This window comes from Bufo bufo, chromosome 1 (assembly GCF_905171765.1).
Source record: "Bufo bufo chromosome 1, aBufBuf1.1, whole genome shotgun sequence".
Taxonomy (NCBI): domain Eukaryota; kingdom Metazoa; phylum Chordata; class Amphibia; order Anura; family Bufonidae; genus Bufo; species Bufo bufo.
Window position 1 is genome coordinate 816,031,463 of NC_053389.1, and position 144,179 is coordinate 816,175,641.

The following is a 144,179-nucleotide window of genomic DNA, read 5'->3' on the forward strand; positions in this document are numbered from 1 at the left end:
CAGCAGACCCTCCCTCCCAGACCCTCCCACCTCCTGGACAGCATCCATTTTAGATTCATTCGGAAGCTGCATTCTCAGTGAGAGGAGGGACAGTGCTGCTGCTGCTGATTTAATAGGGAAAGCGCTAACTAGGGCAGTGTTCTGTGTCCACAGACTCATCTGCTGTAAGGACAGCGTCCAGACAGCATCCCAAAAAGGCCTTTTTAGGGCTGGTACATCAGTCTGCTTTTTTTTATATATACATATATTGCAGTTGCCTGCCCGTGTGTGAGAGGCTGCAGGCTCAGTCACAGACAGTACTGTGTGCACACCATTCATACAGGGTGTCACAGACAGTACCTTGCAGATAAAAAAAAGTCAATTTTTTTTATTTTATATAATCGCAGTTGCCAGACAGTGAGAGGCTGTAGGCTCACAGACAGTAGTGTGTGCACACCATTCATACAGGGTGTCACACAGGGGCGTAACTAGAAGTGACTGGGCCCCACAGCAAATATTTGTAAGGGCCCCTCCAGCGCGCTTCGCACCTCCCTCCTCCTGTGTAAACCCCACTCCTTTGGCACAGTGTAGCGGTATACTGTATATTGTGTGGCACCAGGGGTCAAGTCCTGAGAAAAAAAGTGTGGGAACTCACCCAAGATCCACTGCAAACCCCCCCCCCTCCAAAAAAATATATATATTTCGCTGAAAATTCAGTGCAACATTTATTGTAAAATGCCAGTTTACACAAACAACTGCAAAATTAACATGAAATAAACAAATATATATAGGGACCCGCACCTATCAGACAATGGGGGCATATCCTAGCGATATGCCCCCATTGTCTGAGATGGGAAAACCCTTTTAAAATACAATACATGTGAATGGGCTTTTGAAAGCTATGTGTAGCGGGAAAAAAAAAGCACAGAAAATCTAGCATGCTGTAATTTGTGTCGCTGCGGACTGAGCCAAATGTACACATTGTGATCAAAACAAAACAAAAACTCCCCTATATATAATTTACTTACAGTTCTGAAGACTCAGGGGTGCTGGCTGGTTTTGCCTCAGGGGTGCTGGCTGGCTTGGCCTCAGGGGTGCTGACAGGCTTGGCCGAGCAGAAGGAGTGTGGGACTGTGAGGCCTTTTTTCTCCAAGCTGCTCCGGATCAGTGCTCTAGGCAGCTGGGCTCAGGGCTGGAAGTGGGCACCGCACAATAAGAAAAAAATATTTTTCATTACACCTCAGGTTAGACCACCAATCAGACCCCCAATGTTAGTAAGACCCCAATAATACCCCAATAAGACCTCAGATCAGAACCCAATATGAATGACCCCCAATCAGACTTCATATAAGAGCCCCATGCCTCATAGCAGCCCCCAGTGCCTCTCCATCAGCCCCCCAGTGCCTCTCCATCAGCCCCCCGTCAGTGCCTCTCCATCAGCCCCCCGTCAGTGCCTCTCCATCAGCCCCCCGTCAGTGCCTCTCCATCAGCCCCCCGTCAGTGCCTCTCCATCAGCCCCCGTCAGTGCCTCTCCATCAGCCCCCCGTCAGTGCCTCTCATCAGCCCCCCGTCAGTGCCTCTCATCAGCCCCCGTCAGTGCCTCTCCATCAGCCCCCCGTCAGTGCCTCTTCATCAGCCCCCCGTCAGTGCCTCTCAGCCCCCCGTCAGTGCCTCTCATCAGCCCCCCGTCAGTGCCTCTCATCAGCCCCCCGTCAGTGCCTCTCCATCAGCCCCCCGTCAGTGCCTCTTCATCAGCCCCCCGTCAGTGCCTCTCATCAGCCCCCCGTCAGTGCCTCTCATCAGCCCCCCGTCAGTGCCTCTCATTTCAGCCTATAGTATAAATAAAATCTGGAAAAAAAACAAACACTTACCTCTCCTGCTCCTGGACGCAGACGCTCCTCTTCTACTGCTGTAGACTGCGCACGGAGTGACGTCACAGAGCGAATCACTCGGCTCCTGTGCGCAGCCCTCACAGCCGACAGCCGAGGACCAGGAAGGCGGCGGTGAGTACAAAGCCTTCACCGCTTCCTCCTGGTCCTTTTGCCCTGAAAGGGAACGGCGTTCCTGCCATGAAAAAAGTGCAGGACTCGACTCGACCCCTGTGTGGCACAGTGTAGCGGTATACTGTATATTGTGTGGCACAGTGTAGCGGTATACTGTATATTGTGTGGCACAGTGTATGCTATATGTGTATAACATAAACATATTTCACATGAAAACTTACAGTTACTTGGCCCTTGGGGATCTCGGACACCACTTCAACACTTGGCCGGGGGCTCGGCGGAGCTGATGTTGTGCTTTATCCTAATGAGAATATTTCATAATAAGGATTTGGAGAAGGGGCAGAGGGATAGCAGAGCAGGGAGAGGGGATCATACCATGGGGAGTAATAAAGCCCACCATAATGCCCCCCCCCAGTAGTAATAATTCTCCTTATAATGTGACAGTGCAAAAATACCCCCTTGTAATGCCCCCAGTTGAGCTAATGTCCCCATAGTGCCCCCATAATGTCCCACTATAAAATACCCCTATATAGTGCCCCCAGTAAATTCCCCCATAGTGCTCCTCTCCCCCCTTCCTGCTAGTGCCCCCCAAAATGTACCAGTATAAAATGCCCCATATATAGTGCCCCAGTAGATGCCCCTCAGTGTCCGGCCTCTGATAGGCTGCCGGCCTAGTGTCGCCCATAATGCCCCCCAATAATGTGCCAGTAAGTGTCCCCATAGATGCCCCCCATCATGTGCCAGTATCAAGTGCCTCTCTCCTCCCCCCCACATGTCCCAGTATCATAGTGCCATCTCCCCCCCCCCCACAAAAAAAGTGCCAGTATCAAGTGCCTCTCCCCCCCCATGTGCCAGTATCAGGTGCCAACCCCCCGCTCCCCCCCCCAGGTGCCAGTATCAGGTGCCAACCCCTCTCCCCCCCATGTGCCAGTATCAGGTGCCAACCCCCCCTCCCCCCAGGTGCCAGTATCAGGTGCCTCCCCCCATGTGCCAGTATCAGGTGCCTCTCTCCCCCCCCCATGTCCCAGTATCAGGTGCCAGTATCAGGTGCCTCCCCCCATGTGTCAGTATCAGGTTCCTCTCTCCCCCCCCATGTGCCAGTATCAGGTGCCAACCCCCCCCCCTCCCCCCCAGGTGCCAGTATCAGGTGCCAACCCCTCTCCCCCCCATGTGCCAGTATCAGGTGCCTCTCTCCCCCCCATGTGCCAGTATCAGGTGCCAACCCCCCCACCCCCCCAGGTGCCAGTATCAGGTGCCAACCCCCCCTCCCCCCCAGGTGCCAGTATCAGGTGCCTCCCCCCATGTGCCAGTATCAGGTGCCTCCCCCCCCCCCATGTGCCAGTATCAGGTTCCAACGACCCCTCCCCCCCCATGTGCCAGTATCAGGTGCCAACCCCCCCCCCCCATGTGCCAGTATCAAGTGCCCCCTGCTCCCCCCATGGCAGTAACAGTCGGGTATTAAAAAAAATAAATAAACACTTCTACTTACCTCCATGTCAGCGATGCGATGCAGCCTCTTCCTGTGTCCCGCCCTGTATGTCCATATATGGAGTCAGTGCTTGTATTTCAGAAAAGTTTCTGCTGGGATTCGAACCCACGACCTTTTGTATCAGAGGCAAAGCATCTAACCACAAGACCATAACAGCTGCCTTGCTGCTGACTGAAAAAATATGAGACTTCTACTGTTATAGCTGGCTAAGTGTACATCTATACACATGACAGCTGCTCATATATAGAGATATAGCAGAGCTGAGTGTGCTGGGACAGGTGTCATATAGAGATATAGCAGTGCTGGGTGTGTTGGGGCAGCTGTCATGTGTATAGATGTACACTTAGCCAGCTATAACAGTAGAAGTCTCGTAACTTTTTCAATCAGTTGTAATGCAGCCTTTATGGTTGTGAGGGTAAATGCTTTGCCTCTGATACACTGATACATTGGAGACTTTAGGAGACAGTAAGATTAGGGGGCCTGGTCAGCCGCTGTTGCTGTGAAGGGGCCCTGAACATTAAGACAAGAATCGATATTTAACTAACTTGAAAATAAACTGTCACACACGATGCCGGGACGCCGGGCCCCCTTGGCAGCCCGGGCCCCGAAGCAGCTGCTTCCCCTGCTTCCCCGGTAGTTACGCCACTGGTGTCACAGACAGTACCTTGCAGATAAAAAAAAGTCCATTTATTATTTCTCTGTGATATAATCGCAGTTGCAAGCCAGTGAGTGTCAGGCCCACACAGACTGTACTGTGGCCACTGGCTAGGCCACCACTCATACCGTTACAGGGTGTCACTCACAAAACCTTGCAGATTAAAAAAAAGTCCATTTAATATTTCTCTGTGATATAATCGCAGTTGCAAGCCAGTGTGTGTCAGGCCCACACAGACTGTACTGTGCCCACTGCCCACCACTTATATAGGGTGGCACAGTACCTTGCACGCATAGTACCACTTATCTAAAAAAAATGACAGGCAGAGGCAGGCCACCCCGCAGGGGCCGTCGTGGTGCTGTGATTTCCATTGGCCCTGGAATAATGCCCAGTGTTCAGAGGCCACGTACCCTGAACCCGAAAAATTCAGAGAAAATAGTTGACTGGCTTACACAGGACACCCAATCTTCAACAGCTTCCGCTAAGAACCTTGACGCACCATCCTCCTCCAGCTCAGCTTCGGTCACCTGCTCTCAAGTTACCACTCTCCCGCCCGCCGCCACCACCACCACTACCACCACAGACTATAAAGCCGCTTCACTTGATTCGTCAGAGGAGTTATTTACACATCAGTTGGATGAAATTTGTGATGCGCAACCATTATTGCCAGAGGATGGAGATAACAGGGATATGTCTCAGTCAGGCAGCATTACACACATAGACGTACAGTGTGATGATGATGATGATGTTGTACCTGCTGCTGCTTCCTTTGCTGAGGTGTCAGATACAAGTGAAGTGGTTGATGATGACGATGTGTCCGTGGATGCCACGTGGGTGCCTGCTCGAAGAGAAGAAGAAGAGGGGGATAGTTCAGAAGGGGAGACAGAGAGAAGGAGAAGACGAGTTGGAAGCAGGGGGAGGTCGTCGCAAGGAGCTAGTGGCACAATCAGACAACATGTATCGGCACCCGGGGTCAGGCAGACAGCATGCCAATCAACGCATGCTGTTGCCACCACCAGAATGCCGTCATTGCAGAGCTCAGCAGTGTGGCATTTTTTTTGTGTGTCTGCCTCTGACAACAGCGATGCTATTTGCAACCTGTGCCAAAAGAAACTGAGTCGTGGGAAATCCAACACCCACCTAGGTACAACTGCTTTGCGAAGGCACATGATCGCACATCACAGACGCCTATGGGATCAACACATGAGTACAAGCAGCACACATACTCAAAGCCACCATCCTCCTCCTGGCCAGCATCTTCAGCCACGTCAACCACTGCTGTCCTCCTTGCCCCCTCTCAACCATCCGCCACTCCGCCTCTCGCCTTCAGCAGTTCCTGCTCATCTGCCCACAGTCAGGTGTCTGTCAAGGACATGTTTGAGCGTAAGAATGTGACAAAGTCACCCCCTTGCCCGGCATCTGACAGCTGGCTTGACGGAACTCTTAGCCCGCCAGCTTTTACCATACCAGCTGGTGGAGTCTGAGGCCTTCAAAGAATTTGTCGCTATTGGGACACCACAGTGGAAGGTACCCGGACAAATTTTTTTTTCTAAAAAGGCAATCCCAAACCTCTACTCAGTTATTGAAAAGGAAGTCATGGCATCTCTGGCATACAGTGTTGGGGCAAGGGTCCATCTGACCACTGGTACCTGGTCTGCAAAGCACGGTCAGGGCAGGTATATCACCTACATTGCGCATTGGGTCAACCTGCTGACGGCTGGAATGCATGGCTCTGCAGCGGAGTTGGTGACACCGCCTCGACTTGAAGGCAGGCCTACTGCCACCTCCTCTACTCCTCCTACTCCATCCTCTTCGATAACCTCCTCGGCTGAGTCCTCTTCTGCTGCGGCGTCTGGCTGCACATTAACTGAATCCCCCAAGCTCCCCAGGGGCTATTCCACATCCCGGATACGACTGTCTTGGTGTTGACTTGCCTTAAAGCAGAGAGCCACACCGGACCAGCACTCCTGTCCGCCCTGAACAGGTGGATCAGTGGCTGACCCTGCACCAACTGGAGATCGGCAAAGTGGTGTGTGACAATGGAAGCAATTTGTTGGCGGCATTGAATTTAAGCAAGTTGTCACATGTGCCATGCATGGCACATTTGTTGAATCTTATCGTACAACGCTTTGTGTCTAAGTACCCAGGCTTACAGGACTTCTTCAAGCAGGCCAGGAAGGTGTGTGGCCATTTCAGGCGTTCCTACACGGCCATGGCGCACTTTTCAGATATCCAGCGGCGAAACAACATGCCAGTGAGGCGCTTGATTTGCGACAGCCCGACACGTTGGAATTCAACACTCCTAATGTTCGACCACCTGCTCAAACAAGAAAAAGCCGTCAACGAGTATTTGTATGACCGGGTTGCTAGGACAGCCTCTGCGGAGCTGGGAATTTTTTTGCCACGTTACTGGACGCTAATGAGCAATGCCTGTAGGCTCATGTGTCCTTTTGAGGAGGTGACAAACCTAGTCAGTCGCACCGAAGGCACCATCAGCGACCTCATCCCATTTGTTTTCTTCCTGGAGCGTGCCCTGCGAAGAGTGCTGGATCAGGCTGTAGATGAGCGTGAAGAGGAAGAGGAAGAGTTGTGGTCACCATCACCACCAGAAACAGCCTTGTCATCATCGCTTGCCGGACCTGCGGCAACACTGGAAGAGGAGTATGAGAAAGAGGAGTCAGAGGAGGAATGTGGCTTTGAGGAGGAGGACGACCAACCACAGCAGGCATCCCAGGGTGTCAATGACATCAGTGAGGACGAGGAATGGGAAATGAGTAGCTCGGCATCCAACCTTGTGCAAATGGGGTCTTTCATGTGTCATGTCTGTTGAGGGACCCTCGTATAAAAAGGATGAAGGAGAACGACCTGTACTGGGTGGCCACGCTACTAGACGCCCGGTATAAGCAGAAAGTGGCGGAAATGTTACCAAATTACCGAAAGTCGGAAAGGATGCAGCAGTTCAAAACCAAACTAAAAAATATGCTTTACACAGCTTATAAGGGGGATGTCACAGCACAACGGGAATCTAACAGGGGAAGAGGTGAAAGTAATCCTCCTCCTCCCACGACCACGCCGGCAAGGACAGGACGCTTTACAGACGTGTTGTTGATGGACGACATGCAGAGCTTTTTCAGTCCTACACATCGCCACAGCCCTTTGGGATCCAGCCTTAGAGAACGACTCGACCGACAGGTAGCAGACTACCTCGCCTTAACTGCAGATATCGACACTCTGATGAGCGATGAACCCCTTGACTACTGGATGTGCAGGCTTGACCTGTGGCCTGAGCTATCCCAGTTTGCTATAGAACTTCTGGCCTGCCCCGCTTCAAGTGTCCTGTCAGAAAGGACCTTCAGTGCAGCAGGAGGCATTGTCACTGACAAGAGAAGTCGCCTCGGTCAAAAAAGTGTTGATTACCTCACCTTCATTAAGATGAATGAGGCATGGATCCCGAAGGGACTGACAGTAGGGGATACGTTTAACTAACAAAAGGCCTGATGACATGCCTTGGCCTCAAAATGGTCCCCACGCTGCTGTATTTAATGTCTGCATACCGGATTACTTCAGTGAATTCACCTTTCTGCCTGGAAAACATAAATTTTTCCGGCCGCTGCTACAACAGCGGCTGCAACAATACCATTATTTTTCAGGCATGTGTACATGCCTAATTTTTCTGGCCTCTGGTGCTGCACTGTGGCTGCAAAAACAAAACAAAAAAAAAGGCACATACATGTGTTAATTCCCCTTCGTGATCGTTACCTTGTCGTGGTGAAGGGGCTTGCGTATCACAATGAAGCGATCATCACCTCTATGAGTGTGTTGGCAATGTTGCCACACCCCAGATGATAAGGCCGTTGCTTCATTATGATCAGACCAAAAGCGATCGGCTGGATAATTTTTCATAGAAAAAACATAAAAAATTTTTTTTTCTTTTTTTAATTTAAGTTGTATGGGTTTTTAATACATAAAATAAAAAAATCATAATAAAGTCTCTTAATAGTTTATTAGAAATAATGCAGACAATTTAAAAAATCCCCATCAATTCCAATACAAAGCAAGTACAAAGCTCAGAACTAAATTATTTCAGGATGTTAATGGTTCGTTAATTCGACAATGGTTAATCAATTCGACACACGTCCCCGGATAGGGGACGTAACAGGGATTAAACTGATAGGAATAGTACTAGTTAAGACACCACTCATATAGGTTGTCACAGCACATTGCTCTGTGCACGCGCAGTGCCCCAACTTGGGAGTTAGAGGACCAACCAAGCTGCTTTTTCCATCTCCCGGTTCCTTAAATCAATTCCGTTTGGTGTATCAGAGTTTGGTCTGTCACTGTGAAGGCAGTCGAAGGTACCCGGCCTAAATTTTTTTTCACAAAAGGCAATCCCTGATATGGGACGTAACAGGGATTAAACTGATGAGAATAGAAACATAGAAACATAGAATGTGTCGGCAGATAAGAACCATTTGGCCCATCTAGTCTGCCCAATATACTGAATACTATGAATAGCCCCCGGCCCTTATCTTATATGAAGGATGGCCTTATGCCTATCCCATGCATGCTTAAACCTCTTCACTGTATTTGCAGCTACCACTTCTGCAGGAAGGCTATTCCATGCATCCACTACTCTCTCAGTAAAGTAATACTTCCTTATATTACTTTTAAACCTTTGCCCCTCTAATTTAAAACTGTGTCCTCTTGTGGTAGTTTTTCTTCTTTTAAATATGCTCTCTTCCTTTACCGAGTTGATTCCCTTTATGTATTTAAAAGTTTCTATCATATCCCCTCTGTCTCTTCTTTCTTCCAAGCTATACATATTAAGGTCCTTTAACCTTTCCTGGTAAGTTTTATCCTGCAATCCATGTACTAGTTTAGTAGCTCTTCTCTGAACTCTCTCTAGAGTATCTATATCCTTCTGGAGATATGGCCTCCAGTACTGCGCACAATACTCCAAGTGAGGTCTCACCAGTGTTCTGTACAGCGGCATAAGCACTTCACTCTTTCTACTGCTTATACCTCTCCCTATACATCCAAGCATTCTGCTGGCATTTCGTGCTGCTCTATTACATTGTCTTCCCACCTTTAAGTCTTCTGAAATAATTACTCCTAAATCCCTTTCCTCAGATACTGAGGTCAGGACTGTGTCAAATATTCTATATTCTGCCCTTGGGTTTTTACGCCCCAGGTGCATTATCTTGCACTTATCCACATTAAATTTCAGTTTCCAGAGTTCTGACCATTCTTCTAGTTTTCCTAAATCCTTTTCCATTTGGCGTTTCCCTCCAGGAACATCAACCCTGTTACATATCTTTGTGTCATCAGCAAAAAGACAAACCTTACCAGCGAGGCCCTTTGCAATATCACTTATGAAGATATTAAACAAAATCGGTCCCAGTACAGATCCCTGTGGAACCCCACTGGTAACATTACCTTGTTTTGAATGTTCTCCATTGACTACAACCCTCTGTTGTCTGTCACTCAGCCACTGCCTAATCCACTCAACAATATGGGAGTCCATGCTCAATGACTGCAGTTTATTGATAAGTCTTCTATGTGGGACAGTGTCAAAAGCCTTACTAAAATCTAGATATGCGATGTCTACTGCACCTCCACCGTCTATTATTTTATTCACCCAGTCAAAAAAATCTATAAGATTTGTTTGACATGATCTCCCTGAAGTAAACCCATGTTGTTTTTCATCTTGCAATCCATGGGATTTTAGATGTTCCACAATCCTATCCTTTAATAGGGTTTCCATTAATTTGCCTACTATTGATGTCAGACTCACTGGTCTATAGTTGCTCGATTCCTCCCTACTACCTTTCTTGTGAATGGGCACGACATTTGCCAATTTCCAATCTTCCGGGACGACTCCTGTTACTAATGATTGGTTAAATAAATCTGTTAACGGTTTTGCCAGCTCACCACTAAGCTCTTTTAATAATTTTGGGTGTATCTCATCAGGCCCCTGTGACTTATCTGTCTTCACCTTAGACAGCAAACTTAGAACATCTTCCTCTGTAAAGATACATGCATCAAACGATTTAATAGTCATTCTTTCTAGTGGAGGTCCTTCTCCTTTTTCTTTTGTAAAAACTGAACAGAAGTATTCATTAAGGCAGTCGGCTAGCCCTTTATTCTCTTCTACATACCTTCCATCCTTTGTTTTTAATTTAGTTATTCCTTGTTTTAATTTCCTTTTTTCATTTATATATCTGAAGAATGTCTTATCCCCTTTTTTCATAGACTGAGCTAGTTTTTCTTCTGCCTGCGCTTTAGAAGTTCTTATAACTTGCTTGGCCTCTCTCTGCCTAATCTTGTAGATTTCCTTATCTTCATTGCTCTGGGTTTTTTTATAATTACAAAATGCTAGCTTTTTATTTTTAATGATTTGGGCCACTTCTGCTGAGTACCATATTGGTCTCCTCCTTTTTTTGCTTTTACTGATGAGTCTAATGCAATTTTCTGTTGCCTTCAATAATGCACCTTTTAAGTAGTCCCATTTCTCCTGGACTCCATGTAATCCGTTCCAGTCTGATAAGGACTCATTTATGACTAAGGCCTCTTTCACACTTGCGTTGTTGGGATCCGGCATGCACTTCCGTTGCCGGAGGTGCCTGCCGGATCCGTAACAACGCAAGTGTACTGAAAGCATTTGAAGACGGAACCGTCTTCCAAATGCGTTCAGTGTTACTATGGCACCCAGGACGCTATTAAAGTCCTGGTTGCCATAGTAGGAGCGGGGAGCGGGGGAGCGGTATACTTACAGTCCGTGCGGCTCCCGGGGCGCTCCAGAATGACGTCAGAGCGCCCCATGCGCATGGATGACGTGATCCATGTGATCACGTGATCCATGCGCTTGTGGCGCCCTGACGTCACTCTGGAGCGCCCGGGGAGCCGCACGGACGGTAAGTATGCTGCTCCCCTGCTCCCCGCTACACTTACCATGGCTGTCAGGACTTTAGCGTCCTTGCAGCCATGGTAACCACTCTGAAAAAGCTAAATGTCGGCTCCGGCAATGCGCCGAAACGACGTTTAGCTTAAAGCCGGATCCGGATCAATGCCTTTCAATGGGCATTGATCCCGGATCCGGCCTTGCGGCAAGTCTTCAGGATTTTTGGCCGGAGCAAAAAGCGCAGCATGCTGCAGTATTTTCTCCGGCCAAAAAACGTTCCGTACCGGAACTGAAGACATCCTGATGCATCCTGAACGGATTTCACTCCATTCAGAATGCATTAGGATAATCCTGATCAGTATTCTTCCGGCATAGAGTCCCGACGACGGAACTCTATGCCGGAAGACAATAACGCAGGTGTGAAAGAGCCCTAATTTCATTTTTGAAAAGTCTGTTTTTCTAAAATCTAAAACTTTTGTTTTTGTGTGGTGGGACTCTTTCACAGTTCTTATATTAAACCACACTGACTGGTGATCACTAGATCCCAAGGTTTCGCCTACAATGACATCATATACCGAATCCCCGTTTGTGAATGCCAAATCCAAAATGGCCTCCCTCCGGGTTGGCTCCTCAACCACTTGTTGTAGAGATAACCCCAGTAGGGAATTTAGAATATCTGTACTCCTGGTAGAACTTGCTATTTTGGTTTTCCAGTTTATATCTGGAAGATTGAAATCTCCCATAATGATAACTTCTCCTTTCATTGTCATTTTAGCTATTTCTTCAACTAGTAGATCATCTAGTTCTTTAACTTGACCAGGTGGTCTATATATCACACCTACACGAGTTACTGCATGGTTAGCAAACTGCAACGTAACCCAAACTGACTCTATGTTGGCCTCACCAACTTGTATTAGGTTAGATTTAATGCTATCTTTCACATACAGGTCCACTCCTCCTCCTTTCTTGCCTTCTCTGTCTCTTCTGTATAAAGAGTACCCTGGTATGGTTATGTCCCAGTCATTTCTTTCATTAAACCATGTCTCCGTAACAGCCACTAAATCTACATTCTCAGATGCCATTATTGACCCAAGTTCATTGATTTTTTTACCTAAACTGCGAGCATTTGTAGACAGGACTCTGAGCTTATCATTTCTTAACCTCAGTGCTTCTGGCCTGTTCTGGCATTGTTTCGGGGGGCAATTGGACTCTTTTATTTTCACTCTTTTGCCCCCCCTTCCTAGTTTAAATACTCTTTCGCAAATTCTTGGAGTTGTTCACTAAGTACATTTGTTCCTTTGAGAGAAAGATGCAAACCATCTTTTTTGTACAGTTCCTTTCTATTCCAAGTAGAGCTATCATGAGAAACAAAGCCAAATCCTTGCTCTTGACACCATTTACCAAGCCATATGTTGAACTCCTTTATGCGCCTCTGCCTATCATTCTGAACATTATGCACAGGCAGAACTTCAGAAAATGAAATGGTGGATGCAAAATCCTGTACGTCATTACCAAGTACTACAGAAAATACCACTCATATCGGGTGTGACAGTAAATTGCACGGCGCAGACGCAGTGACCGTGGATTCAAACAAAGGGGATGGAGCCAGCGTTTTTTTAACCATCTCCCCGTTCGAAAAATCAATTCAATAAATGGACCCCAGATTGGGAACGTAACAGGGATTAAACTGATGAGAATAGTACTACAGAAAATACCACTCATATCGGGTGTGACAGTAAATTGCACGGCGCAGAAGCAGTGACCGTGGATTCAAACAAAGGGGAGGGAGCCAGCGTTTTTTTAACCATCTCCCCGTTCGAAAAATCAATTCAATAAATGAACCCCAGATTGGGGACGTAACAGTGATTAAACTGATGAGAAGAGAACTACAGAAAATTCCACTCATATCGGGTGTGACAGTAAATTGCACGGCGCAGACGCAGTGACCGTGGATTCAAACAAAGGGGAAGGAGCCAGCGTTTTTTTAACCATCTCCCCGTTCGAAAAATCAATTTAATTCACCTTTCGGGGACCCTTGGTGTTGTACGTGGCTGGGTGGAGGAAGAAAACTTCAATGACATCAACGGGACATGTCTATCTTGGTATCCAACCTTGTGCAAATGGGGAGTTTGCGGTTGGGCAAATGGGCTGTTTGCGGTGCATTAAAAGGGGAGTTTGGTCTGTCAATGTCTGAGAAGCGGGCGTAACCCTTACACTACCTGATCGATACAACATCATACCTGATCGTATACACACACTGGATGTTTTAAACCACGTTGTTCAAATTTTTTTAGGATTGTTAGGTGATTTATGCCCTTTATGGATTAAAACCCAACTCTGCGTCAACTATGGAATTTTCCATGGGAGTTTTGCCATGGATCCCCCTCCGGCATGCCACAGTCCAGGTGTTAGTCCCCTTGAAACAACTTTTCCATCACTACTGTGGCTAGAAAGAGTCCCTGTGGGTTTTAAAATTCACCTGCCTATTGAAGTTGAAGAACGGGTTCGCCCGTTCTCAAACATTTGCAAAAATTTGCGTTCACCATTCGCGAACAGAAAATTTTATGTTCGCAACATCTCTATTGACCATCACCCGATCACCAGGGACATACCCATCTTTCTGCACTGGTCTTGGGTTAGGGTGTACCACCTGTCCCAGGCGCTCCACCACAACCTTGTGTACCGCTCTCAGCCGGCGGCGGTGCTCCTGCACCCATGCGGTGGTACTTCTCGTGGGGGCTCCATCGGGTTAGGCATGTGGAGATCTTCAATCTCCCGTCCGGCTCGTCCAAACATGAGCATATGTGGAGAATATCCGGTGGTACTGTGTACTCTGTTATTATAGGCCCACATCAACTCAGGTAGGTATGCGGGCCACTGGGCTTTTTGACTGTCTTCCAGAGTCCGCAGCATCTGAAGCAAGGTGCTATTGAAGCGTTCGCACGCCCCCTTTCCTTGTGGGTGATATAGAGTGGTTCGGGAGCGTTCAATCCCATACAGTTGGTACAGTTCATTCATTAGAGTACTCTGAAAGCATGCTCCCTGGTCAGAATGTATCCTCCGTGGACACCCGAACACCTGTATAAAGTGTTTACAGACAGCTTCGGCGGCCGACTCTGCGGTTTGGTCTCTGGTGGGCACAGCCACCGCATACTTGGTAAAGTGATCTGTCATAACTAGACAGTACGTGTGTCCCGAGGTAGAATATCCGATCTGTACATAATCGATCATCAGAAGTTCTAGGGGCGCTGAGGTGCGGATGGTCTGCACAGGAGCTCGCTGTTCAGTACTTTTACTCAACCCACAGGATCGACACTTAAGACATGCCGCGGCCACCATGTTGGCCAGATCTGGACAGTACACGTCGTTGGAGCCACTTGAACGTTTTGTCGCTCCCAAAATGAGCTCCCTTTTCATGAGCTTCTCTGGCGGCCTCCGGTCCCAACGACATGGGAATGACAATCTGTTGGCATTACTGCAGCTCTGACTGTAAGTATATGATCCGGCACAGGAGGCCCTGAGTAATTGTCAGCTTGTCCCACTGCCTTAACAACTTCTGACCCTCTGGGGTCAGGAGGGCTCGTTCTTCTGGCCGAGGCCAGATCTTGCTCCGAACCCATTCTTTCACCTTCCACAAATCCCGGCAGTTATCCTGGACTCTCTCCCAATTAGTCAACGTTTTCCCCAGCACCAGCGTCATTCCAGACGCCACCCCTCTTGAATGTGCCACATCTGGGAACAGAGGTAAGCGACCAAGGTCAGGAGTTTCAGTATCCTCTAACTGCTCATCGGCTCTCTGAGTCGACTGTCCTACTGGAACTCGAGAGAGTGCATCGGCGTTGCCGTTTTCCCTACCGGACCGGAACTTGATGCGGTATTGGTACTTAGAGAGGCGGGCCAACCATCTTTGCTCGAGTGCGCCGAGCTTGGCATTCTCTAGGTGTGCCAATGGGTTGTCCATCATCACGGTCACTTCTGCACCAGTCAAGTATTCTGCAAACCTTTCGGTCATGGCCCACACCAGGGCCAGTAGTTCTAGTTTAAAGGAGCTATAGTTATCAGGGTTGCGTTCCGGCTCCCATAGGCGATGACTCTCTCTCGTCCATCCTGGACTTGGGATAAGACGGCCCCCAGACCATGTAGGCTTCCATCAGTATACAGCAGGAATGGGGTATCACACCTCCCCACATGTCATCTCCAGTACACAACCTGTCCACTCCATACATCTCTGACCTAATCTCCTGATAACACCCCACATGTAATCTCCAGTCCACAACCTGTCCTCTCCATACATCTCTGACCTCATCTCCTGATACCTTCCCACATGTGACCTCCAGTCCACAACCTGTCCTCTCCATACATCTCTGACCTAATCTCCTGATACCTCCCCACATGTAATCTCCAGTCCACAACCTGTCCCCTTATACATCTGTGACCTAATCTCCTGATAACACCCCACATGTAATCTCCAGCCCACAACCTGTCCTCCCCATACATCTCTAACCTAATCTCCTGATACCTCCCCACATGTCATCTCCAGTCCACAACCTATCCACTCCATACATCTCTGACCTAATCTCCTGATACCTCCCCACATGTAATCTCCAGTCCACAACCTGTCCCCTCCATACATCTATGACCTAATCTCCTGATAACACCCCACATATAATCTCCAGTCCACAACCTGTCCTCTCCATACATCTCTGACCTAATCTCCTGATACCTCCCCACATGTGACCTCCAGTCCACAACCTGTCCACTCCATACATCTCTGACCAAATCTCCTGATACCCAACATGTAATCTCCAGTCCACAACCTGTGCTCTCCATACATCTCTGACCTAATCTCCTGATACCTCCCCACATGTGACCTCCCTCTAGTCCACAACCTGTCCTCTCCATACATCTCTAACCTAATCTCCTGATACCTCCCCACATGTAATCTCTAGTTCACAACCTGTCCCCTCCATACATCTGTGACCTAATCTCCTGATAACACCCCACATGTAATCTCCAGTCCACAACCTGTCCTCTTCATACATCTCTGACCTAATCTCCTGACACCCCACATGTAATCTCCAGTCCACAACCTGTTCTCTCCTTACATCTGTGACCTAATCTCCTGATACCTCCCCACATGTAATCTCCAGTCCACAACCTGTCCTCCCCATACATCTCTGACCTAATCTCCTGATACCTCCCCACATGTAATCTCCAGTCCACAACCTGTCCCCTCCATACATCTCTGACCTAATCTCCTGATAACACCCCACATGTAATCTCCAGTCCACAACCTGTCCTCTCCATACATCTCTGACCTAATCTCCTGATACCTCCCCACATGTAATCTCCAGTTCACAACCTGTCCTCTCCATACATCTCTGACCTAATCTCCTGATACCTCCCCACATGTAATCTCCAGTCCACAACCTGTCCTCTCCATACATCTCTGACCTAATCTCCTGATACCTCCCCACATGTCATCTCCAGTCCACAACCTGTCCCCTTATACATCTGTGACCTAATCTCCTGATAACACCCCACATGTAATCTCCAGCCCACAACCTGTCCTCCCCATACATCTCTGACCTAATCTCCTGATACCTCCCCACATGTCATCTCCAGTCCACAACCTGTCCACTCCATACATCTCTGACCTAATCTCCTGATACCTCCCCACATGTAATCTCTAGTCCACAACCTGTCCTCTCCATACATCTCTGACCTAATCTCCTTATACCTCCCCACATGTGACCTCCAGTCCACAACCTGTCCTCTCCATACATCTCTGACCTAATCTCCTGATACCCCACATGTAATCTCCAGTCCACAACCTGTCCTCTCCATACATCTCTGACCTAATCTCCTGATACCTTCCCACATGTGACCTCTAGTCCACAACCTGTCCTCTCCATACATCTCTGACCTAATCTCCTGATACCTCCCCACATGTGACCTCCAGTCCACAACCTGTCCTCTCCATACATCTCTGACCTAATCTCCTGATACCTCCCCACATGTAATCTCCAGTTCACAACCTGACCCCTCCATACATCTGTGACCTAATCTGATAACACCCCACATGTAATCTCCAGTCCACAACCTGTCCTCTTCATACATCTCTGACCTAATCTCCTGATACCCCACATGTAATCTCCAGTCCACAACCTGTTCTCTCCTTACATCTCTGACCTAATCTCCTGATACCTCCCCACATGTGACCTCCAGTCCACAACTTGTCCTCCCCATACATCTCTGACCTAATCTCCTGATAACACCCCACATGTAATCTCCAGTCCACAACCTGTCCTCTCCATACATCTCTGACCTAATCTCCTGATACCTCCCCACATGTAATCTCCAGTTCACAACCTGTCCTCTCCATACATCTCTGACCTAATCTCCTGATACCTCCCCACATGTAATCTCCAGTCCACAACCTGTCGTCTCCATACATCTCTGACCTAATCTCCTGATACCTCCCCACATGTCATCTCCAGTCCACAACCTGTCCCCTTATACATCTGTGACCTAATCTCCTGATAACACCCCACATGTAATCTCCAGCCCACAACCTGTCCTCCCCATACATCTCTGACCTAATCTCCTGATACCTCCCCACATGTCATCTCCAGTCCACAACCTGTCCACTCCATACATCTCTGACCTAATCTCCTGATACCTCCCCACATGTAATCTCTAGTCCACAACCTGTCCTCTCCATACATCTCTGACCTAATCTCCTTATACCTCCCCACATGTGACCTCCAGTCCACAACCTGTCCTCTCCATACATCTCTGACCTAATCTCCTGATACCCCACATGTAATCTCCAGTCCACAACCTGTCCTCTCCATACATCTCTGACCTAATCTCCTGATACCTTCCCACATGTGACCTCTAGTCCACAACCTGTCCTCTCCATACATCTCTGACCTAATCTCCTGATACCTCCCCACATGTGACCTCCAGTCCACAACCTGTCCTCTCCATACATCTCTGACCTAATCTCCTGATACCTCCCCACATGTAATCTCCAGTTCACAACCTGACCCCTCCATACATCTGTGACCTAATCTGATAACACCCCACATGTAATCTCCAGTCCACAACCTGTCCTCTTCATACATCTCTGACCTAATCTCCTGATACCCCACATGTAATCTCCAGTCCACAACCTGTTCTCTCCTTACATCTCTGACCTAATCTCCTGATACCTCCCCACATGTGACCTCCAGTCCACAACTTGTCCTCCCCATACATCTCTGACCTCATCTCCTGATACCTCCCCACATGTAATCTCCAGTCCACAACCTGTCCCCTTATACATCTGTGACCTAATCTCCTGATAACACCCCACATGTAATCTCCAGCCCACAAACTGTCCTCCCCATACATCTCCGACCTAATCTCCTGATACCTCCCCACATGTCATCTCCAGTCCACAACCTGTCCCCTCCATACATCTCTGACCTAATCTCCTGATAACACCCCACATGTAATCTCCAGTCCACAACCTGTCCTCTCCATACATCTCTGACCTAATCTCCTGATACCTCCCCACATGTAATCTCAAGTTCACAACCTGTCCTCTCCATACATCTCTGACCTAATCTCCTAAAACCCCACATGTAATCTCCAGTCCACAACCTGTCCTCTCCTTACATCTCTGACCTCATCTCCTGATACCTCCCCACATGTGACCTCCAGTCCACAACCTGTCCTCCCCATACATCTCTTACCTAATCTCCTGATACCTCCCCACATGTGACCTCCAGTCCACAACCTGTCCACTCCATACATCTCTGACCTAATCTCCTGATACCCCACATGTAATCTCCAGTCCACAACCTGTACTCTCCATACATCTCTGACCTAATCTCCTGATACCTCCCCACATGTGACCTCTAGTCCACAACCTGTCCTCTCCATACATCTCTGACCTAATCTCCTGATACCTCCCCACATGTGACCTCCAGTCCACAACCTGTCCTCTCCATACATCTCTGACCTAATCTCCTGATACCTCCCCACATGTAATCTCCAGTTCACAACCTGTCCCCTCCATACATCTGTGACCTAATCTCCTGATAACACCCCACATGTAAAATCCAGTCCACAACCTGTCCTCTCCATACATCTCTGACCTAATCTCCTGATACCTCCCCACATGTGACCTCCAGTCCACAACCTGTCCTCTCCATACATCTCTGACCGAATCTCCTGATACCTCCCCACATGTAATCTCCAGTTCACAACCTGTCCTCTCGATACATCTCTGACCTAATCTCCTGATACCTCCCCACATGTAATCTCCAGTCCACAACCTGTCGTCTACATACATCTCTGACCTAATCTCCTGATACCTCCCCACATGTGACCTCCAGTCCACAACCTGTCCTCTCCATACATCTCTGACCTAATCTCCTGATACCACCCCACATGTGACCTCCAGTCCACAACCTGTCCTCTCCATATATCTCTGACCTAATCTCCTGATACCTCCCCACATGTAATCTCCAGTCCACAACCTGTCCTCTCCATACATCCCCACATGTAATCTCCAGTTCACAACCTGTCCTCTCCATACATCTCTGACCTAATCTCCTGATACCTCCCCACATGTAATCTCCAGTTCACAACCTGTCCTCTCGATACATCTCTGACCTAATCTCCTGATACCTCCCCACATGTAATCTCCAGTCCACAACCTGTCCTCTCCATACATCTCTGACCTAATCTCCTGATACATCCCCACATGTAATCTCCAGTTCACAACCTGTCCTCTCCATACATCTCTGACCTAATCTCCTGATACCTCCCCACATGTGACCTCCAGTCCACAACCTGTCCTCTCCATATATCTCTGACCTAATCTCCTGATACCTCCCCACATGTAATCTCCAGTCCACAACCTGTCCTCTCCATACATCTCTGACCTAATCTCCTGATACATCCCCACATGTAATCTCCAGTTCACAACCTGTCCTCTCCATACATCTCTGACCTAATCTCCTGATACCTCCTCACATGTAATTTCCAGTCTACAACCTGTACTCTCCATACAACTCTGACCTAATCTCCTGATACCTCCCCACATGTGACCTCCAGTCCACAACCTGTCCTCTCCATATATCTCTGACCTAATCTCCTGATACCTCCCCACATGTCATCTCCAGTCCACAACCTGTCCTCTCCATACATCTCTGACCTCATCTCCTGATAACACCCCACATGTAATCTCCAGTCCACAACCTGTCCTCTCCATACATCTCTGACCTAATCTCCTGATACATCCCCACATGTAATCTTCAGTCCACAACCTGTCCTCTCCATATATCTCTGACCTAATCTCCTGATACCTCCCCACATGTAATCTCCAGTCCACAACCTGTCCTCTTCATACATCTCTGACCTAATCTCCTGATACCCCACATGTAATCTCCAGTCCACAACCTGTCCTCTCCTTACATCTCTGACCTCATCTCCTGATACCTCCCCACATGTGACCTCCAGTCCACAACCTGTCCTCCCCATACATCTCTGACCTAATCTCCTGATACCTCCCCACATGTAATCTCCAGTCCACAACCTGTCCTCTCCATACATCTCTGACCTAATCTCCTGATACCTCCCCACATGTCATCTCCAGTCCACAACCTGTCCTCTCCATATATTTCTGACCTAATCTCCCAGTACTTGCCCACATATAACCTCCGATTCTGACACATTCGCCTCCAAGATTTATGTTATACATCCGCTGAACTATTCTACGGATAAGAATATCACCTGCAGTTATCACATCTAACACTGGGGGCAGTCACCAGAGGAAGCAGTTATAACATTTTTACAGTTGCATGTTCTTTTAGAGTCAGTGCCTGGAACCTGAATGAGAGCATGGAAGTGTAATGCCAAATTTGTTTTGTTTAAAACTAAAAATGCTTAAAGATACCAAATGTTGCGTTGTGATTGAGGTAGTATGTGGCAGTATTACATACACGTATGCTTTGTGCTTGTGCAGTACACTTTATTGAACTACTGTTTTGGTGTAGCATTATTTATAACAGTTTATGGCACTATTATTTAGAAGTAGTTTGACTGTATTATTTGTACACTTTATGGCACTACTATTCCGACATGGTATGACTGCATTATTTAACCCCTTCAGCCACTGTGATGTACCGGTATGTAACATATGGAGTGGGCTGCTGTGGTGAGTCTAACAGATGGTCCATCTGGACCTATTTACGTCTTTTTATCATGTGCCTTTGAATGTAACTAAAGCTTTACTTTTATTAATTTACCTTTAAAATCCTAAACTATTAAACACAAATTGTACTGGACAAGTTAAAACTATCAGCGGTGTGGGTAGCTCCAGACATTGAGCTGTTACTTCACTGCTGGTGTTATACTCTGTATTGGTCTATACCTTTTTTCTATAGTTTCCTGGATTACCTATACATTAGCTCCTGTCAGGGAGCTCCCTAATTACCACTGAGCCTAAAATCTTAATCACTCATACACCTCGCATCCCGACATGTTTCGCTGGGCAGCGTCTTCAGGGGATCGTGCAGGTATGAGTGTTGGACCATCTTTTAAAAGTTCGTATTAGATGTCATATTCGTCACCACCAATAGGATAGCCCAGCGTCATACACGCCTTCATTGTTACCCCTCCTCCTTTCTTCTGATAGGTTCTCCTTAGCCGAGACTTTTATACCAAGTCTCGCGATATAGCGGATACATTCGCGCATGCGATCGAACTTTAGAATTTTTTGAATCAAGTACCTGGCATTCGCGCCTGCGCGCGGACTTAGACATTTAGGAATGAAAGCAGTGGAAAGGTATCTCTCAATGTAGCTGATATAGTCGCGCACGTGCGCAGACTTTGAGATTTCTTCATTTTAGGTTTTATGAGGTGTGGTATAACCGCGCATGCGTTCGGACTTCGAAATATTTTCTCCCTTACCTAGTTTAGTGATGTGTCCAGTACACTCTCGCACGCGCCCAGTCTTTATAATTTTTCGGATGGTATGGATGTCATTTGCGCATGCGTGAAAACTTAGAAATTCGTAGGTGAATACGATAAGTAGGCAACTCTCGATGTGCGAGATACACTTGTGCGTGCGCCGAAACTTTAAAATTTCCGGATAAGGTGAATGTCATTTGCACATGCGCGCGAACTTAGAGGTTTGGGAGTGAGATCAATAGATGGATATCTTTCGATATAGCCGGTACACTCGCGCATGCGCGCGGACTTAGAAATTTCTTCATTTTTTGTCTTACAAGTTTCTAGTGTAAATGCGCATACGGTCGGACTTCTAAATACTTTCTCCCTTTACCTAGTCTCGCGATATATCCGTTATGCTTACGCACGCGCCCAATCTTTAAAATTTCGGATGAGGTGGATGTCATTTGCGCATGCGTGCGGACTCAGAAATTAGTAAGTGAAATCGTTAAATAGCCAACTCTCGATGTGTCAAATACACACGCGTATGCGCCCGAACTTTAACGTTTCCAGATAAGATAAGTGTCAAACTTATAAGTTTGTAAGTGAGATCGATGGATAGACATCTCTCGATGTAGCTGATATACTCGCGCATGCGCGCGGACTTGGAACTTTCTTCATTTTAGCTCTTACAAAATGTAGACTTAGGAAATCTTTCTCTCTACTCTCTTTAGGTATTTGGCTATGTCGGGATCGGCATCAAGGCCTCACAATATGTACCATGCCCTCACATCTAAACACGGACTTAGGTATTTACTTTCCTCCCAACTATCTTATTGTATTCACCTATGCCGGGACGGTCATCTAAGCATCCCTGTATAAATTATACCCTTACGCATGCGCACGTACTTAGATGTTTTAAATCTATTCTATTGTCTATTCTCACCTATGCTCAGACCTAAGACTATTGTCACTTCCCCATTATTTTCCATTCTAAAGCTGCACAGAGGTGGGAACCTAGAGAGGTAAATTGATGAAGATGCTGTGATCTTAGGTTGTTTACTCACACCCGTCTCAAGATTATACTATTGATATTCTGCCAATGTATGCATGTGCATCTTCTTACAATTTTCTGCATAAGTTATATTGTTGTTCTATTATTCCCTATATTTCTCTCTATGGCCTTTTTATTACTGAAGCATCACGGACATATAGGGGTGGTTCATCTTATTTGTGTCAGAAAAAAGCATATTTATCCTCAATTGGGTATTTTTAGGAATTTTTGATATCCATTTTTCTCCTAACCTGCATGGATATCTATATATTATATTTACCTTCTTTCGTGAACTGCACATGCATATAGGCTTTTTGCCAGATCTATAATCTATTTTTTTTCTACTTTTGTCCCCTAAGGTCTCTTCCAGATAATATTTCAGCCCATCACTCTTCTGCGACCACCTGGACCAGAGGAGAGACGAGCATCAATCTTGTGTAACTATATTTATCCTATATTTTCTTTTATTATGTATCTACATAAAGATGGTCCCCTATCTATCTATACCATTTGTATTTTATTTCATTCAATGTTACTTCTATTATTTTACAATTTTTACTCTTCGTTTCATGGTTATTTTGCTGTTCCTTTATATTGCACATTATCACAGGAATGGAGAGAAGGCGAACCCTTCATTTATTCCTATGGGTGATGGAGATTTCAGGCGGTATATCCATTTAGCTTCCTCCTGTTGTAGCCTCATGTCAATGTCTCCCTGTCTCGGGCCTGCTTTTACTTTCTGTATTCCCCAGATTTTGAGGCCTGAGGGATTGCCTCTATGATATTTATTGAGATGTCTTACGAGAGGGGTGTCATCCTTGGTTACTGAGATGTTTGGAAATTCTCCTTCTCAGTAGTGATGAGCGGCAGGGGTCATATTCGAATTCGCAATATTTCGCAAATATTTTGTAGAATATTCGTTGAAAATTTGCAAATTCGAAAATTCGCGATTTTTTTTTTTTTTACTCGAAAAATCGGCAAGGTAATGATTGTGTAATATGCGAATTTTCGTAATTCTAATTTGTTTGCGAATTTTTCAACTTACAACTATTAGACAAAGAAGATTATAGCACTATATTAGCTAAATTGCTCTATATTAGATTTTTTTTGAATATTCGCTATATTGCTATAACTTCGTTTTTTCGAATATTCGTAAGATTCTAAAACAAGGGGGGCGGAGCTTGCGCCGGATGAAGATGGTCGCATAGCTCTGAGCTCTATGTAGAGATCGTCACTAACGTCAGCTAAAATCAGCTTACTGAGGCGAAGATGGTGAAGATCGGGAACGCCAGGCATGGTGACACTCCTGCTCCTTCCAAAAACCAGATTGCTGGAGGTGACATGGAGAAATTCTTGAGGAAAGCTGCCGCAACGGTAGCAACCAGAGAACCTAAGATGGCGCCGGCACCGCAAGCCAAGTCACAGAAGCGCGCCCCGACACAGTCAGATGGGGACAGCGATTCGGATGACGCACACACCAGACCAGACCCCCCGGTCACAAGAAAATACCTCGACCGCGCTCTGAACAGAATAATGGAGCCGATCCTGGCAGAGTTGACAGCATGCAGGAACGAGGTGAGGCAGATTGGGGACCGGGTAGAAAACCTGGAGTCGCATCAAGCAGAAATATTAAAACACCAGACTGCGGTGACAGACTCTTTTAGCCGCTGTGCCCTATATCTAAATGATTTACATAACTCGCTTGAAGACCAGGAAAACAGGGGGCGCCGAAATAATTTGAGATTCAGGGGCATGCCAGAATCGGTACCCCCTGGAGACGTCCAGGCCTCCATTATTGAAATATGCGGGACTTTATTAGGCCCTGATTTCCCCCAAGATATAATTATAGAAAGGGCGCACAGAGCCCTCAGGCCTAAACCCAAGCCGGCTGAACCCCCTAGGGATATAATTTGTAGGTTCCTGAATTTTCAAGTGAAAAACGCCATCTTGGAAGCTGCTAGAAACCACCCGGATATAACATATGAAGATTCCAAAATTGACATATACCAGGACCTTGCTCCCTCAACTCTGAAGAAACGTAGATCCCTCAAACCGTTGACAGATTGGCTACGCTCCAAGAAAATTCTGTATCGCTGGTCTTACCCCTTCGGTTTAACCTTCTCATATGAGGGCAAAAGGGCCAATATATCATCGTTCACAGACCTCATATCAACCTTTGAGCTATTAAACATACCGCCACTGCCGATCGAAAACTGGGAACTATTTCAGGACTTACGTGCTCTGCCAGATATCCCTAAAGTGGCTCCATTTGAATTACCACGTACACCGAAGTCCTCCAGATCTAAGAAAAGAGGTCTCCAGCTCACTCCAAGAAGTCTTTCACAAGAGCAGTAAAAGACCTTGCTTTGTACATAATATGGTAGTCCTATGTTATGCTAATATCCAAAGTTGCCACACGTATTTTGCTTTATATATGCGTCATTGCTGCCTATATGTCTTCCTGACAGTTTGATCAAAAGTCTTTTGATGTTCCTTACCCATCTTTGCCTTACAACGGCCTTATTATGGGCGTTATACGATCTCCCAAATGGTCTACAGACCAATTAACCCCCTCCTGATTTCGACAATCTACAATTTGTCTATGCTTGTTCTTATTGTTGGTTTAACAAGTTATGCGTTGTTTTTTTCCCCTACCCCTGACTCAAGGTATATGTCTCTTTTATTGAATTGGAGTGACTCCTATCCACGCATAATCACCACGATACATGGGACACAAGACCACAGTGAACCTGACATCTCTTCTAAAAAGGGACCACAACAGCACCAAGGTAAACTCATACACAACACAAATAATGACTGAATTGTCAGTAGCCTCTTATAATGTCAAGGGTTTTCACTCCCCTTCCAAACGGAGCCAAATCTTTGCCATTCTAAGAAAAGCTGGGGCTAGTGTGATATTCCTTCAGGAGACACATTTCCGCTTCAACCGATATCCAGATATGCGGTTCTCCCATTTCTCCAATTGGTACCACTGTGGGTCCAACTCCTCAGCCTCTAGTGGGGTTAGTATTGGGCTGCAGAGGAAAATCCCATTCAAATTAGTCAGTCAATGTTTAGACCCAGAGGGCAGGTATATATTAATTAAGGGTACAATAGGGCCACAAACATACACCTTCATTAACTTATATGCCCCCAATTCCAACCAGTCACGCTGGTTCTCTGACATTTTCCCTATTATTGAGTCATTTAAGGAGGGTATAGTGATCACTGGAGGAGACTTAAATGTAGCTCTAGTCCCTCAACTTGATACTTCCACCCAAAAGTCATCCCAATCCAGACGAGCCCTTAAAGCTATAAAAAATACTTTTTGGGATCTGCACCTGATTGATGTCTGGCGATCCCTCCACCCTAGTGCCGTGGATTTCACTTTCTTTTCACCTGTGCATAAAACCTATCATAGAATAGACTACTTGTTCATCTCCAAGGAACACATACATCTCTGCAGAGAGGCATCTATCGGTGCTATCCACCTATCAGATCATTCCCCAATATATATTACGGTATTGGCCCCAAATGAGACACCCTCGAGTTTCAATTGGCGATTAAATGAGACCCTTCTGGGGTACCAAGATTCAGTGGAGCGGATCTCTAGGAACCTAAAAGAATATTTCTCACTTAATAAAAGTCCAGACATAGCTGCCAACACCCTCTGGGATGCCCATAAACCAGTTATTAGAGGACAATTTATTAACATTGGCACATACCAAAAAAGAGAGAGAGATAGAGAAATAGATGACACCCTAAAAAATATCCAGGCGCTTGAGTCTGGCCACAAAGCCAATCCCTCTGACTCTCAACTCAAAAAGTTATCAGAATATAGGGCCAAATTCAGATCACTATTAGCTAACAGGTCAGCTAAATACTACATGAGCTCCCAGCACAAATTCTTCGCACACGGAGATAAAGCTACCAAATTCGCAATGAATAGGATCAAGGGAAGGAGATCCACTAATTATGTTCACCAATTATCCTCGCAGGATGACACCCCTATTTTTGCGGTCAATCAAATTGCTGCTCAATTCCGTTCGTTCTATAACGATTTATATAATCTTCCCCCTACTCCAGACCCAAAAACCCTTGTCACACCAATATCTTCCTTTTTGGAAACAGCGAAACTTCCCGCAATTGATTTGGAACAGAAGTCAATGCTTTCAGCACCTTTCTCCTTAAACGAATTAAAGAAAGCTATGAACCAAATGCCGACAGGTAAAAGTCCTGGCCCTGATGGCCTTCCATTAGCATACTACAAAACGTTCCAAGAAATCCTTCTCCCTCACCTGTTAGAAGTTTGTAATCAGACACTTAAGGGAACCCCCCTCTCAAGAGACATGACGGCGGCCCACATTACTCTCATCCCTAAAGAAGGGAAAGACGTTAAACTTTGCTCTAATTACAGACCCATTTCCCTCCTAAACGTAGACCTAAAGCTCCTAGCCAAGATGTTGGCTAATAGATTAGCCACTCTTTTACCTCAGCTTGTTCACGGGGATCAGGTGGGTTTTGTCCGCAACAGAGAAGGCAAGGATAATACCACAAGAGTGATTAATGTTCTTTGTCATGCTAAAAAGACTTCCTCTCCTTTGCTTTTACTCAGTACAGATGCTGAGAAAGCATTTGACAGGGTCAACTGGTCATTTTTAAAACAAGTGCTGCGTGGATTCGGCCTACCTGATCCCTACATCAAAGCAGTTTTTTCGATGTACGAACAAGCTACAGCCTCAGTACTAGTTAATGGTACTATATCCCCCTCCTTTGCTATTAGAAATGGGACTCGGCAGGGATGCCCTCTCTCGCCTCTTCTATTTATACTAGCTCTTGAACCACTTTTAGCAAATATAAGATTGGACCGGGAGGTATTGGGTCTACGTTTGGGAGGCAGGGAACAGAAAATTGCAGCATTCGCGGACGATGTTCTCATAATGACGATAAACCCAAAAGCATCTCTACCCCGAATCCAGTCCCACCTAAACACATACAGCATATTGTCAGATTTTAAAATCAACGCGAATAAATCGTTGGTTTTATGTTCAGGTATTTCCCGGGCAACCAAAGAACATTTAATGTTAGATTCCCCATATAATTGGTCCTCTCCCAATATTACATATTTAGGGGTCAAAATTAGTCCAGATATCACAGAGCTCTTTTCCCTTAACTACATCCCCTTAAGGAAATCCATTATGGAAGCGATAGATAACCTGGCCAGATCTAGCCCAACTCTGTCTTGGTTCGGTAGAAAGAACCTTCTTTCATCCTTAATACTTCCCAAACTCACCTACATGCAGCAAGTTTTACCCATTCCCGTCCCCAAGTATTATTATGACTCCATTATGAAAAAATTTAGGTCTTTCATTTGGAATGGAAAGAAGGCGAGACTCTCTACTTCTCTCCTCATTAAGCCTAGACAAGCGGGAGGAATAGGCCTACCAAGTCCGGAGCTATATGGGAGGGCCATTCTCATCTCACGCTTATTAGCTTGGATGAGCCCCTCTCCACTTTCAGCTGTAGTTCAGATAGAGCTTGATATATTGAACAGACCAGCCAGAGCGCTTCTCTTGGGCCAGGAGACGGTCTTTCCTGGACACATGTCCCCCTATCCAATTGTTTGAGCAATGCTGGAGACGTGGAGGTGGTTATCATCCACAAATGGCTCTATCCCATTCCCCTCGCCCACTCTGACTGTAAAAGATGTTTTAAGCACGGCCCCTTCTGCATTAAGAGACTCCACTTCAACAGGTCTGAAGTCTTCTTTAACACCAATAATATCCTTAGCTCTCCCTAATGGGGATTAGATGGGCCTAGGAGACACAAACACCCTACTTAACCCTCATCCTCGAGATTTTTTATCTGTTACTTACCTTAGGGCCTACATAAAACAACACGTCAAGGTGGGCGACCTCCTACGCCCTCTAGTTTGGTTGGAAGCTTTGATTTCACAACAAACACTGCCCAGAAAACTCATATCACGGTTATATAGTAAACTACGCCTACCCCCTATGGTAGCCAAACCATCCTTCATTATGCAATGGGAATCTGATCTCAATGTCACACTTCCTTATGAATCCCTACCTAATTTACTAGAACTCCCCCACGGGGTCTCTCGCTGTGTCAGAATCAGGGAAAACAGTTATAAAATCCTTACAAGATGGTACAATACACCAGACAAGATAGCGAGATTTGCTGGTTCTGCTTCTGATACGTGCTGGAGATGCCTTGGAGAGAGAGGAACTTTCCTCCATATTTGGTGGACTTGTCCACTTATTCAGAAGTGGTGGAGAGAAGTTTTTTCTACGGCTAATAACGTTTGTGGAACAACGTTTCAGCCTTCCCCGCAAATTGCCTTACTCTCACTGTATCAAGGGAGGGTGAATGCTAAACCACCGTTTGTATTTACACAGATGATGGTGGCAGCACGCCTCCAACTTCCTAAATTTTGGTTACAGTCTACTGTACCAACCCTGGACCAATGGATTCAAAAAATTGACCAGATACATAGATTTGAGGAATTATCCTCCTGGGAATCCCGCACGCATTTGACCTTCCTCAAGAAATGGTCAATGTGGCTCAAATATAGATCCCCCAAACCATGAATTTAGCTCCGTAAAACATACGCTAATTGAATCACTAAGGTAACCTCTCAGCACATGCACACACCACCTCATCTGCGTCTTCAGGTACCATGGCATCTCAGATGATAAACCATAGCACCTTGCTGCAGGGTCTTACTCCCCACTTCGGGTCTTGATTCCCAGCTTTATAAATACCTTGGATATTTGAAGTGTATCTTAAAGTCGCCTGAGACAGGCTTGTACCTCGACTCATGTTCCATGTAATGCATGATGTATGATCTCTCATTTGTACTCACTCTATATTGTACTATTATGACATGGCCTGCGTGCCTATACCTTGACACCTGGTTACTTTCCTGTTATACTGTAAAAGTTACAATAAAAATATAAATAAAAATAAAAAAGATTCTAAAACAAGAATATATAGCAATATAGCGAATATTCGAAAAAAACGAATATAGAGCAATTTAGCTAATATAGTGCTATATTCTTCTTTGTCTAATAGATGTAATTTTTTTCTCATCTGAAGTTCAGATTGGAAAAAAATTACAACTATAAAAAAAAGATTATAGCACTATATTAGCTAAATTGCTCTATATTCGTTTTTTTCGAATATTCGCTATATTGCTATAACTTTGTTTTTTCGAATATTCGTAATATTCTAAAACAAGAATATATAGCAATATAGCGAATATTCTAAAAAAACAAATATAGAGCAAAATTCGCAAACACTACTACTCCTAAAGTCAAGTATATTGCAGCCTTCTTATTGGCCCACAAGCTAGAAGCAGGGAGGGATCATGTGTACTGATTAAAAAAAAAAATAGAATAAAAAAAAGGGAGGGAAAAAAATTCGAATATTCGAAATTACGAATATATATATAACTATATTCGAAATATTCGCGAATTTTCTAACTACTTATATTCGTGATAAAAATTTGAAATTCGAATATTCGTGATCAACACTACTTCTCAGTTCCTGTATCGTCTTACCCACATAGATTTTAGGGCATTCGCACTGTATCGCATATACTACTCCAGTAGTTCTACAATTAAATAATGTAGTCTTTTATGATGAACGTTTTTCCGTCATGGTAATTTTTGAATTCTTTTTTTGGTGCCATATAATTACAAAATGTACATCCTCCACAGGGATAGGATCCCTATGTTGATAGCCAGGCGGCATCGACATGTGCTGTGAGGTCACTTGATATCTGGCTGTGGTGAGTCGGCTCCATACGCGGCGGGTGCTGGCTGTATAATACAGCAGACGCCCAGCTGCAATGACATGGAACAGCGATCATGCTGAACCCCGTCATTTAACCCCTCAGATGCCGCGATCGCGGCATCTGTTAGGTAAGGCAGAGGAATGCGGCTACCTCTGCCTTCCGATCGGAGGCTCCACAGTGAAATCGCGGGTCTCCAATTGGTTATAATGGCAGCCTGGACGCTTCTGAAGCTGCCATGGTAGCCTCCCTGCTGCGCTGTGTACGAGGCGCAGCTCAGCAAGGAGTGCGTCAAAATCCTCTTCACACTATTAGATCTCTATTAGGGCGAATAGAACAATGGATCCAAAGATCCCTGAATCTAGTCCCCTAAGGGGGTTAAAAGTTTAAAAAAGTTTAAAAAAAAACATTAAAATATTAAAAGTTTAAATCACCACCCCATTCCTAATTTTACATCTAAAAATATATAAACAGTAAAAAGAAAACATATCAGGTATCACCGCGTCCGAAAATGTTTGAACTGTTAAAATATTTTAAAATATTTCCTGCGTGGTGAACGCAGTACCGGAATTTTTTTTTTAAAACAGACAATTCATCAATTTTTAGACATCCCCCCCCAGTTGTACATACCAAAAAAATGTATTGTTCTAGCACTGCCATTAGACAATTTTGCTGACACTCTTTTTTATCGATAGGGCTATGAAGCCGGTGGCACAGAATAGACAAGTCACGCACCTCTCATACGTAAAAATATTTTATTACAAATTTCATCTAATTAGACAAAAGTTTACATATTTATTTCATAGATTTATTACAAAGATAAAAAGTTAGTTGACTTTTCTACAAAAATTTAAAGAGGACCTTTCACTAGAATAGAAAATGTAAACTAACTATACAGACATGGAGAGCGGCGCCCAGGGATCTCCCTGCACTTACTGTTATCCCCGGGCGCCGCTCCGTTCTCCCGGTATAGCCTCCGGTATCTTCATAGTTAGGCTCCACCCAGTTGAGCCTGCCGGCGTCTCCTTCTCCCAGGCTGTAGCGCTGGCCAATCGCAGCTCTCAGCTCATAGCCTGAGAGTTTTTTTTTTCTCTCAGGCTATGAGCTGAGCGCTGCGATTGGCCAGCGCTACAGCCTGGGAGAAGGAGACGCCGTCAGGTTCCACTGGGTGGAGCCTAACTATGAAGATACCGGAGGCTATACCGGGAGAACGGAGCGGCGCCCAGGGATAACAGTAAGTGCAGGGAGATCCCTGGGCGCCGCTCTCCTTGTCTGTATACTTAGTTTAGATTTTCTATTCTAGTGAAAGGTCCTCTTTAATATGATGACCTAGGCCACTCCCCTGACATGCCGTAGCTCCACCCATAAATGTTAGCGCTCCATCCCCTGTATTTTAATCACCCAACAATCCATTTTCTGATGCTATGGTGAATAATCGACAATTCTATTGGAGTGTTGTTTTCTGGAATATTTGGGGGTCAGCTGTGATATTTGAAATATATTAACTCTTTATTTCCAGTTCTCAGTGTGAATATAGTGTCTAAAGAGTAATTCCAGTAACAGCTATGCGGTCACTGTTAAAGAGATATACTCTTCTCTTCAGGGTGTATGACTGCCCCCTATTGGAGCATCACATTTTACTTTTGTGAGTCCTGCATTATCTTCTATAATAATGACCCCATAACTACTGTAATACTGCCCCCTGTGAAAAAATAAAAATGTTATAAGGTTAGTTTCACACCTGGGGCATAGAATAGCCTGCCAGAGTTCTCCAGATCCGGCATTGCCAGATACTACCGCCTACCCACCCGACCCCATTGACTATAATGGGTTTCCGCCGGCAAATATACCATAGTCGGTCGAGCAAAAAGTGCTGCACGTAGTTCTCTGCAGGTTTAAAACTAGCCTAACAATGTCCTCCATGAAAAGTTCTAAAAATACCGTATCACTGACATGAATACAACTGTCCTTTGTTAACAGGAAATATAACCGGTATAATACGCTGAAGTTTTAATATGACATCACTGAATTCATATACAGAATATTTGACTAAGTCTAACCCTGGGATGTTCAAATATGGACCAAAAGACTTCTCTTGATTGGGTAACAAGGATAGGGCCAAACATGCAATTCAGAAGGTGCTTATCACCTTATGACAATTGCTACCCTATATAGCGACTTGAATTAGTGAATTTTTTTGAAGGACTATTCTTTTAGATGTACTACTGCTTATTGACCAGCAAATACTCCAAGCCTAATTGAATGGATTCTGCTAATCACTGTTTTTGAAAAGTAGTCATTTTAAAACAAAAAATCTTCCATAATTTGCAGACCCGTTATTGTGACCTGAACAGCCTTAATAATAACCCCCTTAAGTACATACTTCTAGACATATCTCTTATTAAAGGGGTTGTCTGGCCAGTGTATTTTTTATTTTTTTAAAGGTCCTATTCTGATGTTTCCTTGGTACCTGCTGGTCTAGTTCCTGGTCCCTCTTGACACAAAGTAAATCAAGTCTCAGCGAATCATTGATTGAGATGGGTCACCACTGCGACCACTGATTGGTTGAGTGGACATTTCTTGTATGTTTGAGATGGTCCAGGAAGTAGTGACCAGTGGAGACCCGGAAGGTTCTGAACAGGAGCTGCAGAGGAGCATAAAGTGAGAATGACTTCTTTTGACAATTTTTAGGTCTAGCAACACTTTATTGACTTGCCCTTGATCTGGAAGACCCTTCTATAGAGTCCTCAAAATCAAAAGCTTAATGCAACAAACATTACTGATGCCGATATTTATTAGAATATCATATTTGGCACCAGTGTTGGAGAAGACAAGTTACTGTATTTACATTGGATTATTGAATTTTCCTTTAATTTCTCCTTTATCGGGTTAGCCCAATTTTCTCCAAATAAAATCTATAGTATGTATGCAATAAATAAAGATGATAAAAATAGAAGGTCATGTGTTTGATTCATCAGGTAGCATTGGCTGAAATGGTTGTCAGAGGCAGTGGAAGACAAGTGGTTGACCAATGGACAATTAACGTGATACAGCGCCAACAATGAAGACTAGTAAAGTCAACATTCATCAAGGCAAGCTACCCAAAAGCTCACCATGACCTGTACCAAATGTGTAATCTTCCATCATCCTGAAGACCAAAGTCATCAAGTAGACAAGGGCTGGAGATGTACCAACCATCAATGACCATTCACTTTTATGAAAGTAGAAAACTATACTGAAAGGCGTGTTACAATATAAGGACATTTCTGGAAGACATATCATCTACTTGGACGGTTGGTTGTAGTATTCATGGTGGAAACTATCTACATTTGGGACAGTGCTCAAGTAAGTCTTCTCGGATGTCTTGGTTTCGTCCACCAAAGCTGAATTATCATTCAGCCTATTTTCATGATTGCAGTCTCATTTCTGAGTGTAGAGCCAGGCACATCATCCATTAGTTTACCTTTCCAAGTGGTCGTTCTCAAGCTTTGCAGGCATCCCCGCCGCTTTCCTTCAAAGTGACTCTTAAATCATATATATATAAATGTCATTCAAATGTTTCCCAGCAGATTCGGGGCTCATGATATTATAGATTTCTTTGGTGCCAAAAATGAACATGATATGCTGTGTCAGTACACAAAATTTTTTCAAAAAAAAGGTAAAGAAAATTGAGAGCCTTTACTATATTCATTGGAAAAGAAGCATCTATGAGGACTGGCGTTCGTCTCCTTGAGTTGAGCATTGCTAGATGTGATGATGTAGACCTTTACAGAGCAGTGTGCTGATGGGTTAGAATTCACCGTCTCTCACTAACGAGTCACCGCGCCCACACCAGGAGTTTTAAGAAAAAGCAGCAATGTGTAAAGGTTCGACGACTGAAAATGCAGACGGACCACGGTTGAAGACATTACAGCTTGACGTGGATAAAAAATAAATGTCATGTTCTTGAGAAAATATCCAAGGCACTTTGTTCAGTTCATAGTCCTAGACCTATACGTATGCATTCTTCCCATATTTAGAGATACTGTTACTAGATTCATATCGCGGAAGGGCAGCTTGAGGGGCAGCCTTAGCCGAGGACGGGGGATTCGCTGGACGGTAGTTATAGTTGTATGTCCTGCAGGAACATATTATACCAGTCAATGAATACTGTAATAATGTATGCACAGTAAAGACCTAGGTTATGGTTGCATATATACATTTTTGTATTTGGGTTACAGATTCTTGTGCACAGCTATACAGAAGACCCCATATGCAGGACCAGTGGCGTACATAGAGAAGTAAGGGCCCCATAGCAAGGATCAAACCAGGCCCCCCCACACAGGACAGAAGGGTTTCCACCGAATTCCCCTTCAATGACTCTTGGGCCATTTCTTCTACTGCCTCATTTACTACAAGTTGTTCCTTTACAGAGTAGAGTCCTGACCAAGTTTTCACCCCCAGTAGAAGAAGGGATGATCCCGACTGGGCCCCCTCTTGCCCTAGGCCCCAGAGCAGTCGCATAGTCTGCAACTATGGTAGTTACGCCCCCGTGCAGGAAGCCCACTGTTACTTTAGCTCATTAAGGACCAAGCCATTTTTGAAAGTGATATTTTTGTTTTTTGATCCCCACCATCCAAGAGCCATAACTTCTATTTTTCCATCGAAATAGCCATATGAGGGCTTGCTCTTTGTAGGACAAGTTGTATTTTTATGACGACCAAGTAGGCGTTTTTTTTTTGTGGGGCAATGTTTCGTTTTTATTGATTTGACCATTTTGGAATATGCCTTTTTGATCATACTTTTAATTCCGTTTTTTGGGCGAGATGAAGCAACAAAAAACGGCGAATCCGCAGTTTTTATATTTGTGCATTATGGAGTTCACCATTAGTGTTGAGCGCAAATATTCGAATCGCGAATTTTAATTGCGAATATCGCCAGTTCGAGAATTCGCAAATATTTAGAATATAGTGCTATATATTCGTATTCGCGAACAGTGTTGAATATTCTAATCGAGAATTTATCGCGAATATATTACATTGCCGATTTTCGCAATCAAGTAAACAAAGACTGGAGATCACAAATTCTCGAATTTATGGCGAATATTCGGCCAAAAATTAGTAAATATATAGCGAATTTGAATATTGCCTATGCTGCTAATCACTATTCACCATACGGAATAAATACATTTATATATTAATAGTACGGGAATTTTGTGCGCAACAATGATCTTTATTTTTTAGTGTTTATTTTTGTTATTAATATTGGGAAAGGCACTGATTTGAATTTGTATTTTATTTTTTATAGTTTTAAAAACTTTTTTCATCTCTTTTCACTTATTTTAACCACCTCAGCCCCTATAGCTTAAACACCCTTAATGACCAGGCCACTTTTTACACTTCTGACCTACAGTACTTTCACCGTTTATTGCTCGGTCATGCAACTTACCACCCAAATGAATTTTACCTCCTTTTCTTCTCACTAATAGAGCTTTCATTTGGTGATATTTCATTGCTGCTGACATTTTTACTTTTTTTGTTATTAATCGAAATTTAACGATTTTTTTGCAAAAAAATGACATCTTTCACTTTCAGGTGTAAAATTTTGCAAAAAAAACAACATCCATATATAAATATTTCTCTAAATTTATTGTTCTACATGTCTTTGATAAAAAAAAAAATGTTTGGGTAAAAAAAAAAATGGTTTGGGTAAAAGTTATAGCGTTTACAAACTATGGTACAAAAATGTGAATTTCCGCTTTTTGAAGCAGCTCTGACTTTCTGAGCACCTGTCATGTTTCCTGAGGTTCTACAATGGCCAGACAGTACAAACACCCCACAAATGACCCCATTTCGGAAAGTAGACACCCTAAGGTATTCGCTGATGGGCATAGTGAGTTCATAGAACTTTTTATTTTTTGTCACAAGTTAGTGGAAAATGATGATTTTTTTTTTTTTCTTACAAAGTCTCATATTCCACTAACTTGTGACAAAAAATAAAAACTTCTATGAACTCACTATGCCCATCAGCGAATACCTTGGGGTGTCTTCTTTCCAAAATGGGGTCAATTGTGAGGTAGTTATACTGCCCTGGCATTCTAGGGGCCCACATGTGTGGTAAGTAGTTTGAAATCAAAATCTGTAAAAAATGGCCGGTGAAATCCGAAAGGTGCTCTTTGGAATGTGGGCCCCTTTGCCCACCTAGGCTGCAAAAAAGTGTCACACATCTGGTATCTCCGTACTCAGGAGAAGTTGGGCAATGTGTTTTGGGGTGTCATTTTACATATACCCATGCTGGGTGAGAGAAATATCTTGGCAAAAGACAACTTTTCCCATTTTTTTATACAAAGTTGGCATTTGACCAAGATATTTATCTCACCCAGCATGGGTATATGTAAAATGACACCCCAAAACACATTGCCCAACTTCTCCTGAGTACGGAGATACCAGATGTGTGACACTTTTTTGCAGCCTAGGTGGGCAAAGGGGCCCACATTCCAAAGAGCACCTTTCGGATTTCACCGGCCATTTTTTACAGATTTTGATTTCAAACTACTTACCACACATTTGGGCCCCTAGAATGCCAGGGCAGTATAACTACCCCACAAGTGACCCCATTTTGGAAAGAAGACACCCCAAGGTATTCCGTGAGGGGCATGGCGAGTTCCTAGAATTTTTTATTTTTTGTCACAAGTTAGCAGAAAATTATGATTTATTATTATTATTTTTTTTCTTACAAAGTCTCATATTCCACTAACTTGTGACAAAAAATAAAAACTTCCATGAACTCACTATGCCCATCAGCGAATACCTTGGGGTGTCTTCTTTCCAAAATGGGGTCACTTGTGGGGTAGTTATACTACCCTGGGATTCTAGAGGCCCTAATGTGTGGTAAGTAGTTTGAAATCAAAATCTGTAAAAAATGGCCGTGAAATCCGAAAGGTGCTCTTTGGAATGTGGGCCCCTTTGCCCACCTAGGCTGCAAAAAAGTGTCACACATCTGGTATCCCCGTACTCAGGAGAAGTTGGGCAATGTGTTTTGGGGTGTCATTTTACATATACCCATGCTGGGTGAGATAAATATCTTGGTCAAATGCCAACTTTGTATAAAAAAATGGGAAAAGTTGTCTTTTGCCAAGATATTTCTCTCACCCAGCATGGGTAAAATGACACCCCAAAACACATTGCCCAACTTCTCCTGAGTACGGAGATACCAGATGTGTGACACTTTTTTGCAGCCTAGGTGGGCAAAGGGGCCCACATTCCAAAGAGCACCTTTCGGATTTCACCGGCCATTTTTTACAGATTTTGATTTCAAACCACTTCTCACGCATTCGGCCCCTAAAATGCCAGGGCAGTATAACTACCCCACAAGTGACCCCATTTTGGAAAGAAGACACCCCAAAGTATTTCGTGATGGGCATAGTGAGTTCATGGAAGTTTTTATTTTTTGTCACAAGTTAGTGGAATATGAGACTTTGTAAGGAAAAAAATAAAAATAAAAAAATCATCATTTTCCGCTAACTTGTGACAAAAAATATAAAATTCTAGGAACTCGCCATGCCCCTCACGGAATACCTTGGGGTGTCTTCTTTCCAAAATGGGGTCATTTGTGGGGTAGTTATACTGCCCTGGCATTCTAGGGGCCCTAATGTGTGGTAAGTAGGTAAATGACCTGTGAAATCCGAAAGGTGCTCTTTGGAATGTGGGCCCCTTTGCCCACCTAGGCTGCAAAAAAGTGTCACACATGTGGTATCACCGTATTCAGGAGAAGTTGGGCAATGTGTTTTGGGGTGTCTTTTGGGGTGAGAGAAATATCTCGGCAAAAGACAACTTTTCCCATTTTTTATACAAAGTTGGCATTTGACCAAGATATTTATCTCACCCAGCATGGGTATATGTAAAATGACACCCCAAAACACATTGCCCAACTTCTCCTGAGTAGGGCGATACCAGATGTGTGACACTTTTTTTCAGCCTAGATGCGCAAAGGGGCCCACATTCCTTTTATGAGGGCATTTTTAGACATTTGGATCCCAGACTTCTTCTCACGCTTTAGGGCCCCTAGAATGCCAGGGCAGTATAAATACCCCACGTGACCCCATTTTGGAAAGAAGACACCCAAGGTATTCAATGAGGGGCATGGCGAGTTCATAGAATTTATTTTTTTTTGGCACAAGTTAGCGGAAATAGATTTTTTATTTTTTTTTCTCGCAAAGTCTCCCTTTCCGCTAACTTGGGACAAAAATTTCAATCTTTCATGGACTCAATATGCCCCTCACGGAATACCTTGGGGTGTCTACTTTCCAAAATGGGGTCACATGTGGGGTATTTATACTGCCCTGGCATTCTAGGGGCCCTAAAGCGTGAGAAGAAGTCTGGAATATAAATGTCTAAAAAATTTTACGCATTTGGATTCCGTGAGGGGTATGGTAAGTTCATGTGAGATTTTATTTTTTGACACAAGTTAGTGGAATATGAGACTTTGTAAGAAAAAAAATAATAATTTCCGCTAACTTGGGCCAAAAAAATGTCTGAATGGAGCCTTACAGGGGGGTGATCCATGACAGGGGGGTGATCAATGACAGGGGGTGACCAGGGAGTCTATATGGGTCGATCACCCCCTTGTCATTGATCACCCCCCTATAAGGCTCCATTCAGATGTCCGTATGTGTTTTGCGGATCCGATCCATGTATCAGTGGATCCGTAAAAATCATACGGACATCTGAATGCAGCCTTACAGGGGGGTGATCAATGACAGGGGGGTGATCAATGACAGGGGGGTGATCAGGGAGTCTATATGGGGTGATCACCCCCTGTAAGGCTCCATTCAGATGTCCGTATGTGTTTTGCGGATCCGATCCATGTATCAGTGGATCCGTAAAAATCATACGGACATCTGAATGCAGCCTTACAGGAGGGTGATCAATGACAGGGGGGTGATCAGGGAGTCTAATATGGGGTGATCACCCCCCTGTCATTGATCACCCCCCTATAAGGCTCCATTCAGATGTCCGTATGTGTTTTGCGGATCCGATCCATGTATCAGTGGATCCGTAAAAATCATACGGACGTCTGAATGGAGCCTTACAGGGGGGTGATCAATGACAGGGGGGTGATCAATGACAGGGGGGTGATCAGGGAGTCTATATGGGGTGATCAGGGGTGATCAGGGGTTCATAAGTGAAAGGGGGGGTGTAGTGTAGTGTAGTGGTGTTTGGTGCTACTTTACTGAGCTACCTGTGTCCTCTGGTGGTCGATCCAAACAAAAGGGACCACCAGAGGACCAGGTAGCAGGTATATTAGACGCTGTTATCAAAACAGCGTCTAATATGCCTGTTAGGGGTTAAAAAAAATCACATCTCCAGCCTGCAAGCGAACGATCGCCGCTGGCAGGCTGGAGATCCACTCGCTTACCTTCCGATCCTATGAACGCGCGCGCCTGTGTGCGCGCGTTCACAGGAAATCTCGCGTCTCGCGAGATGACGCGTAGATGCGTGACTGTGCGCAGGGCTGCCGCCTCCGGAACGCAATCCTGCGTTAGGCGGTCCGGAGGCGGTTAAGTCTTTAACATGCAATCATTTGATTGAGATAGCTGCTCCTGTATATGTATAACGGAGGTTGGGAAATGGTTAAAATAAAAGTAATTCCCCCATATTACTAGAACCCCTGTGTTTGTAAACACTTTTATTCCCCTTTCATCCACATTATTAGTGTTGGGTCTTGAGCCAAGGACCTTCTGTATCAGAGGTGCAGTCTTACTAGCTGAGCCACAGGCTTCACAACTATGAGATGGTGGAATTTCTCTAAGTAAAAACCTTTACTAGTATTCATATAATTCTGTATATCAGGGCACTGGGATAGCAGCAAAAGTCTATATAGTAATCACAAAAATGTAATGGAGCAAAATGGAATTTTTTAAAGGTTTTAGTTAGAGAAATTCTTTCCTACAATACCGGTGCACCCTGTAGTACCTTAGTAAGGTGCTGGTTTTCCATACCCAAGATTTGTGGGTTTGAATTTTTTTAGTAATCACCAAAATATAATGGAGCCAAATAAATAACAATATACATACTTTTACACATACAGTATATATATTTTTCTCTTATATATATAAAAATGAGTTTCTGTCTGTCTGTCTGTTCTTTATGCACAACCAAACGACTGGACCGATGTTCACCAAATTTGGCACACAGGTACATCAGGCGTCCGGGAAGGTTTTAGACCTGGTCTCAGCTCTCTAGGATGTACCCTTCCTGAGATATTCCCAAAAAATGATCTGCATTAGCCAATACAAGCCCCCAACTGCCATACACACGGTCACATGTCCCTTATCAGCCAATAGAAGCTCTCAGGCCCTTAGTCTCCACATACACACAGTTTTACTCCAGGTTTCCATAACAACCCAGCCATTTTTCTTCACTGCTGTAAGTAAGCTTTAGGCTCGGGCTACACGACGACAAGCACAGCTCAGCAGACAGTATTACACAATAGACTTAGATACATAGCAGACAGTATCACACATGATAGGATTAGATACACAGCCCAGCAGACAGTATCACATAGGATAGGATTAGATACACAGCCCAGCAGACAGTATTACACATGATAGGATTAGATACACAGCTCAACAGACAGTATCACACATGATAGCATTAGATACACAGCTCAGCAGACAGTATCACACAAGATAGACTTAGATACACCATTGATAGTGGCTTGCCTTCTTGTGTACCCAGTATAGAATTACAGGATTAGATACATGGCTCAGCAGACAGTATCACACAGTATAGGTTTAGATACACAGCTCAGCAGACAGTATCACACAGGATAGGATTAGATACACAGCCCAGCAGACAGTATCACACATGATAGGATTAGATACACAGCTCAGCAGACAGTATCACACAGGATAGGTTTAGATACACAGCTCAGCAGACAGTATCACACAGGATAGGATTAGATACACAGCTCAGCAGACAGTATCACACAGGACAGGATTAGATACACAGCCCAGCAGACAGTATCACACATGATAGGATTAGATACACAGCTCAGCAGACTGTATCACATAGGATAGGATTAGATACACAGCTCAGCAGACAGTATCACACAGGATAGGATTAGATACACGGCTCAGCAGACAGTATCACACATGATAGGATTAGATACACAGCTCAGCAGACAGTATCACACAGGATAGGATTAGATACACAGCTCAGCAGACAGTATCACACAGGATAGGATTAGATACACGGCTCAGCAGACAGTATCACACATGATAGGATTAGATACACAGCTCAGCAGACAGTATCACACAGGATAGGATTAGATACACGGCTCAGCAGACAGTATCACACAGGATAGGATTAGATACACAGCTCAGCAGACAGTATCACACAGGATAGGATTAGATACACGGCTCAGCAGACAGTATCACACAGGATAGGATTAGATACACAGCTCAGCAGACAGTATCACACAGGATAGGATTAGATACACAGCTCAGCAGACAGTATCACATAGGATAGGATTAGATACACAGCCCAGCAGACAGTATTACACATGATAGGATTAGATACACAGCTCAACAGACAGTATCACACATACACAGGATAGGATTAGATACACATGATAGGATTAGATACACAGCCCAGCAGACAGTATCACATAGGATAGGATTAGATACACAGCCCAGCAGACAGTATTACACATGATAGGATTAGATACACAGCTCAACAGACAGTAACAGACAGTATCACAGGATAGGATTAGATACACGGCTCAGCAGACAGTATCACACAGGATAGGATTAGATACACAGCTCAGCAGACAGTATCACACAGGATAGGATTAGATACACAGCCCAGCAGACAGTATCACACAGGATAGGATTAGATACACAGCCCAGCAGACAGTATCACACAGGATAGGATTAGATACACAGCTCAGCAGACAGTATCACACAGGATAGGATTAGATACACAGCTCAGCAGACAGTATCACACATGATAGGATTAGATACACAGCTCAGAAGACAGTATCACACAGGACAGGATTAGATACACAGCCCAGCAGACAGTATCACACATGATAGGATTAGATACACAGCTCAGCAGACTGTATCACATAGGATAGGATTAGATACACAGCTCAGCAGACAGTATCACACACGATAGGATTAGATACACGGCTCAGCAGACAGTATCACACATGATAGGATTAGATACACAGCTCAGCAGACAGTATCACACAGGATAGGATTAGATACACAGCTCAGCAGACAGTATCACACAGGATAGGATTAGATACACAGCTCAGCAGACAGTATCACACATGATAGGATTAGATACACAGCTCAGCAGACAGTATCACACAGGACAGGATTAGATACACAGCCCAGCAGACAGTATCACACATGATAGGATTAGATACACAGCTCAGCAGACTGTATCACATAGGATAGGATTAGATACACAGCTCAGCAGACAGTATCACACAGGATAGGATTAGATACACGGCTCAGCAGACAGTATCACACATGATAGGATTAGATACACAGCTCAGCAGACAGTATCACACAGGATAGGATTAGATACACAGCTCAGCAGACAGTATCACACAGGATAGGATTAGATACACAGCTCAGCAGACAGTATCACACAGGATAGGATTAGATACACGGCTCAGCAGACAGTATCACACAGGATAGGATTAGATACACGGCTCAGCAGACAGTATCACACAGGATAGGATTAGATACACGGCTCAGCAGACAGTATCAAACAGGATAGGATTAGATACACGGCTCAGCAGACAGTATCACACATGATAGGATTAGATACACGGCTCAGCAGACAGTATCACACAGGATAGGATTAGATACACGGCTCAGCAGACAGTATCACACAGGATAGGATTAGATACACAGCTCAGCAGACAGTATCACACAGGATAGGATTAGATACACAGCTCAGCAGACAGTATCACACATGATAGGATTAGATACACAGCTCAGCAGACAGTATCACACAGGACAGGATTAGATACACAGCTCAGCAGACAGTATCACACAGGATAGGATTAGATACACAGCTCAGCAGACAGTATCACAGAGGATAGGATTAGATACACAGCTCAGCAGACAGTATCACACAGGATAGGATTAGATACAGCAGATCAGCAGACAGTATCACATAGGATAGGATTAGATACACGGCTCAGCAGACAGTATCACACAGGATAGGATTAGATACACGGCTCAGCAGACAGTATCACACATGATAGGATTAGATACACAGCTCAGCAGACAGTATCACACAGGATAGGATTAGATACACGGCTCAGCAGACAGTATCACACAGGATAGGATTAGATACACAGCTCAGCAGACAGTATCACACAGGATAGGATTAGATACACGGCTCAGCAGACAGTATCACACAGGATAGGATTAGATACACGGCTCAGCAGACAGTATCACACAGGATAGGATTAGATACACGGCTCAGCAGACAGTATCACACAGGATAGGATTAGATACACGGCTCAGCAGACAGTATCACACATGATAGGATTAGATACACAGCTCAGCAGACAGTATCACACAGGATAGGATTAGATACACGGCTCAGCAGACAGTATCACACATGATAGGATTAGATACACAGCTCAGCAGACAGTATCACACAGGATAGGATTAGATACACGGCTCAGCAGACAGTATCACACAGGATAGGATTAGATACACAGCCCAGCAGACAGTATCACACAGTAGAGGTTTAGATACACGGCCCAGCAGACAGTATCACACAGGATAGGATTAGATACACGGCTCAGCAGACAGTATCACACAGGATAGGATTAGATACACGGCTCAGCAGACAGTATCACACAGGATAGGATTAGATACACAGCTCAGCAGACAGTATCACACAGGATAGGATTAGATACACAGCTCAGCAGACAGTATCACACAGGATAGGATTAGATACACAGCTCAGCAGACAGTATCACACAGGATAGGATTAGATACACAGCTCAGCAGACAGTATCACACAGGATAGGATTAGATACACGGCTCAGCAGACAGTATCACACAGGATAGGATTAGATACACAGCTCAGCAGACAGTATCACACAGGATAGGATTAGATACACAGCTCAGCAGACAGTATCACACAGGACAGGATTAGATACACAGCTCAGCAGACAGTATCACACAGGATAGGATTAGATACACGGCTCAGCAGACAGTATCACACAGGATAGGATTAGATACACAGCTCAGCAGGCAGTATCACACAGGATAGGATTAGATACACAGCTCAGCAGGCAGTATCACACAGGATAGGATTAGATACACAGCTCAGCAGACAGTATCACACAGGATAGGATTAGATACACGGCTCAGCAGACAGTATCACACAGGACAGGATTAGATACACAGCTCAGCAGACAGTATCACACAGGATAGGATTAGATACACGGCTCAGCAGACAGTATCACACAGGACAGGATTAGATACACAGCTCAGCAGACAGTGGGGCGGGGTGCTGTAGAGGTCACCGTTATGGGGGATACTGTCAATATCGGTTAACGACACACAGAAACATTACATGAAGTAGATGAAATATAACCATGTGAAGCCGGCTCCTTCTGCTAGTTATATTATACAGGGTGGGCCATTTATATGGATACACCTTAATAAAATGGGAATGGTTGGTGATATTAACTTCCTGTTTGTGGCACATTATTATATGTGAGGGGGGAAACTTTTCAAGATGCGTGGTGACCATGGCGGCCATTTTGAAGTCGGCCATTTTGAATCCAACTTTTGTTTTTTCAATAGGAAGAGGGTCATGTGACACATAAAACTTATTGGGAATTTCACAAGAAAAACAGTGGTGTGCTTGGTTTTAACGTAACTTTATTCTTTCATGAGTTATTTACAAGTTTCTGACCACTTATAAAATGTGTTCAATGTGCTGCCCATTGTGTTGGATTGTCAATGCAACCCTCTTCTCCCACTCTTCACACACTGATAGCAACACTGCAGGAGAAATGCTAGCACAGGCTTCCAGTATCCGTAGTTTCAGGTGCTGCACATCTCGTATCATCTGAAGGCAATTGTCTATGCTGTGAAGATACGAGATGTGCAGCACCTGAAACTACGGATACTGGAAGCCTGTGCTAGCATTTCTCCTGCAGTGTTGCTATCAGTGTGTGAAGAGTGGGAGAAGAGGGTTGCATTGACAATCCAACACAATGGGCAGCACATTGAACACATTTTATAAGTGGTCAGAAACTTGTAAATAACTCATGAAAGAATAAAGTTACGTTAAAACCAAGCACACCATTGTTTTTCTTGTGAAATTCCCAATAAGTTTGATGTGTCACATGACCCTCTTCCTATTGAAAAAACAAAAGTTTTTAAGGTTTTTAGGTATTCTTCCCATTTGTAGCACAACTGCTTATACTTCTGTCCCTCAAGTAGGAGGTTGTGAGTTTGAACCCTGCTGGTAACATTATAAAAGTAGAGTCAGTAAAAACTTTCAATATTCCATCGGCCCACTGCATGTGATAGGCAGTCGGTAATGTACATTGCCCATCCACCCCTGTCTGTGGGTCAGGATGATTACAGCAATACTACATTTATATGGTTTTCTTGTATTAAAAACCTTCTTTTTAAAAAAAAGAAGGTTCTAAAAACCCATAACTATTTCTTTTTCCATCAGAGGAGCTGTGCGGGGGCTCAGTTTTAGTGGGGGGCAGTTGTTTTTATTACCATTTTGTGGTACACACAACCTTTAAGTCATTTTTTATTTCATTTTGTTGGGGGAGGTGAGATGACCAAAAAGTAAACAACAATTCAAGTCTTTTTTTTTTTGTCGTATTTTTACATTTCAGACATTTTTAGATGCGGCAATACCAATTATGTTTATTTTTTAATATAAATAGGTAAAAGAATGGGTTGAATGTTTATTTTTTATAGATTTAAAAATTTTATTAAAGGGCTTGTTTAAGATTTTGATATTGGCGGGCTATCCTCAGGATAGGTCATCAATATCAGATCAGCAGTGGTCCGATTTCCAGCACCCCCTCCAATGAGCTGTATGAAGAGACCCTGGTGTTCTGGTGTGCACTGAGGCCTCTTTCTAGGCCTGTTGTGTCGCGTTTATCGGTCACATGGTGAATGGGGCTGAGCTGCAATACCAAGCACAGCCACTATCCAGTAGACGGCACTCTGACAAGCTATGAGGCCGCGGCGCTCGCTAGGTCATCAGTGTTAAAGGGGTTCTCTGAGATTTACATATTGATGATCTACTGATGACCCCTGCCTAGATTGGCAAAGGTATCGGAAATCTGTTCGAAGATTTTGATATTGACGGCCTATCCTCTGGATGGCGGTGGTCCGACTCCTGGCACCCCCACCAATCAGCTGTACAAAGTCACCGCAGTGTTCTAGTGAGCACTGTGGCCTATTCCCAGGCCATGTGACATCCCATTCATTGGTCACACGGCCTAGACGCAGAGCTGCAATACCAAGCACAGCCACTCCATAATGTAAGGTGCTGTGCTCCGGTGCGACCTCTTGTGACTATGATGTAAATGTACATCATAGCCATTAAGGGTTCAATAGAAAATGAAGGTGCTTCCACCTGTTTTATTTTTCATGACTCCTGATGGACTGACTGTGTCTCCTCCTTAGATGAGGGATATCTCCTATTATTAACCTTTTAGCTTTGGTCACTTGTTTGTATGAGCAGCACATCAGTCCTCCTCCAACGACATCCAGGAGGGCACCCGACCAACCAAGGTAAAGAGCCGGACCAATCTCATATCTGTAGGGGAAAAGCAGACGACATCTCAGGCATGGGAGAAATTAGACTGGACATCAATGAATTCATTTTAGAAAAGGTGAGTATAAACTAATAGTCCATTAATTGTCCAGTATGTAGCCACCTTATGGGACAACTGTTGGTAACATATCAAGAAGCCCCTGTCAGTGACTTACTCTGACGGTGGTGTAGAAAGCTATCCAAAACAATGGCAGATTATCCATATTTCTGGACTCACCACAACTGGGAACATCTAGCAAAGTCCACCATGAAGATCGAACATGTTTAGGTGGGGCTCTTTTAAGTACATTTGGTGTTCTTAGTGTGGAACTGGTAACGGGAGGGTTAAATAGCCTAAATTGGAAATTGGTACATACTTCGTTCCAGGGTACAAAGGGTTGAAGAATTCTTTGGTGATGTTGAAGGCATACCACGAGACAGATATCCCAGCACAGATACCTGGAGGAAGAAAATGATCTGAACTAATCAAATTAAAAAACGATATAGTCAACGTCAACCTATGGGGATGGGAAGTTCCTGTGGAGGAGAAAGACTAGTCTACCAATTTTGTCCCTACTGTTGGGATTCTTCATCTGTTAGATAATCAATGAAGTTACTGAATGGGATTTGCTCAATCTTCTGTAGAAGAAAAATCCAGTTAAAATGATTGTTTGATGTGTCAAAGATACATATAAGACTATAGGTTGCCTTACATACATACAACCCGGCAATTTCATATGGGTGCCTATGGACTCTCCCCTGATGGCAGAAGTTCACAAAGGAGATAAGCCGTTGCCAGAGCTTTCTCCTCTTTCCCCATTCAGCTGGGCCTGCCTGTGTATGGAGGGGTTGGGAGAGGTAGCTTTCGGCTGAACGAGCATTCACCAGAATATCTAAGTAAAATCTGAGATCCAGGACCACCATTGTGGTGGAAGGGCTTTTCAGAAGGTCTTTTTATCTGGATTCCCTTCCTTCCTTTTGACCTTCCACTGGATCTACAGGAATTATTTCAGACAAAAATGTAAATATCTCACCTGCAAATATCCAGATCGCTCCAGACGCTGTTGCAAGCTTGCCCTTCAGTGCTATGTTACCATCCGCAACCTTAGTGCACTGGAGCCCAATCATCCCCAATAAGCATGCGAAAAAACCAAACACCAATGCAGAGATCATCAGAGCCCTTGAAGCCTGCAAGTATCCTGTGAAGACAAACAGAAGGATCCTTAGTGATCCTACAAGCAAATCTCCATACAAAGGTCATTTATGTGTCTTATCATGGTGATCCTATGTGTAGAGTGGATGGACTTCAGAAGATCATATAAAGATTCCTCATCTTTCGCAATGTGTGGTTTGCAAGTAGTATGAAAATATATGGATGCTCTACATTACTATATGAAGAATAACGTAACTGGGTGTGGAGTATGTCAGGATCTGTACACACTGCAGAAAAGCAGATTCTAAGGAAAATATGGACTTTTCCGTTGCCCAGTAGAGGGTGTGAGCTGACTGTACGGAAAATGCAATCTGTATTCAGTAATGTCCATACTATAGACTTGCATAGATTTAGCAATGTTCTACACCAGTACTGTAAGCAGCAGCAAAACATTTTTTTCTTGTCTGCCCCAACATTCCTGGGGTTCCTTAACTGTGTCAGCCAGCCATACTCAGATAGTCCCATCAGTACCTCAGATGTCCCCAAAGAGTACCAAAGAGGCTGCTCAGCCACAGAAAGAGCTACCTGAATGTGCTACAGGACAACCAAGGGGTTCTAGTTCTCCTTCTCTTACCTGCCTGTCCTTAAACAGAATAAAGACTATGATACACCTCATTCTCTGCTGGTCATTTGAAATTTTTATTCGGGTAGGCATGCATGTTACTATAGGACTGTACTCATAAGGGGAATCCACCTAAAGACAACCTAATGAAACCCCCTAAAGACCATAATTCAGAAGAGAAAATGTGTGGTCGGCACTACTCATAGAGTACTACTACTTGCACCATAGAAGTTACATAAATCCTAGATGAGGATCAGAGGGGTTCAGGAAGCTCCCAAGACACTTTCATTCCATCCATCCACCAAGCCCTAGAAACCCTTTAAATGTATTCTATGTTGTATCAGAAAAACTTTTAATTCCACTTAGAAACTTTATACACTGATATCCTCACGTTAAGGCCGCAATCATAGAGCAGAATGTGCAGGACCGCAAAATAAATACGGTCGTGTCAATGGGGCCATATAGAGCTTCAGCTGAGTAGCATAAGGTGATCCGTCAACCTCTGACCTAACTCCTGGCTGTGAACATTGGCTCCTTAATTGATAAACTCATGATGTTGCTGACGTTCAAACAGTTTGACGCTGTAAAACTTGACCTTCAGCCAAACACCTGCTTCTGCACTTATGCAAGCTGTTGGTATCGCCTTAGTTTAGGTATTTAACAATGCTGAAAGATTTCCAAAACGTGACCTGCAGCAAGGGTGTACTATCTGCATATACTATAAAGCCAAGAGGTCTAATGATTGGTTGGTTTCCAGCCAAGACAAACATGGAGCCTGTTAACCTCAGCTCAGGTCAATCATATTCCATTTCCTAATGGTGAACTGGACCCTTCCACAAGAGATAGTGCCATCTGCAACCAAGTAACAATCCCAATGTGATAGTCAGTTGTCAAGTCTACGGTTGAGTACCAAGTAGGATCCAGAACTATAATTAGGTGGCAGTTTCCATTCTGAATTAAAATAAGTGCCTAAACAGCAAGAAATCTTGCTGAAGACCAGGTCAAACCAAGTGGTGGCGCAAGAAAGAAAGTGGTGGCGCAATGGAAAGAAAGTGGGCTTAATGCTGGAAATGTGTCCATAACCATGTAATAGAAGTAAACTGTGTTACTGCTACTAAGCTTTTAGAGATGGTGATTACTGTCTAAGAGGCCCCATTATGATAGATGTTCCCAGGCCAGAGACTCATGGAGAGTGTAGGCCCCAGCTCAGGTCACCTCAATCCCTTTTTTCTAATGGACAAATTAAGAATGACAAACCAACCCTATGGTCAGACCATTCGTATTTACTACAACAGATGGGAAGTGGAGTGAATAAACGAGGTTTGGTCAAACCTCTCTGAAAATGAGGATACATGGTGGAATGGGCACCAGGCATACGGGCCATTTTCATGTTGGCCTTGTTTCCACCTGAAACCTTGTGACAGTCACAAGTGGAGTCGAGGGGTTGTACCAAAAGGGTCCCATCGTTGTGACATACCTTAATACCTGACCAAACTAAGGGGTGGCACTCAATTTGGCACAGTCAGTAAACAAGCAATGAACTAATAACCATCCTAACAGGGAATGCATTGGAGCAGAATGAGAGCACAATTGCTTACCGGCCTAATCATGTCAATGTGTCTGAGGGGTGACATCATTTAGTCACTTATTCAAAAGTGTCTCCAGACAGGTTCATGTGAGCCCTCATTTATATGGGGTATATGGTCTTCTTTGGCAATGTTCAGTCTACTGTACCAATGGTATAGTGTTTGGCCAGTACCTGTGCCTCGGCCTTGGCACAGTTGCTGCTCACAGAGTACGTGATGTGCTTTAAAAGAAGGATTAGACTGCAATTATTCTGATTAATGGTCTCATTGAAAACCTCTCCACTTTCAGTCTTGGAAACTTCAGATGTAATGAGCTGGAAATGTATATCTCCCTCCCTCTAATGCCCTCCCCCCCCCCGCCTATTATATCAAATTGCTGCCAATGATCTGTATTAAGATTTACCTCTCGGAAGCACTTCATGTCAACAGTTCACGTGTCACAAACCTACAGCATTAAATTTAGTTGACCCTGTCTATGACCCATAACTCATACGTCCTAGAAAGTTCCGTAGATCTGGGCGGATAACCTCATGCTCAGGGAACTACATTATAGCAGCAACCTCGCAGTTGATTTTCTCATACTGAGTATGCCATACTCTAGTTAGAGCTCAAGTAGCAAGAGATGAGTTTCTGCGGCATAGTAATTAACAGGAGACCAGCTTTTGTTGTGTCCGGAGCATAATGTATGATGTAATTAAGATAAAAAGCTGGTTAATATTTCATGTTACGAGATGACAAAAAGTGTCTTAGGTCAGAAGTAATAACAGCGGGTATCTGAGTGATATCACAATTTGTGTTTTTATTGCAGTGGAATATTTGAGTCTGAGTAATATTTTATTAACTGTAAGTCTATAAACATTATATTCCATCAATCAATAAATCGGTATGGTTGATTAGATGAGGGCAACTCAACCGTATGAAGAAAGTAAAAATCCAAGTGTGCAGTGACCGGCTGTAGAAGGCCGTTCCTCTGAAACTACCCAGGTTCTCACCACTCACCAGCCAAGGGGATGGGATCAACCAGAGCTGGGTCACCTCTGTCCTATAGGACCCTAGAGCAAACACGGATGATGCCTCTTTGGTACATATGTACCTGTCAGGAAGATTTAAGGGTGGCACCCTGTGCCTTTGCTATAAAGCTTCAAGTATTTTGAAAAATTTGGCGCAACCGGCAGGATCTATTCCGACTCACATTCCCATAGATACGTGGTGGTTACTTTAGCTATCCAGGCGTTAAATGAGTATGGTTTAGGTAGTAGTTAGTTCGTGGCAAGGGTAAGCACAATGTACGGATGGCCCCCCTCTAGCAAAACTGAAGTTTGAGATCTGTTAGTCCTTACTAATGCCAAAACTCTTCTCAAGCCTAAGCGAGGGGAGTCCAACATAAGTGTAGCTTAAAGCTCTTGGGCCAACGCTAACTGATTAAATCCCTGTATAGGATCTACATACAGTTAGTATGTTTATATGGTGAGATAGCTCTATACTATGTCACTAAGAAAATTAATTATTGCGAATTTATTCTACTTGCATATTGTGAAACAGGAAAAAGTCCAGTGCTAGGTTGGATTCCAGATAAAATTTTGCATTTATTAGGTCCAGGTTTAAAAGTCCAAAGACAGCACTTGGCGTCAGATTTGCATAATGGATTTTTCCATGGGCAGACTATTGGGAATTAGAGATGAGCAAATTTCATGAAATTCGTTTCGGTTCTGATTCTAATGAGCTAGTCAGAAATATCAATTCTGGCACAAATAAATTGTACCAGAATTGAAAGTGCTTCAATTGGCCTGAAAATGTGTGTAGGACACTCTGAGGTCTCCTTGGACCACATTCTTTTTCCCTGTTGTCTTTCTTTTTTTTGGAGCATTTTCACTCTCCCTTTCAAGCTCTTTAATGCTAAGACAGCAATAGTAAATAATGTCAGAGTGACACTGACATATGTAGCTGTGGGTAAATGCATGGATGACGGTGTTATCCAGCAGCCTGTTTAAAAACACACACCGCACCATAGCATTCCAAAAATTGTCTCTTATTAGGGGAGGCTACTGGTCCAGTGTCGCCTGCACGGATGTCTTTGGGGTCATTTACAGTGCCCCTTGTACTTTTCCACATTTTTTCACGTTACACCCACAAACTTAAAATGTATATTATTGGTATTTTACATAATAGACAAACACAAAGTAGCAAGTATGTGTGAAGTGAAAAGAAAATGAGACATGGTTTTCTAAATATTATATTATAATAAAAATGTGAAAATTGTGGTGTGCATTTGTATTTAGCCCACTGTATTCTGATACCCCTAAATAAAATCCAGTGTGACCAATTGCCTTCAGAAGTCACCTAATTAGTAAATAAAGTCCACCTGTGTGTAATTCTCAACATACAGTTGTTCTGTGAAGGCCTCAGAGGTTTGTTAGAGAACATTAGTGATCAAACAGCATCATGGAAACTAAGGAGCACACCAGACAGGTCAGGGATAAAGTTGTGTAGAAGTGTAAAGCAGGGTTAGGTTAAAAAAAAATATATCCCAAGCTCTGAACATCTCACAGAGCCCTGATCAATCCATCATATGAAAATGGAAGTAGTATGGCACAACTGCAAACCTACCAAGACACGGCCGTCCACCTAAACTGATAGCCCAGGCAAGAAGAGCACTAATTGGAGAAGCAGCCAAGAGGCCCATGGTCACTCTGAAGGAGCTGCGGAGATCCACTGCTCAGGTGGGAGAATCTGTCCACAGGACAACTATTAGTCATGTACTCCACAAATCTGGCCTTTATGGAAGAGTGGCAAGAAGAAAGGTACAGTATTTTTGTAAGCAAAAATTAACACTGTACATTACCCTGAACACACCATTCCCACTGTGAAACATGGTGGTGGCAGCATCATTCTGTGGGGGTGCTTTCTTCAGCAGGAACAGGGAAGCTGGTCAGAGCCGATGGGAAGATGGATGGAGAAGCCTGGTAGAGGCTGCAAAAGACAGGGGCAGTGGCGTAACTACCGGGGAAGCAGGGGAAGCGGCTGCATCGGGGCCCGGGCTGACAAGGGGCCCGGCGCCCGACAGCGTGTCAGTCAAGTTTAATCTTTTTTTATTTATATGCAAATTACCTTTCTAACGTGCCCATGAGGTTGTCCCTCCGGCCGTTTGTGCCTAGCCGCGCCCATCATCGCCAAGCCCACCACCGCCCCGCTGTTAATTATTCACTGCTGTCCTCGTTTTTTTTTTTTTTCTAAGTGCGCCGTAGACTCGCGCATGCGCTGATGTTACTCACGTCTGGGCCCATGCGGTGTCCTGGCAGCAGCCTCAAGTAGTGTAATCACGCATGCGCCAGCTTTCTCCGCTTTCTGGCGCATGCGCGATTACATTACTTAAGGCTGCTGCCAGGACACCGCGCGGGCCCGCGCGTGAGTAACATCGGCGCATGCGCGAGACTACGGCGCACTTAGAAAAAAAAAAAAGACGAGGACAGCAGTGAATACTTAATAACGGTACGGCGCTGGGCTTGGCGATAATGGACGCAGCTGGGCACAAACGGCCGGAGGGACAGCCCTTTGGGCACGTTAGGAAGGTAATTTGCATATAAATAAAAAAGATTTTTATCAAAAATAAAAAGGACAGGTGGGGGTAAAAATAGTATATCAAAAATTGGGCGGGGGGCTGGGGGGGCCAATACAAAAATTTGCTGTGGGGCCCAGGCACTTTTAGTTACACCCCTGGACAGGGGTGGAGGTTCAACTTCCACCAGGAAAATGACCCTAAACATCCAGCCAGAGCTACAATGGGATAGTTTATAACGGAGCATATTCATGTGTTAGAATGGCCCAGTCAACCTAAACCTAAATTCCATTGAGAATCTGAGGCAAGGCATGAGAATTGTTGTTCACAGACGCTCTCCATCCAATCTGATGAGCGCAAGCTATTGTACAAAGAAGAATGGGCAACAATTTCAGCCTCTAGATGTCCAAAGCTAGTAGATACTTACCCCAAAAGACTTGTAGAGGCGGAGAGGGGCTTCCTAGTCAGACACGTGGGTGGAAGATATTTGCCTGGCGAAAGCTGTGTGCAGAGTGTATCCTGGTAATACAATAATTTTACCTCCCTTTTGGCATCAGGAAAACATTCCTCCATTTTGCTTTGATAGCAAGTGTCTAAAAGCATGGTTATCCAGTAGTTGTCACTTTCCACGATGATAACAATATGCTTGTCAGCACATAAACAAGCAAGCATGCAGCTTGCCATGCTCTCCAATGTGCCCAAAGATCCAGTTTTTTAGGCTCCACTCCCCACTGAGATGATTGGTCATGGCCAGTGACATAGTTGTCATCATCGTCATCAGCCTCGTCCTCCTGCACCACCAACTCCTTCTCCAGTGGTAGCTCCTCTTCCTCCCCAAGCAAGCAATATGTGGAAAATGTTCTTCTTCCACTATCCCTTGTTGGATCACTGTGAGCATTTGCTCTAATATAATATCAATGGGATGACATTGTTGATGCCTCCGTTGTCCCTATTCACAAAGCTGGTGACCTCTTCAAATGGCCTGAGTAGGCGACACGCTACCTTGATGAGCTGTCACTGCCTGACATCAAAATAATACCTGCTCCCTGCTGAAATGGTCTAGTTAGTATATGATGTAATCATTCACCGCTTTACGCTACTCGTACAGGTGCTCCAGCATATGCAAGGTGGAGTTCCAGCGGGTGGAAATCACAAAACAAGAGGTGCAAAGACAGACTGTTCTGTCACCACAAGTCCAGGAATCTGAAATGTACAGACACTATTCTGGACATTGACAGCACCTTCTGTAATCCACACCTTGCACCGCTAAATTTATCACATGCACCATGTAGACATCATGTGTTATTTCTCCAAAGGCAGCATAGCCTCTATGTTCCTGCCATTGTCCCTGACCATCTTGCCCTGTTATAGTTGGAGAGATCCAGTGGGAAATTTGCTGCTTGATGCACTTTAGCAACTGTACCGTGTGGCTTCTCTTGATCAGGCTTGTCAGAATTAAGACAGCATGGTAATGATCCAGTTTATGCACATACAAGGAGGGAAGGGAAATGGAAGCAATGATCAGCCCTGTTCCTGTTGTGGACGTGAGGATGTCCATTGGAGAGGAAATTGAGGAGGAGGAGGACGACTGGAGAGCTTGGTGTGGGAACCAGACCAACACAAACCTGGAGGTGTGAATAGAACCAGGCCATGTTGCTGTGGTGCAGTGCCGCCGTTAGTGCCCTGTACTTCACATAAAAACTTCTTCATATGTCCACAGTGGCTTGTCCCTTGCTGCACAGTGACAATTCCAAGGAGTGGCCCATATTATTAGGAATCTTAGCCATGTGAGAGTATAAGGCAGGGATGACTTTTTAAGAAATAATGGCGGTTTTGTGTCTTCCAGCAGGGTTGAGCACACACCATTAGCTCTCTAAAGGTAGTAGAATCTACTAAGCAGTACGGCAGCGACTGCAGTACCAGCAATTTGGCCAGGTAAGAGTTTAGTTTGCACACAAGCAGATTACAGGGCACATTTAGTTGTTTCCTGGTTACACGTTCCATTTTGGATGACTGACTATGGAGAGTAGGACAAGGAAGAGGGGTATTCTGAGTGGGAGACGAAGTAGCTGATGATGATGATGTATTGTTTCTGGGTGCAGTCTGGCTGCTACAAAGAAATCTGAGAGAAGGTGGATAGTGTTGTTTCAATAGTGGGCCAATTCAATTTTCCCACTAGATTTGGTGATGTTACCTCATGTGCTGCAGTAGAGCTGTGGTGCTTATGTTTGTGTTCGATCTTGCAGATCTTGCACATGCAAGTGGATTTGTCTGCATGTGCTGTGAAGAAAAATTGCCATACGTATACCGGTACAGCATCAGTGGCATCACCAGTTCCTAAGCTGATCGCAATAGAAGCAGATTTATTTGTCACTTATATAGCGCTGACATGTTCCGCAGCACTTTACAGCCATTACTTTCTGTCACCAGTGCAGCTCACAATCTAAGTTCCCTATCAGTATATCCATGGATTGTGGGAGGAAACCAGTGTAACCTGAAGGAAACCCACACAACGATGCCCAAAACAATGAATCTGTATGGATACAGATGAGATGATTGCTGCATGTATATGGTGCTCTCATATCTGCTGATAATCAGGCAATTATCTGGAACGTTCAGTTTGTTCCTGATTATTGTCTGTGCATTGGCTGATGAAAAGGGACCTTTAGCTCACATTTTATCTTGAATCTAACTTGGTTTATCAGGTATCTGAGAAGCCTTATCTCTGAGTATATCAGTACACAAGTAGAGTTAAGTAGTTATTTAACTTTAACCTTTATGTATCATGAAGGGCTTTTGGGCTCTTAGCAGTAGGGACACAGTTACAACTACCGCCTCTGTAATCCCTATACATAGTCTGGGCCTTTTCCCGCATAGTAGGTACATACTGCCACCTTTAGACATACTGTAAGTGTAGACCATTAGATCTCCTTTGGAAATGTTCTATGCAGGTACGTGTATAGGGAAGACAGTGAATCTCAATATTAATAGTCAAGAGTGCAGTCTGTAAAACTACATGGAGAATAGACTGATGACATGTTTCTCTAATCTCTATGAGGTATGAAGTATTTGCATAGAGCTTGAAGGCCATTGAGCATTTTATGGTTTAGCTCAGAGACCTGTCCAGCAGGGTGCAGCGGTGGATGTGGTTCCAGTCACCGGCTGCGTCAGCTTGCCAAGCGATTGGATTAAACACTCCCAACAATGGCTCCTGCTGTTTGTGGTCTTTGCTGTCCTCTGCACTGCTGGCTACATTGATCTCATTTGGCAATCATCACTTCCTATTAACGTTGATCCTGGAGGCCGATTTAATGGAGATTCTGCCCTCACGGCTTTTCCTACAGATTGAGGTAGATTGTTTGTGTGGCTCTTGTTCGGTATTATTCCTGACTCTGATCCTGAACTTGGCTTCATTTCTGGATGCCACTTCTGTCTCACTCCTTAAATTTGTGGTCTGGTTGTCTGATTCTGAACCTTTGCCCAACCTCTGACTGCATCTCCATCTTGTGGTTGAGCTTGTCACATCCTGACTAGAGATGAGCGATGAGCGAACCAGTCAAGATTCGTTTCAAGTCTGGTTGGCAAAATTCAGTTCGGACCTGAATTGGTTCAGCTTTACCGAAGTTGCTCCAATTGCCCTGAAAGTTGGTATGTAACCCTCTTTAGACTCCCAGGACTGAGAAATTTTACGGAAAACTTATTATCTCTTTTCGTTCATATTTTATGATTTTTTTTCCTTCCCCAGTGACAGCAATAATAAATGATGTCTGAGTGACACTAATATAGCTATGGGTAAACGCACGTTTGACGGCGTTAACATACATTGTGTTTAAAACACACCGAGCCTCCACATGTGCTCTGATTTTTCACATTCCAAAGCTTCCAAAAATTGTCCCTATAAAAAAGTGGTTTGCATCCAAAAATGATACCTTGACAGGGTTGGAATGCTGCCCATATGACACGCACAAGTGTTTATTCTCAGAAGAAAGAATGTCTCGTTGTGAACGAGCCCAAAAAAGTGGCAGCAGCAGCAGTGCAGTGTGGATGTGGAAAGGGTATGGATATAGTGGCATGCGGCTACAATAGTGGCAGGAGCAGTATAGCATGAGACATACAATTCTTTTTTATAGGTAGTAGTGGCAATAGTAGTAGTAGTGATAGTGGCGGCAGATGCTTTGCGTAATGGTGGTGGCGGTAGTGGATTAACAGTGAGGAACAGCAGCAGCGATATGGTACATGTTGGCAGAAAGGCAGCAGCATGATGGAGGCAGCAGCGGTCTTATGGAAGATAATGGTTGGCAGGTATCAACACTGGCATGATGCCGGCGGTGGCATGATGGAGGTATCAGCAGCCGTACAGAACAAGATGGTTGGAAAGTGGCATAAGGGACATGATGCAGGTCACAGCAGCAGCAGACAGTCAATAACAGTGGCAAGATGGAGCACCGCCAGCAAGGCGATGTGTATTCATCGGAATCAGCCTGAGCTGTGAGAAAATGTCTGTATTGATGCAGTAATTACATACATATGTTGCTTAATGAAATTTAACCCCCCCCCTCCTTAAATAAAAAATTTCAATTGTGTGGAAACTGATGCTTGTGCACTACCCTGTGTATTGGTGTAGTGAACATATGCTGCCTAATTAAATTGAAAACCCCACAAAAAAAAAAAAAATGTAATTGCAACTGTGTGGAGAAATAAAGTAAAGGATGATTAAGGGCCAGGCCTCAAACTCAATTTCTCGTTATCACTCACAGGTAGATTGCTGCCACACCTTGAGTATTGATGCAGTAATTACATATATATGTAGCTTAATTAAAGTAAACCCCACCCCCAAAAAAATTTAAATTGCGACCATCTGGAAACTGAATATACGTAAACAAACGATTGAGGCTTGACCCTCAATTGCACCTTAATACACACAGGTACATTGCTGCCACACCTTGGGTATTGTGGCAGTAATCACATATATGTGCAGCTTCATTAAATTGAACCCCCCCCCCAAAAAAAATAAAAAAATTATAACCATGTTGAAACTGCTTATACGTAAATGAACGATTGAGGCTCGACGCTCAATTTCACCTTAATATACACAGGTAGATTGCTCCACACCTTTGGTATTGCTGCAGTAATTACGTATATATGCACCTAATTAAATTGACCTCTTCCCCCAAAAAAATATATAATTTAAATTGCGACTGTGTGGAAACTGGATATACTTAAATGGACTATTGAGGCTTGATGCTCAATTTCACTTTAATACATACAGGTAGATTGCTGCCACACCTTGGGTATTGCTGCAGCTTAATTAAATTGAACTCCAGAAGAAAAAAGAGTTTTTGTGAAAAAGGGTGAAAATAATGAAAGTATTTGCTTGCAGGTAGCTGCTTTTGAGGTCTGCACTGCAACAGCTGCAGTTCTGCTGGGAGGCACAGTGTCACAGCTCCTTACTCCTTCTTCCCTGGCTGACCGCTTCCCTGATTGAAAAAACTATCTCCCTTAGGCCCCACATTGGACTCGCAATGTTTGTCAGAGAGAGCACCCGTCCTGCCCTCCCAGCACTATCGGGGTCGCATAGCATTATATTGATTTATGATGCTATGTAACCCTTACAGTTCTGGAATGTATTGGATAACACTGACATAATGGTGTCAGTGTTATCCAGTACATTCTAGAACTGTAAGGGTTACATAGCATCATAAATTAAGATAATGCTATGCGACCCCGATAGTGCTGGAAGTTCAGGACGGGTGCTCTTCCTGACAAACGTTGCGAGTCCAATGTGTGGGACTCAGTGCTTCAGTGCCCCTACGTCCAATGCCAGGATCCATGTTTTTAGTGGGCAACATAATAAAGGCCTTCTGGTAAACTTGGCTCCTGGCACTTTGTGTTCTTGTACGTTCAATCTGAAGTCTTGAAACACCAATGTAAATAGATAGACGGGTTGGGACAATTACTTGAAAAACCTATAACCCATTATTACAGGAATGAAATCACTGGCCACAGAAGCATTGGCACGTAACAACGTGAAGTCCATAATTATAGCAATAATACGCTTAATGAGATCTATAGGAAAATCCTGTACATGGGTTTCTATAAGGCACATTAAGTCCTTTCTCAGAAAGTAATTTGCTGCCCGCGGCTCTTGCAGATAAGGTGACTTGCCTGAAGTTACATGGAGGAGATTTCGCCATTGTTGCCGTCAGTGTGGTCACCAGGTAAGATACTCTATCTTGCCATTCAGTTAACAAATATCTACATGAATAGGTTGTCATGCATTAATATGATAATATTTTTGTGGCCTATACTAGAATGTGCTGGAGCATTGCTCTGAGACAAGTCTGTTACTAAATGATCATTTTTAATCTTTTTGTATATACAGTGGGATGCGAAAGTTTGGGCAACCTTGTTAATCGTCATGATTTTCCTGTATAAATCATTGGTTGTTACGATACAAAATGTCAGTTAAATATATCATATAGGAGACACACACAGTGATATCTGAGAAGTGAAATTAAGTTTATTGGATTTACAGAAAGTCTGCTATAATTGTTTAAACAAAATTAGGCAGGGGCATAAATCTGGGCACTGTTGTCATTTTATTGATTCCAAAACCTTTAGAACTAATTATTGGAACTCAAATTGGCTTGGTAAGCTCAGTGACCCCTGACCTACATACACAGGTGAATCCAATTATGAGAAAGAGTATTTAAGGGGGTCAATTGTAAGTTTCCCTCCTCTTTTAATTTTCTCTGAAGAGTAGCAACATGGGGGTCTCAAAACAACTCTCAAATGACCTGAAGACAAAGATTGTTCACCCTCATGGTCTAGGGCAGGGGTCTCCAAACCCCGGCCCGCGGGCCACAACCGGCCCGCTTGTGCGTTCGATCCGGCCCGCCCGCAGCTGGCAGGTTGCAGGAACCAAATCCGCACAACCGCCCATGCTGTCACGCTTGTGTTGTGTGTTCGATTCCGCGCCCGCCCGCAGCTGACAGGTTGCAGGAACGAAAGCCGCACAACCGCCCATGCTGTCACGCTGTGCTTTTTGATTGGCTGCTGGGACCGCCGATGTCCCGGCAACCAGTGACGTCACAGGTGCGGCACCTCCCCTCTTCCCGCCCGCTGTTTGAAATAACAAATCCACGTGTGTAGCAGCGGGCGGGAGTCGGGACTCAGGAGTCCAAGAAGAAAAAAAAAAGAAGAGGAGCAGAAGCCGGCTACAGCGGAGGCAAGTGTTGCACAACGCTGATGGGGACACAATGGGGAACGCTGACATTGCTGTGCTGCGCTGATGGGGACACAAGCTGCTGAGGACACATACTGATGGGGATATTGCTGTGCTGCTGGGGACACTGCTGATGGGGACTTTGCTGTGCTGATGGGGACATTGCTGTTCTGATGGGGACACCGTTGATGAGGACACGGGTGTCCCCATCAATGGTGTCCCCATCAGCACAGCAATGTCCCCATCAGAGGTGTCCCCATCAGCGATGATGGGCACACTGCTGATGGGGACAATTCTGTTCTGATGGGGACATTGCTGGGGACACCGCTGTTTGGCACACTGCTGATGGGGACATGGGTGTCCACATCAATGGTGTCCCCATCAGGATAGCAATGTCCCCATCAGCGGTAACCCCATAATCGATGTCCCCATCAGCACAGCAATGTCCCCATCAGAGGTGACCCATCATCGGTTTCCACATCAGCACAGCGGCGTCCCCATCAGCAATGATGGGGACGCTGCTAATGTGGAAACTGCTGATGTGAACATTGCTGTGCTGATGGGGACATTGCTGAGGACACCGCTGATTGGCACACTGCTGATGGGGACAAAGGTGTCCCCATCAATGGTGTCCCCATCAGTACAGCAATGTCCCCATCAGCGTCCCCATTCTGATGGGGACATTGCTGTTCTGATGGGGACACCACTGATAGGGACACGGGTGTCCCCATCAACCGCGTCCCCAAAGGCAGTGTCCCCATCAGTGGTGTCCCCATCAGCTGCTAATGGGGACTCCGCTGATGGGGACATTGCTGTTCTGATGGGGACATCATTAATGGGGACATTGCTGTGCTGATGCTGACATTGCTGTTCTGATGGGGACATTGCTGTGCTGATGGGGACACCGCTGATGGGGACATTGCTGTGCTGATGGGGACACCGCTGATGGGGACATTGCTGTACTGATGGGGACAACGCTGATAGGGACACGGGTGTCCCCATCAATGGTGTCCCCATCAGTGGTGTCCCCATCAGCACAGCAATGTCCCCAACAGCAGCGTCCCCATCAGTGGTGTCCCCATCAGCACAGCAATGTCCCCAACAGCAGCGTCCCCATCAGTGGGTGTCCCCATGATGGGAATATTGTTTTTCTGATGGGAATATTGTTTTTTTGATGGGAATATTTTTTTTTTTATGGGAATATTGCTTTTCTGATGGGGACATTGCTGTTCTGATTTGGCCATTGCTGTTCTGATGGGGACACCGCTGATAGGGACACGGGTGTCCCCATCAATGGTGTCCCCATCAGCCGCGTCCCCAACAGCAGTGTCCCCATCAGTGGTGGCCCCTATCAGCTGCTAATGGGGACTCCGCTGATGGGGACATTGCTGTTCTGATGGGGACATCGTTGATGGGGACATTGCTGTGCTTAAGGGTGACACGGCTGATGGGGACATTGCTGTGCTGATGCTGACATTGCTGTGCTGATGCTGACATTGCTGTGCTGATGCTGACATTGCTGTGCTGATGGGGACATTGCTGTGCTGATGGGGACATTGTTGTGCTGATGGGGACATTGTTGTGCTGATGCTGACATTGCTGTGCTGATGGGGACATTGCTGTGCTGATGGGGACATTGCTGTGCTGATGGGGACATTGCTGTGCTGATGCTGACATTGCTGTGCTGATGCTGACATTGCTGTGCTGATGGGGACATTGCTGTGCTGATGGGGACATTGCTGTGCTGATGGGGACATTGCTGTGCTGATGCTGACATTGTTGTGCTGATGGGGACATTGCTGTGCTGATGCTGACATTGCTGTGCTGATGGGGACATTGTTGTGCTGATGCTGACATTGCTGTGCTGATGGGGACATTGCTGTGCTGATGGGGACATTGCTGTGCTGATGCTGACATTGTTGTGCTGATGGGGACATTGCTGTGCTGATGCTGACATTGCTGTGCTGATGGGGACATTGCTGTGCTGATGGGGACATTGCTGTGCTGATGGGGACATTGCTGTGCTGATGCTGACATTGCTGTGCTGATGGGGACATTGCTGTGCTGATGGGGACATTGCTGTGCTGATGGGGACATTGCTGTGCTGATGGGGACATTGTTGTGCTGATGGGGACATTGCTGTGCTGATGGGGACATTGCTGTGCTGATGGGGACATTGCTGTGCTGATGGGGACATTGCTGTGCTGATGGGGACATTGCTGTGCTGATGGGGACATTGCTGTGCTGATGGGGACATTGTTGTGCTGATGGGGACATTGCTGTGCTGATGGGGACATTGCTGTGCTGATGGGGACATTGCTGTGCTGATGGGGACATTGCTGTGCTGATGCTGACATTGCTGTGCTGATGCTGACATTGCTGTGCTGATGGGGACATTGCTGTGCTGATGGGGACATTGCTGTGCTGATGGGGACATTGTTGTGCTGATGCTGACATTGCTGTGCTGATGCTGACATTGCTGTGCTGATGGGGACATTGCTGTGCTGATGGGGACATTGCTGTGCTGATGGGGACATTGCTGTGCTGATGGGGACATTGCTGTGCTGATGGGGACATTGCTGTGCTGATGGGGACATTGTTGTGCTGATGCTGACATTGCTGTGCTGATGGGGACATTGCTGTGCTGATGCTGACATTGCTGTGCTGATGGGGACATTGCTGTGCTGATGCTGACATTGCTGTGCTGATGCTGACATTGCTGTGCTGATGGGGACATTGCTGTGCTGATGCTGACATTGCTGTGCTGATGCTGACATTGCTGTGCTGATGCTGACATTGCTGTGCTGATGCTGACATTGCTGTGCTGATGCTGACATTGCTGTGCTGATGCTGACATTGCTGTGCTGATGCTGACATTGCTGTGCTGATGCTGACATTGCTGTGCTGATGCTGACATTGCTGTGCTGATGGGGACATTGCTGTGCTGATGGGGACATTGCTGTGCTGATGGGGACATTGCTGTGCTGATGGGGACATTGCTGTGCTGATGGGGACATTTTTGTGCTGATGGGGACACCGCTGATAGGGACACGGGTGTCTTTGCGTTGTTTTGCTAAAGTTTTTTCTCTTTTGTTCTCAGTCATATCATGCTGATTACAAAAACGATCCATGTAAAATATATACATTTAATTTAATACATAACTGATTTTTTTTTCCGGCCCCCGAATACTTGTAAAATCTTCAATGTGGCCCTCCTGTTGAAAAGTTTGGAGACCCCTGGTCTAGGGGAAGGATACAGAAAGCTGTCTCAGAGATTTCAGCTGTCTGTTTCCACAGTTAGGAACATATTGAGGAAATGGAAGACCACAGGCTCAGTTCAAGTTAAGGCTCGAAGTGGCAGACCAAGAAAAATCTCGGATAGACAGAAGCGACGAATGGTGAGAACAGTCAGAGTCAACCCACAGACCAGCACCAGACCTACAACATCATCTTGCTGCAGATGGAGTCACTGTGCATCGTTCAACCATTCGGCGCACTTTATGCTGTATGCGAGAGTGATGCAGAGGAAGCCTTTTCTCCGCCCACAGCACAAAAAGTGCCGCTTGAGGTGGGCTAAAGCCCATTTGGACAAGCCAGCTTCATTTTGGAATAATGTGCTGTGGACTGATGAAACAAAAATTTAGTTATTTGGCCATAACAAGGGGCGTTATGCATGGAGGAAAAAGAACACAGCATTCCAAGAAAAACACCTGCTACCTACAGTAAAATATGGTGGTGGTTCCATCATGCTGTGGGGCTGTGTGGCCAGTGCAGGGACTGGGAATCTTGTCAAAGTTGAGGGACACATGGATTCCACTCAGGATCAGCGGATTCTGGAGACCAATGTCCAGGAATCAGTGACAAAGCTGAAGCTACGCCGGGGCTGGATCTTTCAACAAGACAACAACCCTAAACACTGCTCAAAATCCACTAAGACATTTATGCCGAGGAACAAGTCCAACGTTCTGGAATGGCCATCTCAGTCCCCAGACCTGAATATAATTGAAAATCTGTGGTGTGACTTAAAGAAAGCTGTCCATGCTCGGAAGCCATCAAACCTGAATAAACTAAAGATGTTTTGTAAAGAGGAATGGTCCAAAATACCTTCAACCAGAATCCAGACTCTCATTGGAACCTACAGGAAGCGTTTAGAGGCTGTAATTTCTGCAAAAGGAGGATCTACTAAATATTGATTTAATTTCTTTTTTGTGGTGCCCAAATTTATGCACCTGCCTAATTTTGTTTAAACAATTATAGCACACTTTCTGTAAATCCAATAAACTTCATTTCACTTCTCAAATATCACTGTGTGTGTCTCCTATATGATATAGTCAACTGACATTTTTTATCGTAACAACCAACGATTTATACAGAAAAATCATGACGATTAACAAGGTTGCCCAAACTTTCGCATCCCACTGTATGTGACGTTAACCTCGTCCAGGCTCGTCATACCCTTACATGATATTGACATTGAAAACCCAAAAGAATTTTAATGATGAAGTTTTGCCAGATATAACATGATGCCAAACCAACCGTTACTAAGGCGGTAGTGATGTAGGCGTAGACTAAGCGATGGATTGATACACAGAAGCCAAGAAGGGCTTCAGACCACCTCTTCTATTCCTTATAACCAACAGGAACCAATGGACCAACAAGGACATTTGGGCCCACAGGCAGTTTTGTTATACATCTCACTTAGATGAGATCACCATGCCTACACGCATAGCCTTGAGGAGTTCAGAGGTAGCAGTCGCACCTGGATGCTTTGACCTGAGGGGCTTTCTGCCACATAAGAAGACACCAGTATTATAAATGACATTTGATAGGTGGGAGCCCTAGGGCTTGATTTTGCATTGGGGGCCAGCAGCATCAAGACAAGTGTCAAGGTCTGTACCAGGCACAAGGCAGTCTCTAGTCCCAAACCAAAGTCTTATGGTAGGTATGGTATGGGTACTGATGAATGGGTACAGATTTGAAGTGCGGGTCCACCTAATTAAATCAGTGCATGACTTTTTATGAATGCGTAGAATCCAATGTCATACCAAAATTTATGATGTCATGACATATTGAATAATTACCTCACTGTAAATGACTCACCTGACAACATGTCAATAGTTCTGGGCAACTGTGAGTGGCATACATAGAAGAACGGATGTTCATATGAAAAATAAAAATTGCCCCCCCCATTATGTCCACCTATAACCCTGAGATTATTGGCTTCTAGCCCTTTTTTGCCTACAGCACACCTTCTGGTGACCAGAGTCTGGCACAAGTTTTCGCCATCCATTAACAAACTGATTGGGTGGTCCTCTCTCCCTGGCCCCCATGGCAGCTACCTTGGTACATACACCCTGGTCAAGAGTCCACCACTGGGCCATGTTAATTGCAGGAGTGATAAAGAAAGTCTACAGGTTCTGCCACTTAACAGCCCCTGTGGCACTCTCTGATTACCCAACTGTTAAGATTGCCACCACTGGATGGATTTTGACCGCGCAAATAATACTGAATGTGTTTTCTGCTTATATATAACATGTTATATCACACCAGACAATAATATTCGCCATCACTGCTGTCATGTATAGTGTTGAGCGAACTTGTGTTTTAAGTTCGGCGTCTAAAGTTCGGGTTCGGGTTATCTAAGTATCCCGTTATGGATTCCGCTACCATGGACCATAACGGAATTTAGAATCCATAACGGGATACTTCGATAACCCGAACTCGAACTTTAGACGCCGAACTTAAAACACAAGTTCGCTCAACACTAGTCATGTAAGGTAAGGTTATGTAAGGTACTACTATGTATGGCTTCCACCAGGTGAATCATCAGTATCTAAGCCAAGGTAGTCTTCAGTCTCCCTTACTTTTGGGCATCCATTAATTTAGTAAACTAAAGTGGCCAAGAGACGGTAGAAGTCACAAGAAGTTATTTCTGCGGACCCATTTTGAGGACATGGACCCTAAACAAGAAGCAGGGAAAGAGTATGATATGATACACATATGTCCTACAGATGGTGCCCCACAGAATCATCTCCTCCGAGGGATCCAAGGAACCCTAGTCCGACACTGCACAACCACGGCAATGCAACATTTCTTCCGAGGTTCAGCTAGACACTTTATAACACTGTGTTGCTGTCTGTTCATGAGGTTTTGATTGTTTCAGAGATTTGGGCGTTCTAGGATCCAGGCCAATATTAATGGGCAATGACAGAATGTTTACTTTACAGCAATGGATGTAATCTCCAGTAAGCTATAAAAATATTCCACTAATGTCTGGTAGCTTGGCTTATCACACGTGTTTTCATCCTCTCTTAATTCAATCTCTTTGTATAGGTCACGTTTCTGGAGGAGAATTATGAATTTATGTTTATATTTGGCTTACAATGTCCACGTAGGTCTTCTGAAGATCCCGTCTGTCTTCCCTTCTACGTAGTCAAACTAAAAGATGAACTCAATCAATATCATTATTGTATTTTCCAGTAAGCCAGAGCTATGTTCATAGTCTGCTTGTTTCCCCTTTCTCCGCGTTTCAGCAGAGAGTGTGGAACCACTGTTAACCAACAGATTTGACTTTGATCAGATCCTTGCAGTCCCCTGGTATTCACCCTTTAAGCACTGTACAGGGATCAGCACTTCACTGCAGGGGAACCACCAGGCCACCACCTCCTGTAGTAATCTCTTTGTGGATGACAGCTGACTCAAGGGGCTCAAGAGACACCAGTGCAGAGCAGCAAGGGATCAGGAAAAATCTTAGTCAGGGACAAGCTGAGATCAGGACAGGCAGAGTATAAGCAATACATTAAATGGTCCGAGATCAAGACTTGCAGCAAGGTGTCAATACGGAGGTCAGGAACAAGTCAGCCAGCAGAGGGTCACAATCCAGGAAAATGGACAGAAAGTTGGTATATTGGAAGACAATCAATATAGCTCATCTTTGCAACATCTACAAACCTACTGCTCAGGCACCGTCCCACAGGGGAAGTTGGCACCCATAGGCTGGAGCAGATCAGGGTGCGCATGCTGGCCCCCTATAGGAGCCTGAGGGAACGCGCACACCCTATGGGCAGAGGAAGAGTGGCCTTGCCAGCAACTAGGCCAAAGCCTCTGTGCATGGACAGGGTGACCCCAGGAGCCAGACCCATAATAAGGTGGAAAGCAGGAGGAAGATACACGACAACAGGATACAGAAACCCAGGACCGTTGAGTAGAGCAGTGGCGACCTGTAACAATATGTCTCTACTGCACACCTAATACCACCGTATATGGCCAAAATATGCAGTGTGCAAATCATGGCCCCTTTCATCAAGGCACACTTCCATCTTTTCTTAAAAATCTTTGGCTGTTTTTATTTTTCAGTTCAGCAGTACTGTAACAGTCAGCACAAATTATAAGACCTCCTATATAGATTTCTCAGTTGAAGCAGTCCCGCAGGGTAACAGCCTGCCAGAGTGCTCTGGATCCGGCTTCGCTAGATATGACCATTTACCGCTGTAGCCCATTGACTATAATGGGAAACAACAAGGATCTGGTCACTCCCAGCCATAAATGCCGGGATTCAGACCGACAAAAACTGTTGCATACAGCGATTTTTGTTTGGACGAATCTCGGCATTTATGCAGAGGAACGGCTGGACTCCTGCCAGATCCCATAATAGTTTATGAGGTCTGGTGGACACCAGGCACTGTCCAGCTATTCCACATCCAGAGAACTCCGGCAGGATGCTCCTCTGCCAGTACAGCCTGCTGGATTGCTTTAGCACAAGTGTGAAACTAGCCATAGTAGGTGTAGAAATGAAAGCTCTATTATTCTTATGATAGGCCTAGGTAAAGATGACCACAGAAGAGCAATTTGATTTCAAATTTGATTAATGTAACATGTAATGCTCTAACTGAACCACTGCAGGGTGGCTCTGTCTGACCACAGTGGTGGTCTGACTGAGAGAGTTATGTGAGACAGTTTACGAAAGTCAAAATAAAGAACCAGGACAGGAGGTAGAATGGAGTGACATCAAAGCGTTATATCGAAAAAACTTTTGAATAGTCACATACACGTTAACAAATATTCCCTTTAAGAATCCCACATAATGCTGCCATATAGTGCTCACATAATACAACAATTAATTTCCCAAATAATACCACCATAAAGGACTGGATAATCCTGGGTGGTTTTAGTTTGCTATTGGGTTTCCCGTGCTTATACCACAAGTGGTTTGTAACATCTCCTTCCGCATTGCAATGAGAGGTAAATGAGTTCACTAGAGGAAACACCCTTATGGGGCATGACATTCCTGATTACCGCTCATCAGGCTAATAAAATAATTAGTTTCCATGGCAACCCGAAGTCAGAATACTTAAAAAGATCCTTTAAATGTGATGTGTTGATCCTGTTGTGATCTCTTGGGTACAGTGTAATTACTTGCAAGATCACCAAGGAGAACAGACTTACTATCACTCATGACAGATATATACATCTTGGAGCATGAAGAGGTTGAGAAGATTGTCTAGGGTTAGAAAAAAACATGGCTGCTTTCTTTCATAAATAGGGCCACACCAGTTTACAGGATATGTATGTACTGGAGGTCAACCCAATTCCAAAGACATGAGCTGCAATATCAAACACACCTAACAATGAACACCACCTTTAATGATGAGTTGTATCAGTAACAGTGATGGTGAGGAGAACATATTCCAGTGTTTGGACCCCATCCAAACCCCGAGCAGTAAACATCTTATCTTACAGATCGGTGCATTGTTGATAGTTTCAGACCTTCAAAAGCACTTCATGTCTCCAACAACTTGTCTTAGTGGTCCCATCAAGGAGTGGGTTGTCTATGATGACATGGGTCTTTAATCTGTATAATAGTCTATTTTTGTAGCCAGTGTTTACATAAGAACCAATTCTAGCTCCCTTACTGCTTCAACCTGCCAGCCCACCCAGAGCTGTGGTGTCCAGTGACCTATGAAAAGCTGCTCGAGAAATTTCTCACTGGGTTATCAGTCCTGGTGATGAATTTCTTGAGAGTTTCCTGATTATTTCCTGTGGATTTCTTGTGGTCAGATGTATGCTGTGGTGTCCAGGGACATTTGAAGAAGAACTGCTCCAGAAGTTCCTCGATGGTTTATCAGCCCCCCTAGTGGTGAGTTTCTTGATAAATTCCTAATTATTTCCTGTGGTTAACCATGTTTGCCTGACTCTGTGTTGATCTGATTATCTATGTACTGACTTCATGGCCCTGTCTTCTGCTACTATTTTCTGAATCCCATTCTGTCATGACCACCTTTATGACCCTCTCTGACTGGTTTTCAACCAATAAGGTCTATGTCCCCTTGTGGGGGTTAATGTTGAATAACAGAAGGAAATCTTAGACATCTCTGTACCTCATCACCATCTCAATAACAGTCTCTTCACATGTTCTCAAGCTTTGCAAGTCCAACCTTGTGATTCTTCTTCACTGAGTAATTCTACATTCCTGTCTGATTTCCCTTCTGGGCAAGTCATTGCCAGCTTTGTCGACAAGAGGGAGGCAAATTTTAGACACGTACAGAGAACATATTTATGTGATATTTCAGCAGAACACAACGTGTTACACATTTGAGCTAAATTACATGTGGCATGGGAAAAATTGTATTACCTATCTTCAGGATAGGTCATCAATATCTGATTGGCAGGGGTGTGACACCCAGCACCCCCGCCGATCAGCTGTGAGACGAGGAGGCGGTGTACCGCTTCCACGTCATTACACTACGTCTCGTCTCCAGTGGAGCGGCAGCGTAGTGTAATTATAGCACTTGCTCCATTCACTTGAATGGAGCGGGTACTTGTATTACACTGGACTTCTGAGACAAAGTGCAGTGTAATAAAGAGGAAGCGGCACTCGCATGGAGCACCTCCTGCTCTTCACATAGCTGATCAGCAGGGGTGCCGGGTGTCGGACCCCTGCCGATTAGATATTGATGACCTATCCTGAAGATAGGTCATCAATACTAACAGCTGCACAACCCCTTTAGTAGAGTATAGGGTTGGACACATGTTTTCTCATTCTATCTCACTTGATAATACGATGTATACAACAACTCATTTGTCAAATTAAAGAGACCAACCTTCTATGGAGACTCATTGGAAGCTTTGCATGGTATAGACACTTTTTGGTAATACTCCATGTGAAAACATTATGTAAAGAGGTATCTCCCAAGAAAGAGAATCATTTTGCTAGTGCCACCTTGTGGAAGTGGCTCCCTATGATTCAAAATCTAACTTTTTAACAAGGGAAAATAGCCAAGCAAAATACCCATCCATAGACAGTTGTTTCGGGATGATTGCCTCTCATCAGTACAGAGTAGGTTTCTGGCTGGCTGAGTGCGATGCCTTGGTGGTCTTTTCTTGGGAGATACCTCTTTGCCTATTATATTCCCATGGACCATTGCCAATATGTCTCCATATGATGGAGCAATTCCAGTGAGTCTCCATACAGGGCTGTTCTCTTTAAGGAGAGCCAGTACCCTGCCTAAGCTAAGTCCAAGGAATCACACCCAGCCAGCCAGAATCCTCATCTATACTGACGAGGGGCAAGCACAATCAAACAGCTGTCTACAGATGGATATGTGGCCTGGCTATTTTTCCTTGTCATAGCCCAAGGTTTTTTCCTTGTCATATCCCTAGGTGGCGCTAGCAAGATAGTTCTCCTTTCTGGTTCTCCAGAGGAAGAGCAGGTTGCGCGAAACGGCCGTCGCCGCAACATAATGTGTGTGAGATTGCTGTCCGCCCCACAACCTTCTGTTTTTACCGCAAATTTGTTGAAATAAAGGTGAAGACATTTTAGCCCGAATTGGTGAGTGCCGCCTATTTCTTCTACATTTGCACCGTTTTAAGGACTTTGTTGGGCTGAGCACAACCGAAAAATTGGATTGTTTGACTGGGACGGAGGATGTCTATATGAGACACGTGTATAATAAGTAGGACGGAAGCAGTGCCACCCCGCTACTCACTCTCCCTTGTTTGAATGCACTTTCATTAACTGTATGTCTGGATATGGAGAGTTAGATACAAGTTCTAATATCTAGCTCCCGAAACTAGTGTTGAGAGAATCGAAGCCAAACGAATTGACTTAGATCCGAATTTCTAAAAAAAAATTGATTCGCCGCAAAGCCGAATTTCCTCGCATTTCGTGGTAACTAAACTATTTTTCCTGAAATGGCGGCAAAAAACAAAACAAAAAAACATACCTCATCCATTTGCTCACGACCATGTTGATTGAAGATACAGCAAGTGACATTCAACGTCACCACGCCAGCACGCTGGCCGGGCGCAGTGACATCATCAGTGATGACGTTATCGCACTCGGCCAGAGTGATGACATCTTCAGGATGACTTCTTCAATCAAGATGGCCGCGACAGCCTCTCTGTGAGAAAATGGATAAGGTACCCTTTCTTTGGCAGAGGTTCTCTGTATTGAAATACGCAGGCAGTTGAAAAAAGGTGTGCCAATAAATGCCACCCCAACAGAGACCAAAAGGACACCCTATAGACCTCAAGTAAGTCAATGGATATGTTTAAAATAGCATTCTGGACCTTTACCTGGTAAATATGCTAAACGTAGGGCGCATTGCTCACAAATCCTAACGTCTGATGCTAAAGTGCATCTACTAGGTACACCCTCTACTTTAGGGTATCTAACACTAGACATGTAGAGCTCTCTATAGACACTTCATGGATATATGTCAGGGTGCATGCTCCACATCTATGTACCTAACCCCAGATACTCTCCTTACGTTTTAGTGTCATGGGATGTCTGATGAGCAGTGTAAATAGAGATCCTGCTATATACGATTGTTTTGGGTTGGAGCAGAACAAGTTCTGGAGTTATTAAATATCGATTACCAATATCAAAGGGTTTTTTGGCAGTCCAGTATTGATGGCCTATCCACAGGATAGTTATCAATATCGGATTGGTGGAGGTCTAAATCCCGGCCCTCCCGTGGAAAAGCTGTTTGGCCCTCTTCCTGAGCCAGTAGCACATGGCCGTATGGCCTATTTGCAGCTTAAACCTATTCAAGTGAATAATCTGGCAGCAATACCAAGCACATTCACTTTACAATGTACAGCTTGGTATGCTATGAGGAGGCCACAGCACTCACTAGAGTGCCACGGCCTCTTTAAACAGCTCAGTGGGGGGGCCGGGAGTTGGAATCCCCACCAGAGAAAACCCCTTTAATTAACAGCTGTCATTTTATATTGGCAAGCCAGTAGACAAATGTAAATGTTATATGAGAGCCTCTTGGGGTTGGATGGACTGTGATGTTGACCTAGTTTTTAAGCTCCACCAGAAGAAGGCATTAGATTACAGTAGACATTATTATTTCCAATCTTCTGCCAAAAAAATGTGCCATACAAACCTCACTCCAGCCTTCTCCAATTCTGGAGAAATGTTTTTGGTCATTTGTCAATATTATGATCCGATCATAAGTTTTTAGCCTAATCTTAATAAAGCCATTAGTTTGGAACAAGTGATAAGTCTCTGAGCAGCAAATATTATGATGGTGCCAGTAATAGGAGGCTATATCACCAAAAGAGAATGCAGAAGTTCTTGTATCTTCATATAGCTGTTTTCTCCTAGGCTGTTATGTGGCTTTCTGCTTGTTGTAGGAGTAACTATACAGGGAGTGCAGAATTATTAGGCAAATGAGTATTTTGACCACATCATCCTCTTTATGCATGTTGTCTTACTCCAAGCTGTATAGGCTTGAAAGCCTACTACCAATTAAGCATATTAGGTGATGTGCATCTCTGTAATGAGAAGGGGTGTGGTCTAATGACATCAACACCCTATATTAGGTGTGCATAATTATTAGGCAACTTCCTTTCCTTTGGCAAAATGGGTCAAAAGAAGGACTTGACAGGCTCAGAAAAGTCAAAAATAGTGAGATATCTTGCAGAGGGATGCAGCACTCTTAAAATTGCAAAGCTTCTGAAGCGTGATCATCGAACAATCAAGCGTTTCATTCAAAATAGTCAACAGGGTCGCAAGAAGCGTGTGGAAAAACCAAGGCGCAAAATAACTGCCCATGAACTGAGAAAAGTCAAGCGTGCAGCAGCCAAGATGCCACTTGCCACCAGTTTGGCCATATTTCAGAGCTGCAACATCACTGGAGTGCCCAAAAGCACAAGGTGTGCAATACTCAGAGACATGGCCAAGGTAAGAAAGGCTGAAAGACGACCACCACTGAACAAGACACACAAGCTGAAACGTCAAGACTGGGCCAAGAAATATCTCAAGACTGATTTTTCTAAGGTTTTGTGGACTGATGAAATGAGAGTGAGTCTTGATGGGCCAGATGGATGGGCCCGTGGCTGGATTGGTAAAGGGCAGAGAGCTCCAGTCCGACTCAGACGCCAGCAAGGTGGAGGTGGAGTACTGGTTTGGGCTGGTATCATCAAAGATGAGCTTGTGGGGCCTTTTCGGGTTGAGGATGGAGTCAAGCTCAACTCCCAGTCCTGCTGCCAGTTTCTGGAAGACACCTTCTTCAAGCAGTGGTACAGGAAGAAGTCTGCATCCTTCAAGAAAAACATGATTTTCATGCAGGACAATGCTCCATCACACGCGTCCAAGTACTCCACAGCGTGGCTGGCAAGAAAGGGTATAAAAGAAGAAAATCTAATGACTTGGCCTCCTTGTTCACCTGATCTGAACCCCATTGAGAACCTGTGGTCCATCATCAAATGTGAAATTTACAAGGAGGGAAAACAGTACACCTCTCTGAACAGTGTCTGGGAGGCTGTGGTTGCTGCTGCACGCAATGTTGATGGTGAACAGATCAAAACACTGACAGAATCCATGGATGGCAGGCTTTTGAGTGTCCTTGCAAAGAAAGGTGGCTATATTGGTCACTGATTTGTTTTTGTTTTGTTTTTGAATGTCAGAAATGTATATTTGTGAATGTTGAGATGTTATATTGGTTTCACTGGTAAAAATAAATAATTGAAATGGGTATATATTTGTTTTTTGTTAAGTTGCCTAATAATTATGCACAGTAATAGTCACCTGCACACACAGATATCCCCCTAAAATAGCTAAAACTAAAAACAAACTAAAAACTACTTCCAAAAATATTCAGCTTGGATATTAATGAGTTTTTTGGGTTCATTGAGAACATGGTTGTTGCTCAATAATAAAATTAATCCTCAAAAATACAACTTGCCTAATAATTCTGCACTCCCTGTAGAAAGAACATAGATATCCACTTTTTCCACTTGCAGAGGTTGGTTGTCTAAGCAGGTGAAGAACGTCGTCATAGTTGTCACCAGGAATCAGTAACTACTTTATCACTCACCCTTATATCCCGCGCTCAGGTTGTAAACACAGGGCTGATCTTCTCAGTTCTTGTCAGAGAAAGAGCTTCAAGGTGTTCTCTAATTATACACTTTTACTGGATAACAACAGGTGTGAATGGTGGGAAGTCCAACAGAGGTGATTCCCACCAATCCTCAGAACGAGGGTGCCCAGTCCAAATTTCTGGCTACTCAGCACCATGTATGCATGATCATGCAATAATAGGGTGTTCCACTATGTACCTCCATTGTCAGAATCAATAGAGAGCACTAGTAGGCGTTGTCATCAGTGAATGTCCAATAGATGAGAAAAGATTCTGAAAATGGGGGTATGCTTTCCACATTCCTGTTGGATAAGTGTCAGTGCATGCATGGTTACTGTCTAATAAAGATAATTGAGTGTACCAAGCATCATCATTCTTAGGATCATTGTGGACCATAGAGGGGGGTCTTGGAGAAGAGAAAGTAGAGGGGGGACCTGGAGAAGAGAAAGTAGAGGGGGGACCTGGAGAAGAGAAAGTAGAGGGTAGACCTGGACAAGAGAAAGTAGAGGGGGGACCTGGACAAGAGAAGGTAGAGGGTGGACCGGACAAGAGAAAGTAGAGGGGGACCTGGACAAGAGAAGGTAGAGGGGGAACCTGAAGAAGAGAAAGTAGAGGGTTACCTGAAGAAGAGAAAGTAAAGGGAGGACCTGGAGAAGAGAAAGTAGAGGGGGGACCTAGAGAAGAGAAAGTAGTGGGGGACCTGGAGAAGAGAAAGTAGAGGGTTACCTGGAAAAGAAAAAGTAGAGGGGGGGCCTGGAGAAAGGACAGTAGAGGGGGACCAGAAGAAGAGAAGGTAGAGGGGAGACCTGGAGAAAAGAAAGTAGAGGGGGGACCTGGAGAAGAGAAAGTAGAGGGGGGTCCTGGAGAAGAGAAAGTAGAGGGTGGACCTGGACAAGATAAAGTAGAGGGCGGGCCTAAAGAAGAGAAAGTAGAGGGTGGACCTGGACAAGAGAAAGTAGAGGGTAGACCTGGACAAGAGAAAGTAGAGGGGGGACCTGGACAAGAGAAGGTAGAGGGTGGACCGGACAAGAGAAAGTAGAGGGGGACCTGGACAAGAGAAGGTAGAGGGGGAACCTGAAGAAGAGAAAGTAGAGGGTTACCTGAAGAAGAGAAAGTAAAGGGAGGACCTGGAGAAGAGAAAGTAGAGGGGGGACCTAGAGAAGAGAAAGTAGTGGGGGACCTGGAGAAGAGAAAGTAGAGGGTTACCTGGAAAAGAAAAAGTAGAGGGGGGGCCTGGAGAAAGGACAGTAGAGGGGGACCAGAAGAAGAGAAGGTAGAGGGGAGACCTGGAGAAAAGAAAGTAGAGGGGGGACCTGGAGAAGAGAAAGTAGAGGGGGGACCTGGAGAAAAGAAAGTAGAGGGGGGACCTGGAGAAGAGAAAGTAGAGAGGGGAGATTAAAAAGAGAAAGTAGAGGGGGGACCTGGAGAAGAGAAAGTAGAGGGGGGAGATTGAAAAGAGAAAGTAGAGGGGGGGACCTGGAGAAAAGAAAGTAGAGGGGGGACCTGGAGAAGAGAAAGTAGAGGGGGGACCTGGAGAAAAGAAAGTAGAGGGGGGACCTGGAGAAGAGAAAGTAGAGGGGGGAGATTAAAAAGAGAAAGTAGAGGGGGGACCTGGAGAAGAGAAAGTAGAGGGGGGACCTGGAGAAGAGAAAGTAGAGGGGGGAGATTGAAAAGAGAAAGTAGAGGGGGGACCTGGAGAAGAGAAAGTAGAGGGGGGAGATTGAAAAGAGAAAGTAGAGGGGGGGGACCTGGAGAAGAGAAAGTAGAGGGGGGACCTGGAGAAGAGAAAGTAGAGGGGGGACCTGGAGAAGAGAAAGTAGAGGGGGGAGATTGAAAAGAGAAAGTAGAGGGGGACCTGGAGAAGAGAAGGTAGAGGGGGTATACCACGGGCAGAAGCACTAGAGGAGGGAACTGGAAGCAGAGTGACTAGATGGGGTAACTAGGAACAGAGGCATTAGCGTGTGAGAATGTGGAGCAGGGTCCATTGGCGCAAAAATAGTTATCTGAACCAGTGTGCACCTGAGGAAGGAGCCTGTTTGCTCTTCGGTAAAGGCTATCTCATATGGCAGTGTTCCTTAAATCTTTTATTTACATAATGCAATAAATCCCAAGTAAACAGCAGCTGGCAGTGGCAGAAGACCCAGCGAAAAAACAAGGAGTGGTACCTGAGCGATCACGTCTCTGCGGTACTAATATAGCGTAGCACTGCGTCACCTAATTGTGAGTCTAGGTGCCTGAGTGTGATGACGCAGTATCCTGGTGCCATGCCAAGTAGCACTGATTGCTCAGGAGGTTCTAAAAAGCTTGTGTGCCACCCAGGAGATCTGCCAACTCTTCTGGGAGTCGGGGCAGTCTCTCTCCTTTTGTTGGGAGCCTTTCAGATATTTCTGGAGAGTTGTCAAGTATGAGTGCCCTTGTATATCTAATATATAAAGCTGAGTGGACAGTATGTATGTGCGTATGTATGTCCGCTAAAGGAATCCGCACCGTCGCATTTACAATCACAAAATTTGGCACACAGGTACATCAGGTGTCCGGGAAGGTTTTAGACCGGGTCTCAGCTCTCTAGCACATACCGTTCCTGAGATATTCCCAAAAAAATGCATTAGCCAATTAGAAGCCAGGTCACATGACACTTATCAGCCAATAGAAGCTCGCAGGTCCTTAGTCTCCACATACACACAGTTTTAAACCAGGTTTCCATAACAACCCAGCCATTTTTCTTCACTTCTACTGCTGTAGGTCAGCTTTAAAGGGGCAGGGAGCTGTGGATGACACTGTTAAGGGAGTGGAGTGCTGTGGAGGTCACAGTTCAGGGGCAGGTAGGGTGGCCATTCAGACCATTAAAATGTACTTAAAAACCCCACCCCTGGTCCCTCTAAGCTACTCCCTGATCTTGTTAGGCCACGCCCTTCCCACTCCGCAGCCGACGGGGATTGAAAAAATAAAAGTAAAAATCAACCTCTGTCAGCTGCAGGGGTAGGAGGGAGGGTGACTTTCTCCCTGCAGCTCACTCTCAGATAGTACAGTGCTGCTGTCTGAGAGTGAGCTGTTCAAAAGGACATCCCTGTGTCCGTCCAGGCCCTGCGCTGGACGGAGATGAAAGCCGGACTGTCCGGCCTAAAAGCGGACCTCTGGCCACTCTAGGGGCCGGCTGCTGTGGAGGTCACAGTTAAGGGGATGGTCCGCTATAGAGGTCAGTGTTAAGGGGCAGATTGCTGTAGAGGCCACTCTTAAGGCGACAGGGTGTTGTGGAAATCACTGTTAAGGAGACGGGGTACTGTGGAGGTCACTAGTAAAGGGGCAGCTGCTGTGAAGGTCACTGTTAAAGGGGTGGGCTGCTGTGGAGGTCACTTAAGGGGGCAGGATGCTGTGGAGGTCACTGTTAAAGGGGTGGGCGCTGTGGAGGTCTCTGCTAAGGGAGCAGGGAACGGTGGAGGTCACAGTTAGGGGGACGATCCGCTATGGAGGTCAGTGTTAAGGGGCGGGGTGCTGCAGAACCAAATATCACAGTGCAGCACAATATACCGCTATACAGAAACAAATACCACAGTGCAGCACAATATACCACTCTACAGAACCAGATACCGCAGCACAAGATACCGCTATACAGAACCAGATACCGCAGCACAAGATACCGCTATACAGAACCAGATACCACAGTGCAGCACAAGATACTACTCTGCAGAACCAGATACCACAGTGCAGCACAAGATACCGCTCTGCAGAACCAAATACCACAGTGCAGCACAAGATACCGCTCTGTAGAACCAGATACCACAGTGCAGCACAAGATACCACTATACAGAACCAAATACCACAGTGCAGCACAAGATACCACTCTACAGAACCAGATACCAGAGTGCAGCACAAAATACCACTATACAGAACCAGATACCACAGTGCAGCACAAGATACCACTCTGTAGAACCAAATATCACAGTGCAGCACAAGATACCACTCTACAGAACCAGATACCACAGTGCAGCACAAGATACCACTCTGCAGAACCAAATACCACAGTGCAGCACAAGATACCACTCTGTAGAACCAAATATCACAGTGCAGCACAAGATACCACTCTACAGAACCAGATACTACAGTGCAGCACAAAATACCACTATACAGAACCAGATACCACAGTGCAGCACAAGATACTACTCTGCAGAACCAAATACCACAGTGCCGCACAAGATACCACTCTACAGAACCAGATACCACAGTGCAGCACAAGATACCACTCTACAGAACCAGATACCAGAGTGCAGCACAAAATACCACTATACAGAACCAGATACCACAGTGCAGCACAAGATACCACTCTGTAGAACCAAATATCACAGTGCAGCGCAAGATACCACTCTACAGAACCAGATACCACAGTGCAGCACAAGATACCACTCTGCAGAACCAAATACCACAGTGCAGCACAAGATACCGCTCTGTAGAACCAAATATCACAGTGCAGCACAAGATACCACTCTACAGAACCAGATACCACAGTGCAGCACAAGATACTACTCTGCAGAACCAAATACCACAGTGCAGCACAAAATACCGCTCTACAGAACCAATTACGACTGTGCAGCACAAGATACCACTCTACAGAACCAGATACCACAGTGCAGCACAAGATACCACTCTACAGAACCAGATACCACAGTGCAGCACAAGATACCACTCTACAGAGCCAGATACCACAGTGCAGCACAAGATACCATTCTACAGAACCAGATACCACAGTGCAGCACAAGATACTACTCTGCAGAACCAAATACCACAGTGCCGCACAAGATACCACTCTACAGAACCAGATACCACAGTGCAGCACAAGATACCACTATACAGAACCAGATACCACAGTGCAGCACAAGATACCACTCTACAGAACCAGATACCAGAGTGCAGCACAAAATACCACTATACAGAACCAGATACCACAGTGCAGCACAAGATACCACTCTACAGAACCAGATACCACAGTGCAGCACAAGATACCGCTCTATAAAGCCAAATACCACAGTGCAGCACAAGATACCGCTCTGCAGAACCAAATACCACAGTGCAGCACAAGATACTACTCTGCAGAACCAAATACCACAGTGCCGTACAAGATACCACTCTACAGAACCAGATACCACAGTGCAGCACAAGATACCACTCTGCAGAACCAAATACCACAGTGCCGTACAAGATACCACTCTACAGAACCAGATACCACAGTGCAGCACAAGATACCACTCTGCAGAACCAAATACCACAGTGCAGCACAAGATACCACTCTGCAGAACCAAATACCACAGTGCAGCACAAGATACCGCTCTACAGAACCAGATACCACAGTGCAGCACAAGATACCGCTATACAGAACCAGATACCGCAGCACAAGATACCGCTATACAGAACCAGATACCGCAGCACAAGATACCGCTATACAGAACCAGATACCACAGTGCAGCACAAGATACTACTCTGCAGAACCAGATACCACAGTGCAGCACAAGATACCGCTCTGCAGAACCAAATACCACAGTGCAGCACAAGATACCGCTCTGTAGAACCAGATACCACAGTGCAGCACAAGATACCACTATACAGAACCAAATACCACAGTGCAGCACAAGATACCACTCTACAGAACCAGATACCAGAGTGCAGCACAAAATACCACTATACAGAACCAGATACCACAGTGCAGCACAAGATACCACTCTGTAGAACCAAATATCACAGTGCAGCACAAGATACCACTCTACAGAACCAGATACCACAGTGCAGCACAAGATACCACTCTGCAGAACCAAATACCACAGTGCAGCACAAGATACCACTCTGTAGAACCAAATATCACAGTGCAGCACAAGATACCACTCTACAGAACCAGATACTACAGTGCAGCACAAAATACCACTATACAGAACCAGATACCACAGTGCAGCACAAGATACTACTCTGCAGAACCAAATACCACAGTGCCGCACAAGATACCACTCTACAGAACCAGATACCACAGTGCAGCACAAGATACCACTCTACAGAACCAGATACCAGAGTGCAGCACAAAATACCACTATACAGAACCAGATACCACAGTGCAGCACAAGATACTACTCTGCAGAACCAAATACCACAGTGCCGCACAAGATACCACTCTACAGAACCAGATACCACAGTGCAGCACAAGATACCACTCTACAGAACCAGATACCAGAGTGCAGCACAAAATACCACTATACAGAACCAGATACCACAGTGCAGCACAAGATACCACTCTGTAGAACCAAATATCACAGTGCAGCACAAGATACCACTCTACAGAACCAGATACCACAGTGCAGCACAAGATACCACTCTGCAGAACCAAATACCACAGTGCAGCACAAGATACCGCTCTGTAGAACCAAATATCACAGTGCAGCACAAGATACCACTCTACAGAACCAGATACCACAGTGCAGCACAAGATACTACTCTGCAGAACCAAATACCACAGTGCAGCACAAAATACCGCTCTACAGAACCAATTACGACTGTGCAGCACAAGATACCACTCTACAGAACCAGATACCACAGTGCAGCACAAGATACCACTCTACAGAGCCAGATACCACAGTGCAGCACAAGATACCATTCTACAGAACCAGATACCACAGTGCAGCACAAGATACTACTCTGCAGAACCAAATACCACAGTGCCGCACAAGATACCACTCTACAGAACCAGATACCACAGTGCAGCACAAGATACCACTATACAGAACCAGATACCACAGTGCAGCACAAGATACCACTCTACAGAACCAGATACCAGAGTGCAGCACAAAATACCACTATACAGAACCAGATACCACAGTGCAGCACAAGATTCCGCTCTACAGAACCAGATACCACAGTGCAGCACAAGATACCGCTCTATAAAGCCAAATACCACAGTGCAGCACAAGATACCGCTCTGCAGAACCAAATACCACAGTGCAGCACAAGATACCGCTCTGTAGAACCAAATATCACAGTGCAGCAGAAGATTCCGCTCTACAGAACCAGATACCACAGTGCAGCACAAGATACCGCTCTATAAAGCCAAATACCACAGTGCAGCACAAGATACCGCTCTGCAGAACCAAATACCACAGTGCAGCACAAGATACCGCTCTGTACAACCAGATACCACAGTGCAGCACAAGATACCGCTCTATAAAGCCAAATACCACAGTGCAGCACAAGATACCGCTCTGCAGAACCAAATACCACAGTGCAGCACAAAATACCGCTCTACAGAACCAATTACGACTGTGCAGCACAAGATACCACTCTGCAGAACCAAATACCAAAGTGCAGCATGAAATGCTGCCTCAGCAGAATCAAATACCACAGTGCAGCACATAATACTGCTGCCCTCATCGCAGTATTCACCTGTATCACTGTCCTGAGGATGGTGGTAGAGTTGAATTCAGGAAGGCACCTGCGACCCTTGGCCAGGTGCATGAGTACCTGATGCTCCTAGTATTAATTAAAAGCATCAGATATTTATGCACCATGTTGGTGGTCGTTAGGGGGGCTCATGAGGTCCCCTAGGCAATGGCCCACCAAAAAATTTCCCTGTAGGGTCTATGGCCAGTCGGTGCCTGGAAGCCTAAGGCTATAGTTATCTATGACAAGTTCCCCTTTACCTGAAGCTTGTTCATCGTGTGCGGTTTCCTGTTGAGTGGGAAGGACCTAAAGTAAGTAAGTGCGGCACAGCATGGTCGTCTCCTGTATAGGGGGTAGAACTTATTGTGCTTATTCCTACGACGTAAACTGCAACAATCACCGCCCAAACAAGAAGTCAGGTGTTTGCTGGAAATACGGATGAGCGAACCTGTGGAAGTTCAAGTTTGCCGGGTTCGACCGAACTTCAGGTCAAAGTTCGGGTTCTGCACCCGAACTTGACCCCGAACCCCACTGAAGTCAATGGGGACCCGAACTTCACTTTATTATTCTACGTTAGCGGAAAATAATAGCATTCTTAAGACAGAATGCAAAACAAAATGGCCATTTAGGGGTTAAAAAAAAACAACACAAACAACTCACCTCATCCACTTAATCGCGCTGCAGCACCTTCTTCCATCTTCACTGAACAGGACCTGCCAAAGGACCTGCGAAGTGCGTGACGACATCACCACGTGGTGGGAGAGCGCGGTGACGTCCTGTTCAGTGAAGATAGAAGAAGCTGCTGCAGCGCGATCAAGTGGATGAGGTGAGTTATTTTTTTTAACCCCTAAATGGCCATATTGTTAAGATAGAATGCAATTATTTGCTGCTATAAAAATGTTATAACGGAAAATAATAAAATCACCCGAACACCGAAATCGGATTTCAGTGAAAAAGTCCAGGTCCGGGTACCCGAACTCGCAAAGTTCTGTATGAATCATCCCTAGTTGAAAATCCATTAGGAGGACGAAACAAAAGCGATCCTGCTTTATGTGTGGTTACTGACGTGGAGCGTGGTTTTAATGACTTTTTAGTTGCTCTTTTGCCCCGCATTCCGTTATTTCTATGTGTGTAAATCTATAAAGTCCTATTATAACAGCTCATAACAAGTTTCACTGTTGTAGTGAGACAAACACTGACACCATAAAAGAGAAGGATTTGTACACACGTCATAAACACAAAGTCATAGCTTCTCGCCAAAGGTGATATTTTTGCGTCACAACATAGTAATCAGAGGAAGTCAATGGCGGTTACACAAAAGTAACATTTTCCCTGTTAAAATTTACAATGTGTGCTCATGAGATTACGCAGGACGGACAAAATGCTTTCACCCACTGGTCAGTGACATGGCGGAACGATAGTCAACAGAGCAAGAAAAGTAGTACTGTGCACATCACCTAAAAAGTCTACACAACGGACAAACATACATTGCTATATATACAGAATAAGAGCAGATTACACCCAGTATACAGGACAGGAGAAGTGGTACTGTGCAGTGTCCATATATACAGAATCAGAGCAGACAGGGCCGTCTTTAACAAGGGGCAAAAGGGGCAGCTGCCCCGGGCCCAGTTGCTCCTGGGGGCCCAAGGCAGCTGCCTCTTGAGCCCTGCTGGCCACTGCCCCGGGTGTCAGGCTGTCAGCTACACAGGGGGTGCTGCCATGCCATGCCTGCCTGCCCGCACTCCAGGCAGCATACTGGGAGAGCTGTGATTCTCTAGGACCTTAGATGATATCATCACCATGTGACCAGTAACCTAGAAATATTACTGATCACATGGCTATGAGGTCATCAAAGGTCCTTTCTTTCTACCAGGAGAGTTGCTGCAGGAGAAGTTTGCCTTAACTGTGAAGCTTTTTTTGTGAAGATTACATCAGCAAAAGGTGACAGGGGCTGATATACTAATATAATGTAAACTACTGTATACTGTGGGGTGCTGTATACTGTGGGGTGCTATACTGCTCTACTGTATACTGTGGAGAGATGTATACTGTGGGGTACTGTATACTGTGTGGTGCTATGCTATTCTACTGTATACTATGGGGTGCTGTATACTGTGGGTGCTATACTGCTCTACTGTATACTGTGGGGTGCTGTATAATGTGGGGTACTGTATACTGTGGGGTGCTATACTGTTCTACTATGGGGTACTGTGGGGTACTGTATACTGTGGGGTGCTATACTGCTCTACTGTATACTATGGGGTGCTGTATACTGTGGGGGGTGTATACAGTGGGGTGCTATACTGCTCTACTAAATACTGTGGGGTGCTGTATACTGTGGTGTGCTCTACTGCTCTACTATATACTGTGGGGTGTTGTATACTGTGGGGTGCTGTATACTGTATATTGTGGGGTGCTTTATACTGTGGGAGCTGTATATTTTGGGGTGCTGTATACTGTGGGGTGCTATACTGCTCTACTGTATACTGTGGGGTGCTGTATACTGTGGGATTCTGTATACTCTGGGGGGCTGTATACTGTGGGGTGCTATACTGCTCTACTGTATACTGTGGGGTGCTGTATACTGTGGTGTGCTATACTGCTCTACTGTAAACTGTGGGGTGTTGTATACTGTGGGGTGCTGTATACTGTAGGGGGCTGTATATTTTGGGGTGCTGTATACTCTGGGGTGCTATACTGCTCTACTGTATACTGTGAGGTGCTATACTGCTCTACTGTATGCTGTGGGGTGCTGTATACTGTGAGGCGTGGTATTCTGTATAGTTTGGGGTGCTGTATACTGTGAGGTGCTGTATACCGTGAGGTGATGTATACTGTGGGTGCTGTATATTGTGGAGTGCTATACTGCTGTACTGTATACTATGGGGTGCTGTATAATGTGGGGTGCTATACTGCTCTACTGTATACTGTGGGGTGCTATACTGCTCTACTGTATACTATGGGGTGCTGTATACTGTGGGATTCTGTATACTCTGGGGGCTGTATACTGTGGGGTGCTATACTGCTCTACTGTATACTGTGGGGTGCTGTATACTGTGGTGTGCTATACTGCTCTACTGTATACTGTGGGGTATTGTATACTGTGGGGTGCTGTATACTGTAGGGGGCTGTATATTTTGGGGTGCTGTATACTCTGGGGTGCTATACTGCTCTACTGTATACCGTGAGGTGCTATACTGCTCTACTGTATGCTGTGGGGTGCTGTATACTGTGAGGCGTGGTATTCTGTATAGTTTGGGGTGCTGTATACTGTGAGGTGCTGTATACCGTGAGGTGATGTATACTGTGAGTGCTGTATATTGTGGAGTGCTATACTGCTGTACTGTATAGTGTGGGGTGCTGTATAGTGTGGGGTGATGTACAGTTTGGGGTGCTGTATACTGTGAGGTGCTGTATATTGTGGAGTGCTGTATATTGTGGGGTGCTATACTGCTCTACTGTATACTGCTGTATACTGTGAGGTGCTGTATACTGTGGGTGCTATACTGCTCTACTATATACTGTGGGGTGCTGTATACTGTATACTGTGAGGTGCTGTATATTGTGGGGTGCTGCATATTGTGGGGTGCTATACTGCTCTACTGTATACTGTGAGGTGCTGTATACTGTGGGATGCTATACTGCTCTACTATATACTGTGGGGTTCTGTATACTGTATACTGTGGGGTGCTGTATACGGTGGGGTGCTGTATACTGTATAGTGTGGGGTGCTATACTGTGGGGTGCTGTATACTATAGGGTGCTATACTGTATATTATGGGTTGCTGTATATTATAGGGTGCTATACTGCATACTGTGGGGTAAGGTATACTATAGGGTGCTATACTGCATACTGTGGGGTGCTGTATACTATAGGGTGCTATACTGCATACTGTGGGGTGCTGTATACTATAGGGTGCTATACTGAATACTGTGGGGTGCTGTATACTATAGGGTGCTATACTGTATACTGTGGGGTGCACTGTAACACTAGGGTGAGCCGAGCCCTGGTCTCCTTCCTGCAGAGCGGTGCCCACTTCCAGCCCCGAGCCCAGCTGCCCAGAGCACTGATCCTGAGCCGCTGGAGTCTTCAGAACTGAAAGTATTTACAGTAATTCACTGTACTCTACCAGGTGTGTCGATTTTTTTTTGTGTGGTGGAGGGCGTGATTGCATGCTAGGGTGTGGGAAGGCGGGATCCAGGGGGCCCAAATTTTTGCCCAGGGTCCAATCAATATTAAAGACGGCCCTGAGAGCAGATACTGAGGATTACACCCAGTATACAGGACAGGAGAAGTGGTACTGTGCAGTGTCCATATATACAGAATAAGAGCAGATACTGAGGAATACACCAGTATACAGGACAGGAGAAGTGGTACTGTGCAGTGTCCATGTATACAGAATAAGAGCAGATACTGAGGAATACACCCAGTATACAGGACAGGAGAAGTGGTACTGTGCAGTGTCCATATATACAGAATAAGAGCAGATACTGAGGAATACACCAGTATACAGGACAGGAGAAGTGGTACTGTGCAGTGTCCATATATACAGAATAAGAGCAGATACTGAGGAATACACCCAGTATACAGGAGAAGTGGTACTGTGCAGTGTCCATATATACAGAATAAGAGCAGATACTGAGGAATACACCCAGTATACAGGAGAAGTGGTACTGTGCAGTGTCCATATATACAGAATAAGAGCAGATACTGAGGATTACACCCAGTATACAGGACTGTAACTAGACATACAGAAGTGCACGCTATAAAAATTATGCTTCACCTACAGAATAATGGAAGTAGTACTGTTCACTTTATCTAGTATACAAGAAAATTGGTACTGTGCAGTGATCAAACATGTGGATATGTACTCATACCGAGAATACAGCATACCTCTCTACCATCCCGGATCCTGCGGTACAGTCCAGGATTGCAGTGGCTGTACCGCTGTCCCGATACGGGGGAGCTATGTCCCGCTTTCTGGCAGCGGTCTCTGCGTTCATAAGAAGCAGAGACAGTTGCCTGTATTATGATGAAGCAGAGAGCTGGCTTCTCTCCCTGCTTCATCATCTCTAGTGCTGAAAAAGTTTGCCGCGGCGCGCTTTGTGTGCTGCACGATATGTCCCTCTTTGTTCATTTAGAAAGTTGGGAGGTATGGTACAGAGAAGAAGTAACGTGCATATGGGCAGGGTGCAGAGGTTCTAGCAGGTTCCATATGGTCCCTAAGGTCTCCTGGCTCCCTGCTGGATTATGACACCAAATAATCTGCTTACAGCCGTCAATAAATGCAATTGTTTTATGGCGGGTTATAACTCCTGCTGTGTGACAGAAAGATTTATTGTGGAGGGGGAGTGGAGTATCCTTGAGGTCCACACATTCCCAATGTCAAGGTCATCTCCCCGACCACAGCTGTGGAGATAATGCTTTGGGCAGAGGTGGGGGAGCTGCTGATACCCTATAGTGTACATATACTGAGTATATACCAAGCAAATACTCTTATCTGCCATACAATGATATATAGTATTTACACACCATGTAGTAATACCGAGTATAGAGTGGTTAGTACTTACCTGCCATGTAGTGATACTGTGTAAGTAGTGACAGCCTACATATAGTTATACTGGGAATATAGTGTACTGCCATGTAGTGATAAGGGGTATATAGTGACAACCTGCATATAGGTATACTGGGAATATAGTGTACTGCCATGTAGTGATAACAGGTATATAGTGACAACCTGCATATAGTTATACTGGGAATATAGTGTACTGCCATGTAGTGATACTGCGTAAAACCTACATATAGTTATACTGGGAATATAGTATACTGCCATGTAGTGATAAGGGGTATATAGTGACACTAATAATACAGTGTGACGCGGCTCACAGCGCCACACATTGTGTAGTGGCCGTTCTAGTGTACTGCAGCTCAGCTCCTATAATGTAGGAAATCCAGTTTTCCCGTACATGACTGACACGTGACGGATTATCTTACGTCTAGGCTGGGTTCCCAGGTAATGCCCTCGGACTGAATTAAACCTTTTGCATTGTGATTCCTCTGCACCAATTCATCCGAGCAACTAATTATTTCTGGGTAATTAATTATAACTCATAGGAGTGGAATTCTTCTTACAACAAGTAATATTCTCTCCGACCACAAAACCAACCCCAAGCCAAGACAAATCATTGGTGGAGTTTTCCTTTAGAAAAACTTCACAGCCTCAAGCTGCAGAAATATAAGGGGAAATACTTATGGAGATGTTGGTGCCTCAAATATCCTAATCTACTAATGGAATAGCCAAGTGGTTCGTCTGGGTCTCTATAAAGTTGGTGCTAAATGTATGGGGCATGGAGTATTTACTATTAACCCAAGCAATGTGGGACATCTCAGGACCAGTGCTGATCATGTCCATTCTCCATACTAGTCGGTTTCAGCATAGGCACCTGTCTTCTATTTTCATTGTTGCTGAACATTTCAGGTCATTCTCACTTTTTAAACGTAAAAACACCAAGTTGGAGCTCACCTCACCATACACCACCGAGGAGCACGGACACAGAACCGGAACCAAGGATGAGAAGTAGCAAAAAAATATTGTCCAGCTTCACCTCGCAGTGCGTGTTTTATTAGGAAACGTGCTTAAAAACCAAACATCAGGCTCATATCATCAACATGTTTCGGATCAACATATATTACAGATCCTTCCTCATGAATTCTCACTTTTTAGTTATGTTTTTGATGTACCATATGAATTACTAAAATTGCTGAGGGACCAAGGTTTACCCATTCTCGTTTGCTGGGTTGGTGACTGACATAAAGCTCAGCCAAGCAGAAGTTGGGAACCAGGTATTCCCCATAAATGTTAAAATGACTGAGGGATTAAGGTTTACCCTTTCTCTTTGACTGGTCTGGAGACTGGCATAAAGCTTAGACAAATGTTAGGAACCAGCCATTCTCCAGGTCATTCTTACTCTGTGGTCATATTTATGATATACCATATAAAAAGTTAAAATGGCTGAGGGATTAAGGTTTATCCTTTCTCGTTGACTGGTCTGTTGACTGGCATAAAGCTTAGTCAAATGTTAGGAACCAGCCATTCTCCAGGTCATTCTCACTCTGTGGTCATGTTTCCAATATGCCATATAAAATGTTAAAGTGGCTGAGGGATTAAGGTTTACCCTTTCTTGTTGACTGGTGACTGGCTTAAAGCTCAGCCAAAGAGAGGCTAGGAATCAGACATTCTTCAGGTCATTCTCACTCTGTAGTCATGTTTCTGATATACCATATAAAAATTTTGCATAATGTTCAGCCAAACAGAGGCATTTCCCAGGTCATTTTCACTCCGCACTACTTACTTTCTATAGTAGTCAGTTGGCCACAGTCGGTGAAATATTGGTGCACATTAGAAGGATTGTCCACCACAATATGTATGGAACAGATCCACAACCCTCAGATTAAAGTAAAAGTATTCTAATTCTAGACCCACGACACTAAGATATCAATTGAATTAAAGTTTATTTTTGTGTTATAAGCATGAAAAAGTTGGTAATGTAATACCGTGCAAATTTCACAGCACGTTCCACTCCATATCGGACCTTTTTTTTCACCCATAACACAAGTGCAGCCTAGCCTCAACTTATAGGAATTGGCCTCATCCAAAATGATGTCTGGTAGGAGCTGCTACCGAATGTCATTTCCGATGAGGCCAATTCCTGTGAGCTTAGGTTGCTTTTGTCATATGGGTGTACATGGTTTGAAATTGAGTGGAACGTGGAACGTGCTGTGAAAATGTAGAGCATTACATTACCAACTATTTCATGGTTAGAGTAAACTCTACTTAGCTCAGTTTGTAATGGTCATGGATACTTCACTTTTTTTGTCCTCAAGATGATCTGGAAAATGTCAAATATTAGAAAATCATAAAAATTTTCAATGCATACTTAATGGAAGCTGAGCTGCCAGCATGGCCACGAAACAGTAGATGGAACATTCTGATCCCGGCACAGTCCACTGCTGGTGGCTGCTTGTAACAGCTGAGTCAGACATCTCATATTGATGACCTATCCTGAGTTTACCTCAACCTTGGAAAACTCCTTGAAGTTTTTTTTGCAACTGGGTTTTTATAGTAGATTCACAGAATGTGCCACAAATGTCCAATCAGTTTGGTTGTCCCACCTTAAGAAAGAACACCTATGTGAAGAATGGGTTCATGGCTGCTGTGAATGGATGGTTTTAATCCGTGCAACGGGGAGATGCAGCGGCGGCCGTGCGGGCTTCAGAAGTGACACCGGTGCCGGGGAGCGAGTTAAGTACGTTGTGTATGAAGGGCCTTGGCATTTCAGGGGTTGGATAACCATTTGAATTATGGAAATCGTAGATCTCTATTAGAAAAAAAGCTCTGAAGTGCCCATTTCTGTTTACTTAAAGAGGTATTCTGGTAGGAAAAAGTTATCCCCTATTCACAGAATAGGGGATTATTATCAGATCGGTGGGGGTCCTACCTCTGAGACCCCCACCGATCATGAGAACGGGGGTCCCATACCCCCCTGCAGGACCCCCAACAATCCTGTGGACAGGGGATAACTTTTACCTACAGGAATACTACTTTAACTGTGGAGACGCGCTCCACACTGACTGCTGCTGCCCTCACAGCCTCTCCCCTATAAATATATATATAAATTCATACATAGTTCCCTTCCTGCTTCTATTTTTGTATTGTAAGTAAAGCCTGTATGCTTAGAGCAATGTATAAAAAGATGGCGGCTACACGTGAATTAGTGCCAGCAGTGAGCCCTCGGTTATATCCACAGTTCTCCTAGTTCTCCTCTGTACCCAGTTCTCCCTGTTCTCGTCTATCCACAGTTCTCCTCTGTACCCAGTTCTCCCTGTTCTCATCTATCCACAGTTCTCCTCTGTACCCAGTTCTCTTATTTCCACTGTTTCCATGGTTCTTCTCCTATATCCACGGTTTTCATGGTTCTTCTCACTCTCTTATATCCACAGTTCTCCTACTTCTCCTCTGTACCCACCCAGTTGTCCCTGTTCTCTTCTATCCACAGTTTTGCAGTCATTTTTCATTTTACTGGAGAAGTTATACAAAAATCATAAACAGACATGGAAAATTGGAAAACTATAATAAATAATAAAGATTATAAGTAATACGGGTTTATAGCTCAGATGGTTGGCAAACCTGCTCCTAGTTCTCCTCTTTCTCTTATATCCACAGTGCACTTCTATCCCCAGTTCTCCCAGCTCCCTTCCAGTACTGTTCTCTGTATTCTCCATGCACTATTCTCCCAGTTCTCCTCTATCCCCAGGTCTCCCAGTTTCCCTCTATTCACAGCTCTCCTCTATCCCCAGCTCTCCTCTATCCACAGCTCTCCTCTATCACCAGCTCTCCTCTATCCCCAGCTCTCCTCTATCCCCAGCTCTCCTCTATCCACAGCTCTCCTCTATCCCAGCTCTCCTCTATCCCCAGCTCTTCTCTATCCACAGCTCTCATCTATCCCCAGCTCTTCTCTATCCACAGCTCTTCTCGATCCACAGCTCTCCTCTATCCACAGCTCTCCTCTATCCACAGTTTTCCTCTATCCCCAGCTCTCCTCTATCCACAGCTCTCCTCTATCCACAGCTCTCCTCTATCCCCAGCTCTCCTCTATCCCCAGCTCTCCTCTATCCCCAGCTCTCCTCTATCCACAGCTCTCCTCTATCCCCAGCTCTTCTCTATCCCCAGCTCTCCTCTATCCCCAGCTCTCCTCTATCCCCAGCTCTTCTCTATCCCCAGCTCTTCTCTATCCCCAGCTCTTCTCTATCCACAGTTCTCCCAGCTCTCCTCTATCCACAGTTCTCCCAGCTCTCCTCTATCCACAGATCTCCCAGATCTCCTCTATCCACAGTTCTCCCAGATCTCCTCTATCCACAGTTCTCCTCTATCCACAGTTCTCCTCCATCCATAGTTCTCCCAGATCTCCTCTATCCACAGTTCTCCCAGATCTCCTCTATCCACAGCTCTCCTCTATCCACAGCTCTCCCAGCTCTCCTCTATCCACAGTTCTCCCAGATCTCCTCTATCCACAGTTCTCCCAGATCTCCTCTATCCACAGTTCTCCTCTATCCACAGTTCACCTCCATCCACAGTTCTCCCAGATCTCCTCTATCCACAGTTCTCCCAGATCTCCTCTATCCACAGTTATCCCAGATCTCCTCTATCCACAGTTATCCCAGATCTCCTGTATCCACAGTTCGCCTCTATTCAAGGTTCTCCTCTATCCACAGTTCTCCTCTATTCACAGTTCTCCCAGATCTCCTCTATTCACAGTTCTCCCAGGTCTCCTCTATTCACAGTTCTCCCAGATCTCCTCTATTCACAGTTCTCCCAGATCTCCTCTATTCACAGTTCTCACAGATCTCCTCTATCCACAGTTCTTCCAGATCTCCTCTATCCACAGTTCTATAGTTCTGTGTCCCTAGTTCTCCCTGTTCCCTTTCATCCACAGTTCTCCTCTTTCCCTTGTTCTCCCAGTTCCCCTTTTTCCACAGTTCTCCTCTATCACCAATTCTCTTCTATTCACAGTTTTCTTCTATCAACAGTTCTCCCAGTTCTCCTCTGTGCATCATTCTCCAATATTTAAAGGGGTTCACCAGGATTTTGATGGCCTACTATATACTCAGGATAGGTCATCAATATTGTATTGGCAGCGTTCCGACTGCCCGGCACCCCGCTGATCATCTGTTTGATGAAGCCATGGCACTCTGAGCGCTTAGGCCTCGTCCTAGGCTATGTGACATAACGTTCATCGGTCACAATGCATAGGCACAGCTCATTCCCATTCAACTGAATAGGGCTGAGCTGCAATGCCAGTGCTCAGCGTTGTGCTTGGTAACCTGTAAGGAGGCTGCAGTGAGTGCCACAGCTTGCTAAAACAGTTAATGGGTGGGGGTTCCATGAGTTGGACCCCTGCTGATCTCTTATTGATGGCCTATCCTAATATTATCATTCACTTACTGCATGTCCATCTGTTATGAAGAATTATATAACTGCTGTCTGGCTCAGCAGATATCAGTTAGAGCCAAAATAAATATAATTGGGTGCATTCTGGGATGTCACATCAATAAAACTACTTCATCGTTGAAATTGCAACACCAAGAAGGAAAAGTCATGGAATTATGGAAATCACAGGATGGATAGACATGTTAATGACATGCAAATGATAAAAAAATTGGAAACAAAATATTTAAAACAACATGGAGTATGAGCACTACGCGCAGAAATGCCAATAGCCTTGGCATGCTATCAATGAGGTTATACATGGTTGTCTGAGGAATATTCTGCTATACTGAATGCACTTGAGCACACAAATCATCAAGATTTGATGTCGGCAGTTCCCTTTGCAATTGCTAACCAATAACCTCCCAAATGTGCTTGATGGGGGACAAGTCCAGAAATGCTACAGGTCATTTAGGCCACCCAGACTGTTAACTGTAGCACAAGTAACACGTGGCCCGGCTTTGTGCTGTTCAAAAACACATCCTGGGACACTTTGTAGAAATGGCCGCACCACTAGTTCCACGACCAAATCAATGTAACGCTGAGCTGGTAGTGTATCTGAAATGATAGCTATAGGGGTCTGGATGCCATACATTATGCCACGGCACACCACAGTCCTGGGAGTAGGACAGGTGTGACGTCCCTTTGTGAAGACCTCTTCATTGCCCATGTGGTCTCCAGACCAATCTCCTGATATTGTTGCATCAGAGACAAATGTGGGACTCATCGCTGAAGAGGACAGACCTCCATTCCAGCCTCCATCTTGCTGAGCTCCATGAGAGCCCTTCCGAGTGGTGGCGTGAGGTCAATGAAACACCTGTAGCTGGATGTCTGGGTTGTAGCCATTGTCATACAGATGCCTTCTAATGGTTTGTGTAGACAATGTGTGCCACCCTAGTTTTAGGATGTGGCATCTGCTGTCACTTGCAGCACAGAATGGATGACTACACGCCATTCTTCTAATCAGATGATCCGTCTGTGCAGATGTTCTCCTCTGTGCACCACTTGCTACCATTCTTGTTCATCTAGTTCTTACAACCACCAGGACACACAGCATTGAAGATTACTGACACGTCGGCCTAGTCTGCCGGAGTGATAAACTAAGGTCTCTCAGGTCAAGGATTCTGTCCCTCTCAGTTTGGCACTAGTGGTGATAATTGGTACGGCTATGAACAGGAGGCTTCATACGATTTTTGAGTTTTCATGTGGCTGAAAAACCTAGCTTTCAATCTGGCTTTTATGTCCCTACCACATGCCACAGATTAGAGCTAGGTGCTTGAAAATGTCATTATATGCAGATCTTAGTGACACCTGCTACTTCCTTGATTTTTATAATCTTACAGTTAGTTCTTCCTGGTGTCGCAATTTCAATGTTGAGGAGAAAATTAAACAAAGTGAAGTCTACAGTATATAATGTCTACTGTCCACCTGACACCTACTGTACAAAATAGAGGGGCAACCACTAATGGAGTGCCAAATTGCAGTGTATATGCAATGTGGAGAGGTGACCTACCTCATGTGTGTCTTATTACACTATATACACAATAAGGAGAGGTAATCTACCTCATGAGTGTAATATTACACTATATATACAATAAGGAGAGGTAACCTACCTCACGAGTGTAATATTACACTATATATACAATATGGAGAGGTAACCTACCTCATGTGTGTAATATTACAATATATATACACAATATGGAGAGGTGACCTACCTCATGAGTGTCTTATTACACTATATACACAATAAGGAGAGGTAACCTACCTCATGAGTGTAATATTACACTATATACACAATATGGAGAGGTAACCTACCTCATGAGTGTAAACTTACACTATATATACAATATGGAGAGGTAACCTACCTCCTGAGTGTAATATTACACTATATATATATAATATGGAGAGGTAACCTACCTCCTGAGTGTAATATTACACTATATATACAATATGGAGAGGTAACCTACCTCCTGAGCGTAATATTACACTATATATATACTATGGAGAGGTAACCTACCTCATGAGTATCACGTGGTTATATCTCCCAACTTTTTGGACTGTCAGAGACAGACACTTGTGGTTCATTTTTCCTGCATATTTATACACGTCAATAGTTTTCTTTTATACAACAGCATAAAAATGATCTGAACATGGAAATTTCTAAAATCCATATTGCATCAAACAATGAAATAATATACAAGGTGGGCTGTAATATACACATAGACTGCTTCACTGCCATCTGTATTATCTCTGTCTGATCTCCCATTGTTATTGCTGTCATGGTTTTTGACTTTTCTTATAATGTACAAAATCTGTACGTTTTCCATATATTGATCTGCATTTATGATGCTTCTTTCTCTTAAATAAAATCTTTGAAACATAATATACAAATAGGAACCAGATATACAATATGGAGAGGTAACCTACCTTATGACTGTAATATGACATTATAGGTACAATATGGAGAGGTAACCTACCTCATGAGTATACTATTACACTATATATACAATATGGAGAGGTAACCTACCTTATGAGTATAATGTTACACTATATATCTACAATATGGAGAGGTAACCTACCTCATGAGTTCCACTTTGCACTAGATGTACAATATGGAGAGGTAACCTACCTTATGACTGTAATATTACATTATAGGTACAATATGGAGAGGTAACCTACCTCCTGAGTGTAATATTACACTATATATATATAATATGGAGAGGTAACCTACCTCATGAGTGTAATATTACACTATATATACAATATGGAGAGGTAACCTACCTTATGAGTATAATGTTACACTATATATATCTACAATATGGAGAGGTAACCTACCTCATGAGTGGCACTTTGCACTAGATGTACAATATACTCTGTTGTGCCTCCACACTACCCTTTTCTTGATTACAAACGAGAACTTTCAGAAGTTCTTGTAGAATTTCATTACCCATATGGTCACCAATTTACTTCAGTAGTGGTGTCCTCTGTGGTCAGTCTCCTACTCCTACTTTATGATTGTACCCTAAAGTTTTTACTTCATGTTTCAAGAAACTTCCTATCATCATTTTTGATGAACGGACACCTATTGTGTTTTACAGAATTTTTTTACCAAAAACCTTCACCCCAAGACCCCAACCATGGATGATCCCAAATGCTACACCTTGAATGACTGAAAACATACTACTTCCAAAAGCCTCTACCAAGACTATTCCACCAAAGTCTTCAACCATGAATAGCTTCAGTATCTTCAACCTCATAACACCCAGACCTCTTATCCCTTATAATAACTCACCTGACAGAGCCAGCAAAGATGGAAAGTCTCGACAGTTGTACACTCCGGTAGAGTCAGTGGCGCAGCTCATCCAGAGGTTTTCAAACAAGGTGGATGTCGTGATGACGTTCCCATCCACAGATGACACTCTCCAGTTGGAATTGAAGAGAGTGATCCCCAACATGGTGGAGCCTGTGACCCCAAAGAAAAACCCTATGGTCTCCAAAACGGCAGACATCTGTGCAAGTGGTTGGGAAGATGAAGCAGAACTGGAATGTGTCTTATTTTTGGTGTCACTTGTTCTGCATTACCATCCACGTCCTCAGATGTTGACTGCCACTGGTCTTGATTTAGGTCTGACCTGCTTTACTGACCTGTATTGATCTGTTATCAATTTCTATTAGCTTTTCTCCTTCCTGTCAATAACCTTCTAAACACTGACTCTTTTACCCCTGTCACCCTCTTTTTTTGCCTCAACCCCTGGCTCTTATGTCCCTTGATCCTCTATCTCCAGCTACTAGACTAGTTATTGACTTCCTTGTGGCAAATCAGCTGCTGTCATGCAGAGCGAGTGGAGATGTTCTGTTGTGTATCCCAGCTCTGCTACGTAGAGAGAACAGCTATGTGAAGGTGTATTAAACCCTGAGCTCCTCCTCAGCATTCTCCTACACCACACCTTTAGGAGACAACTGCTGATACAGAGCGCTCTGCACTAGACTGATACACTGTACCTGTGCAGCATACAGGTCTACAGGAATGTACATTATACTGTGTCTTCATGCTACAGGTTTCCTCTTCCCTTAGGCAAACCTTCATTTAGCAATTCTGTCCCAATCATTTCCTAATACCCTCTGCACCTTTATTTCTATCAGGTTATGAAACAGTGAGCATAGGGAAATATAGCAATCATTGTAACGTATGGGAATCATGAGTGTCCACCATGACCACCAGTGTAGAATGGTGCTCATTAGAGATGAGCAAATCTGTTCTCTTAGGGTCTCAATAGATTCAATTCGAGTCCAAATATATTGGCCCTGAATTGAAAGTGTTTGATTGCCCAGAAAAAAAATCGTGTATGACACATTGGGGTCTCCTAGGACTGTGTGCAACTACTTTCAAGCTCTTTAACACCAAGACAGTAATGTAAAAGGGACAGTGACATACATGGGTAACTGCATGGTTTCTGGTGGTATCAAACAGCCAGTTTAAATAACACACTGCCTGTCAGATTGGTTATGCTTTTTAAAATAAAAATGTTCCAAAAATGTTCCCTTTTTAGGGGAAGATGAGTAGCAACAGGTTTGTTTTTATTGTAAGTAAAATACTTGTAGGTATTTCATCTCCACCAATTCTACTAGGACAAATATATGTACCTGCAAAAATTCCTCCCATTTTTTGGAGCAGCATCAGCACAGTACAGAACCTGACTGACAAGGCAAAGCCTGTGTAGGGGTTGAGATATACACCTGTGTAAGGGTAGTAGTAATGGCAGCAGAGGCAGTAGTAGCTTCAGCAGCAGTACAGTATGGGACCTGATGGACAGGGTAAGAGATATGTGCCTGTGTTAGGGGTAGTAGTAATGGCAGCAGAGGCAGTAGTAGCTTCAGCAGCAGTACAGTATGGGACCTGATGGACAAGGCAAGACATACGCACCTGTCTAGCGGTAGTAGTAATGGCAGCAGAGGCAGTAGTAGCTTCAGTAGCAGTACAGTATGGGACCTGATGGACAAGGTAAGATATATGTGCCTGTGTTAGGGGTATTAGTAATGGCAGCAGAGGCAGTAGTAGCTTCAGCAGCAGTACAGTATGGGACCTGATGGACAAGGCAAGACATACGCACCTGTCTAGGGGTATTAGTAATGGCAGCAGAGGCAGTAGTAGCTTCAGCTGCAGTACAGTATGGGACCTGATGGACAGGGTAAGAGATATGTGCCTGTGTTAGGGGTAGTAGTAATGGCAGCAGAGGCAGTAGTAGCTTCAGCAGCAGTACAGTACGGGACCTGATGGACAAGGCAAGACATATGCACCTGTCTAGGGGTAGTAGTAATGGCAGCAGAGGCAGTAGTAGCTTCAGCAGCAGTACAGAATGGGACCTGATGGACAAGGCAAGACATACGCACCTGTCTAGCGGTAGTAGTAATGGCAGCAGAGGCAGTAGTAGCTTCAGTAGCAGTACAGTATGGGACCTGATGGACAAGGTAAGATATATGTGCCTGTGTTAGGGGTATTAGTAATGGCAGCAGAGGCAGTAGTAGCTTCAGCAGCAGTACAGTATGGGACCTGATGGACAAGGCAAGACATACCCACCTGTCTAGGGGTATTAGTAATGGCAGCAGAGGCAGTAGTAGCTTCAGCTGCAGTACAGTATGGGACCTGATGGACAGGGTAAGAGATATGTGCCTGTGTTAGGGGTAGTAGTAATGGCAGCAGAGGCAGTAGTAGCTTCAGCAGCAGTACAGTACGGGACCTGATGGACAAGGCAAGACATATGCACCTGTCTAGGGGTAGTAGTAATGGCAGCAGAGGCAGTAGTAGCTTCAGCAGCAGTACAGTATGGGACCTGATGGACAAGGCAAGACATACGCACCTGTCTAGCGGTAGTAGTAATGGCAGCAGAGGCAGTAGTAGCTTCAGCTGCAGTACAGTATGGGACCTGATGGACAGGGTAAGAGATATGTGCCTGTGTTAGGGGTAGTAGTAATGGCAGCAGAGGCAGTAGTAGCTTCAGCAGCAGTACAGTACGGGACCTGATGGACAAGGCAAGACATATGCACCTGTCTAGGGGTAGTAGTAATGGCAGCAGAGGCAGTAGTAGCTTCAGCAGCAGTACAGTATGGGACCTGATGGACAAGGCAAGACATACGCACCTGTCTAGCGGTAGTAGTAATGGCAGCAGAGGCAGTAGTAGCTTCAGCAGCAGTACAGTATGGGACCTGATGGACAGGGTAACAGATATGCGCCTGTGTTAGGGTAGTAGTAATGGCAGCAGAGGCAGCAGTAGCTTCAGCAGCAGTACAGTACGGGACCTGATGGACAAGGCAAGACATGCGCACCTGTCTAGGGGTAGTAGTAATGGCAGCAGAGGCAGTAGTAGCTTCAGCAGCAGTACAGTACGGGACCTGATGGACAAGGCAAGACATATGCACCTGTCTAGGGGTAGTAGTAATGGCAGCAGAGGCAGTAGTAGCTTCAGCAGCAGTACAGTATGGGACCTGATGGACAAGGCAAGACATACGCACCTGTCTAGCGGTAGTAGTAATGGCAGCAGAGGCAGTAGTAGCTTCAGTAGCAGTACAGTATGGGACCTGATGGACAAGGTAAGATATATGTGCCTGTGTTAGGGGTAGTAGTAATGGCAGCAGAGGCAGTAGTAGCTTCAGCAGCAGTACAGTATGGGACCTGATGGACAAGGCAAGACATACCCACCTGTCTAGGGGTATTAGTAATGGCAGCAGAGGCAGTAGTAGCTTCAGCTGCAGTACAGTATGGGACCTGATGGACAGGGTAAGAGATATGTGCCTGTGTTAGGGGTAGTAGTAATGGCAGCAGAGGCAGTAGTAGCTTCAGCAGCAGTACAGTACGGGACCTGATGGACAAGGCAAGACATATGCACCTGTCTAGGGGTAGTAGTAATGGCAGCAGAGGCAGTAGTAGCTTCAGCAGCAGTACAGTATGGGACCTGATGGACAAGGCAAGACATACGCACCTGTCTAGCGGTAGTAGTAATGGCAGCAGAGGCAGTAGTAGCTTCAGCTGCAGTACAGTATGGGACCTGATGGACAGGGTAAGAGATATGTGCCTGTGTTAGGGGTAGTAGTAATGGCAGCAGAGGCAGTAGTAGCTTCAGCAGCAGTACAGTACGGGACCTGATGGACAAGGCAAGACATATGCACCTGTCTAGGGGTAGTAGTAATGGCAGCAGAGGCAGTAGTAGCTTCAGCAGCAGTACAGTATGGGACCTGATGGACAAGGCAAGACATACGCACCTGTCTAGCGGTAGTAGTAATGGCAGCAGAGGCAGTAGTAGCTTCAGCAGCAGTACAGTATGGGACCTGATGGACAGGGTAACAGATATGTGCCTGTGTTAGGGGTAGTAGTAATGGCAGCAGAGGCAGCAGTAGCTTCAGCAGCAGTACAGTACGGGACCTGATGGACAAGGCAAGACATGCGCACCTGTCTAGGGGTAGTAGTAATGGCAGCAGAGGCAGTAGTAGCTTCAGCAGCAGTACAGTACGGGACCTGATGGACAAGGCAAGACATATGCACCTGTCTAGCGGTAGTAGTAATGGCAGCAGAGCCAATAGTAGCGTCAGCAGCAGTACAGTATGGGACCTGATGGACAGGGTAAGAGATATGTGCCTGTGTTAGGGGTAGTAGTAATGGCAGCAGAGGCAGTAGTAGCTTCAGCAGCAGTACAGTATGGGACCTGATGGACAGGGTAAGAGATATGTGCCTGTGTTAGGGGTAGTAGTAATGGCAGCAGAGGCAGTAGTAGCTTCAGCAGTAGTTTAGTACGGGACCTGGCGGACAGGGTAGGATATGAGTGACTTAGTACATTTACAGTGTGTTGGAAATGAAATACCAAAATTATATAAAATTGTGAAAATGTTTCAATATACCGTCCTCTATTGCAACAATTGTACAGTGATTCAAAAAAGCAATTATAAAATGTTATAGGATTAAAAAAAAAAATTGAATATTGTACTCATGACTGGACAGAGTTCAGTGCAATTTTACTTTGAGAGACACAGAACAACACGTCAAGTATACTAGTTTTTGCTACATGGAATTTTTGGGCTACAATTTCCACCTCCTAAGAAAAAAAAAAACACAGTTGGACACTGCAATATACGGACACTGTCACATGGCAAGATACGTCTGGCAAGGTTTTTTTTACACTTATTAATAGAAAACACTTTCAACAGTTTTTGAAAAAATGCACAATTGGACAGAGTCCACTACATGTACAGCCACACTGACGCGCCAAGATACTTACAGTCAGGTGTTGGTACATTTATTACTTGAAGCAGGTTTGCAAGTGGAAGAGTTTTTTCTTTTTACAAAAATGTGCAATTAAGTCTAGTGCAGACTTTGCTAAATCACGAATATTTCGAATATAGTGCTATATATTCGCTATTTCGGATATTCGTAATTTTTTAATATCTGAAAACATGATTCCTCCCTGCTTCTTTCTTGTGGGTCGATGAGTCATTGGCCTACAAGCAACTTAAGCAGAAAGGAATCATGTTTTCATATGGAAAGAAAATTACAAATATTCTAAAAAACAAATATATAGCAATATAGTGAATATATTCGTTATTTAGAATATTCGCATTATTTTTTCCTATCTGTACAGTTGTTCGCATACTCCTCCCCGACAAGCGTCCCCGTCACCATGGGAACGCCTGTGGGTTAGAAAATACCATCGCATCTGAGTTTTCCCTGAGATCGTGAAAACTCAGATCCGATGGTATATTCTAACCCACAGGCGTTCCCATGGTGACGGGGACGCTTGTCGGGGAGCAGTATGCCAAAGTGGAATAACAGTACAGATTGAAAAAAAAAAAGACAAATATTCTAAATAACGAATATATTCGCTATATTGCTATAACTTTGTTTTTTAGAATATTCGTCATATTCGTCATATTCTAAAAAACGAAGTTATAGCAATTTAGCGAATATTCGTAAAATACCCATATTAGCCATAGCCATAGCCAACCAATAGAAAAGTTGCCTTATACAGTTAAAAGAAAATCAAATAATTAAATCACATATTATTCACGCTAAATAGAATAATGACGAATATTCGATTTCGACGAATATAACACGAATATTCAATTGAAAATTCGCGAAATATCGCAAAATCGAATATGGCACCTCCTGCTCATCACTTGTGCTTATGACACAGGCACACACATGACGGCTTGTGAGCCATTATGGGCAAGAGTGACGGGCAGAGGCATGCCCAGGGTCATGTGATCTCCCTTCCTTATCTTCCTTACCCCTGTGACTGTCTTCTGATCACCCAAATCAAATCGGATAAGATTAAAATTCATTTTGGACTCTCAATTTTTGTGAAATTCAAGATCAATTTGAGTCATTTAGAAAAGATTTGCTCATCTCTAGTGCTGATACTTGGGCAGCTGGGTTCTTCAATCATCTAGAGTGGACCAACTATAATTTTGAAGAACTATCACTGTTCTTATACTGTTCAAACATTACTAGTTCTCAAAGGGCCAGTGTGGCCATATACATTAGAAATGATGAATGTTTGAGGGCTCCCAATTCCCCCTAAAGGCAGATGTTGAAGGGAAAAGAATTAACAGGCATGTTGGATTTCCACATTCCTAACCCTTCTTGCCCACAAGAGATAAGAGGTTACCTGGCAGTGCCTTATACCCCTTTCCCAATTGTAAAATCATGCATGCCCTGATGCCCCGCCAAGTCATTTACGGTGGATTTGGGAAGACTAGCTGTAGGGTGAACAGCTTTCTGAAGTGTACTGTCATCTTTAGAGAAACGTTGCTGCTCCCCCCCCCCCCCAAAAAAAAAACCTGATCTACAACTGGTTGTGTGTGTGGTAGTGCACTACAGACCCATTCACTTTATCGGAGCTGAGTTGTCGTAGATGTATTCTTATAAATTGACTTGTGGGAGTTATCACTGAAAGTTTCACCACAAAACTATGGCCGTCTAGTAGATGCAGCTACTAAACTTATGTTTCAGGCACTAAATTTCTTCAGGGGCCACTAACTCACTCGTCCCCAAAAAACAGCTGCTGCATCATAATCAGTGTATGTGTTTTCACTTCTCGACCTTCAACTTGTCCTTCAGAATGGGAGCTGATAATATCTGTCACATTGGCTGATTAACATGTAGAGTAATCGAAGAACAGATGCAGAGGCAAAACTATAGAGGGTGCTGAGGTAGCAGTCCCACCTGAACAGGACTCATTCTCATTGAGTCACTGGCCTACAAAGAGGCTGCGGCACTTACTGGACCTCCATGGCCTCTTCAAACAGCAGAGGAGTCAGACCCGCACCAATCAGATACTGATGACCTATCCTGAGGATAGGTCATTAATCTTTTTACTCCTGGGGAACCCGTTTAACTCACCTTTCCATGAGCCATCACATGCATGCTCAGCTAGATGGATGTTCCATAGCAGTGAATGGAAAGCAAGCCACGCATTCACACCCACCCCTCCACTCGCTTCTATGGGACTTCCAAAAATAAGCAAGCCAGCGCTCGCCTATTTTTGGAAGCCCCATAGCAGTGAATAGATGAGTGTCACTTCATGCGCAGCTTGCTCTCCATTCACTATCTTGAGATAGGAGCAGGTCCTACAGGTGGGACCTGCATCTATTGGCTATTTATGGCATGCTATGCATATGCCATAAATTTGCAGATGGAAAAACACCTTTGAGTATGAGTATGAATGAGTAGGAACAGTTGGGTTTTGAGCAAATGTACATGTCTTGAGCTCCCATAATTTGGATGTGTACAGGTCCAGATAGATGGTTCTCAAGTAGACTTTTACCTAAAGGAGAAGATCGTTTCACACTGACTCTAGTAAAACGGTGGTTACTCTGCTTTAAAAGATTACAACCCCCTTACCCTATGGTATACAGCTGAAGATACACACGGTTCTGCAAATATTGAAAGTGCAGGTGTCCAAAGTCTATAGCTTCACAGCATATACAGCCGGGCCTGATGGAAGGTATCTCTCCTATTAATAGAATTTGAGAGATAGTACAGTTTCGAGCACGTGTACATCTGAATGTATAATGTATTGCTTCCCAGTCTCAATAAGCACAAAAACAATTTCAAAAACTCTGTAGGCATATATAACAATCTTTCAAGATAACAGTAAATTTTATTGCATTTTCAGTCTTCGATCATAAGTGAGGTTATACAGTTCAACCCAAGCCTCAAGCAAAACCTCGGCCACCAGATGGTCCCAACTGGAACATACAAACCAAAATGGTACCTACTACTTACAAACATTCGTGTCCATGTAGGTCTATAACTGTACGGTAAAAAGTTCCTGCTAGACATTTTTTATTCCAAGTTCTCATCAATTTCACGATTTCTGCTTGTTTGCAAAGGAAAAAAAAAATCTGTGGCTGAAAACTAATCTACCGGCAAGGTGTGAATTTGAGAAATCTCTGATCCCCGTTGTTGAATCCATTGATTGCAGTGGCTGATACAGACCGCAGTGTAGACTGCAGTATAAGTCATCGAGGTGGCCGTGATCTGGAGGCCGCCTATACATATACTAGCATCCTAGAAAGGACCCAAGACTGTCTGACAGTATTGCCGCGTCTTAGGGCATTCATTCTGTCCCATTCATACAAAATAAAATGTACATGTGCTCCCATAGAAGTGAAGGGAGTCAGCAATAGACTCGAGTTGGTTGGGCCCACCATTGTAAATGTTTGTCAAGGCCCTAGCCCCAAAATCATCTATAAAGTCTAATAGGTTTTCACACAAAGAAATGGATCATAGTAGCAAGTGACTGTCTCTAAAGGCAGCACCACATTGGTGGTCTACTATGGATTCAGAGACTAGGCCCACCGGAGGATCCTCTGGTGGGCCAGTCTGACCCTGAATGGATCGGTGGTCACGAATGACCCCTGTTGATCATTGGTGTCCTAGCATTCGGACCCCCGGAGATAATACATTTGTCACCTGCCCTGTGCATAGGTGATACCTTTTGTTTATAGGAAAACTGATTTAAAGCTACATGGGTTGTGTGGCTGTATAATTTTCTTAAAAAAACTGTTCATAAGAAACTGTTCAGATCCCCGCCACTCCTGTTCCAATGCTTTTCAGGTCCTCTGCCAGTCCTGCTCCATCATTAACATTGTGACACAGACATGTGACCACTGCATCCAATCACTGGCCACAGCAGTGGCCTCCGTGGTGTTGATAGGTCACCACTACTGCCACCTGTACCCTTAAAGAGCACCTGTTATCAAGATCAACCCTATTAAACCAGACATACTGACTGGTAGGGCTGATCCTGCTGATTAAAATGATACCAGTCTTCTGAAATTTAGTTGCAGTGTTCCTGTGAAAAAATAAAAAGTCTGATTCTTTATGCAAATAAGGGATTGAGTGCACTGAGGGCGGGGACTGGTCTCTCAGTGCACCTCAGCTACGCAGCTTTTCAGCGCTAGCCACAACTCTAGGTGAACTGAAGCTCTCATTTGCATGAATAGAAGTCAGCTATTATTTTAATTTGTTAAGATCAACCTTACTAGGCAGTAGACATGGCTTATTAGGGTTGATCCTGTTGATAGGTGCTCTTTAAAAGGGATTGTCTTACCTCCCCTTTTTCAGCTCCTCACCAGTAGCGATGAGCGGCAGGGGCAATATTCAAATTTGCAATATTTCACGAATATTTGGTAGAATATTCGTAATATATTTCCAAATTCGAGATTATTTTCTTGATCGCGAAAAATCGGCAATGTAATACGCGCAAAATACAGGCGTGGGTCACTATAGCTACATTTTTCGAGCTGCTAGGAGTTTCTTGAGACTGGAGAAAATGGTCGGCACGGCAGAACATTACAATAGCTTTATATGCAGATAGAGTGCTCCAATATATTCCCGATCACGAAATCGGCAATTAATGATGCGCATATTTTGGCGCAATACGTGCAACTTCACATTTTAACAGGTCTGAGTACTTATTAGTGATTGGTGCAATAAGTATTGTTGTGACATCACAGCACTATGTCTGTAGCATGTATGTATGGACAGCAGAACCTATCAGCTACACTATATCACTATCTAACCTACACTGACTATCTGTATTATATATATATAAGCTATCTAACTATATAATGTAATTACACAGTAAAGCACAGAGCACAGCAATGACACTGCTCTCTCTCAGATCTGCAAAATACTGCATACACTGGCTGCTTGGGAGGTTCTTATATAGTAAGGGGTCGGCAGCTTTCCTATTGGTTGCTAGGGATGTTGCTAAGCTCAGTCAAAGACATTGCAGCCTTCTCATTGGCCCACAAGCAAGAAGGGAGGTTACTGATGGAAAAAAAAATCTAGAATATTCGAAATTACGAATATACACTCACCTAAAGAATTATTAGGAACACCTGTTCTATTTCTCATTAATACAATTATCTAGTCAATCACATGGCAGTTGCTTCAATGCATTTAGGGGGGTGGTCCTGGCCAAGACAATCTCCTGAACTCCAAACTGAATGTCAGAATGGGAAAGAAAGGTTATTTAAGCAATTTTGAGCGTGGCATGGTTGTTGGTGTCAGACGGGCCGGTCTGAGTATTTCACAATCTGCTCAGTTACTGGGATTTTCACGCACAACCATTTCTAGGGTTTACAAAGAATGGTGTGAAAAAGGAAAAACATCCAGTATGCGGCAGTCCTGTGGGAAGAAATGCCTTGTGGATGCTAGAGGTCAGAGGAGAATGGGCCGACTGATTCAAGCTGATAGAAGAGCAACGTTGACTGAATGTCACGAGGGTATCAAGAGCCACGTCTGACTCCGTTATACCCGGGGTCAGGAGGTCGTAGCGGGTGGCTGCGCGCTCTATATCTAAAGATCACATTGTTTCTTAGTGATTGTTTTCTGTGTTTGCCTTGCTATCCTTTTTGTCTCAATCAGGGATCCGTAGCTTCTCCTCCTCAGCTGTTTCTTGTCTGCCACTCCCAACCTCCTTATATTCTCCCCTCACACTTCTCTAGTTGCCAGTTATAGAGCTTCCTGCCTGGACATCTATACTGACCCACTGGAGTTGTGAAGCCTGGTTGTCGTTCCAGAGTGCTACCCTCCGGATCCCTGTTGGGCTTCTTGTTGTCTCCTGTTGTCGCCCACCTGGGATTATATGTTGAGTTTGTATTGTCTGTCCTTCCCTTGGTGTTTTCCTTTAGAGCTAGTGGTGCGGACTAGTGTTCCCATCGCCCTGTTCACTATCTAGGGCTCAGCTTAGGTAAAGCCAGGGCTTTAGGCACGTGATCGGCGTACGGGTGAGGAACCCGTCTAGGGACGTCAGGGCAGCCAGGTGCCAGCCGCTAGGTGAGTCAGGGGTCACCACCTTCCCTCTCACTTGGGCAGGGCCTTCCTTGTTCACTCCCTCTGTGTCACGTATGTGATAGTCACGCCGACCATGATATTATAACTGGCCATTACTTTTTGAGAAAAAAAATAAATAAAAATTATTTTTGTTGTTTTTTTTTTCTCTACTTAGAATCCAATATGGATCCTATTGCTGCCTTGGCAAAACAGCTTCAAGGCCTGTCTTTGGAGGTGGCAGGATTGAAGGCGTCTGTTCTCCAACAACAGCAGCAAATGCAGCAGACCGCACCCCCAGCGGTTGCTATGGGTAACCAGGTTGTTACAGAACCCAAGGTTGTTCTTCCTGACAGATTTTCTGGGGGAAGGGACAAATTTGCGACGTTCCGTGAGGCCTGCAAATTATACTTTAAGTTGCGCCCTTACTCCTCAGGTCATGAAGAACAGCGGGTAGGGATTGTCATTTCCCTGCTTCAGGGGGACCCACAATCCTGGGCGTTCTCGTTACCCCCTGGTTCCCAGGCTCTCCGGTCAGTGGAGGGATTTTTTGGGGCTTTGGGTCTCATATATGATGACCCTGACCGAGTCGCCCTGGCTGAGTCGAAGTTACGGAGACTCCTACAGGGAGATCGGTCAGCAGAGGAATATTGCTCAGAGTTCCGTAGGTGGGCTACGGATACTCAGTGGAACGACCCGGCTCTCAGGAGTCAGTTCTGCTCTGGGTTATCTGAAAGGGTTAAGGATGCACTGGCGCTGTATGAGACCCCCCTTTCCCTGGATGCTGTTATGTCCCTCTCTATCAGAATAGATAGGCGCCAGGGAGAGATCGAAAATTCCGGAGCAATTGGTTACCTCTCCCAAGCAACAATTAGTCTGTACTGACTTAGATGAGCCTATGCAGCTAGGCGGAACTTCTCGTCAGGTCCGTCCTCCTGAGGTTCGCCGTAGGGGGGGGGCTTGTTTTTTCTGTGGGGGGAAAGGTCATTTTATTAATGTCTGTCCCTCCTTTCTCAAAAACGAAAGACCGTCGGAAAACTACTAACCCCGGGCTGTGCGGAGGATGTCAGCCGGGGGGTATACGTTTCCTCCATACGAACATCTCAATTTGTGTTACCAGCGGTTATTGTTTTTGGTGTTAAGACGGAGTCTATTTCTTTTTTCTAGACAGTGGAGCAGGGGTAAATTTGATAGATGCCCATTTTGCCCGCACTATGGGTTTGTCTCTCTGTACGCTGCAGAGACCTATTCCCGTATTCGCTATAGATTCGGCTCCTCTGTCTCAGAGAAACCTCACCCACATTGTTCATAATTTACACCTTCGGGTAGGGGACCACCATAATGAGTGTCTTTCATGTTACGTTCTGGAGGGCCTTCCCTCTCCTGTGGTATTGGGTCTTCCCTGGTTGGTAGCGCACAATCCAGTGGTGGATTGGCAGGCCAGGGAGATATTGGAGTGGAGTGAGCATTGCAGAGAGAATTGCTTAAATAACAATTGCTTAATCGCCTCCATAGCTTCCCTACCTACATTTATTTCGGACTTTGAGGACGTTTTTTCTGAAAAGGGTTGTCAGAAGCTACCACCTCATCGTCCTTATGATTGCCCGGTTAACCTGATTCCCGGTGCAAAATTACCCAAGTCCAGGTTGTATAATCTTTCGGGTCCCGAGAGACAAGCCATGAAAGATTATATCTCCGAGAGTCTGGCTAAGGGACACATCAGACCCTCTTCTTCACCCGTGGCTGCAGGGTTTTTCTTTGTTAAAAAGAAAGATGGGGGCCTGCGTCCTTGCCTAGATTTCCGTGAGCTAAACCAGATAACCATCCGAGACCCATACCCTCTTCCTCTCATTCCTGACCTTTTTAATCAGATTGCGGGTGCTAGGTGGTTCTCCAAACTTGATCTTAGGGGGGCCTACAATCTGATTCGTATCAGGGAAGGGGATGAGTGGAAGACAGCTTTTAACACCCCTGAGGGGCATTATGAAAATCTAGTTATGCCTTTCGGTCTGACCAATGCCCCCGCTGTCTTCCAACATTTCGTTAATGATATTTTTAGTCATCTCATCGGCAGGTTTGTAGTCATATACCTAGATGATATCTTAACTTATTCGGCTGATCTGAAAACACATGAGGTGCATGTCAGGCAAGTACTGCAGGTCCTACGGACGAATAAATTATATGCGAAAATTGAAAAATGTGTCTTCGCCGTTCAGGAAATACAGTTCCTGGGATATCTATTATCTGCTTCAGGTTTCCGTATGGATCCTGGGAAGGTCCAGGCAATTTTAGATTGGGATCTTCCTGATAACCTTAAAGCCCTACAACGGTTTTTGGGTTTCGCAAATTTCTATAGAAAGTTCATTAAAAATTATTCACTTATTGTAAAACCGCTTACTGACATGACTAGGAAGGGGACTGATTTTTCCAAATGGTCTGACGCCGCTAAAAATGCATTTTCCTGTCTAAAAGAGAGGTTTACCTCGGCACCTGTTCTAATTCAACCTGATGTCTCCCAGCCTTTTATTGTTGAGGTAGATGCGTCAGAGGTGGGAGTGGGGGCTGTATTGTCTCAGGGTCCGTCTCCTGGCAAATGGCGCCCTTGCGCTTTCTTTTCCAAAAAATTATCTTCTGCAGAGAAGAACTATGATGTTGGAAATAGGGAACTGTTGGCGATTAAACTGGCGCTTGAAGAGTGGCGTCACTTCTTAGAGGGAGCAATCCACCCCGTCACGGTGATTACGGATCACAAGAACCTTCTGTACCTAGAATCGGCTAAGCGTCTCACCCCTAGACAAGCTAGGTGGTCGCTATTCTTTACCAGATTTAACTTTGTAATCACCTATCGTCCTGGGGCAAAAAATACTAAGGCAGACGCATTATCTCGTAGTTTCCCTGGAGGGGGTAATGTTAGTGATCCGGTACCTATTTTACAAAGAGGAGTGGTTGTCTCTGCTGTACACTCTGTTCTAGAGGGAAAGGTGTTAGAGGCTCAGGGGGACGCCCCGGCCTCTTGCCCCTCAGAGAAATTGTTTGTACCGTTAAACCTGCGTCTTGAATTATTAAAAGAACATCATAATTCGGCACTTGCTAGGCACCCGGGTAGTAAAGCAACCTTGGAGCTATTATCTTGTCGTTTTTGGTGGCCAAGGTTGCGTCAGGATGTAATGGATTTCGTGTCTACTTGCTCTACTTGTGCACGCGCGAAAGTCTCTCATACACGTCCAGCAGGGTCTTTATTGCCACTTTTTATTCCCAATAGGCCATGGACACATCTGTCAATGGATTTCATCACTGACTTACCGTTGTCTGCGGGTAAAACAGTTATTTTGGTAGTAGTAGACAGGTTTAGCAAAATGGTACACTTTATTGCGCTACCCGCACTTCCTAATGCTAAAACTCTTGCTCAGGTGTTTATCAGTGAAATCGTGAAGCTTCACGGGGTCCCTTCCGATGTGGTTTCGGATCGGGGAACCCAATTTATTTCTAAGTTTTGGAAAGCTTTTTGTTCCCGTTTGGGGGTACACTTGTCCTTTTCCTCAGCTTTCCATCCTCAGTCGAATGGACAGACTGAGCATACCAACCAAAACCTAGAAACATATTTAAGGTGTTTTGTGTCTGAAAACCAAGAGTTGTGGTCATCATATTTACCGTTAGCTGAGTTTGCCATAAATAATCATTATCAGGAGTCCACTGGCAAGTCACCATTCCTTGGTGCATACGGTTTTCATCCCCAATTTTGTACTTTCAAAGAGGGGGGGTCTTCTGGGGTTCCCGAAGAGGAAAGGTTTTCTTCATCTCTTTCATCGGTATGGCAGAAGGTGCAAGTTAACTTGAAAAAGATGAGTGGTAAATATAAATGCATGGCCGATAAGAAACGGTCGCCAGGTCCGGACCTAGGGGTGAATGACTATGTGTGGTTGTCTACTAGGAATATTAAGTTGAAGGTTCCCTCTTGGAAACTGGGCCCTAGGTTCATTGGTCCTTATAAAATAGTAGCCGTCATTAACCCTGTGGCTTTTCGCCTGGAGCTACCTCAGACTTTTAAGATCCATAACGTCTTCCATAAATCGTTACTCAAGAAGTATGTTCCACCTCTAGAACCATCACCGCTGCCACCTCCTCCTGTTATTGTGGATGGTAATCTGGAGTTTCAAATAGCCAGAATTGTTGATTCTCGTCGAGTCCGCCGCTCTCTTCAGTATCTGGTGCATTGGAGGGGTTACGGTCCCGAGGAAAGAATGTGGGTTCCAGCGTCAGAGGTAAACGCCAACAGGTTAATTCAGGCTTTCCATGCCTCTCATCCGGAGAGACCTGGTCCTGAGTGTCCGGAGGCCCCTCGTGAAAGGGGGGGTACTGTCACGAGGGTATCAAGAGCCACGTCTGACTCCGTTATACCCGGGGTCAGGAGGTCGCAGCGGGTGGCTGCGCGCTCTATATCTAAAGATCGCGTTGTTTCTTAGTGATTGTTTTCTGTGTTTGCCTTGCTATCCTTTTTGTCTCAATCAGGGATCCGTAGCTTCTCCTCCTCAGCTGTTTCTTGTCTGCCACTCCCAACCTCCTTATATTCTCCCCTCACACTTCTCTAGTTGCCAGTTATAGAGCTTCCTGCCTGGACATCTATACTGACCCACTGGAGTTGTGAATCCTGGTTGTCGTTCCAGAGTGCTACCCTCCGGATCCCTGTTGGGCTTCTTGTTGTCTCCTGTTGTCGCCCACCTGGGATTATATGTTGAGTTTGTATTGTCTGTCCTTCCCTTGGTGTTTTCCTTTAGAGCTAGTGGTGCGGACTAGTGTTCCCACCGCCCTGTTCACTATCTAGGGCTCAGCTTAGGGAAAGCCAGGGCTTTAGGCACGTGATCGGCGTACGGGTGAGGAACCCGTCTAGGGACGTCAGGGCAGCCAGGTGCCAGCCGCTAGGTGAGTCAGGGGTCACCACCTTCCCTCTCACTTGGGCAGGGCCTTCCTTGTTCCCTCCCTCTGTGTCACGTATGTGATAGTCACGCCGACCATGATACTGAAATAACCACTCGTTACAACCGAGGTATGCAGCAAAGCATTTGTGAAGCCACAACACGCACGACCTTGAGGCAGATGGGCTACAACAGCAGAAGACCCCACCGGGTACCACTCATCTCCACTACAAATAGGAAAAAGAGGCTACAATTTGCACAAGCTCACCAAAATTGGACTGTTGAAGACTGGAAAAATGTTGCCTGGTCTGATGAGTCTCGATTTCTGTTGAGACATTCAAATGGTAGAGTCCGAATTTGGCGTAAACAGAATGAGAACATGTATCCATCCTCTGATGGCTACTTCCAGCAGGATAATGCACCATGTCACAAAGCTCGAATCATTTCAAATTGGTTTCTTGAACATGACAATGAGTTCACTGTACTAAAATGGCCCCACAGTCACCAGATCTCAACCCAATAGAGCATCTTTGGGATGTGGTGGAACGGGAGCTTCGTGCCCTGGATGTGCATCCCTCAAATCTCCATCAACTGCAAGATGCTATCCTATCAATATGGGCCAACATTTCTAAAGAATGCTATCAGCACATTGTGGAATCAATGCCACGTAGAATTAAGGCAGTTCTGAAGGCAAAAGGGGGTCCAACACCGTATTAGTATGGTGTTCCTAATAATTCTTTAGGTGAGTATATTTTACTATATTCTAAATATTCGTGAATTCTCAAAGTGCCGATATTCACGATTAATATTCGCAATTCGAATATTCGCTCCAAACACTACTCACCAGACCCCAAATTTCTAATTTCCAGTCTCCTCAGTCAGTGTAAATCTTGTGAGTGACAGACCAGGCAAGCGGCACTTTGATGATTTCCGCTTTTGCCTGTTCATGCGCTCTTCTGATGCTGCTATTAAAACATTTGATTAGCAGCATCGGTGCTGTAGAATCGACCCATGGCTACAGTACATGCCCCATTGAAAGCAGATGCACCACAAACTGGTGACCAGACAGGGATCCCAGCCATTAGAGTGAGTAGAGAAAAGGACCAAACTGTGCTTTGGTGGTCACCAGTGATGGTCAGTTCGCAGTGTACACCAGCGAACACATGCGGGCTGCCATCTTTAGTAAGGTAGACTCACCTGTCCGGCGATGCACAGGTAAGCCCTTACCTGTGCCTGTGCCGGGAGCCGGTCTGAAATCAAATGCAGTCCCCGGGAGCAGGCAGTTCCGAGAACAGCCCGATGAAGGCCCCCAGCGGCTGTTCTTGGAACTTCCTTCTCCCGGTGATTGCATTAGATTTTTAGACCGGCTCCCGGCACAGGCACAGGTAAGGGCTTACCTGTGCATCGCCGGACGGGTGAGTCTACCTTACTAAAGATGGCAGCCCGCATGTTTGCTGGCGAACACTGCGAGCTGACCATCACTGGTGACCACCACTGGTAAACTACTGAGGAAGAGCAGTAAACAAAGTGGATTATGTGCCTTCCTTTCTGTAGGGCAGCAGGCAGTTAATGAGATAGGAATACCCCTTTCAGATTAATCTCAGGCCTATTGCAACTGGTGCTTGCACCAGAATCATCATTAGGAACACACAGCAAGTTTTAGGTGACGTAGACATTAGTCCTGGAGTAAGAGTCACTCATCACCTCTGCATCATCTTATGTTCCGGGCAAAGAACGTATCACCGATGTCAGATGCATCACCAAGGACAAAATTAAAGCCTTTTTTTCTGGTGCTGCTCATTCATGCCGAGAAATGATTTCCACATTCTCTTGTTTTTCAGTTACAGGAATTTCTTTATTAATAAGTCTCACAAGGAGGATGCGTTTCGGTGAAAATCTCCGTCATCAGATCGAAGGGACAATAACATTGCTTACAAGAAGAAACATAAAGTAAAAATGGTGGCAAAAATGATTTTCCAAAAGCGAGGAAGAGAGCTCCATAATGTCACACAGCTCGTTACAATGTATGGAATCAATCCATAAATATAAATATAAAAAAAACACTAAAAACATGTAGGGCCAGAGTCCATAATACACTCACTGACAAAAAAAATACCGCTCCAAGAAGGAGTTGTTGGAATGGAACCTTCTCTGTGAGGATGTAATGATGATATATGGAAGTGATCATAATGTTGTATTGAAAGGAGAAGTTTATTGGGGAAACTGTACAACTGAAAGGAGGCGCTAGGACCCTGTTGGGGCACCTCTAGCCTGGACACGAGATGAGATACAGGCAGTGGCGACTCTAGGAACAATATATAGGGGGGGAGGGGCACATAAGATACCGCAGTCCAAAATGGGGGGGCACTAATAACCATAGCCTGCAGGACATCACAGAGGTCTGGGGTCCACATTATAGCACCACTACATTTACCGTACATTTGTTTATTATAAAAAAAAATCATACATAACTTTAAAAAAAAAACAACATTTTTACTGTCCCTTTAAGCAAAAGCCAGAATATAATAAAAGACAAAAACAGACATTAAACTACATTTATAATAAAAAATTTACTTACAAAAGGAGCTATTCAGTCGTCTGCTGTGCCGTCCTCTGCTTGCTTCCGCGGATTCTTTCCCCTCCTTTCTGTCTCTCCTCAGTGCGCAGGTGCACTGCTATGGAGGATCAGTGGAGGACACACTGTTATGGGGGATCTGTGCATAACACTGTTATGGAGGATCTGTGGATGACACTGTTATGGGGGATCTGTGCATGACACTGTTATGGAGGATCTGTGGATGACATATTGTTATGGCTAATCTGTGGATGTCACACTGTTATGGGGGATCTGTGGAGGACACACTGTTATGGGGGATCTGTGGAGGACACACTGTTATGGGGGATCTGTGGAGGACACACTGTTATGGGGGATCTGTGGAGGACACACTGTTATGGGGGATCTGTGGATGTCACTCTGTTCTAGAGGATCTGTGGATGACACACTGTTATGGAGGATCTGTGGATGACACACTGTTATAGAGGATCTGTGGAGGACACACTGTTATGGGGGATCTGTGGATGTCACTCTGTTCTAGAGGATCTGTGGATGACACACTGTTATAGAGGATCTGTGGAGGACACACTGTTATGGGGGATCTGTGGAGGTCACACTGTTATGGGGGATCTGTGGAGGACACACTGTTATGGAGGATATGTGGAGGACACACTGTTATGTGGGATCTGTGGAGGACACACTGTTATGGGGGATCTGTGGCGGACACACTGTTATGGGGGACCTGTGGATGACACTGTTATGGGGGATCTGTGGCTGACACACTGTTATGGGGACCTGTGGATGACACACTGTTATGGAGGATCTGTGGATGACACACTGTTATGGGGATCTGTGGATGACACACTGTTATGGGGATCTGTGGATGACACACTGTTATGGAGGATCTGTGGATGACACACTGTTATGGAGGATCTGTGGATGACACACTGTTATGGGGATCTGTGGATGACACACTGTTATGGGGACCTGTGTATGACACACTGTTATGGAGGACCTGTGGATGACACTGTTATGGGGATCTGTGGATGACACTGTTATGGAGGATCTGTGGATGACACACTGTTATGGGGATCTGTGGATGTCACACTGTTAGGCCCCTAGCAGACGAGCGTGTCCGGATTAGGTCCAGATGCGTCCCAGTGCATTGCAGCAAACCCGCGCGAGTAGGTACCCAATTGCAGTCAGTTTTGACTGCGATTGCGTTCCGTTGTTCAGTTTTTATCGCGCGGGTGCAATGCGTTTTGCACGCGCGTGATAAAAAACTGAGTGTGGTACCCAGACCCGAACTTCTTCACAGAAGTTCAGGTTTGGGTTCAAGGTTGTGTAGATTGTATTATTTTTCCTTATAACATGGTTATAAAGGGAAAATAATAGCATTCTGAATACAGAATACATAGTACAATAGGGCTGGAGGGGTTAAAAAAAAAGAATTTTTTTTTTTAACTCACCTTAATCCACTTGTTCGCGCAGCCGGCATCTCTTCTGTCTTGTTGTATGAGGAATAGGACCTTTGATGACGTCACTACGCTCATCACATGGTCCGTCACATGATCCATTACCATGGTGATGGATCATGTGATGGACCATGTGATGAGCGCAGTGACCACCCTAACTACTGTTACTAGTACAGACCGTCACCCGGGCATCAGCCAGCATCAGCCCCCTGTAGCGATGCCTATGGATACAGGTGGCCATGGAGGCATACAGATTCTACGGCACATTTACCCACAGATATTACAGCTGGGCTGGTAGACCCTGGGATAAATGTCCAAATGGCTATAAATCTGGTGACCGGGAAGCCAATGAAGTGTTACAAACTGGTGGGGACATTCCTGGGAAACCCTTGCTGTGTGTAGATGATCATTATCCTGCACAAAAATGCCAGGTGGAAGCCCTGCCTTGAGAGGTAACACATGCGGCACAGGATGTCCTGCACATATCGCTGAGCTGTTAGTCTCCCTCGTAACAGTACTAGGGGTGACCAACTGTTGTATGCATTAGCTTACCAGTTGTTGGGGCAAAAGGCAGCCATCGTGTGAGCCCAAACAGAACCTGGATTCTAAAGACCATACGGTTGGCTGTCAATGGCAGGACACATAATGGATGAGGTGACATCAAATTTCCTTCTGCTAACCACCTGGAAATGGTTCGTTCAGAGACGGCAATGAATGATAAAGGCGCCACCTGTGTCTGGATGGTGGACAACTAAATTGTGGGAGCTGCTCGTGCTTGTCAGCGGATGAAACGACTACTGGTGGTCTGTCTGGGCCATCGGAGCCTGTTCGGTGTGTGCGCGAGCCCTCATGTAACCACTGCTCCCAACACTTCCTAACATCTAGGTCACAACATAGCGCTACTATATTCTGCAGCACTTTACAGACATTAGCATCCAACTGTCCCCAATGGGGCTCACAATCTAAGGTCCCTATCAGTATGTCTTTGAAGTGTGGGAGGAAACCGTAGAACCCGGAGGAAACCCACACAAACACAGTGATTCGAAACTAGGACCCTAGCGTTGCAAGGCACCAGTGCTAACCACTTGAGTTGACAATTTCTTGCCATGATGTACACTACCCAAAAGAAGTCTCTGAGAGCCTTTTTTATAGGGCAGCGGGGGAAGCACTTTTACTCCCTCTTGTGGCAAGACCTAGTGTCTCATCAGACCCCACCTGTAAACATTTACATATCTGCCTGAGACATAACTGCAAGGAAGTGTTTAGCAGAAATCCAACATTTCTATCCGGGTGCGGTCCTTTTTTTTGTCATTGAGTTTACATAGAGAGATCCCTAAGGCCCCTTTCACACGGGCGAGTATTCCGCGCGGATGCGATGTGTGAGTTGAACGCATTGCACCCGCACCGAATACCGACCCATTCATTTCTATGGGGCTGTTCACATGAGCGGTGATTTTCACGCATCACTTGTGCGTTGCGTGAAAATCGCAGCATGCTCTATATTCTGCGTTTTTCACGCAACGCAGGCCCCATAGAAGTGAATGGGGTTGCGTGAAAATCGCAAGCATCCGCAAGCAAGTGCGGATGCGGTGCGATTTTCACGCACGGTTGCTAGGAGACGATCGGGATGGAGACCCGATCATTATTATTTTCCCTTATAACATGGTTATAAGGGAAAATAATAGCATTCTGAATACAGAATGCATAGTACAATAGCGCTGGAGGGGTTAAAAAAATAAATAAATTATTTAACTCACCTTAATCCACTTGATCGCGGAGCCGGCATCTCCTTCTGTCTTCATCTTAGCTGTGTGGAGGAACAGGACCTGTGGTGACGTCACTCCGGTCATCACATGATCCATCACATGATCTTTTACCATGGTGACGGATCATGTGATGACCGGAGTGATGTCACCACAGGTCCTGTTCCTGCAATGAATGCTCACCACAGGTCCTGTTCAGCAAAGAAGGAGACAGACGAGAAGGCGGCAGCGCGATCAAGTGGACTAAGGTGAGTTAAAAAAAAATTATTTTTTTTTTAACCCCTCCAGCGCTATTTTACTATGCATTCTGTATTCAGAATGCTATCATTTTCCCTTATAACCATGTTATAAGGGAAAAAAATACAATCTACACAACCCCGATCCCAAGCCCGAACTTCTGTGAAGAAGTTCGGGTTTGGGTACCAGACATGCACGATTTTTCTCACTCGCGTGCAAAACGCATTACAATGTTTTGCACTCGCGCGGAAAAATCGCGCGTGTTCCCGCAACGCACCCGCACCTTTTCCCGCAACGCCCGTCTGAAAGAGGCCTAAGAGATTCAGATAACCGGTGGAGGAGTGCAGTGGAGAAATGGGTGCATTAATATTGGACTGATTGTTCTATCTGACTGCAGTATTCACAAGGAGGCAGCAAAACAGCTTGCCTACCAGTGTACAGGATGTTGCCAATGTAGGTTGATCTTAATGGACACATTTATTTAAAAAAACTTAAGATTATGGAAGTCATTTCTGTGTATGAGTGAACAGCGGCAGGAAAAAACATCTACAGGGTTTTATTCTGCATGTCTCTGCGCTCACTCTGCGTCCTCTCCAAGTAAGAAATCAATGCCAGAGAATGGACTGCTGAGAAAGCGGCCTCATTCAAGTTTCTAAGGCCTCTTTCACACGAGCGTGTGGCGGATAAGGTCCGGATGCGTTGCGGCAAACCCGCGCGAGTAGATACCCAATTGCAGTCAGTTTTGACTGCAATTGCGTTCTGTTGTTCAGTTTTTATTGCACGGGTGCAATGCGTTTTGCACACGCGTGATAAAAAACTGAGTGTGGTACCCAGACCCGAACTTCTTCACAGAAGTTCAGGTTTGGGTTCAAGGTTGTGTAGATTGTATTATTTCCCCTTATAACATGGTTATAAGGGAAAATAATAGCATTCTGAATATAGAATGCATAGTACAATAGGGCTGGAGGGGTTAAAAAAAAATAAAAAATTTAACTCACCTTAACCACTTAAGGACCACAGGTTTATACCCCCCTAGTGACCAGGCCCTTTTTTACAAATCGGCACTCCACAACTTTAGAGGTTTATTGCTCGGTCATACAACTTACCACCCAAATGAATTTTACCTCCTTTTCTTCTCACTAATAGAGCTTTCATTTGGTGGTATTTCTTTGCTGCTGACATTTTAACTTTTTTTGTTATTAATCGAAATTTACAGATTTTTTTGCAAAAAAATGACATTTTTCACTTTCAGTTGTAAAATTTTGCAAAAAAAAACAACATCCATATATAAATTTTTCTCTAAATTTATTGTTCTACATGTCTTTGATAAAAAAAAATGTTTGGGTAAAAAAAAAAAAAATGGTTTGGGTAAAAGTTATAGCGTTTACAAACTATGGTACAAAAATGTGAATTTCCGCATTTTCAAGCAGCTCTGACTTTCTGAGCACCTGTCATGTTTCCTGAGGTTCTACAATGCCCAGACAGTACAAACACCCCACAAATGACCCCATTTCGGAAAGTAGACACCCTAAGGTATTCGCTGATGGGCATAGTGAGTTCATAGAACTTTTTATTTTTTGTCACAAGTTAGTGGAAAATGATGATTTTTTTTTTTGATTTTTTTTTCTTACAAAGTCTCATATTCCACTAACTTGTGACAAAAAATAAAAACTTCCATGAACTCACTATGCCCATCACAAAATACCTTGGGGTGTCTTCTTTCCAAAATGGGGTCACTTGTGGGCTAGTTATACTGCCCTGGCATTTTAGGGGCCCAAATGCGTGCAAAGTAGTTTGAAATCAAAATCTGTAAAAAATGGCCGGTGAAATCCGAAAGGTGCTCTTTGGAATGTGGGCCCCTTTGCCCACCTAGGCTGCAAAAAAGTGTCACACATGTGGTATTGCCGTACTAAGGAGAAGTTGGGCAATGTTTTTTGGGGTGTCATTTTACATATACCCATGCTGGGTGAGAGAAATATCTTGGCAAAAGACAACTTTTCCCATTTTTTTATACAAAGTTGGCATTTGACCAAGATATTTATCTCACCCAGCATGGGTATATGTAAAATGACACCCCAAAGCACATTTCCCAACTTCTCCTGAGTATGGCAATACCACATGTGTGACACTTTTTTGCAGCCTAGGTGGGCAAATGGGCCCACATTCCAAAGAGCACCTTTAGGATTTCACAGGTCATTTTTTACAGATTTTGATTTCAAACTACTTACCACACATTAGGGCCCCTAGAATGCCAGGGCAGTATAACTACCCCACAAGTGACCCCATTTTGGAAAGAAGACACCCCAAGGTATTCCGTGAGGGGCATGGCGAGTTCCTAGAATTTTTTATTTTTTGTCACAAGTTAGCAGAAAAGGATGATTTTTTTTTTTTTCTTACAAAGTCTCATATTCCACTTACTTGTGACAAAAAATAAAAACTTCCATGAACTCACTATGCCCATCACGAAATGCCTGGGGGTGTCTTCTTTCCAAAATGGGGTCACTTGTGGGGTAGTTATACTGCCCTGGCATTTTAGGGGCCCGAATGCGTGAGAAGTAGTTTGAAATCGAAATCTGTAAAAAATGGCCGGTGAAATCCGAAAGGTGCTCTTTGGAATGTGGGCCCCTTTGCCCACCTAGGCTGCAAAAAAGTGTCACACATGTGGTATTGCCGTACTCAGGAGAAGTTGGGCAATGTGTTTTGGGGTGTCATTTTACATATACTCATGCTGGGTGAGAGAAATATCTCGGCAAAAGACAACTTTTCCCATTTTTTTATACAAAGTTGGCATTTGACCGAGATATTTCTCTCACCCAGCATGGGTATATGTAAAATGACACCCCAAAACACATTCCCCAACTTCTCCTGAGTACGGCGATACCAGATGTGTGACACTTTTTTGCAGCCTAGATGCGCAAAGGGGCCCACATTCCTTTTAGGAGGGCATTTATAGACATTTGGATCCCAGACTTCTTCTCACGCTTTAGGGCCCCTAAAATGCCAGGGCAGTATAAATACCCCACATGTGACCCCATTTTGGAAAGAAGACACCCTAAGGTATTCAAATGAGGGGCATGGCGAGTTCATAGAAATTTTTTTTTTTGCCACAAGTTAGCGGAAATTTATTTTTTCTTTTTTTTTCTCACAAAGTCTCCCTTTCCGCTAACTTGGGACAAAAATTTCAATCTTTCATGAACTCAATATGCCCCTCAGCAAATACCTTGGGGTGTCTACTTTCCGAAATGGGGTCACATGTGGGGTATTTATACTGCCCTGGCATTTTAGGGGCCCTAAAGCGTGAGAAGAAGTCTGGAATATAAATGTCTAAAAATTTTTACGCATTTGGATTCCGTGAGGGGTATGGTGAGTTCAGGTGAGATTTTATTTTTTGACACAAGTTAGTGGAATAGGAGACTTTGTAAGAAAAAATAAAATAAAAACATTTCCGCTAACTTGGGCCAAAAAAATGTCTGAATGGAGCCTTACAGGGGGGTGATCAATGACAGGGGGGGTGATCAGGGAGTGTATATGGGGTGATCACCCCCCTGTCATTGATCACCCCGCTGTAAGGCTCCATTCAGACGTCCGTATATTTTTTACAGATCCACGGATCCATGGATCGGATCCGCAAAACACATACGGACATCCGAATGGAGCCTTACAGGGGGGTGATCAATGACAGGGGGGTGATCAGGGAGTCTATATGGGGTGATCACCCCCCTGTCATTGATCACCCCCCTGTAAGGCTCCATTCAGATGTCCGTATGTGTTTTGCGGATCCGATCCATGTATCAGTGGATCCGTAAAAATCCTACGGACATCTGAATGGAACCTTACAGGGGGGTGATCAATGACAGGGGGGTGATCAATGACAGGGGGGTGATCAGGGAGTCTATATGGGGTGATCACGCCCGTCATTGATCACCCCCCTGTAAGGCTCCATTCAGACGTCCGTATGTGTTTTGCGGATCCGATCCATGTATCAGTGGATCCGTAAAAATCATACGGACGTCTGAATGGAGCCTTACAGGGGGGTGATCAATGACAGGGGGGTGATCAATGACAGGGGGGTGATCAGGGAGTCTATATGAGGTGATCAGGGAGTCTATATGGGGTGATCAGGGGTTAATAAGTGACAGCGGGGGTGTAGTGTAGTGTGGTGTTTGGTGCTACTTATTACTGAGCTGCCTGTGTCCTCTGGTGGTCGATCCAAGCAAAAGGGACCACCAGAGGACCAGGTAGCAGGTATATTAGACGCTGTTATCAAAACAGAGTCTAATATACCTGTTAGGGGTTAAAAAAATTGCATCTACAGCCTGCCAGCGAACGATCGCCGCTGGCAGGCTGAAGATCCACTCGTTTACCTTCTGATCCTATGAACGCGCGCGCCTGTGTGCGCGCGTTCACAGGAAATCTCGGCTCACGCGAGATCACGACAATCGGCGTTAGTATAGCCTGGGAGCGCCGCAGCAATGACGCCTTTCGGCGTTAGTGTGGCGGGAAGTGGTTAATTCACTTGTTCGCGCAGCCGGCATCTCTTCTGTCTTCTTCTTTGAGCAATAGGACCTTTGATGACGTCACTGCGCTCATCACACGGTCCATCACATGATATTTTACCATAGTGATGGATCATGTGACGGACCATGTGATGAGCATAGTGACGTCATCAAAGGTCCTATTCCTCAAAGAAGAAGACAGAAGAGATGCCGGCTGCGCGAACAAGTGGATTAAGGTGAGTTAAATAATTATTATTATTTTTTTAACCCCTCCAGCGCTATTGTACTATGCATTTTGTTTTCAGAATGCTATTATTTTCCCTTATAACCATGTTATAAGGGAAAATATTAATGATCGGGTTCCCATCCCGATCGTCTCCTAGCAACCGTGCGTGAAAATCGCACCGCATCCGCACTTGCTTGCGGATGCTTGCGATTTTCACGCAGCCCGAGTCACTTCTATAGGGCCTGCTTTGCGTGAAAAACGCAGAATATAGAGCTTGCTGCGATTTTCACACAATGCGCAAGTGATGCGTGAAAATCACAGCTCATGTGCACAGCCCCATAGAAATGAATGGGTCCGGATTCAGTGCGGGTGCAATGCACCCGCGCGGAAATCTCGCCCGTGTGAAAGGGGCCTAAAAGAGGTCTTCTCCACAGCATCCATTTTGCATCATCCCGATGTTAATAGACAGCTCTTCCTGTAGGAGGATGCTTCCTCTGTGGGAGCTGGATCAGAGCTAACACAAAAAAAAATCCTGTGGTAAGACCGTCACTTGCATTTTTTCCTCCAAGTTCTTCTCTGCTGCTGAACGTAACGACACTATTGGAGACCGTGAACTACTTGCCATTAAGTTGGCACTTCAGAAGCGGAGACACATTTCCGGAGGGTGCTAGTTACCCAGTTGTCATTTACGCTGACCATCGAGAATCTGACCTGTCTCCAGACTGCTCAGTGCCTCGATCTATGACAAGCCCAGTGGTCTCTGTTCTTGCTTGCTTTAATTTTACTCTGTGGGAAAGAAAAAATATTAAAGTAGATGATCTTTTACGGTCCTTTGATCCCACAGATCAGATTGTAGGACCACAGCATATCATAAAGCTGGTCTGAATAATGCCAGTTGACTCTGTCATGGTGAAGCACATTCCGCTGGTAAAACAGCTCTATTAACCAAGAGGAAACAGATCCTTGCCTGGGGACATGTGTGTAAATAGGTTGGGCACTCAGGCCTCTGCAACACAATTAATCATATTTCCCTATATTATTGGTGGCCTACACCCTCAAGATGTCTGTCAATTATGCGGCTGCTTGCACTACTTGCGCACAGAACAAGTCTTCCCCTCAGAGTCCTGCAGGTTGTCACGAGGGTGTCAAGACCCACGCCTGACTCCGTTATACCCGGGGTCAGGAAGTCGCAGCGGTTGGCTGCGCGCTCTATGTAAGATAGGGCTGTTTCCTTATGGTAGCTTTCTGGGTTTGCTTTGCAACCCTTTTTGGCTCACTCAGGGATCCGTAGCTTCTTCTCCTCAGCTGTTCCTTGTCCAGCACTCCCAACCTCCTTATATTCCCCTCTCACACTTCTCTGGTTGCCAGATATAGAGCTTCCTGCCTGGACTTCTATACTGACCCACTGGAGCTGTGTAGCTGTGCTCTCTGGTTGTTGGTCCAGAACGTTACCCTCCGGATCCCTGTTGGACCTTTGTGGTCTGCTGTGGTCGCCCACCTGGGTGTATGTGTTTGTCTGTTTTGTCTGTCCTCTCCCTGGTGTTTCCCTCTTAGTGTCAGTGGTGCGGACTAGCGATCCCACCGGCCCGTTCACTATCTAGGGCTCATTTTAGGGAAAGCCAGGGTTTAGGCACGTGATCGCCGCACGGGTGAGGAACCCGTCTAGGGACGTCAGGGCAGTCAGGTGCCAGCCGCAAGGTGAGTCAGGGGTCACCACCTTTCCCTCTCCCTTGGGCAGGGCTTTCCCTTTTCCCTCCCTGTGCATGACGCCGGTCATTACACAGGTCTTCTTTTTCCATTACCTGTGCTAGATTCTGTGTCAAAACAACTTTTAATAGATTGTATCACCGATCTACATCATCCTCTGTTTGTCCTTGAGGAATATTCATCTTAGACTACTCAAATATTTGCTCCTTGTTTCTTTATGATATTCTGGAGCAGATCGGTCTTTTGTATACCCGACTCCTTCCATGTGTCTTACTTCAAACAGTAGGTACTCAATTGCTACTCTGGACCTTCTGTCTCTACTCCTACTCCCCGTAGAGGAGTTTGAGGTGGAGAGTATTTTGGATGTTAAGAAGGCTGGAAGAAGAACTTTCTATTTGGTGAACTGGAAGGGTCTTGATCCTGAACACAGATCATGGGAACCTGCCAAGAGGCACTAGCTCTTAAAAAAAAATTCCTACAGTCTGGACCAAAGAAGAGCAGTCTCATGTTTGGATGCACTGTTATGCCAGTGGTCCTTTCCCATCATATTCCTCCTGTGCTGTCCTGGCAGTCACAGCCACCAGAGCACTCATCCCCTGCAGCTCAGCCTATGTAGCTTGCTTCTTTGGGTTGCTTAATTTTCTCTTCTAGGGACCACACGCTCATCTCTCTTGGCCTTTTAAAGGGCCAGCATGTGTGATTTCCCAATCTGCTAACCAGTGGCAACCTTCCACTGGGAGGGGTGCCTGACCAATAATGTTTTTAGCCTACTAATTTCCCTGTGAAGGTGCGCTATATTCTGATCACCTGTCACCGACCTCTGCTTGACTACCGGATTTTGACCATTTGCTGCCTGACCTGACCTCTTTCTAATTCTTGTATTGACCCCGTGCTGAACTACCACAACCTTTAGCCTAATAATCTGATTGAATGTACTCAGCCTGCCCTGAACTCAGCTTGTTGTTTGATTATTGTTTTGCTTGATCCCTTGGTGCTCCTCACCACTGTCTCCTGATCCCCATGGGTCGTCACTTAAACAGAGACTACTCCAACCGCTGATGACCTGATGGTTCTCCTGCAGTGAAGTTGACCCACATCTGCTTTTGTTGCACTGTTCTAAATGATAAAGATCATCAGTAGATGTCTGGGTTAAAGATGTCAGGCACAGAAGTCACCCTATTCCCCTACAGAGGTTTAAAGTTGGAAGAAAAAGTAAGTGAACCCTCTGGAATTACCCAGATTTATGTATTGTTTACTATGTACTGTGGCCTGATCGTCTGTAATTGTGACTTGATCACAAACACAATCTAACTAAACCAATAACACACAAACAGATGAACCATTCATATCTTTTACTGAGTACATCGAGTAAACATCCATAGTGCAGGGAGTAAAAGTGAACCCGTAAAATTAATAACCTGTAGATCCACTTTAACAGCATTTCCCTCCACAAAATTTTTCTGTGGCTGCAAATAGGATTTGCACAATGTTGAGGAGGAATTTGGGACCATTGCTCTCTCCCATTGTGTTTCCTCAGGATAGGGAATAAGTATTAGTTGGGGTCTGACGACTGGTGTCACTGTGCACATACATTACTTATCCTGTAGTGATCCCGAGTTACATCCTGTATTATACTCCAGAGCTGCACTCACTATTCTGCTGGTGGAGTCACTGTGTACATACATTACTTATCCTGTACTGATCCTGAGTTACATCCTGTATTATACTCCAGAGCTGCACTCACTATTCTGCTGGTGCAGTCACTGTGTACATACATTACATTACTTATCCTGTACTGATCCTGAGTTACATCCTGTATTATACTCCAGAGCTGCACTCACTATTCTGCTGGTGCAGTCACTGTGTACATACATTACATTACTTATCTTGTACTGATCCTGAGTTACATCCTGTATTATATTCCAGAGCTGCACTCACTATTCTGCTGGTGCAGTCACTGGGTACATACATTACTTATCCTGTACTGATCCTGAGTTACATCCTGTATTATACTCCAGAGCTGCACTCACTATTGCTGGTGCAGTCACTGTGTACATACATCACTTATCCTGTAGTGATCCCGAGTTACATCCTGTATTATACTTCAGAGCTGCACTCACTATTCTGCTGGTGCAGTCACTGTGTACATACATTACTTATCCTGTACTGATCCTGAGTTATATCCTTCTGCTGGAAAAATCACTGTGTATATACAGTGCTGCCCATAATTATTCATACCCCTGGCATATTTTGACTTAAAGTTACTTTTATTCAACCAGCAAGTAATTTTTTGACGGGAAATGACATAGATGTCTCCCAAAAGATAATAAGACGATGTACAAGAGGCATTATTGTGGGAAAAAAACAATTCTCAGCTTTTATTTACATTTGAGCAAAAAATACAAGATGTTCCGCACTGTGGAAAATCTCAGAGGACGTGGTCGGAAGCCAAAAGTGACACCTGTGCTGGCAAGGAGGATAGTTACAGAGGTGAAAAAGAATCCAAGTATCACTACCAAGGCCATCCTGGTGAATCTGGGCTCTGCTGGTGGCAATGTCTCAAGGCAGACAATCCAACGGACACTGCACACTGTTTGGTTCCACTTCTCCAGATAAGGCACACAAAAGTTCGCTTGGCCTTTGCAAAAGCTCTTCTGGACAAAGAAGAAGACTTCTGGTCTTCTGTGTTATGGTCAGATGAAACAAAAATTGAATTGTTTGGTCACAATGATGTTTCCTTCATTTGGCGTAAAAAAGGAGAAGCCTACAACCCAAAGAACACCATCCGCACTGTCAAACATGGTGGTGGGAACCTAATTCTTTGCGGGTGTTTTTCAGCCAATGGACCAGGAAACCTAATCACAGTAAACGGCACCATGAAGAAAGAGCAATACATGAGGATTCTCAACGACAACATCAGGCAGTCTGCAGAGAAACTTGGCCTTGGGCACCAGTGGACATTTCAGCATGACAATGACCCAAAACACACAGCAAAAGTGGTGAAGAAATGGTTAGCAGACAACAACATTAACGTTTTGGAGAGGCCCAGCCAGAGTCCAGACTTGAATCCAATTGAGAATCTGTGGAGGGAGCTAAAGATCAGGGTGATGGCAAGAAGACTCTCCAACCTGAAAGATTTGGAGCTCATTGCTAAAGATGAATGGGCAAAAATACCTGTGGAGACATGCAAAAAGCTGGCCTGCAATTATAGGAAGCGTTTGATTGCTGTAATAGCCAATAAAGGCTTTTCTATTGATTATTGAGAAGGGTAGGAATAATTTTGGACTGGACACTTTTTGCTGAAATGTAAATAAAAGCTGAGAAATATTTTTTATCCACAATAATGCCTCTTGTACATCGTCTTATTATCTTTTGGGAGACACCTATGTCATTTCCCGTCAAAAATTTCTTTCTGGTTGAATAAAAGTAACTTTAAGTCAAAATTTGCCAGGGGTATGAATAATTATGGGCAGCACTGTACATAACATTCCTGACCCCAGAGGTGCACTCTCTATTTTGCTAGCTGAGTTCTTTCCCAGAATGGAAGGCATCAGAGCAATTTCTATGCAGTCATTGAATGGGCAGAAAATGTTAAATGAGCAGAAATGTTATCTGTGAAGCCTGCAGAACTATGAGTGCAGCTCAGGAGTATGATACAGGCTATAACCTAACACCAGCCTCAAAGTTTACTGAGATAAGAGAGATTCTTCTGGTGAGTATTCACTGAACCCAAGTGGACTGTGACCTACGTATGGGCTAATGAACCAATGACCTCTCTTGGTATTGAATGTACATCACAAGATAATAAAAAGGACCTTAGATAAAAACCACTACAAGTAAGATGAGATAAGTCTTACTACATGGGATCATAGTTCAAAGTCCCTGTAGTAGTAATCCAATTTCTCAGATTTCTCTAAAGCCAACCATGCACATTAGATAAATGCTGGCTGAACCAACTGAATTCGTCAGGAATGGTCAACAATCTAATGTGCATGGGGACCTCTCGACTGTTCCTCGATGGCAGATGTTGGGGGAAAGAAGAATCTTGTCCAATTCTTTGGCTTTTAGGAATATAGGACATGCATGTGTATGAGGGCGTGGAGGGACAGTTCGTAGCCATGGTGGCATGGACCTGCATTTTATTTTATATTGTTTGGAGGTGCTGGTCTAATTTTGTTTCTTGCATTGTACCTATGGGAGACTGGCTACCGCAGTTTGGACCGTGCACTCTTGCTCATGGCTTAGATCCTACACTGTCCTGAATTTTGTAGGCTTTATGCCTATGAGAAGCAATGCTTATAGTTTAAAGGGTTATTCCCATCTCAGACAATGGGGGCATAGCGCTAGAATATGCCCCCATTGTCTGATAGGTGCGGGTCCCACTGCTGGGACCCACACCTATAATGAGAAAGGATCAGGGAGAGCTGTGGCTTGAGGACCCCAGATTTCCCGGGGTCCGTTTACCACCAAGCGCTGCTCCCATAGAAGTGAATGGGAGCGTACCACGCATGCGCGGCCCAGGCTCCCATTCATTTCTATGGGGCCGATGGAAATAGCCGAGCCAGCGCTCGGCTATTTTCGGAGGCCCCATAGAAATAAATGGAGGGCGGCTGCGCATGCGAAGTGCGCTCTCCTTCACTTGCGAGGCCCCGTTCTCGATGGTAGTGCGGGTCTCAGCGGTGGGACCCGCATCTATCAGCCAATGGGGGCACATCCTAGTGATATGCCCCCATTGTCTCAGATGGGACAACCCCTTTAAAGTAGACCTTTCACCAGAATAAAGTATCTAAACTGACTATACAGACATGTAGAGCGGCTCCCAGGGATCCTCCTGCACTTACTGTTATCCCCGGGCGCCGCTCCGTTCTCCGGTTATAGCCTCCGGTATGTTCATAGTTAGGCTCCACCCAGGGGAACCTGCCGCGGTCTCCTTCTCCTATGCTGTAGCGCTGGCCAATCGCAGCGCTCAGCTCATAGCCTGGATCCCTGGGCGCCGCTCTACACGTCTGTATAGTCAGTTTAGATACTTTATTCTGATGAAAGGTCCTCTTTAAGTCCCGTCCCATCTGTAGAAGCCACCTTGTCGTTGTTGGCTGATCAACAATTTGTGCAAATAGCATAAATTTTTTATATATAAGTATAGCAGTAATGTAAAAGATTTTAATGTTTGCAGTATTTGCATGTGTCTTTGTGCTTGGGGCTGGGTGCTTCTACATTTACTATGGCTAGTCGTACATTTCAGATACAGTAGCTGTTGGCTGAATGCATGTTTGTTCGGCAGCTGTCCATCTTGACTCCCTTATATACATGTATTCTTGGCAAGTGCATGTGTTATCAATGGGGAAAGGGGAGTAAGTTATTGCAAAACGTCTCTGGTATTGGTATAATTCCAAGAATAGGAGGATCGGTGTAGTGAAATCCAACTGCCCAAAAGAGGTCCAAACAGCTTAGATGGTTGGCCAGTCCTGCAGAAATGAAAGGGTTTGGAAAACATAGTTTGAATACAGTACGTGTGGCCAACTTAACAGGTAGATAAAAAGGCCCATTATGTCTACCACTGAGGCTTAATTTTTCCAAATACATACAACTACATCCCTTTGTATATTTTTGGTAGCACAACACATCACCTCAAGGTGACACTGATGAATCTGGACCTGGCTGTTTGGGATTATTTCCGCTTTTCACGATGATACTTAATAATTTGATGGGTATATTAAGTGATAATGAGATTGTATCTGAATCAAAGCTGCCTAATCATCTCAAAATGTTTGGCCAGCATTGCTAGGACCAACTTTTTTCTTAGTGTTATACCTAAAGCAAATCAGGAGCCAAATCATGCGTTAGACAATGGTACCTTCGGTACATATAGATGTCACTATTAATCTTCTTACCTATTGTTCCAAGAACAGCTGGTAATTTAAGCTATGAATAGAAGTTCAAGAAATATTTGGCTCTTTCACAATGTAAAGAGATTTGTAACTAAATTCTCAAGCAGCTGTTGTTGCAGGTGGAAGGAAGCATTGTGTCTGGTTACTAACCAGCCAAGACCTGGAAGGTTCAAAATCATGACTCACAGTAACTGGCCTCTATTCAACATCAATGAAATCAACATTTCAGAGAATGGAGATGATACAGAGGGGCAGCACCAAGAATGGGGCAAGGTAGGACATAAGTGGTAGACAAAGCCACCATTAACCTGGGACAGCTAGACCAAATCATGGGTAATAGGAATTCCTTAGACTAAATTTGATCAAAATAGATGAATTCCACCAAAACAATTTTTAGCCAGATGAGCTTTATCAGTGAACAATCGTTTTAGCCATTTGACCACACACCATTATCATCTAAAGAGAAATCGGCTGTGTTTGAAATTCTCATCCAATAGTTGGACCAAAGATCTTTCATTCAAAGAAAGATCACACGTGGATAAAAAATCTTGTGCCCATCGCCCAGTTTCATTGAACATGTATAGTTAGTTTGAATAACCGTAAGGGTCAATATGTATTTAAATGTGTATGGCCATGTCTGCGAAACAAAGGTTCACCAGATGATTGTTCAACTGTTCAACCATCAACCAACTTCTATCTAATATGTATGGGCCCCTTGAGTTTATGATATGTCTTGTGTGCAAGGACCAGGGAATGGACCCTAAGGTCAAGACCAAGATTTTAAGAGTTCACTTTAGAATTTGAACCAGGAAGCAGTAATGGAGCTCATAAAAGGACCATAGGTTGGAACCATGAATGGAAACTGGAAAAGAAACTGAATTATCACAGAGTCTTTCTACATGGGGCAATTTCCACCATGAATGAGCACTAATCGACCATATACAAGTAGATCCACACTTGTATAAAGGGCCTTTCCACATGGCCAGATGCAAAGTAAATGGGGAATGAATAATCGTTATTGAGATTGTTCATCCCCTTTGTATATTGCAGGCAGCACATTCCGTTTACACAAGGCGATATGCAGCTGACAAACAATGATTTTTGCTGGTTTGTCAGGTATCTGGTGCCCCATTTACATGGGCCAGTTGTCGGGACCAAGTTTTCATTTGAACGTTCCTTCACATTTATTGGCCTCATCATATAAATGTGTAAGAGGGCCCCTAGAGTGAGTTGAGTCCATAAGCAACATCCAACCTCTGACTTGGAGCCAGAAATGTTATTTCTTATCCTGCTTGTTGATAAGCTGTAGATTGTCCACAAATTCATTAGGTTGGTTGCATGTTGAGCCAAAATAGACTCTACTCAATCTGACAAATAAACAAGGGTGAGCAGCCAAGCCAATGGTAAATGCAGGTAGCAGAGGGGCTGGTTGCAATAAAAGTATATGAGGCCCTTGCTCAAAAACAGCTCTTCATTGAAGAGTTCCTCTTGCAAATTTATAGATAAGCCAACATTTTCTGTGGACTAGTCACTGTGAGCAGTGAATTTCCTTAAAGGGGTTGTCTGCAACCATAAAAAAATCTCCCCATGTAACCACTGGGGTTACAGGAAGGCGGGAGCAGAGGAGCGATGGTGCTGGATCAGGGGATCTATCAAGTGAAAATTAGTTCTTTCATTTTATCATGTTGCCTGCCTTTTAGAATGTTTTTTATGATCTTGGACAACCCACTTATAGGGGTTTTCTCATCTCAGTCAATGGGGGCATATCGCTAGGATATGCCTCCATTGTCTTATAGGTGCGGGTCCCACCGCTGGGACCCGCACCTATATCGAGAACGGAGCACCGAAAGTGAAGGAGAGCGCACTGCGCATGTGCAGCCACCCTCCAATCATTTCTATGGAGCTGCAGAAAATAGCCGAGCGCTGGCTCTGCTATTGCCGTCTGCCCCATAGAAATGAATGGGAGCATAGGCCGCACATGCGCGGCACGCTACCATTTACTTCTATGGGAGAGGCAGGGATTAGCGCTTTGGTGGTGGACGGACCCCGGGAAATCTGGGGTCCTCCAGCCACAGCGCTCCCTGCTCCATTCTTGATATAGGTGAAGGTCCCAGTGGTGGGACCCGCACCTATCAGACAATGGGGCATATTCTAGCGATATGCCCCCATTGTCTAAGATGGGAATACCCCTTTAAAGGGTTATATCAATCTTAGACACTGGTGACATATCGCTAGGATATGCCATCACTGTCAGACAAGTGTGGGTCCTACCTTTGGGACCCGCACCTATCTCTACAATGGGCTCCCTGAAGCCAAGGAGAGCCCACCACCCATGCGCTGAATGCTCTCTATTCACTTCTATGGGAGTTCTCATGCATGGCCACACCTAAATTCACCGCTATGGGACTTCTGGAAATAGTTCCGAGTGTCAAAAGAGTCAAATGGCGGCAACGCATGTACGGAGTAGTATCCTTCTCTTTTAGGGGTCCATTCTAGAGATAGGAGCTAATCCCAGACGTGGGACCTGCACGTATCTTACATTGATGGCATATCCTAGCGATATGCCACCAAAGTCTGAGATGAGACAACACGTTTAATTCAATTCCTTTCAAACAATCTAGTAGAAAGTAGGACAAATATTTTCCTCTTAAGTTGGCAACGGGCCCCTTTACCCTTAGGGACCCACAAAGGTTATGTTTGTTTTAGGGTAATTATAGCAAGGGAAATTAACCAAGTCTTTGGACTGGAGTGGTACTCCTGACTTTTTTTTATTATCCGTAATCATTTTTAATCTTCATTTCTTGAATTACTTGCACAATTGGAAAAAAGAAATTTACTTCATGAGTTAATTAAGACAGAATTCGCAAGCAGGTGGCACGTGCGGCTCTGCCAAATCATGGCAGCGTATGTGCAAATAGTCCTGTGAAAGTAAAACAAACCATCAGCCGGTTCCTTGACCTGGGTCATAGTCTCACGGGGCAAATTGTCGGAAAAAACATATTTGTTTAACGATGTAACAGAATTAATACCAATCTTAAGATCAATTTACATGGGAAGATTATCAGGAAAATTATTAAGAAAGAAAATTCATATGAACACTTGTTCCCGGTAATTATCCCATGTGTCTCCAATCACCTAACAAATACACAAAATGCTTGTTTGTTGGGCAATCAGTCGTTTGTGAGGCACATAAAATCATCACTCGTGGGCAGCAAGTCCCCTTGCGTAAATAGGGATAGCCTACCGATAAACAATTTGTATGGGGAGGAACGATCGCAGTAGAGATCCTTCATCTTCATACAGAAGAAATTATTGCTGTGTATAATCACACACGCAAACTCTTAACTTAAAGTTCTTAACTCATCATGATATTGTCACGGTCCCTCAGGTGACTGATGTCAGGAAATCAAGCAGATTGGCTGAGCGTGGAGGAATCTAACAGCCTCCTTGATTTCTCTTCATTGAGTGTTGATAGGGTTAATGACCACTTCCCTTTTTTCAGCTTTTGCACAGTGGTCATCACTTCTACCCTTTATAGTCTCACCCCACCCTTCTGACTATGCGGTTGATAACTTAATTTGGGTTTGGCTGAGCTGGTGTGAGATCCTCTGTGGGGTTCCTGTTCTTCCATCTCTACAGAAGTTAGGTGTCGCGTTTGTTTGTATTTGTTATATTTCCTGTTGTTGTATCTGGGCCTGAGACAGAGACTTCCATTTGTCCATCTGGGGAGGAATAGGTTGTCTCTGGTCCAATACTTATTCCAGGGTCTTATAGGGAAATCAGGGCCTAGGTATACTGCTTATGAATATTCCTACCTTCAAGGTCTATTCATATTGATAGGTAGTCAGGGCCCGGATTAGGGTTGTCTAGGAGGTGACCTGTTTCTTCCCTAGTTTCCAAGCCCAGTTACTGTTCCCCTTCCCTCCTGTGTTCAGTGTGGAGTTTACCCCCCCCCCCCCCCCCACATTGATCGTAACAGATATCCCAATTGAAGGTGTCGGCTTAACATAACAAGTCTAGTTAAGAATGTGTGTTAACTCTACTACATCTGTAGGTGTAAAGATTTTCCTCATCAGTGACATCCAGAATCATTCATTTAATAGGAACTATTGTACATTGTAAAAACCTACAACAACCTCATATTATCCCAGTTGACCCTAGTTAAAAAAACAGCATAAATCCTAACCAAAAGAAAGATCAATGGGATTATAACGATAAAATATGTAATAATCTTTATTAATTAAAATATATAATTTAAATACAATTGTAAGGAGAAAGAGGCACGATGGAAAATGATCCAGAAAAAATACATGGGGTACATAGATCAGATATAGCACTTACAGTATTTTTTGCCCTATACGACGCACCGGTCCATAAGACGCACCTAGGTTTTTGAGGAGGAAAATAAGAAGAAAAAAATATGTTTAACCAAAAGGTGTGCTTTTGAACTAATGGTGGTCTGTGGATGACACTATTATGGAGGATCTGTGGATGACGCACTGTAATGGGGGTCTGTGGCTGACACTGTTATGGGGGATCTGTGGATGACACAGTGTTATGGGGGTCTGTGGCTGACACTGTTATGGGGGATCTGTGGATGGCACTGTTATGGGGATCTGTGGATGGCACTGTTATGGGGATCTGTGGATGGCACTGTTATGGGGGATCTGTGGATGGCACTGTTATGGGGATCTATGGATGACACTGTTATGGGGATCTGTGGATGGCACTGTTATGGGGATCTGTGGATGGCACTGCTATGGGGATCTGTGGATGGCACTGTTATGGGGATCTGTGGATGGCACTGTTATGGGGATCTGTGGATGGCACTGTTATGGGGATCTGTGGATGGCACTGTTATGGGGCATATGTGGATGGAGCTGTTATAGGGGCATCTGTGGATGGCACTGTTATGGGGGCATCTGTGAATGGAACTGTTATGGGGGCATCTGTGGATGGCATGACACTGCTATGGGGGGATCTGTTGATGACACATATATAATATCTTATGCTGTGTGTCATCCACAGATCCCCCCCATAACAGTGTCCCTGTGTAGTGAATGACCCCCAATACAAGGGGTGGGGGTCGGCATCTGGTTTTGTAATGGCAGCGGGGCCCTGTGCAGTCACTGTATTCTATTACACCGGGCCCCGCTCACTGTAGTAATCATATCTAACCTGTAGGCAATGTTAAACTATAGAAATAATGTGCAATCCAGCCTGTAGTACTTACTACAATCTTCCGTAGCAGGCAGGAGGAAGGGTATGCGGGCGCTGCCAGCGTAACTCACTACGTCATACACCTGTGCAGCCTTCTTCATTCATAAAGTGTGAGAAGCAGGCTTGTGACGTAGTGAGTTACTGTCACGGATGGTGTACAGGGAAACAAGACAATACAATATAATCTATGAGTCACTGGATCCACAACAAAGGAACAAAAGGGAGACCCCTGCATGAGACCTGCCACTCTCCCTGACTGCTCAGCCTATGCGAACACCCCAAAGGTGGATGGGCGCATATCCACGTACCTCGACTATCTTACAGCTGAAGACCCTACAATAGTGAGGGGACAAGACCACCGGCCCCCTACACAGACACGGAGGGAGCCAGGGTCACCTGGATCCAGCAAACAGAAAATCACAAATACATAAACAGTACTTATCTTGCAGACGACTGGGAACTAGGAAAGGCATGCACACACACTCCAGGAAGTTGTATAAGCCGCAACCTAATGCATCATGGGGAGGAACTTAACCTCCTCAGGACCGCCGTAGCAGGATTGCGTCTTTGCGGCGGCCCTGCTCTTCTGGGTGGACACAGGCGCGCGCGTTCACAGGAACGGAAGGTAAGAGAGTGGATCTCCAGCCTGCCAGCGGCGATCGTTCGCTGGCAGGCTGGAGATGTGTTTTTTTTAACCCCTAACAGGTATATTAGACGCTGTTTTGATAACAGCGTCTAATATACCTGCTACCTGGTCCTCTGGTGGTCCCCTTTGTTTGGATCGACCACCAGAGGACACAGGTAGCTCAGTAAATATGTTGCACCAAGCACCACTACACTACACCCCCCCCGTCACTTATTAACCCCTTATTCACCCTTGATCACCCCTGATCACCCCATATAGACTCCCTGATCACCCCCCTGTCATTGATTACCCCCCTGTCATTGATCAACCCCCTGTAAAGCTCCATTCAGATGTCCGCATGATTTTTACGGATCCACTGATAGATGGATCGGATCCGCAAAACGCATACGGACGTCTGAATGAAGCCTTACAGGGGCGTGATCAATGACTGTGGTGATCACCCCATATAGACTCCCTGATCACCCCCCTGTCATTGATTACACCCCTGTCATTGATCAACCCCCTGTAAAGCTTCATTCAGATGTCCGCATGATTTTTACGGATCCACTGATAAATGGATCGGATCCGCAAAACGCATACCGACGTCTGAATGAAGCCTTACAGGGGCGTGATCAATGACTGTGGTTATCACCCCATATAGACTCCCTGATCACCCCCCTGTCATTGATTACACCCCTGTCATTGATCAACCCCCTGTAAAGCTCCATTCAGATGTCCGCATGATTTTTACGGATCCACTGATAAATGGATCGGATCCGCAAAACGCATACGGGCGTCTGAATGAAGCCTTACAGGGGCGTGATCAATGACTGTGGTGATCACCCCATATAGACTCCCTGATCACCCCCCTGTCATTGATTACACCCCTGTCATTGATCAACCCCCTGTAAAGCTCCATTCAGATGTCCGCATGATTTTTACGGATCCACTGATAAATGGATCGGATCCGCAAAACGCATACGGACGTCTGAATGAAGCCTTACAGGGGCGTGATCAATGACTGTGGTGATCACCCCATATAGACTCCCTGATCACCCCCCTGTCATTGATTACACCCCTGTCATTGATCAACCCCCTGTAAAGCTCCATTCAGATGTCCGCATGATTTTTACGGATCCACTGATAAATGGATCGGATCCGCAAAACGCATACGGGCGTCTGAATGAAGCCTTACAGGGGCGTGATCAATGACTGTGGTGATCACCCCATATAGACTCCCTGATCACCCCCCTGTCATTGATTAAACCCCTGTCATTGATCAACCCCCTGTAAAGCTCCATTCAGATGTCCGCATGATTTTTACGGATCCACTGATAAATGGATCGGATCCGCAAAACGCATACGGACGTCTGAATGAAGCCTTACAGGGGCGTGATCAATGACTGTGGTGATCACCCCATATAGACTCCCTGATCACACCCCTGTCATTGATCAACCCCCTGTAAAGCTCCATTCAGATGTCCGCATGATTTTTACGGATCCACTGATAGATGGATCGGATCCGCAAAACACATACAGGCGTCTCCCTGGAGCCTTCCAGGGGGGGTGATCACCCCATATAGACTCCCTGATCATCCCCCTGTCATTGATCACCCCCCCCCCCTGTCATTGATCACCCCCCCTGTCATGCTGCATTCAGATGTCCGTATGATTTTTACGGATCCACGGATACATGGATCGGATCCGCAAAACACATACGGACATCTGAATGGAGCCTTATAGTGGGGTGATCAATGACAGGGGGGTGATCACCCCATATAGACTCCCTGATCACCCCCCTGTCATTGATCACCCCCCCTGTCATTGATCACCCCCTGTAAGGCTCCATTCAGACATTTTTTTGGCCCAAATTAGCGGAAATTATTTTTTTTTTTCTGACAAAGTCTCATATTCCACTAACTTGTGTCAAAAAATAAAATCTCACATGAACTCACCATACCCCTCACGGAATCCAAATGCGTAAAATTTTTTAGACATTTATATTCCAGACTTCTTCTCACGCTTTAGGGCCCCTAGAATGCCAGGGCAGTATAAATACCCCACATGTGACCCCATTTCGGAAAGAAGACACCCCAAGGTATTCCGTGAGGGGCATATTGAGTCCATGAAAGATTGAAATTTTTGTCCCAAGTTAGCGGAAAGGGAGACTTTGTGAGAAAAAATAAATAAATATCAATTTCTGCTAACTTGTGCCAAAAAAAAAATAATTTCTATGAACTCGTCATGCCCCTCATTGAATACCTTGGGGTGTCTTCTTTCCAAAATGGGGTCACATGTGGGGTATTTATACTGCCCTGGCATTCTAGGGGTCCTAAAGCGTGAGAAGAAGTCTGGGATCCAAATGTCTAAAAATGCCCTCATAAAAGGAATGTGGGCCCCTTTGCGCATCTAGGCTGCAAAAAAGTGTCACACATGTGGTATCGCCGTACTCAGGAGAAGTTGTGCAATGTGTTTTGGGGTGTCATTTTACATATACCCATGCTGGGTGAGATAAATATCTTGGTCAAATGCCAACTTTGTATAAAAAAATGGGAAAAGTTGTCTTTTGCCGAGATATTTCTTTCACCCAGCATGGGTATATGTAAAAAGACACCCCAAAACACATTGCCCAACTTCTCCCGAGTACGGCGATACCACATGTGTGACACTTTTTTGCAGCCTAGGTGGGCAAAGGGGCCCACATTCCAAAGAGCACCTTTAGGATTTCACAGGTCATTTACCTACTTACCACACATTAGGGCCCCTGGAAAATGCCAGGGCAGTATAACTACCCCACAAGTGACCCCATTTTGGAAAGAAGACACCCCAAGGTATTCCGTGAGGGGCATGGCGAGTTCCTAGAATTTTTTATTTTTTGTCACAAGTTAGTGGAAAATGATGATTTTTTTTTTTTTTTTTCATACAAAGTCTCATATTCCACTAACTTGTGACAAAAAATAAAAACTTCCATGAACTCACTATGCCCATCAGCGAATACCTTGGGGTCTCTTCTTTCCAAAATGGGGTCACTTGTGGGGTAGTTATACTGCCCTGGCATTCTAGGGGCCCAAATGTGTGGTAAGGAGTTTGAAATCAAATTCTGTAAAAAAATGACCTGTGAAATCCGAAAGGTGCTCTTTGGAATATGGGCCCCTTTGCCCACCTAGGCTGCAAAAAAGTGTCACACATCTGGTATCTCCGTACTCAAGAGAAGTTGGGGAATGTGTTTTGGGGTGTCATTTTACATATACCCATGCTGGGTGAGAGAAATATCTTGGCAAAAGACAACTTTTCCCATTTTTTTATACAAAGTTGGCATTTGACCAAGATATTTATCTCACCCAGCATGGGTATATGTAAAAAGACACCCCAAAACACATTCCTCAACTTCTCCTGAATACAGAGATACCAGATGTGTGACACTTTTTTGCAGCCTAGGTGGGCAAAGGGGCCCATATTCCAAAGAGCACCTTTCGGATTTCACAGGTCATTTTTTACAGAATTTGATTTCAAACTCCTTACCACACATTTGGGCCCCTAGAATGCCAGGGCAGTATAACTACCCCACAAGTGACCCCATTTTGGAAAGAAGAGACCCCAAGGTATTCGCTGATGGGCATAGTGAGTTCATGGAAGTTTTTATTTTTTGTCTGGCCATTGTAGAATCTCAGGAAACATGACAGGTGCTCAGAAAGTCAGAGCTGCTTCAAAAAGCGGAAATTCACATTTTTGTACCATAGTTTGTAAACGCTATAAATTTTACCCAAACCATTTTTTTTTTTACCCAAACATTTTTTTTTTTATCAAAGACATGTAGAACAATAAATTTAGAGCAAAATTTCTATATGGATGAAAAATGACATTTTTTTGCAAAAAAATCGTTAAATTTCGATTAATAACAAAAAAAGTTAAAATGTCAGCAGCAATGAAATACCACCAAATGAAAGCTCTATTAGTGAGACGAAAAGGATGTAAAATTCATTTGGGTGGTAAGTTGCATGACCGAGCAATAAACGGTGAAAGTAGGGTAGGTCAGAAGTGTAAAAAGTGGCCTGGTCTTTCAGGGTGTTTAAGCACTGGGGGCTGAGGTGGTTAAAGGGAAGCAATCAGTCCAACTGCATGACAGCTGAGATAGGCTAACGAGATGAGGAACTGAAATCAAAACAAAGAAACTCAAGGAGGAGGTTCTGGACAGCTCCTGTCAGAGCTTCTCAGCTGTCTGGTTGTGACAGTACCCCTCCCTCTACGAGTGGACTCCGGACACTCAGAGCCCACCTTCTCAGGATGGGACCTATGGAAAGCCCTGATGAGACGAGTGGCCTTAATGTCCGTCACTGGGACCCACATCCTCTCCTCAGGACCATAACCCTCCCAATGAACGAGGTACTGGAGGGAACCGCGGACAAGACGAGAATCCACAATCCTAGAGACCTGAAATTCAAGATTTCCATCAACCATAATCGGAGGAGGAGGCAAAGGCGAGGGTACAATAGGTTGAACATAAGGTTTCAATAAGGACTTATGAAAAACATTATGGATCTTCCAAGTCTGAGGAAGATCAAGACGGTAGGCAACAGGATTGATAACAGACAGGATCTTGTAAGGCCCAATAAACCTAGGACCCAACTTCCAGGAGGGAACCTTCAATTTGATATTCTTGGTAGACAACCACACCAGATCACCAACATTCAGGTCCGGACCAGGCACACGTCTCTTATCCGCCACACGCTTATATCTCTCACTCATGCTCTTTAGATTATCCTGAATCTTTTGCCAAATAGATGACAAAGACGAGGAGAATCTGTCCTCATCAGGTAAACCAGAAGACCCCTCTCCCGAGAAAGTCCCAAACTGCGGATGAAACCCATATGCACCAAAAAATGGTAACTTATCAGAGGACTCCTGACGACGGTTATTTAAAGCAAACTCAGCAAGGGACAAAAACGAACACCAATCCTCCTGATTCTCCGCCACAAAACAGCGCAGATATGTCTCCAGATTCTGATTGACGTGCTCTGTCTGGCCATTCGACTGCGGGTGGAAAGCAGAAGAGAATGACAACCGAACCCCCAAGCGAGAACAGAAAGCCTTCCAGAATCTGGAAACAAACTGCGTGCCCCTATCAGAGACTATGTCTGAAGGGATACCATGCAATTTGACAATGTGGTCAATAAATGCCAGCGCCAGCGTCTTAGCATTGGGCAAACCAGGAAAAGGGATGAAATGCACCATTTTGCTAAAACGGTCCACCACCACCAGAATCACAGTCTTCCCCGAGGAACGAGGCAGGACCGTTATGAAGTCCATGGACAGATGTGTCCAAGGACGGGAAGGAATGGGTAAGGGAAGGAGAGGACCTGATGGCCGTGAATGAGGGACTTTGGCACGAGCGCAAGTCTCGCAGGCTGCCACAAAACCCTCAACCGACTTACGAAGCGCAGGCCACCAGAATCTCCGAGCGATGAGATCCAGTGTGGCTCTTGGGTGCCCAGCAAGGACCGTATCGTGGTGTTCCTTAAAAATCTTGTGTCTTAAAGTGAGAGGCACAAACAACCTCCCAGCAGGACAAAGATCAGGAGCCTCCGACTGGGCTGCCTGCACCTCTGCCTCCAATTCAGGAAAAAGAGCAGAGACCACCACACCTTCAGCCAAAATGGGACCCGGGTCTTCAAAATTCCCACCTCCCGGAAAACAACGTGACAGGGCATCTGCCTTCACATTCTTAACCCCAGGGCGGAACGTGACAACAAAATTAAACCTTGAAAAGAACAAAGACCATCTGGCCTGTCTCGGGTTTAGACGCTTGGCTGACTCCAAGTCGGCCAGATTCTTATGGTCAGTAAACACGGTAATAGGGTGTCTGGCTCCCTCTAGCCAATGGCGCCTTTCCTCAAAAGCTAACTTGATGGCCAACAACTCCCTATCTCCCACATCGTAATTTCTCTCTGCGGAGGAGAGTTTCTTCGAGAAAAAGGCACACGGTCGCCATTTGGCAGGAGAGGAACCCTGAGACAAGACCGCACCCACACCCACCTCAGAAGCATCAACCTCAACTATGAAGGGTAAAGAAATATCAGGTTGTACCAGGATGGGAGCGGAAGCGAAACTCTCCTTGA

The 144,179-nt window shown here is 44.9% G+C and overlaps 1 protein-coding gene across 1 annotated transcript; it reads right to left on the minus strand.

Annotated features, from left to right (window-relative positions):
- Positions 1-33,660: 33,660 nt before the first annotated feature.
- Positions 33,661-98,647, minus strand: CLDN15 (claudin 15). Its single transcript, XM_040415283.1, has 5 exons — positions 97,923-98,647; positions 48,696-48,860; positions 48,039-48,120; positions 47,557-47,664; positions 33,661-34,958 (listed from the first exon to the last, which is right to left on the minus strand). The coding sequence occupies exons 1-5, from the start codon at positions 98,137-98,139 to the stop codon at positions 34,832-34,834; spliced, it is 699 nt and encodes a 232-aa protein (XP_040271217.1). The 5' UTR covers positions 98,140-98,647; the 3' UTR covers positions 33,661-34,831.
- Positions 98,648-144,179: the final 45,532 nt, after the last annotated feature.

Bases quoted from the DNA above. Each gene is read 5' to 3' on its own strand.
- CLDN15 (XM_040415283.1), bottom strand. From the start codon at position 98,139: ATGTCTGCCGTTTTGGAGACCATAGGGTTTTTCTTTGGGGTCACAGGC. The intron at 48,861-97,922 runs GTGAGTTATTAT...TTGTCTTCACAG, and splicing joins ATCTTTGCTGGCTCTGTCAG to GATACTTGCAGGCTTCAAGG. The intron at 47,665-48,038 runs GTATGTACCAAT...TTTCCCCTACAG, and splicing joins CCTTTGTACCCTGGAACGAA to ATATGAGATTGGTCCGGCTC.